General features: G+C 42.0%; 2 long non-coding RNA genes and 2 pseudogenes across 7 annotated transcripts; 3 read left to right on the top strand and 1 right to left on the bottom strand.

Annotated features, from left to right (window-relative positions):
- The first annotated feature begins 58,016 nt into the window (after nucleotides 1-58,016).
- On the top strand, nucleotides 58,017-116,684 carry LOC100233156 (tektin 4 pseudogene; annotated as a pseudogene). Of its 2 annotated transcripts, NR_037871.2 has the most exons (5): nucleotides 58,017-58,106; nucleotides 60,242-60,300; nucleotides 114,602-114,832; nucleotides 115,446-115,600; nucleotides 116,455-116,684. The product of NR_037871.2 is annotated as a tektin 4 pseudogene, transcript variant 1 (transcript). The 2 variants fall into 2 exon arrangements; NR_037872.2 differs by having other exon boundaries at nucleotides 115,446-116,684.
- LOC124905310 (uncharacterized) lies at nucleotides 66,440-70,486 on the top strand. Its single transcript, XR_007068494.1, has 2 exons — nucleotides 66,440-66,937; nucleotides 69,568-70,486. It is a non-coding gene; the product is annotated as an uncharacterized LOC124905310 (long non-coding RNA).
- Nucleotides 100,425-108,629, top strand: LOC389834 (ankyrin repeat domain 57 pseudogene; annotated as a pseudogene). Its single transcript, NR_027420.1, has one exon. The product of NR_027420.1 is annotated as an ankyrin repeat domain 57 pseudogene (transcript).
- Nucleotides 113,171-135,188, bottom strand: LOC101927088 (uncharacterized). Of its 3 annotated transcripts, XR_007068495.1 has the most exons (5): nucleotides 135,106-135,188; nucleotides 131,622-131,893; nucleotides 125,966-126,203; nucleotides 121,043-121,122; nucleotides 113,171-113,397 (listed from the first exon to the last, which is right to left on the bottom strand). It is a non-coding gene; the product is annotated as an uncharacterized LOC101927088 (long non-coding RNA). The 3 variants fall into 3 exon arrangements; XR_949092.4 differs by lacking the exon at nucleotides 135,106-135,188 and having other exon boundaries at nucleotides 131,622-131,937; XR_007068496.1 differs by lacking the exon at nucleotides 135,106-135,188 and having other exon boundaries at nucleotides 113,171-113,394; nucleotides 131,622-131,937.
- Nucleotides 135,189-144,179: the final 8,991 nt, after the last annotated feature.

Below are 144,179 nucleotides of genomic sequence, written 5' to 3'. Positions count from 1 at the left end.
TAAAAATCAGAGTGCCTATCCTCCTCCAAAGGAATGCAACTCCTCACCAGCAATGGAACAAAGCTGGACGGAGAATGACTTTGACGAGTTGAGAGAGGAAGACTTCAGAAGATCAAAGTACTCCGAGCTAAAGGAGGAAGTTCGAACCAATGGCAAAGAAGTTAAAAACTTGGAAAAAAAATTAGACGAACAGATAACTAGAATAACCAATGTGGAGAAGTCCTTAAAGGACCTGACGGAGCTGAAAACCATGGCATGAAAACTACATGACAAATGCATAAGCCTCAGTAACCGATGTGATCAACGGGAAGAAAGGGTATCAGTGATGGAAGATGAAATGAATGAAATGAAGCATGAAGAGAAGTTTAGAGAAAAAAGAATAAAAAGAAATGAACAAAGCCTCCAAGAAATATGGGACTATGTCAATAGACCAAATCTACGTCTATTTGGTTTACCTGAAAGTGACAGGGAGAATGGAACCAAGTTGGAAAACACTCTGCAGTATATTATCCAGGAGAACTTCCCCAATCTAGCAAGGCAGGCCAACATTCACATTCAGGAAATACAGAGAATGCTACAAAGATACTCCTTGAGAAGAACAATTCCAAGACACATAATTGTCAGATTCACCAAAGTTGAAATGAAAGAAAAAATTTTAAAGGCAGCCAGAGAGAAAGGTCGGGTTACCCACAAAAGGAAGCCCATCAGACTAACTGCTGATCTCTCTGCAGAAACTCTACAAGCCAGAAGAGAGTAGGGGCCAATATTCAACATTCTTAAAGGAAAGAATTTTCAACCCTGAATTTCATATCCAGCCAAACTAACCTTCATAAGTGAGGGAGAAATAATATGCTCCACAGACAAGCAAATGCTGAGAGATTTTGTCACCACCAGGCCTGCCCTAAAAGATCTCCTGAAGGAAGCACTAAACATGGAAAGGAGCAACTGGTACAAGCCACTGTAAAACCACGCCAAATTGTAAAGACCATCAAGGCTAGGAAGAAACTGCATAAACTAACGAGGAAAATAACCAGCTAACATCATAATGACAGGATCAAATTCACACATAACAATACTAACCTTAAATGTAAATGGGTTAAATGCTCCAATTAAAAGGTGCAGACTGGCAAATTGGATAAAGAGTCAGGACCCATCAGTGTGCTGTATCCAGGAAACCCATCTCACGTGCAGAGACACAAATAGGCTCAAAATAAAGGGATGGAGGAAGATCTACCAAGCAAATGGAAAACAAAAAAAGGCAGGGGTTGCAATCCTAGTCTCGGATAAAACAGACTTTAAACCAACAAAGATCAAAAGAGACAAAGAAGGCCATTACATAATGGTAAAGGGATCAATTCAACAAGAACTAACTATCCTAAATATATATGCACACAATACAGAAGCACCCAGATTCATAAAGCAAGTCCTTAGTGACCTACAAAGTGACTTAGACTCCCACACAATAATAATGGGAGACTTTAACACCCCACTGTCAACATTAGACAGATCAACGAGACAGAAAGTTAACAAGGATATACAGGAATTGAACTCAGCTCTGCACTAAGCAGACCTAATAGACATCTACAGAACTCTGTACCCCAAATCAACAGAATATGTATTCTTTTCAGCACCACACCACACCTATTCCAAAATTGAGCACATAGTTGGAAGTAAAGCACTCCTTAGCAAATGTAAAAGAACAGAAAGTATAACAAACTGTCTCTCAGAACACAGTGCAATCAAACTACAACTCAGGATTTAAAAACTCACTCAAGACCACTCAACTACATGGAAACTGAACAACCTGCTCCTGAATGACTACTGGGTACATAACGAAATGAAGGCAGAAATAAAGATGTTATTTGAAACCAACAAGAACAAAGACACAACATACCAGTATCTCTGGGACACATTCAAAGCAGTGTGTGGAGGGAAATTTACAGCACTAAATGCCCACAAGAGAAAGCATGAAAGAACTAAAATTGACATCCTAACATCACAATTAAAAGAACTAGAGAAGCAAGAGCAAACACATTCAAAAGATAACAGAAGGCAAGAAGTAATTTAGATCAGAGCAGAACTGAAGGAAATAGAGACACAAAAAACCCTTCAAAAAATCAATGAATCCAGGAGCTGGTTTTTTGAAAAGATCAACAAAATTGATAGACCACTAGCAAGACTAATAAAGAAGAAAAGAGAGAAGAATCAAAGAGATGCAATAAAAATTGACAAAGGGGATATCACCACCGATCCCACAGAAATACACACTACCATCAGAGAATACTATAAACATCTCTACACAAATAAACTAGAAAATCTAGAAGAAATGGATAAATTCCTCGACACGTATACTCTCCCAAGACTAAACCAGGAAGAAGTTGAATCCCTGAATAGACCAATAACAGGCTCTGAAATTGAGGCAATAATTAATAGCTTACCAACCAAAAAAAGTCCAGGACCAGATGGATTCACAGCCAAATTCTACCAGTGGCACAAGGAGGAGCTGGTACCATTCCTTCTGAAACTATTCCAATCAATAGAAAAAGAGGGAATCCTCCCTAACTCATTTTATGAGGCCAGCATCATCCTGATACCAAAGCCTGGCAGAGACAAAACAAAAAAAGAGAATTTTAGACCAATATTCTTGATGAACAGTGATGCAAAAATCCTCAATAAAATACTGGCAAACAGAATCCTACAACACATAAAAAAGCTTATCCACCATGATCAAGTGGATTTCATCCCTGGGATGAAAGGCTGGTTCATCATATGAAAATCAGTAAACGTAATCCAGCATATAAACAGGACCAAAGACAAAAACCACATGATTATCTCAATAGATGCAGAAAAGTCCTTTGACAAAATTCAGCAAATCTTCATGCTAAAACCTCTCAATAAATTAGGGATTGATAGGACGTATCTCAAAATAATAAGAGCTATCTATGACAAACCCACAGCCAATATCATATTGAATGGACAAAAACTGGAAGCATTCCCTTTGAAAACTGGCACAAAACAGGGATGCCCTCTCTCACCACTCCTATTCAACATAGTATTGGAAGTTCTGGCCAGGGCAATCAGGAAGGAGAAGGAAATAAAGGGCATTCAATTAGGAAAAGAGGAAGTCAAATTGTCCCTGTTTGCAGATGACATGATTGTGAATGTGGAAAACTCCATCGTCTCAGCCCAAAATCTCGTTAAGCTGATAAGCAACTTCAGCAAAGTCTCAGGATACAAAATCAATGTGCAAAAATCACAAGCATTCTTATACCCCAATAACAGACAAACAGAGAGCCAAATCATGAGTTAACTCCCATTAACAATTGCTTCAAAGAGAATAAAATACCTAGGAATACCACTTACAAGGGATGTGAAGGACCTCTTCAAGGAGAACTGCAAATCACTGCTCAATGAAATAAAAAAGGATACAAACAAATGGAAGAACATTCCATGCTCATGGGTAGGAAGAATCAATGTCGTGAAAATGGCCATACTGCCCAAGGTAATTTAAAGATTCAATGCCATCTCCATCAAACTACCAAAGACTTTCTTCACAGAATTGGAAAAAAATTACTTTAAAGTTCATATGGAACCAAAAAAGAGCCTGCATTGCCAAGTCAATCCTAAGGCAAAAGAACAAAGCTGGAGGCATCATGCTACCTGACTTCAAACTATACTACAAGGCTACAGTAACCAAAACAGCATGGTACTAGTACCAAAACAGAGATATAGACCAATGGAACAGGACAGAGCCCTCAGAAATAATGCCGCATATCTACAACTATCTGATCTTTGACAAACCTGACAAAAACAAGAAATAGGGAAAGGATTCCCTATTTAATAAATGGTGCTGGGAAAACTGGCTAGCCATATGTAGAAAGCTGAAACTGGATCCCTTCCTTACACCTTATACAAAAATTAATTCAAGATGGATTAAAGACTTACATGTCAGACCTAAAACCATAAAAACCCTAGAAGAAAACCTAGGCAATACCATTCAGGACATAGGCATGGGTAAGGACTCCATGTCTAAAACACCAAAAGCAATGGCAACAAAAGACAAAATTGACAAATGGGATCTAATTAAACTAAGGAGCTTCTGCACAGCAAAAGAAACTACCATCAGAGTGAATAGACATCCTACAGTATGGGAGAAAAGTTTTGCAACCTACTCATCTGACAAAGGGCTAATATCCAGAATCTACAATGAACTCAAACAAATTCACAAGAAGAAAACAAACAACCCCATCAAAATGTGGGCAAAGGAAATGAACAGACAATTCTCAAAAGAAGACATTTATGCAGCCAAAAGACACATGAAAAAATGCTCATCATCACTGGCCATCAGAGAAATGCAAATCAAAACCACAATGAGATACCATCTCACACCAGTTAGAATGGCGATCATAAAAAAGTCAGGAAACAACAGGTGCTGGAGAGGATGTGGAGAAATAGGAACACTTTTATACTGTTGATGGGACTGTAAACTAGTTCAACCATTGTGGAAGTCAGTGTGGTGATTCCTCAGGGATCTAGAACTAGAAATACCATTTGACCCAGCCATCCCATTACTGGGTATATACCCAAAAGATTATAAATCATGCTGCTCTAAAGACACATGCACACGTATGTTTATTGTGGCACTATTCACAATAGCAAAGACTTGGAACCAACCCAAATGTCCAACAATGATAGACTGGATTAAGAAAATGTGGCACATATACACCACGGAATACCATGCAGCCATAAAAAATGATGAGTTCATGTCCTTTGTAGGGACATGGATGAAGCTGGAAACCATCATTCTCAGCAAACTATTGCAAGGGAAAAAACCAAACACCACATGTTCTCACTCATAGGTGGGAATTGAACAATGAGGAAACATGGATACAGGAAGGGGAACATCACACACCGGGGACTGTTGTGGGGTGGGTGGAGGGGGTAGGGATAGCATTAGGAGATATACCTAATGTTAAATGAGGAGTTAATGGGTGCAGCACACCAACATGGCACATGTGTACATATGTAGCAAACCTGCACGTTGTGCACATGTACCCTAAAACTTAAAGTATAATAAAAAAAATTAACAGGAGCCTTTTATACAGACAAATTTGATTTGCATCATGATCATCACTAAAGAGCATCACAGATTTAAACCATATTTACACAGTTAAAACAATGTAACCAAATATGCAATATATTATGTAACATTGTACAAGATGCTTTTCAAACTTGCAAACTGACCTTTAAAACAATTTTACATAAAATAATATTTTTAGTAAGAGAAAAGACAGACCTGTGGTTAGGGCAAAATATTTCTGTTCAAATTACAAAATCCTGAATGACAAATCAAAGGATAGAAAAAAATTATATTGTACCTTGAATTTGAAGTCTTCAAATTTATTTAGATATATGTATCTATATGTATTAATGGAGACATATTAGTTTAGAACAGTTATATTTTGAAGATGTCATTCTTTAAAAACTTATTAATATCTACAGGATTGCTGCAGATATTTTAATTTTAAACAAATATTTTTCACTAATGTGACCAGTATTTATGTCCTATTTTATTAAACAGACATTTCAAGATTCTTTTAGAGTTAATTTTTAAAAATTAAGTATCATAAATATTTCTGAAGTACTACCTTAAAAAAAAAAAACCCTTTCCTGGCTTTTCATATAGTAACACATTTTCATAATGACTAAAAATGTAAAAATAAATTAACAACCTTAACCAAATTAGAATTCTACTTTTTATATCAGATGAAATACTATATAAAATGTCCAGAAAATCTAGTGTTAATGAGGCTGTGCAGCCTGGACATTTGATGTCTCCTCTGTGGGAATGTGAACTAACCCAACCATTCTGAATAATTATTGGCTCTGTGTGTTAACAGTCTAGAGTCCTGAAACAAGGATCTTAATTCTAAAATAAAATCCTATTCTAAGAATATACCAAGGGTTGATAATCAAGGAAGTTTCAAAGTTATAGAGAAGAACCTTAATCCTAGCATTATATATGTAATCACCCATATAAACCAGATAGTGTTGAATGAAACTGCAGAAAAACAAAGAGCCTACAGAATATGTTTCTCTTTGTGTACAACTGTAAATGTACACATCTATCCATGTAAAATTTTACATCTCAGGAGGATAGGTACCAACATGTTAACATGCTATATCTATAAGATAAGAAATTTTACTTCCCTACAATTTCATACACACACACACACAGACACACTCTCTCAAACACACATACACACACACCGAGGTTATATACACACACAAATATATATATAAACATACATGTTTATATAGGTACACACACACATACATATACACAGATGGTCAACAACTGATAATGGTTCAATTTATGATTTTTTTACTTTATGATGAAGCAAAATTGATAGCTTTGAATAGAATATAACCATTCTGCTTTTCACTTTCAGTACAATATTCAACAAATTACATAAAATATCCAATACTTTATTATAAAGCGGGTTTTGTATTCAATGATTTTGCCCAATTGTCAGCTGATGTAAGTGTTCTGAGCACATTAAAGGTATGCCAGGCTAAGCTGTGATATTCAGTAAGTTAAGTATTAAATACATTTTTAACTTACTGTATTTTCAATTTATAATCAGCTTATCAAGACTTAACCCCATTGTACATTGAAAAGCATTTGTATTGCATTAAACATGTTATATAATATTTTTAATTGAAATTACTGGCAACTTTTGAAAAAATGTAATGAAATAATGTGCTTTGCTATTGGTTAAAATGTTTTTGGGCAGGGTCAGTGGCTTACACCTGTAATCCCAGCACTTTGGTAGGCTGAGGTGGGCAGATCACTTGAGGTCAGGAGTTTGAGACCAGCCTGGCAAACAGGGTGAAACCCCATCTCTACTAAAAATACAAAAATTATCTGAGTGTGGTGGCATGTGCCTGTAATCCCAGCTACTAGGGAGGCTGAGGTGTGAGAATTGCTTGAACTAGGCAAGCAGAGGTTGCAGTGAGCCAAGATCATGCCACTGCACTCCAGCCTGGGCAACTGAGTAAGGTTCTGTCAAAAATAAAAAAGAAAGAAAGAAAAGAAAAAAATGTTTTTAGCTTCAAGTAACAGAATAGTCAACTAATTGAAGAAAAAAACAAGGAGCAACTTTGACCAAATCACACAACAAATAGATGGTATCAATGCTTAGTTAATTCAACATGATCCACTTCTTTGTGATTCTCTTATCTTTCTACCTATGTTTTCAAGATGGCTATGGCATTCCCAGCCTTACAACTTCATGTGACAAAATTCAATGGCAGGAAATAATAAGTGACGGCATTTTGATACTTTAAGGAAAAACTTTAAGGATTGGAAAACAGGGATGCCATATGTCCAGTAACATGGGATAGCCGCTCCTAATTAAGGATTGCTGTATGTCCTGAATGACTTTCTAATGTAATGAAGGTGAATAACCTGCTTTGTTTAATTATACAATCCCAAATGTAACTGCCTAAGTGCCAAGTACTTTTGCATGGTTTTAATATGCCATGAATTTTGCAAGAATGAAACTACTATGTATATGAGAAAAGATGGTAGATTTTTTCATTTAGATACTCATTTCAGAGTCTCAATAGGAAAAATAGAACACACACAAACTAAGATAATTTAACATGGGTTTATTTCCAAAGAGACTACTTACGAAAATGTCAGGGGAGAAGGGTGAAGGAATCACAGAAATCACACGCCACAATAACTCTGGGTTAGCAGTGGCAGGCAGAGTTCTGGGGAGTAAACTGCCCTGATCACAGAAGGAAACACTAATTTTCTTATGAAAAAGATTGGTCAAGGAGACCTAGCAGAGAGGGAGTTTAGGCAATAACCCCCAATCCCATTTCCTCCTTCCCTTTAATCTCATGAACATGCATAGAAGGCAATGAGCAAGGGAACCGATGGAGATATTCAATATGGACCATTCCACTTGGACAAAAGCCAGTAAATAGGGGAGTATAACAGGGGACAAGGGCCAAACAGAAAGTATCTATTACATTTGCCAATGCAGATCAATCATGTCAACAATAGAAATGGCAGTTTTGGCATTTGGTTATTCAATGAAACTATATTTGTAGCTTTTTATTTACAATGTTTCAAGGTATGGGCGAAGATATGAAAATTTCATTATGTTCTATTGTATTTGAGATGTAAATGTTCTGGCACAATTATATACATTTTGGATTATATATTGACAGTAAATTATTTCTCCTTTGTTAGCTTCAGCATAACATTAATATTTTCAACAACTTGAATGCATACATTGTGTTCTCACTAATAGTTTAGAATAGCGAAGGGGTCTTTAAAGAATTTCTTATGAAGTAGAGGCATTGGGTCAGACAGAGCCGAAAACCATTGGCTTAGATTAATCACTATTTATCCTAGGGCTGAAGAGGGCCAATTGAAGACACAAATGTCCAATCCCTCTATAACCTTGGAGATCTATGAACCAGAGAAATAGAGACTGGATCTTAAGGAGGTAATAAGTGTGCCTTCTATGGTTTATAATAATATGCATTGTCTTAACAATTGAATACTTAAAAGTTAATGCCCTCATAATATGCAAAATTTTTAATAAGCACATTGGTCCCTGTGTTCAAGTAGTTGGTAATCAAATTAGTGAAGTATGGTAAGTCTTTTGAAGAGCATTAAACAGCAGAAAATGTAAGAAATTTGTCTCTATAATAGTGTGGGCCTTCTGTGTTTCCTAAGGGCACATTCATATGATCTAATAACTGAGCAGAGAGAAGCCTAAAGGATATTTTATGGTTTCATTTTTTTGTTTTTGCCAATTAACATATATTTCTAGATTAAAAGTCAACTATCTTTTCCTTGGGAGTCAACTATAGGAGAAGATAGTGAAGAGGCAAGGAAAATTACAGCAGCTCAACAGCTTTACCCTGGAAATATCTGTATTGTGTACCGCTATAGACTACCTTTATCAGTCAGATAACAATGTCAAAGAGGCAAGCTTGGCACCATTGTTCTTAGTGAATCTCTGCTGCCAGCCTTTTATCCTAAGTGCTCTCCAAAGACCCATTTAATGGACCTTTCTGAAATTGTGCTCAGGATCAATATGAGGCTCATTGATACAGCAGCTTTGGAACTCAGCATTTGCTTATTTATTAAACCTGGGATATTTGCCCGACTTCTATCATCTGAAATCCTCTCCATGACTTTCAAAATTACCAACATTGGTTCCAACATCATTCCTAGAAAACATTTCAGTGGAGTATATTTATCTGACATTTGACTGTATTTATAGCAGTAAGAATATATGATGATTCCTCCTAAAATAATCCCACAATTACCCACTTTGGGTCACCTTTGAGGGTCTTATCCTTAATATCAGAGATCTGTTCTATACATTTGAGTCTTAGAAATAATTACTAGCTTCTCTCTGAATTTAACTGAAGTTCCTTACTTTTATTCAGCCTGTTACCCAAATTACATAATGTATTGAAGGCTAAAAACTGTCCAAATTTCTGATTACCTTTAGTTAAAAATGGGAATATGAGTTTTTCTTTTTCTAACTTGGCAAAGATTATGTTTTTTTCATGAAGAAATACAGACATATTTAAACACTCAGGATCTGAGAATTTGAAATGCATGAAACTTAGCAGGTGGTCTTTAAGTAGTTTTCATTTCTAAATTTTAGTACATAGCATTGAATGCTACAGAAGAAAAGACAATGAGGGATTACTCATAAACATTGCCTTTATGATATCCTTCCAAAGAAAACCAAGTGTCCCTGTGCTTGGACTCATAAAGCAGAAATGCTTACCTTGCTTTTATGTCACTAACAAACAATTGTGCCTAGTCATTGAATTCTAATGCATTTAAGCCATCTTGAGAGTAGAGCCCTTAGGGAAAACTACAAATGGAAAATTCATTGATTTTTGATTTTGCTTTCCTATGGATCAAATTTAATACTTTCTTGTAAATCTCTCCCTTTGCAGATCATATGTGATAAATAGTTATCCAACTTTCTAGATGTCCACCCAGAGCTGCTTCCATATGAAGAGGTGGAAACGGATTCTGTGCATGATACTGGTTAGGATTGGGAACTGTTTTTTTTTAAAGGAGATTTTTAAAATTTGTTTTCCTTGTACACATAGCCATAATATTGTGTTGCTAACTGCCCTCTGGGAATAAAGTCATGTCAATCACAAATATATTGCCTAAAGTGGGAGGCTTATTACTCTGCTGTGAATTCCATCTCCTATTATGTTTTAAAGATGCTACAAACTTGAGACATTACTATGTAGACGACATTCCCAGCAAATCCCCAAACAACACTTAATGAGATTTCAAATACCAGGATCATGCAACAGTAAAAGATATAAGGAAATAAAGAAAAGCACAGTATATTTGTAGAAGGCATTAAAACACAAATTTTATAATTATGAATGCATATAATAAGGAACAAGTTTTATTCTAAATAGTAATTAAATCAGAACTATGATATAGGGAATAAAAGTGAATATTAAACCATTGTACCGACAATAACAGAGCCCTTTTTCTGCTGCGTGATGGAATTTAGTGTTTACTAAGGAAGAAAAAAAGCAAGATATCTTAAATTTGGTACTTTCCAACAAATTTAAGAAATGTGTACACACTTGAAGAGACTTAAGAAGTCTCTGACTAAAACACTAGAAAAGAAAAGCAGCGAAAAGCCAAATAACTATTACTCAACAATAACAACATTTGTTACTATTATATTAATATTAAACACACTATTAAACAACAACATTTCAGTTACTCACTGAGCCCAAAGTCATTTTTCATGAACCATTCACAACACTGATAACCTATTGAAAAATGATTGAAAACAAAAAAGCTTATTGCTTTCCAAGTCCTTTTAAAGCCTTCTCTTGTGTCATATAATCCTTATAACAAATCTATGGAGTATATACTGACTTTACCTCTGTACAGAAAAGAAAACTGAGTCATATTCAGAATAAGTTGCAAAGTTCCCCAGATAATCAGTGTCATAGGTGAAATTTGATGTCACAGTGTACTCAAGTGTAATTTAGGGAAGCAGTACAAATGACGGTTGAAAGCACAGGTTCTGGGGTAAACAGCCTGAAGTCAAAATCTAGTTCATATCCTCAGTGGCTGTGTGATCTTGGGAAATTTCCCTTAACTCTCTGTGTCTTGGTTTTATAGTTTCATCCATTTTTGCCTCTCATATGAGCTGGTGAGCATTACACTAGTTTATGCTTCTAGGACACTGAAAACAGTACCTGGCTCTTGATAAATATTAACAATTTTGTTTCATTGTCTTCACCTTGAGTATTTCATGGCCAGATGGAAATCAATGTCAATATGAAAAAATGTTCATAATTCAGCAGGAAGAAATACAAAACCATATAAACCACTTTGTTTTACTGGCAAGTGAATTGGGAAGCTATGTTAAATTGAGAAGGGGAAGGGAAACCCTCTAAGAGCATCGATTAATCAATGACCGAAAGCTGATGAGACTTTTCTGGAATTTTTTTTTGGAGACTCTGATACTTAAAATTTTGACAAAATAAGGAGATGAACTGAGTAGTGTGGAACAGACATTTTGTGAAGTCAGCAGAGAAAGGAGAGACAAATATGGTAAGGGGAAAATGGTATGAAGTAATAATATCTATGAAGTGCTTTCTAAAGTATAACACATGTAAGTTGTGTTAAATGTAAACTATCATGATTATATCATTACTGTCTGACTGATACAACTATATCCACCTCAGTTAGCCACATAAGATCAATTTTCCTATACCTTAGAGAATACCAGTAACCTCCAGTTCAGAAACAGCATAAATATCTATCCACAGCTGAGCAGACACATACAGCTAGCTACCAGATGAAATGGGCTATATCTTCAAATACTATTGTTTTCTGTTTTTTAATTGTGGCAAAACACACTCAACAATTTGCATCTTAACCATTGTTAAGTATACAATTCGGTGTCACTAAATGTATTCACAATGTTGTGCAAGCATCACCACCACCCATCTCCATAATTCTTTTTGTCTTGTAAAATTGAAATACTGTACCCATTAAAAGTGACTCCCCATTCCCCACCCCCCCAGGGCAACTACAGCTTTACTTTCTGTCTTGATGAATCATACAATATCAAATGTAATTTTTAAGATATTTAAAATATTTTGTCTGGAAGCAAAGTGGAAGTTAATATCAATGGCTATGCCTTCAGTGAGTTCTCAGACCACATTACAATGTAGTTAACTATTTATCTTTTATTACATTCTAGACCTATTATTTCTTTCTGGCACAAAAATATCTTCTTTGTAGATTATGGCATTAACCTCTATCTCCACACCATTTTGGTCTCTCATCCACAGATCATCAGCCTCTTGCTTAGTCTTCCATTTAATGACAATTTCTATTTAGTATACAACAGTCCTTCCCCCTGCAATGCAATTTCTTCACTCTTTAAAGCTCTGAGTCTGGCTACTGGCCTCTGTTATGTACTCATCCCTAGAGCCAAGTCTTCAAATATTTCTCAGAACTTCTTCACATCTAAAAATCTAGGATTAATTTATTGCTCTCTGATTATATTCTTCTGGTATTTCAAGTATCCTGTATAACTTCTTCATCTGCCCTTGCTTTTCTTCTACATCAAGATGTCAAGTTCATGGACTTCCCAATTAATCATTTTAAAAATGTATTTCAAGCCTTTATGAGTCACTAAAATATACATATGTTCTCAGGAATTATGGCCCTACAATTTGTATGTGAGAATAGTTCCTGTGTCAGGCATTATGGACATAAGAGGAAATAAATTCTAGTCCCTGCCTACAAGGAGCTAATTCCCAGCCTAAGACAGATTGCAAGCCAATAATATGCAGACTTGTAAGTCTAAGGAAACTGATCAGGATGTACCTAATTCGAGCTGGGAATATCAGAAGAAAAACTTTTTGAAAGTCATGAGACATGAGCTGTGCCTAAAAGAGTAAAAAATAGAGAGAGAAATAAGAAGAAATAAATTAAGGAATGAGATGGGTATAATAGTAGAAAAAGGAAATCTCTTTAGATAAAACAGGGTATGAGAGTATATAGGAGGCTTATTAACTCAGTGTGGTTGGAGAAAACAGGTTGAAAGGAGAAATAGGGGAGAAAGTTACAAAGGGAATCAAACGTGTTAGTAGTTGAGGGAAAAGCAAATATTGAATACGACCCATAGATCTTGGATAACCCAGTGTTTGGTAGTAGCTTACATAAAAAGTTGTGACAAAATAACCAGAGATATGCGGAGAAAATAATAACTGAGTGTTATATTTCCTCTCAGTAGAAACCTTAAAAAAAAAATGTAATCACACACTGATCTTTTAACTGACCTCCACTTATCTTGCTGCCTGGATTGGCATACATATTCCTCTGCCTGAAAAATTGCTCAATACTTTTGAAAGGTTGTTTCTCACTGTTACACCCAGGCATTTCTGCTAACACCAGCTGAGTTGTAAGGGGCCCTCCAGGAGACCTAGGTTGTTCTCCTTATCACATACATTATTTTCATTTATCAATTTACCCAGAACATCTAATGAAATATTATGGACACCAATAACATGAATACAAATATAGCTATAGACCCTAAAAAGTAAATTGATGTCTCTTGAAAGGCTGTCATGTCTTAGATGCTAAATTTGGAGTATGTGTTTGTAATAAATAAATAGCTTGCTTTAATAATTCTGATTTATGAATGTAATATAGGGGAGCAGCTTTTATTTCGCCCTTAATCTTAAAAAACAATTAGCTGGGTGTGGTGGTGGGCACCTGTAGTCCCAGCTACTCAGGAGGCTGAAGCAGGAGGATGGTGTGCACCTGGGAGGCGGAGCTTGCAGTAAGCCAAAATTGTGCCACTGCACTCCAGCCTGAGTGACAGTGTGAGACTCTGTCTCAAAAAAAAAAAAAAAAAAAAAGATCATACATGGAGTAAATGATGATTTAGCATAAAACACAACTTTAGCCTAAAATACAGATCATAGGGCTCAAACTTTGTTATTTTATGGGATTATACTAATCAGTTAATATTCAAAATTTACCATTTCAAAAGAAGAAATATTGGTCAGGGAAAATTGCCATTGCTTATACAGAAGAATGGAGGAATCTTTTTGACAACAACAATTCTAGTGATCTTCCTCATCACTGGTTCCAAAACCAAGCCCATGGAAGGTCTGCATAGGGATAATGTGGAGAACATGCAAGAGAAATACACATCACCAGCTCCTCAACTCAGAGCTCCAAGGGAATGGCCAAGGAAGCTGTATTGTCCTAAGAAATTTGAGACTGTTTTGACTTACAATAAATCCTGCTCAATCATATGTATGTATACACACACACACAACCACACACACAGACGGTGTTGTCAGTGAAGCCTCTAACAATGCATCTTGACTGGACAGATTTGACAATTAAAATGGCTGGAAGAAAATAGGCTTCATAAGTGTCACTTACTATTCACATTACACATTAAAAGGACATCTCCTAAATTAAATCTTGTCTATGATAAAAAGGCAGAAAATCATGACCCAAGGCTCATTTATAACTGCAGAAATGTTCAAGATAGACCAAGGCTTGCTATGTTTAGGAACTGACAAGTACAGGTCTTTATAATCTACCATTTTGCCTCATTTGATACCAGGTGACCTTCATAATGCAGGCAATAGAGAATTGCAAGATTTGTCAGAGATTTCAGGTCTTTGGAAAGCTATGTTCTTTCACAAGAACAGCCATGGAAACAGGAAGAAAGTCAATTCCCACTTAAGGTAATCAGAATTTACAAATATTCCTCTCTTCATTGAAATCTCAATAGGCACTTCAATATTATATTTAATTAATTCTTTTGTTACAATCATGCATCACATAACAACATTTTGGTCAAGGATAGTGCACATGTATGACAGTGGTGCAATAAAATCATAACGCTGTACTTTTACTGTACCTCTTGTATGTTTAGACATGTATAGATACACTTACTGTATAGATATAAGTAAGTATAGATATACTTAACTGTTGTGTTACAATTGCCTACAGTATTCAGTACAGTAACATGCTGCACAGGTTTGTAGCCTAGGAGGAATAGGCTATACCACCTAACCTAGATATGTAATCAGCTATAGCATCTAGGTTTGTGTAAGTAAACTCTGTGATGTTCATACAATAATAAAATTGTCCAGCAATGCATTTCTCAGACACACCGCTGTCATTAAGTGACACATGACTGTATTAGTTAACACTATGGGAACTTCATGGGAAATGGACACTCTAGCTCCACCATAAATAGAAACTTTTTATGTCAAAAAACACATAAAAGCATAGTTGCAAGATTACATTTCCTTCCAGATATTTCATTTAGTATCTCCACAGATCACTAACTTCCTGAATAGCATTCTTGTGTCTCCACTGCCTCACATTTGATTTCAGGTCATTCCATCAATTATCAAAGACGCATCCAACATTAACTTTCCAACTACTGGTTTGGATTGTGTCAACATTGTCATTCTGGACCACAACAACACAAAAGGCTAACTCAGTGAGGTAACATAGACACTGATCAGTGAGATTTTGCTGATGGATGGTACCATTTTTTACCAAGATCAAGGTTATTCATACCTTCAGGCATCTAGATAACATTGAAAAGGGTAGTTTCATAGATAAAAAGGGAAAGATGAAGGGTTTTTGCACTATACATGAGCTACCATGTCTCCTGTTTAACCTGAGTCTGAAGAGATTCAAAGTGCAGGTGCCATGAATGCCTCTTTAATAGCTCCAAGTCGATTGATTTTCTGGGCTACACTTCCCAGCATTCAAATTGCTAAATGCATATAAACTACTACTGAATATTTATTACCTGGATTTGTGCTTTTGAGTGATCTTATCTATAGTTATGTGCTTCAGTGATCCAACTTGGGGTGCACTCCAAACTTTGATAAATTAAAGACCCTGCTTATTCCTTGAGTAATGCTACACTGACAACTGATTTAGTGAATGCCACTGTGAAAATAATAAACCTCTTGGTGAATATATTTAGACATGTCTTGTAACCTGTACACATCTTAACCAGGGATGTTACTTGGTCTTTCTATGTTCAGGAGTGTGTGGAGATAGAAAAACATACAGGATTGTAATTGTTGCCTGTGAGACTAACAGAAAATTCAAGCTAGTGAAGTATGCTTATGCATGGCACACTTCTCACCAACAATTTTAGGAAGTTCTACCCACAACCCATATGTCTTTTGATATGTGGGTTACCTTGGATAGAGAAAAAGAAACTCTGAACACAAGCATGAAATACTTTAGAATTTTATCTAGAGTTGGACTTGTCCGAAAGCTTTTGTATAAACTTGCTTGATGAGCAACTGTTGTCCACTGGTACCTTCACTGTACAATCCACACACAACAAAACTTCACAACTGGACACCTAAATTTGCACTTTGTTTGGTAAAGTTGAATGAAAAATGTTGTCTTTTAAGCTTATGCTCTCTTATGAAAGCTGTTATTAGATTAATTTTACTCCAAGATATGCCAGTTAGGAAATAACTTCCCATTTAATTTCACCAGCTCCCTGTGGGTGGACTAATTACTCACACATCACACTTACTCTGGTGGTGAAATGCCTCGAAAGAAGGTCTCCAGAGTGTTGCTCTACCTAGAAGGACAAGAATGAAGAGACATAAAAATCATTCATTAAGAAGGAAGAAGATTTTCCTTGCCTAGATTTGCACTTGTAGGATCCAATTAATTTTATCACTTAATATTTTGTCCTGGTGGGCATTCACTTTACAAATTTGTAAGGTCAGTAGAAATGGAAATCAAACTGTAAATGTTCTGTAGACGTTGACAGAAATAGCTATTTGGAGCTGTGCTTTTGCCAACTAGACACTCTGAGAAAATCTGTGAGAGGATATTTTCAGGAAGTCATTGAACCCCCTAAAAATCAAGTTTATTGCTTTTACCATAAATATAAATAATTTATTTACTATCAACCACTTTCAATATTCCAATAAGTAACTTTGTTGTTTATTTCATTGACATGATCTACATAGACATGCAATTTATCTTCTTTTGCGATACATTCAGAAAATTTGCTGCCTGGAAAAGCCATGTTTTGAAATTACCACCTGTTTGATGATTTTTTTTTTATACTTTAAGTTTTAGGGCACATGTGCACAACGTGCAGTTTAATTACATATGTATACATGTGCCATGTTGGTGTGCTGCACCCATTAACTCGTCATTTAGCATTAGGTATATCTCCTAATGCTATCCCTACCCCCTCTCCCCACCCCACAACAGGCCCTGGTGTGTGATGTTCCCCTTCCTGTGTGCATGTGTTCTCATTGTTCAATTCCCACCTATGAGTGAGAACATGCAGTGTTTCATTTCCACTTAAGTATCTATCTCTATTTGTCCTTTATTTTCACTTCCATCCTAGCTCTATCCCTTGTCTCCTTCATGTGTCTCAGGATAAGTGCCCTATAATATTTTATATTTCTGGAAACCCTTCAATATAAAGTTATTACATGTAAAAATAAAAAGTCTGTTTTAGCAAACTTTTTCTTCACAAATTATCTTTTCCTAGTTCCCTATTGGACAATTTTTGTAGGCTCCATATGCTATTAATTTATATTCACTTTTAGAAGAATTTTCATCAAAAGCAAAAGTCTTATGTAAATTGTTTATATGCTATTTGTACTTCTATGTATATATACACACATAGCCACATACATATATGTAACTCCGGAGGCCTGCCTGGACTGTTAAATAACTGTATTGAACAAGAGCAAGAAAAAGCTGTTCAAATTTCAAACAACAAGTTGAACTGAAGAGTTCACATCTTTGAATGAAATAGACACTAGTAGCCTTTAAAAATTAAACATTTCTACTGTTTTAAAAAATTATAGCCATCATAGTATGAGGAAAAATGTAATAATCCTTTTTAATTCTTGCCATTTTATTAACCACAGAGTCCTTATGCCCTGACTTCATTGGTACCCCTTTGAGATTAAACAGAACACTTAATTTAAAATTCTGATAAATAAATTAATTACACCATTTACTTGAGGTACTCTTTCACCTTTCAAGAAATATTTTGAGAATTCATTAGCTAAACATTGCTATAATGCAGGCTAGTAATAAATGGAAATAATGATTTCATTGTAAAGTTTAAACTAATGATGGTATGATCTGGAATTTTTGTTAACCTAGAAGACATAATTAGCTCTAGAGGTGAAATGAAAGACAAAATCACTTCACATATTAGTAAAAAACAAATAATATAACTTTATAAGCTACTGCTGTTCTTTTGCTATTAAGAATCAATGACATCTGTAATTAGGGAAGATTATGGAAAGGTTAAAGGTGAGAATACATGCAGTCTGTCGACAGGAAACCTAAACAGTTTAGGTTAAGGAAAGGTCTGCGAAAGTCATATAAATTATCAGGTTCACAGGAAACTGACATTTATTGTATAAATTCCATGGTCAAATGTATTAGGGCTCCACGCACACAACTGTGCACCATCTATGTTACCACACAGTGCTTACTTCTTTCAGTCTTTATTCATTTCTCTCCTAATGGTCTGTATGGTATTATTACATAGTTCTAAAAACCTTCCATGAGGCAGAAATTTCATTTAATGATATAGCTTTGAAAATAATGAAAAACAGTAGAAACTTTCTACTTTTTTATGAAGCAGAATTGTTGAATTTTCAGTTTCATTTATTTAATGTTACAAGATGACAAACAAATTTCTTTAATTCCTTCTTGTTACTTTTGTCTAACATCAACCAAGGCCATTTCTTTCATTTGAAGGTGAAAACTGCTCATCAAAATCCAGTTTAAGCTGAGAAACAAAGAACTAAATTTTGCATGAGAGATTATACACTGCATAAGTATAAAACAGGACCAGAAACAATGGTGGATTAACAATTTTTAAAAAGACAAAAGCAGGTTATCATTAAATCAATTCTTACCAACACACCAATTTCACCTCTAGGCCAGAAAATTAGCCACTTACCCACGGGAAAACAATGATTGAAGACAAAGTCCACCAGTGAAAGTTGGTTATTTATTTTCCATCCTTACATCAACTAAAATGATATCTACAGTTCCTCTTAACACTTTTCTTACTTTCAAATATGTGGGTATGCTTCATTAGCTGAGGCCATGTTCCATATGCACATCTGGCTACAAGGGAAACTGGGAATGTGAGCCCTGATCCTAATGTTTGTAGAGTATTTAGAAATTTGAGAATTCCCTCCAAATAAAGAGTTTTTTAAAACATTGTTAGACAAAAAGTTTGAATTACAAAATGTGGTAGTAGCTCAGGTCTAACTCAAATGCAGGGAAAAAACTATTAACTCTAAAAAAAATTAAATACACATTTGATGGTAATGAGAAACAGAAAACAGGCAGAAATAGTAGAATATTCAACCACTGATGAAGTATTTGACCATTGAATAAAGAAAATTGCAATGATTTAAATTTGCATCAATGTAACTTCACACCTGATGACACTTCCCAGTCTGTGCAAAATTAGATGTCTAAGAGTAAAGCGGTGAGTTTTACTAGCTTGAGGAATAAGAGTACAGAGTTCCAGGCTGACAGAAAAGAAGAACTGGGAAATTTGAATGACATGGGAGGACATCTCACACAACTGAAAGTCACAGAGGAGAATGTCACAGAGTAAAAATCTAAAATCAGCACTTAAACTTCATTCAGATATATGATGGCTGCTACATTTCACATTCATAAAAAGAGACTCCATAGAATCTAGCAGAAAACAACAGCTAAATTGCTAGTACAGAGCAGAGATTTCAACCATTGCATATAGCTCAGGAGTGAAAGTTTGGTGTTTGACTACAGAAAAAAGACTAATGTTAGAAAAGAGTCACTCTTCAAAGGAAAATAAAAGAGCCTATCTCTACAAAATATCATACACATAATCTAACATATAATTTAACCTGCCTAGACATAGAACCAGGAAAATATGACACATAACAAAAAAAGTAAACAATGGATTAAGACATTGAAATGGCCCACATGCTGGAATTAGAAGATAAGAAATTTAAAATAAGCTATTATAAGCATATTCAAGGATTTAAGGAATAGATGGTCATAAGAGGGAATATATGGAGAATCTCAACAGAGAAGTAAAAATGATAAAGAGATAATAGGACAAATTTTAGAACTGAGAGACAGAGTGTCTTATATAAAAGTGTCATTTTATGCACATACCAGTAAATTAAAGATGGCAGAAAAAACTATCAGTGCACTTAAAAACAGATCAAGAACAATTTCCCAATACAGCTAATACAAAGGAGAAAAATAATAAAAATATGACCAGTCTAGCACTAATATAATTGGACTCCTAGAAAGAGTAGAGAAGAAAATGAGACAGAAAAAGCTATTTGAAAAAGTAAAGACCAAAAGTTTTCCTAATTGTCAGCATATATCAACTTACAGGTTTAAGAAACTCAAAGAACAGAATAAAAATATACAGAACCAAATGTAGACATACCATAGTCAAACCACTGGGCAAAAAAAAAGAGTAAATCTTGAAAGTAGCTAAAGGGAGGGAGAAAATAATTTACATACGTGGAAACAAATAGGTCATCTACCTGTCATCAGAAATGACACTTTAAAAAGCAATGAAACTACATCTTTAAAATAAAAAAAAACTGTCAACTCCAAATTCTATAACTAGAAAAAGTAATTCTTGCGAAAATAAAGATTTATTCAGATAAAAGAAAGCTTCGAACAATTGTCATTAGCAGACCTAGATACAAGAAATGCAAACGGAAATTTTTTAGACTAAAGAAAGATAACAACAGATGGAAATTCTGACCTACAGGAAGTAAGGAGAAGCTCTAGGAATGGCATGTGCATAAACAGGAAAAACTAAGGCTTTTTTCTTTTAGTTTTATAACAAACAACTGATGGTTTAAATAAAAAATTAAGAGTACTATTAATAATGTATGTAGAGTAAAATATTCTAAATTAATAGCTCTGACAGGAGACTAAACGCAACAATTTTGCCACAACTTTTCTTTATGTTACATGAAAATGTTGACTATTAACAGTAAGTGGACTGCGATAAGCCCAGGATGTTTATTACAATCCCTAGAGAACCACCACATTATATGAAGATATTCTTCTAAAATGCCAATAAAGGAATTAAAATGGAACGCTGAATATTGTTCAGTTAATATAAAAAGGCATGAAAGAAAGAACAGAGGAGCAAAAAATGATGGAACAAATAGAAGATAAGAGCAAAATAGGCTGGGCGCGGTGGCTCAGCCTGTAATCCCAGCACTTTGGGAGGCCGAGGCCAGTGGATCACGAGGTCAGGAGATCGAGACCATCCTGGCTAACACGGTGAAACCCCATCTCTACTAAAAATGCAAAAATTAGCCGGGCATGGTGGTGGGCACTTGTAGTCCCAGCTACTCCGGATGCTGAGGCAGGAAAATGGCATGAATCCGGGAGGCAGAGCTTGCAGTGAGGCGAGATCCCGCCACTGCACTCCAGCCTGGGCGACAGGGCCAGACTCCGTCTCAAAAAAAAAAAAAAAAAAAAAAAAAAAAAAAAAAAAGCAAAAATAGTAGGCTTAACTCCAACCTTATCAATAATTATTTCAAATGTAATTTAAATACTCCAAATAAAACACAGATTGTCCAACTATATAATAAAAGTACCTATAAGAGATGCATGCCAAATATTATGGTATAGATAAGTTGAGAGTTAAATAATTTCCAAGTATACCAAGGAAACAACAAGCACAAGAAATCTTATGTGGCTATATTAAGAAAAAGTAGACCTCCAAACAAGCAATATTACAACAGAAAGCTATTTCATAATGATAAAATGTCAAGTAATTATGAAGACATAATGCTGTATTGCTGATAGAATAACTAAAGAAAGTTAAGGTAAAATAATTTTGACAACACCCTGACCTAATCAATATTGACCAAGAAAATAGAATATATGTTCTATTATGCTACACATGAAACATTTATCAATAGGCTATAGACCACAAAATATCTCTCAAGAAGTTTCAAAACACTGTAATCATAGAAAGTATACTTTCTGACCATAATGAAAATGAGTTGAAATGGGTGAAAACAAGCTACCCAGGAAAGTCTACACTATTGGAAGATTTAAATACACCTTAAAATGCCCTTTAGCTCAAGAAAGAAATCATAAGAAACACCTTAAAATACATTGAACTGAATACAAATAAAAATATACTATATCAAAATATGTGGGATAAGTTAAGCAGACCCAGAGTAAATTTTTTGTATAAATGCTTATTCTAAAAAAGAGAAGTTCAAAACAAGTGCACTAATTTTCTACCTTAAAAAGAAAATCTAAAACAAGAGAGCAAATTAAGTCCAAAACAAGTAGAAGAAAGAAAATAAAACAGAAATTAGAAATCAATGAGACAGAAAACAGACACAGGAGAAAATTAACATGGCCAAAAGTTAGTTCTGTGAGAAAGAAAGAAAACGCAAATTATAAATATCAGGGATTAATAAGATTGTACAGTTGTAGACACAAGAGACATTAACAAGATAATGGAATATTGTGAAACATTTTATACTAATTTTCATTACTTGGATGAAAGGGTGAATTCCTTGAAAAGAAACTTATAAAAAAATTCACAAGATTAAATGGAATATATGAAGTAATTGACATTTATTAAAGTAATTAAATTGTCAAATACCTGCACATAAAAACATAAAACTAAAGAAATTAAAAAATAAGCAAACTCCACATCCAAAGAGTTTTACTGGTGAATTCTTTCAAACGTTTTAAAAAAATAAAATTTTTAAATTATTTCAGAAGAAGGGGGAAATTCCAAACTTGTTTTATGAGTCAGAATCCTCATAGCAAAACTACAAAACCCAGGAATGCAAAATTGATTTCAACTTAAAGGGCTATCACCATTCTAATCTGTGATTCTAATTAATTTGGCTATCTTAGATACTTTATACAAGTGGAATCATACAGTTTGTCCTTCTGTGACTGATTTACTTTACGTAGCATTAATGTCCTCTAGGTTCATCCATGTTGCATATTGCCGGATTTTCTTGTTTTAAAGCTGAATAATATTCCGTTGTATGAATATACCACATTTTCTTTATCTATTCATCTGCCAATAAACATTAACCTTATTTCCACATTTTGATTAGTGTAAATAATGCTGCAATGAGCCTGAGAATCATCCCAATCTCAATTCTTTCAGATAAATAACCTGAAGTGAGATTGCTAGATCATATGGTAGTTCTACTTTCTTAATTTTTTTGAGGAACAACTGTACTGTTTTCCATAGAGGCTGCACAGTTTTACTTTCCCAGAAACACTGTACAAGTGTTCCAATTTCTCCCCATTGTTAACACTCGTTATCTTTTTGTTTTAATAAGACCATTCTAACAGGCTTGAGGCAATATCTCTTTGTGGTTTTGATTTGCATTTCCCTGATGATTAGTGATGCTGAGCATTTATTTCATGTACCTGTTGGTAATTTGGATATTTTCTTTGGAGAAATATCTATTGCTGATTAAAAAAAAAAAAAAACTCTCAGCAAGCTAGAAAAAGAAATTTTCTCGAAGTGGTGGAAAGCATCCACAACAAAACATATAAACAATATTATATTTAATTGTGAAAGCGTAAATGTTTAAACCACATAGATTAGGACAAGAAAAGGATGTGTGTGTTCATCACCTCTATTCAAAATTTTACTGGTGATCCTAGATTGAGTATAAATATTTAGGGGATAACTATTGTCACTGAAGCCCAAATCTTGGTCATCCTCAGGAAAAAAAAAAAAGTTGATTAGGTTGTATATAATCTAATTCTACTTGCTAATTTAATTTCTCTAAAATTACAGCTTGTATCAACTCTAGAATTTATTGGGCACCTCCTAGGACATAAACACTGGAATTTTGTGAGAGACATCAAATAGGAAAGAACCTGGCTCTGACATAAATTCAACACACGGAGGGGGACACACGTTATGAGACTGACCTGGCCTCTTCATCTCATAAAAGGGGTTCTTGTTGCTGGTAACACAGATTAAAACTATTTCAATTACATTCAAGGTAAAAAGATTAGCAATGATATGTAAGATGAAAAAATCACCCCGCAGGAAGACAAAAGTCTCACAAAAGGATATTTAAACTAGCCAACACTTTGAAATTTAGGCAGAGATCGTGCTTTCTGGGTGAACTAAAGTAGCAAGAACAAAGTAGAGGCTCCAATTCTAGGAAAAATGGGCCCTAATAAGGTTTACAATCCAGAAACTCAAGATATCCAGACAGAAGGATGCATTCTCCGCTTTCAAGGCAGTAGCAGTACCTGGATTACTATGCCAATCCCCAACACAATCATAAACACAAATTTGATTGAGGAAGAAGGTTGCCCACCAGAAGATTTAGGTTATTACAAGGTAGAATGTGATAGAGAAAACGAGCATGGGACTGGAAACAAGAGGAGGTAGCCCCATGATTACAACTGGAATATATCTGTCAGAGATGGTGTGGAAATAAGACTGAAGAGAGAGCTCCTTAAACCCCACGTGCCTTACATCAGGACTAATCCTGGACACAGGCTGGAAAGCATAGCCTACAGGTGGTGAGGGAGGAGGAGTGGACTCAGCTGTGAGAAGGAGAAGGAAATATGGCTGAAAACCAGATACGGGTCTTGAAATCACACAGAGGATTTGGGCCTTTGCTGCTGTCTGCCAGCAGCTGCCAGTAGTTCTCACACTTTGGCTGGCATCAAAATCACCTGGGGCAGTGGTGGGGAAGTGGGGGGAGTGTTGTAAAACCACAAGTGACCAGGCAAAAAACACCTGTATGTTTTCCAATTCAGTAAGTACAGAAATATTAATTGGAAAAAGGTGGACGTCAGACATTGATAGTGCTGTGGTCTGCTCCAGAGACGTAAGCATGATCTTTAGAGAGGTAACTCTCATCAGTTGAGGGCAACCACTGGACAGAAAGAGGTCCAGACCAACCGTAAACAGAGACATCATACAAATACACTTTAGCAACCTCTCCAAATAACATGTCTCTTAGTGAAACTTAGGTGGTTGAAAGTTAAAAACATAAAATCCCGTGGCATTTATGTATCCTAGGGACTTACATTTGTCTGATTCTTCCAACTTGCCTTTGCTTGGTTAGAGTTTTGGGTAGACAAGAGGTGGATTTACATGTGCCATTGTGAGAACTTTGATACACTCATTTAGACATTGACCTACTATCTTGATGTTTGAAAGCTAAAACCCAAAGAAATTTGTCTTTTTACATAAAACAAATTCAGCCCTTACCTTTCTTGTCGATTACATCTTCCACTAGCAGTAATAAAAAAGTAACAATATGCATAAGTCAAAGTATCTTCTTAGATCCTCTGTAGTGTTTTATTATTTTGTTGTGTTAATTAAAGTAACCCTCAAAATTTCAAGGAATGCCTGAGAAGCAATTCGTGTTCAAAGGCTGCCCTCTTGCGACAATGTGTTGTATGTTTTACTGTAAAAGTAATCTTATTTTACCTTATAACCTCTACAATCCAATTCATAACAACATAAAAAGGAAATAAAACCTTACATAATTTTGAATTTTAAAAAGTACCTTGTTTATATGGCTCCTTTAGCTAATGAATAGTCAATTTGGTAAATATTCCAGTGAGTTGAAGGCTTGAATCCATCTCACTTAACTAGCTTGATGGATGTATTTCTAAACCTATACAACCCACTCCTCTGCTTTTAAAAAATCAAAGTTAGCTGTAGATTGAGATGTCAGTGACACAGTTTATAGAACATAACTTAGATTGTGATCTACATTACTGTAACTACAAATACCACCCTCAGATGGAAGAATCAGTTTTATCAGTGAACATCTCTAATTGAACTATAAATAGTGTATGTCTTCTGGCTTTTACAAGCTCTTGGTCTAACACAGGGGATATATGATGTAAAACTTACAAAGCAGGGTCACTCACGGTGGCTCATGCCTGTAATCCCAGCACTTTGGGAGGCCAAGGTGGGCGGATCACAGATTCAGGAGATCGAGATCATCCTGGCTAACACGGTGAAACCCCATCTCTACTAAAAATACAAAAATTAGCTGGGTGTGGTGGCACACACCTGTAGTCCCAGCTACTCAGTAGGCTGAGGCAGGAGAATCACTTGAACCCAGGACACGGAGGTTGCAGTGAGCAGAGATCGCACCACTGCACTCCAGCCTGGTGGCAGAACAAGACTCCAGCTCAAAAGTAAATAAATAAATAAATAAATAATAAAATAGCAGTGACTATAATGTTTTGTGATGTTAAACTTTGGGAGCTTTTTTTTTCTTTCTTTTCCCAAGTCCCTTTCCCAGTTCCAGGAGCAGAGATATTCTAAGCTCACTGATGTAAAGGAATAGAAAGAAAAGGTTTGGTGGAAAACCTAATAACCTGCTATCTTTCTGTCTTTTCTTTTTTAAAAGCTTGAGCATTTGGGAGAATTTGGAAAGATTGTGGAGTAAGTGCAAAGAAGGAATTTGCTAAAAAAAATTATATAGGGTAAAATGAGTTTTTTCCAGGTTAGAAAATATCCACTCCCTACCCTCCTACATTCCTTTCCCATGGTTAAGAAGAGGAAAAAACAAAGGCCTCTTGGTGAACAGTGGTGACTTAGGCAATTTCTTAGAAATATTCTAGAAAGCATAGTCATCTTTTAAAAAAAAAGTAGCTACAAGGATATGTCTAAGCAGAAGGGACCATGGGCCAAATTACGTGTAGATTTTTGCATTCCAATTATGGTAAAGAAGAAGCAGGAAGCTGGGGGGCCTAAACAGGCCACACAGAAATGGACAAGGAAGAGGCCAGCAGCAGCTTGTGGGGACAAGATGTCAAGCCCCAAATTTTAAACCCACCAACCATCCTCCAAAGTCTGGCTCTGTTTAACAAGGCTGCGGTCTGACACTAGATGCCGCCTCAGTGACTAAAGCATAATTTCCCGTCTCCTGGGAGTGTTGACAGCTGACTCCTGGCAACAATACTCACAGCACAGTAAAGTTCCTTCATCCAAGTTCATATCCCTTCTCAAGGCATCCCACATCCGAGAACTGCTTGGTACAGAAATATAATGGCCTTGTTTTCTTGCTCCAATTCCAGGTCATTAGGTAAACTCACCAAGATCCCTGTAGAGTGGACTGCAGCCATGATAGTGATTGCATTCTAGCCGACTTCCTGCTCCGCCCAATCCTATTGCTTTCACTCTCCCACAGGTGTTGGGAATATCATTTCAACCTCCTTGCATGCAAATCTCCAACTCGGAGTCGGCTTCCTAGGACACCTGACTGGTGATATCTCTATCACTATCACGGTACTTAGAGGGGACCATCTTAAAATGATTGAAGGCTAACTGCCCTAACAGCACTGGCAGATGGTGGCTTAAAATAGAATTTAAGTGGACTTAAAAAAAACATGAAAAAAGTTGACATTGCACGCTCATATGAGCTTATGGATCAAACCATGTGTATGAGTTCTAAGATCCCTCGTGCAGTATATATTTGCACTGTTTATAAATGACATCCCCTTGAATTGAATTCAGTGCAATTCAAAACAGTAATTTGTGGGAAAAATTAGATATGCAGATAGCCTGGACTCTAGAGAGGCACACATCATTTGGAAAATAATAGTGAACCGGCTGGTCTATGAGGGAAGAAAACAGAGTGAATATAGACTATTAGTGAACAAGGATATTTTCCCATGTATATTCAAATTAAGGTGAACTTCTTTAGAGAATTGTGCCTTAGAAAGAAAAAGTATTTCCCTATATTTGAGTCCTCACAAGTTTTCCTACGATGAGTGCTTTTGTGATTATTTTGAATAACAAAGTAATATTTAAAGAAACTCTATTGCCCTGAATGTACTTTACATCAATTGATGTTGCATATAGAGAGCATCAGAGTCAAGCCACAAGAAAAGGAGGAACATAACTTAGCAAAGACTTAGAGGATTAGTCCTAATAGTGTGAAATCAAAAGTTCAAGTGAGGGAATAAATGCAGCTTTTAATGATTACTTAAATGAAGTTTAACTCTAGCAGGATCTACAAGAAATTGGCAACCTTTGGCTTCAGTAACAGAAACTCAGGATATATGCCCTTCAGTGCTTTTGGATTCCGCATCATATTGAGAGCGACTCCTTTAAGCAAGCAATAAGAAACTTCCTGTGACAACATAATAAATTCAAAAAGTTCTGTAACTCAGACAATTTAGATAGAAGTGAGGACTTTGGCCTAGACAGCCCTGTTCACTCTAAAGATGGATTAAACAAGGAAAAAGATATTGATATCAAAAATTCAATCAGGAATTTGATTAAAGCATTTCATTAAATGTGATAATTTCTTAGTATATTATCTTACATATGCAATATTCATGTGTAACAAATTAAATACAAGTAAACATTTGAGCATATTATCTGCAGCATAATTTACATATCAATTTACATATTCAGTTTTGCTCACATGAAAACTTGGATCTTCTCAATAAGAAAATTTGTGAAATCTTTAATTCCTCATCCCCAGGAATGTAAATAAATAAATATAAATATAAGTCAGTGATTTTTTCCTAGGAAGACAGTAAAATTACTTTACACGCCTTCTCATTGTAAACCTAAATAACAAACAGAGAAAGGTTCTCTAAAGGAAAAAGACACATCTTAGGGAGGAGGACACTGCAATGGGAATATGCATGACAAAGCAAACTGTGTAGATTCAAATGGTAAAGGAAGACAAGGTCTTTAAAAGAAAAGCGATCAACCTGGAATTATGGGGGAGTAGAAAAAAATAAATAAAGGAAAAATGAAGAGGCTTCTATAATTGTTTTGTTATAGTTATCTTTGACTATAAAGATCAACAACAAGGTCGATGTCAGTTGAAGTTTGAGCAGGTGGTTGCTGGATAGATGTCCTCACAGAAGTGTATTTTGTGTAAGGTTGCTATGGCCTTTGTGCAAGGTTGTGGATTTTGTGGTATTTTGTGACAGTTTGTATCAGGCCTAGAAGCACGAGAACCCTCTCTTCAAGGCCTTCTCTGAATCTATTTGTCCAGGTTTTTTCTTTTCTTTTTAAAGATTACTGACAGTTTTGATTCTGATAACTTTTATATCATGATCCCTAATTTCAAAAAAAAATTAAACGTGTAACTTTATGATGTATTTGATAGGCTTGGATTTATGAATCACCTCTACTATCTATAGTGGTAGATATATCTGAGCCTACTTACACAGCACTTCCATCAGATTCTCTCTTCAGTGGAATTGGAAGAGGGGGGTTTTGGAGAAGGGAATGAAGGAATTGTGCTGTATCAGAGGTCCCCACCTAACAGCACAGGGACTTTTTCTGTGCTCTTGCCAGGCCGTTGTATTAGGCTGATACAAAAGTAATTTTGGTTTTGTCATTGAAAGTAATGAGACCATCTGACTTACAATGTCTATGTCATAACCAACTCCTAATAGCCTCCTAGGACAGCTTTGCCCTGACATACACTGTCCTGGAACCACGTCTGCTTTGTAACTCCTGAGGTAGCTGCCACCATGACCAATGCCTTCTCATCTTTACTCTACATGCAGGTAACAGTTATAATTATATCTCTGTGTATTCACAGAACATCTAGTACATCTGGGACTTCTACAAAATTTCCCTAGCTGATTTTGGTGTTCTAGTGTCCTGGCAGCTCTAGCCATGAAGGGATGATGCTTTATCAGCATTTCTGTTGAGTTTTTTTTCCTTTTTCTCACAAACTGATTCCACTTTTCCCACATACGTTTGACAATTCATTTGAACTCATTTATTCTAAACCCATTATTTTTTGTCTATTATTTAATAGGGTGGGGGGCGAGGGATAAAAGATAACAAATAAGGTGCAGTGTACACTGTTCGGGTGATAGGTGCACCCAAATCTCACAAATAACCAGTAAAGAAGTTATTCATGGACCCGAACCAAATACCACCGTACCCCAATAACCTATGGGAAAAAAAATAAAAAATACAATAAAAAAGAGTCAGAAAAAAAGAAAATAATCACTGTACTTACCATGACACTTAGAAATGGTGGCTAGCATTATTTGTGTCACCTAATATTATTATTTTTTCTTTATGCTACAAACTAGCTCTGCTATTACAATCACTACTATTTGAAGTGTTACTAAATTAAATTAAATTTATTGTATCCTTCTGGACTCAGAAATGGGGGTAAATGCTAAGACAATTTCAGAATATTATCACATATTAAAAGCTTATTATATGGGGAAAATGTGATTTTAAAAAAATAGAAATTGGTAGAGAAACAGTTTTTGGGTCTCTTTGATTTCCGCACATTTTGCAAGTATGGACGCTGACTTTCTTGTTCCAAATGATAGTTTTCAAGCATGTTTGTATAGAAAACAGCCTTGGAATAGAAAACCAGTACCTCCTTCTGGAACAAAGGAAAAGTTTATTTACTGTCTAGTATAATGCAGATAATTTCTCCCTCTTGGGAAGGGTACAGCCAAGTGAACTTCCCATAATACAAGTTGAGGTTTCTTGAGCTTGGGTTTTTCTTCCACAGCGTAATGTGCAGGTGCCACTTGGCTCTCTTTGTGTTACCCTGGGAAAGCTGATGGCTGTAGGTGCATGTTTATTTTCGGGTTCTCTATTCTGTTTCATTGGTCTTTGTGTCTGTTTTCATATCGCTACCATGCTATTTTGTCTATTGTGGCCTTAGGGTATAGTATGAAGTCAAGTAATGTGATGTCTCCAGCTTTGTTCTTCTTGCTTAGGTTTCCTTTGGTTGTCTGGGCTCTTTAAAAATCCATATGAAATTTAGAATATTTTTTTTCTAATTCTGTGAAAAACGACATTGGTTGTTTCATAGGAATAGTGTTGAATGTGTAGATTGCTTTTGGCAGTATAGCCATTTTAACAATATTGATCTTTCTAATCCATGAGCATGGAATAGTTTTCCATTTGCTTTGTCATCTATGATTTCTTTCTGCAGTGTTTCGTACTTCTCCTTTTAGATATCCTTTACCTCCTTGCTTAGACATATTCTTCTTTTCTTTTATTTTATTTTGGGGGTTGCTGTTGTAAACAGGATTGCACTCTTGATTTACCTCTCAGTTTAAACATTTTTGGTGTACAGAAATGATACTTCTTTCTATATGTTGATTTTTTTTAATCCTCAAAGTTTGCTGAAGTTTTTTTTATCAGTTCTAGGAGCCTTTTGGCACAGTCTTTAGGGATTTCTAGGTGTAGAATCATATCATCAGTGAAGAGAGATAATTTGACTTCATTTCCTATTTGGATGCCTTTTATAGCTTTCTCTTGCCTGATTTCTCTGGCTAGGACTTGTTAAACAGGAGTGGTGAGAACAGGCATCCCTATTTTATTCCTGTTCATAAGGGGAATGTGTTGGGAGAAAAGCTGAGTGTTGGAAGAGAAGCTGAGGCAGGGCCATATGTTTCTCATTCACTTGATACACCGTTTCCTTTCAACCCCTAAATCCTCACCACCTGTTTGTTTGAGCACCAACAAATAGCGTGGGCTCCCAGAGCTTGGGGACTTTGCAGACTCCACACTCGTGATGGTCTCCTGGTCCCACTTTCTCTCTCAAACTGTCTTTTTCTCATTCCTTTGACTCTGCCGGACTTCATCACCCCCATGACCTAGTGTTGGGTCTGATCACCCCAACATTCCTGGCGCCCAACATGGGGTGACAAAGACCCGGTGAAGGAAGGCTGGAGCATGTGAAAGCAGAGGACACAACATCAAAAGACACCCGAGGACATACAAAGATGGGGAATGAAAATTAGTACTTAGAATTTGTTATCACTCTTTAGTACAGTAAAGCAGTTTTGCCCATGGTTTCCAGAACAAAGGACTATGAAGTTGGATGAATGGGAGAGAATTGGAAGAGATTTTTTAAAAGGCATATAAAGATGGAGCAGAAATTCTAGTTTCTGTATGGTCAGTGTGGGCACTAATAAAGGCAGCCCTTGAGCCATTTCAAACAGATGATGAGGCAGACTCAGATGAGGAAGAGGAGGATGAGTGTAAAAAACTAACTTCAAATTCTGAGTGTGGGGAGCAGCTACCAGAGGAGATTAAAGAAAAGAAAGAAAAACTTTTAAAAGTATGTTTTACTAGCCCGTTGGCTCCACCTGCTGAATTAAGTGAATGGCCACCTCCTCTCTCTCCTCTAAATGGGTGAGAAAATCAATTAGCTGAAAAACTTACTGCTCCTGTAGTTACAACATTAAAACCTGGAGCAATTGGTGGTGGTAGACAAAATTCTATTCAAAAAGCTAAAGCCAAGGGAGACCTTGAAGCATGGCAATTTCCCGTTACTATAATCCAGCAAGTAGGACAGAATATAGCTAATTAGGCTGCTTTCTCTTTTAAGTTACTAAAGAATTTAAGCAAGCCATTAGTCAATATGGACTGAACTCTCTTTTTGTGCAAACTTTATTTAAAAATATGGCTCTTGATAATAGATTACTACCATATAATTAGGATACTTTGACAAAACCTGTTCTCACTCCATCTCAGTACTTGCAGTTTAAAACTTGGTAGGCTGATGAAGCTCAAACTCAGGCAAAAGAAAACACACAAGTGCAGCCACCTGTGCCTGTTTTCTTTGATCAGTTAATATGAGTTGGCCCTAACTGGGGTTGATTAGAGAATCAAGCACTAATGGAAGATGTTGCCATTGTTCAGCTGTGCTTCATGTGCTTACATGCATAGAAAAGGATAAATGTTACCGGGGAAAAGTATCCTTATTTCAGTTCTGTCTGACAAGGACCTAAAGAACCATATATTAATTTTATTGCTCAGCTCCAAGAGGCTGTGTATAAAGCCTCAAATGATCAAAACAGCTCAGGATGTTGTAATACAGCTTCTTGCATACAATAATGCTAATGCAGAGTGTCAAACTGCTATTAGATCCCAGACAGAGAGGGCCCATTTAACTAAATATATTAAGGCTTGCGATGGCATTGGAGATAACTTACATAAGGTTATTCTTTTAGCTCAGGCTGTGGCTAGATTAAGAGTAAGAAAAAATATGCTTCATTTCTCAGGCTCTTGACTTAATTGTGGGCAAATTGGACACAAGAAAGGAATGTAGAAAGGAATTCAAAAGACGAAAACTACTACCATCAATCAACAGAAAAGTCCCAACGTACGTCCCTGGTGTAAGAAAGGCAATCACTGGGCAAGTCCGTGTCATTCTAAATTTAGCAAAGATGGACAACCTCTTTCAGGAAATAGGAAGAGGGACCCGCCTCAAGCCCCTCAACAAACTGAGGCATACCCAGCACAGCCACTGCCCTTACATATGTACAGCAATTGTCCCCCGCCTCAGCAAGCAGTGCTGCTGTAGACCTCTACAGCACAATTCCCATCTCCTTACTTCCTGGGGAGCCACCAAAGAAGGTCCCCACAGGAGTTAGGGCACCCTTACCCTGAGGAACTGTTGGGAACAAGCCTCCCCAAATCTGGCCATAAACTGGCCCCAAAACTGGCCATAAACAAAATCTCTGCAGCACTGTGACATGTTCATGATGGCCATAACACCCAGGCTGGAAGGTTGTGGGTTTACTGGAATGAGAACAAGGAATACCTGGCCCGTCCAGGGTGGAAAACCACTTAAAGGCATTCTTAAGCCACAAACAATAGCATGAGTGATCTGTGCCTTAAGAATAAGGGATACTTTTAGTTAATCTAATATCTATAGAAACAATGCTAATGACTGGCTTGCTGTTAATAAATACGTGGGTAAATCTCTGTTCAGGGCTCTGCTCTGAAGGCTGTAAGACCCGCCCCCCCCCCCCGATTTCCCACTTCACACCTCTATATTTCTGTGTGTGTGTCTTTAATTCCTCTAGTGCTGCTGGGTTAGGGTCTCTCCAACCGACCTGGTCTCAGCAAGTGGTGCCCATTCATGGGGGCTCAAATACAGGTCAAAGGATCGCTGGAGCAACGATTGGAGAATGTGGAACTAGCTGGAGGACACCCGAGTACTCTTAAAGCAATCCCCGTGGTGAGTAAGAAGGGGAGCTCGGAAGCATCAGGGTAGCAATAGGACAAGTGTGGGCTGTGGTTCGTTCTACCTTGGAACTTTTTCACACTGATGATGAGGAGGAAGGAGAGTATAACAAAGTAACAGTAGAGGTTACAGACCAGGTTTATTTGTCACCTAAAGCTAAAGCAGAAAAGGAGGGAGAGGTTCATCCCTATCCTTCTGCACACCCTCATTACTATTTTGAAGAAAACGACCCTCCAGATCTTTCTTTTCTGGAGGACACTGGGTGAAAAGTAGTTGCCCTGGTGACTGTTCGAGCAGCGCCTTGAGCGACTGCTCTTAGTTCTATTCAGGCAGGAATACAGCAAGCTAGACAAAAGTGGGATTTAGAGGCTTGGCAGTTCCCTGTTTGAATACACCCCCCAGATCAACAGGGAAATATTATAGCTACATTTGAGCCTTTTCCTTTTAAATTACTCAAAAAAATTAAACAAGCTATAAATCAGTATGGACCAGGTTCTCCTTTTGAAATGGGACTGTTAAAGAATGTTGCTGTTTCCAGTCGGATGATTCCTACTGACTGGGACACTTTTACTCTAGCTTGTCTAACTCCTGCTCAGTTCTTACAATTTAAAACTTAGTAGGCAGATGAAGCTTCCATTCAGGCTGCTCGCAATGCCTGGGCCCAACCTCAAATTAATATAACTGCAGACCAACTTTTGGGGGTTGGTGGCTGGGCTGGTTTACATGCACAAGTGGTCATGCAGGATGATGCCATAGAACAGCTTAGAGAAGTGTGCATTAGAGCTTGGAATAAATCACTTCATGTGGAGAACAATACCCTTCCTTTAGTGCTATAAAACAGGGACCAAGAGAACCATATGTGGATTTTATAGCTTGGTTACAGGAGTCTCTTAAAAAGATGATTGCAGATTTGGCTGCTTAGGATATAGTGTTGCAGTTATTGGTTTTGACAATGCTAATCCTTATTGCCAGGCTGCTCTGCGACCTATCAGAGGGAAAGCACATTTAGTTGATTATAACAAGGCCTGTGATGATATCAGAGATAATCTACATAAAGCTACTTTGTTGGCACAGGCGATGGCAGGACTGAGAGTGGATAAAGGAAATACTCTATTTCCTGGAGCTTGTTTTAACTGTGGGAAGCATGGTCATACTAAAAAGAATGTAAAAAAAAAAAATCACCGAGTCAGGCCACCAGATAGGGGAAAAAACAAAACTGCTGATCCTGAAATATGTCCAAAATGTAAAAAAGGAAAACTTTGGGCTAATCAGTGTCACTCTAAGTTTGATAAAGAAGGGAACCCGATTTTGGAAAACTCCCTGAGGGGCCCATCCCAGGCCCTGTTCTAAACCAGGGCATTTCCATCTCAGGCCATTCCCTCACCCCCATACGTTATCTTTCCCCACCACAGCCCATAGTGCTGCAGTAGATCTATGCTGCACAAAAGCTGTGAGCCTTCTGCCTGGGGAACCCCCGCAAAAGGTCCCAACAGGAGTCTGTGGACCGTTGCCAGGAGGGACAATGGGATTACTTTTAGGAAGGTCTAGTTTAAGTTTAAAAGGGGTACAAATACACACTGGAGTCATTGATTCAGATTACAATGAGGAAATTCAAATTGTGATATTTAGTTCTGTTCCCTGGAAAGCACAGCCAGGAGTGCGCATAGCACAGCTCCTGAGTGAGCCGTATGTGGGAATGGGAAAAAGTGAAATTAAATGAACTGGAGGATTTGGAAGCACAAATAAAAAAGGCAAGGCAGCTTATTGGGTAAATCAAATTACTGATAAACATCCTATCTGTGAAATAACTATCCAGGGAAAGAACTTTAAAGGTTTGGTAGATACTATTTTTTTTTTTTTGGTAGGAGTGGACATTTCAATTATTTCTCTACAGCACTGGCCGTCCATGTGGCCAATTCAGCCCACTCAATTTAACACAGTGGAAACTGCTAAAGCTCCAGAAGTGTATCAGAGTAGCTATACTTTGCATTGTGAAGGGCCCAATGGACAACCTGGGACTGTTCAACCAATTGCAACTTCTGTACCTATAAATTTATGGGGGAGAGATTTATTATGACAATGGGGAGCACAAGTTCTAATTCCATAACAATTATACAGCCCTCAAAGTCAACATATGATGCACAAAATGGGGCATTTCCCTGGTATAGGAGTAGAAAAAAAATTGCAAGGTTTGAAAGAACTGCTTCAAACGGAAAGACAAAGTTCCTGCCAAAGATTAGGATACCATTTTTGATGGTGGCCATAGTTAAGCCTCCAGAACCTATACCTTTAAAATGGTTAACAGATAAGCCAATTTGGATAGAATAATGGCTGCTAAGCAAAGGGAAACTGGATGCTTTAGAGAAATTAGTTACTGAACAATTAGAAAATGGGCACATGACTCCAACATTTTCCCCTTGGAATTCTCCAGTTTTCATAATTAAGAAAAAATCAGGTAAATGGAGAATGTTAACTGACTTAAGAGCCATCAATTCAGTTATACAACCTATGGAAATATAACAGCCAGGATTCCCTTCTCTACTATAATTCCAAAAAATTGGCCTTTAATAATCACAGATTTAAAAGACTGTTTCTTTACTATCCTTTTAGCTGAGCAAGACTGTGAACGGTTTGCATTTACAATTCCTGCAGTAAACAACCTGCAGCCTGCTAAGCGTTTTCATTGTTTCACAGATGGGTCTAGTAATGGTAAAGGTTCTTATTCTGGATCAAAAGCTAAAGTTTTCCAGACACCCTATACTTCAGCTCAAAAGGCGGAGCTTGTAGCTGTAATTGAGGTGTTGACTGCTTTTGATATGCCTGTTAATGTGATTTCTGATTCTTCATACATGGGTCATTCCACACAGTTAATTGAAAATGCTCAGTTAAGATTTGATACAGATGAACAACTGATAATAAAAACAAAAACGGGGGAGAAACAGGGATTATGGGATAGCCCATACACAATTGAATCTTGCATTATTAACTTTCAAATTTTTGAGCCTGCCCAAAGGCCAGATGTTACCAGCAGCTGAACAGCATCTACAGAAACCAGCTGCAAAGACAGAAGCAGACCAACTGGTTTGGTGGAGAGATCCAATAACAAAAAGTTGGGAAATAGGTAAAATTATAACTTGGCATAGAGGTTATGCTTGTGTTTCTCCAGGACTGAATCAACAACTGATTTAGATACCATCAAGACACCTGAAATTTTATCATGAGCCAGATGCTGAGGAAGAGAGAAAAAGCACAATCATCATTGAAATTAGAGCTTCTGGCTGGGCGCGGTGGCTCACGCCTGTAATCCCAGCACTCTGGAAGGCCGAGGTGGGCGGATCACAAGGTCAGGAGATCGAGACCATCCTGGCTAACACGGCAAAACCCCGTCTCTACTAAAAATACAAAAAATTAGCTGGGTGAGGTGGCGGGCGCCTATAGTCCCAGCTACTCAGGAGGCTGAGGCAGGAGAATGGCGTGAATCCAGGAGGCAAAACTTCAGGTTTTGCCAAGAATGACACTGTAAATGTAACAAAGCTTCTGTGCTTGTTAGTGAACACCAAATCAGCTACTCTCCTGTATTCGGAGATCAGGATGAAATGAAAAGAACAAGCAGGCCGGGCACGGTGGCTCATGCCTGTAATGTCAACACTTTGGGAGGCTTACGTGTGCGGATCACCCGAGGTTGGGAGTTCGAGACCAGCCTGACCAACATGGAGAAACCCCGTCTCTACTAAAAATGCAAAATGAGCTGGGCGTGGTGGCACAAGCCTGTAATCCCAGCTTGGGAGGCTGAGGCAGGATAAGTGCTTAAACCTGAGAGGCGGAGGTTGCGGTGAGGCAATATTGCAACATTGCACTCCAGCCTGGGCAACAAGAGTGAAACTCCATCTCAAAAAAATAAAAAATAAAAAAAGACCCCCAACCTTGTCTAGACTGTGGGGTTTCAGTTTCACCCCAGGGGGGTCCTGGTTGGGTTAGAACCCTGAATCTGGTTTGAGTTCGTATCCTAAAGAATAAAGGGAATAAAGGCTGTAGCCACTAAGCTACTCAATCTGGTCCGGTTCTGGCTTTTGTGTGTCTGTCTGTATTTTTGGTCTAAATATTTGGCCCAACAGAGGTTAAAGGCTTTGATGTTCTCAGCAAAAGCCTTGTGAGATCTCTAGTTTATCTGTGTGCTCAATTGGAACAAAGAGACTCCATAAACTAGAAAAACCTAAAGAAAATGGCACGCGTGAAAAAATGAGAGCCAACTCCTGTTTGTTGTTCTGTCCACCTCCCTCTCTCACTCCTCCTTCTGCCTTTGCTGTGGTCCCATGGTGTTTCTGTCTTTCTGGGGACCTGAGATTCAGTGTAGGAGTGAAGTCCATGATTTTAAAGCCTTCATGTCTCTGCTTTTTAACTCTGCCTGCTTTGCTGAGCTCTTATAATGAGAAATAAACCATTCAGAACAGAAACAACAGGGCATCAGAAAACCAACTTCAGGCAGCACTCCGGCAAGTACCTCCCTAGAGGGGAAGGGCCTACTAAAGGAGATTTAATCTTGAAAAGGCCAAAATGAGAAGCTCTAACCTTAAGCTTGCTAGGTTTTCTGGGACTCGAGCTGGCTATATATTATGGACCATTCTAGCCACACACATACACACACACACACACACACACACACACACACACACACATTTTTTTGAGACAGAGTCTTGCTCTGTTGCCCATGCTGGAGTGCAGTGGTGTGATCTTGGCTCACTGCAACCTCCACTTCCCAGGTTCGAGCAATTCTCCTGTCTCAGCCTCCTGAGTAGCTGCGATTACAGGTGTGCGCCACCATACCCGGCTAATTTTTGTGGTTTTAGTAGAGATGAAGTTTCACCATGTTGGCCAGGCTGGTCTCAAACTCCTGATCTCAAGTGATCCACCCGTCTTGGCCTCCCAAACTGCTGGGATTACAGGCATGAGCCACTGTGCCCAGCCTATACATATATATATACTTTTTTTTTCCTTTTTCTTTTTGACACAGAGTCTTGCTCTGTTGCCCAGGATGGAGTATGGTGGTACAATCGCGGCTCACTGCAACCTCCGCCTCCCAGGTTTGAGCAATTATCCTGCCTCAGCCTCCTGAATAGCTGGGACTACAGGTGGACACTACCACACCCAGTTAATTTTTGTATATTCAGTAGAGATGGGGTTTTGTCACATTGGCCAGGCTGGTCTCAAACTCCTGGCCTCAAGTGATCCACCTGCCTCAGCCTCCGATAGTGTTGGGATTACACGCATGAGCCACTGCACCTGACCTCTAGTGCACACTTTAAACCTGATGGCCAAATTACATGAAAGAAAATTCAGAACTCAAATAGTTACTATTTTTAAAAACCCTAAAGTGAAAAAGTCTCAGTTCTTTTGCCTATCTATTTTTTTTTTCCCTGCCTACTTTGAATCTGCTGATTTGTCTACTGGTGTTGAGATAAGACTTACTGTCTGTGGTGTTACTAATTCAAGGTCACTTGGCTGAAGAAAAACAAAAGAATGAAACAATTCTTTATTTTTTTCTCTTTTTGAGACAAGTTCTCACTCTAAGGTCTCACTCTGTTCCCCAGACTGGAGTGCAGTAGTGAGATCATAGCTCACTGTTATCTCAACCTCCCAGGCTCAAGCAATCCTCCTGCCTCATCCTCTCTAGTAGCTGGGACAATAAGCATGCACCACCATGCCTGGCAATTTTTTATCTTATTCTTAGTAGAGATTGGGTCTCACTATGTTGCCCAGGCTGGTCTCAAACTCCTGAGCTCAAGTGATCCTCTTGCCTCAGCCTCTCAAAGTGCTGGGATACAGGCATGAACCACTGTGCCCAGACAAAAGAGTTCTTTTATAAATACAAATAATTTAAAAAGTATTGATAAAATAAAAATAGAAAATAGAAATCTCTTCAGACTTGTCAGCATACATTTTTGACTGTGTTTTATATTTACATTTGCTAGATATTTTAAGGTGCTAGGGTTTGGCATGAAGGTTATAAAGCTATAAACACAGGAAAAAAGAATATTTGTTTATGTGATTTTTTAAATACATAAGACCAATTTAATATGGTTTGTTGAACAAAAATAATGGAATTTTCTGAGTTATTGGTAAAATACCCATGTATTTAACTTTGAAGTCCTCACTTACGTGAACACCTGATATTCACAGGCTATAACATGGTTAACAAGAAAATAACCTAGAAATGATGACTAGCTTTGTCTAATACCTCAGTTCTCACAAATACTCTAGATAAACTGTCAAAAATAAGTAAATGTAAATGGATAAATGTCTATACAAGATATCTTAATGTATTTTTGAAATTTTTTTGAGACAGTGTCTCTGTCTGTCACCCATGCTGAAGTGCAGTGGCATGATCACAGCTCACTGCAACCTTGACCTTCTGCGCTCAAGGGATCCTCCCACCTCAGCCTCCCATGTAGCTGTTAATTACAGGCATACACCACCATGGTCAGCTAACTTTTATTTTTTTTTGTAGAGTCAGCCTCTCACTATTTTGCTCAGGCTGGTTTCATGATACTCCTGCCTAGGCCTCCTAAAGTGTTGGGATTACAGGTGTGAGCCACCATGCCCAGCCTATTTTTGAAATTTTAGTTATGTTAAATTAAATAATAGATACTCATTAAATATCTGGGTTATTTCCAATTTAAAACTTATGTTTTAGCCCAGGCACTGTGGCTCACGCCTGTAATCCCTGCACTTTGGGAGGCCAAGGCGGGTGGCTCACCCGAGGTCAGGAGCTCAAGACCAGCCTGATCAACATGGTGAAACCCCATCTCTACTAAAAAATACAAAAAATTAGCCAGGTGTGATGGTGGGTTCCTGTAATCCCAGCTACTCGGGAGGCTGAGGCAGGAGAATTACTTGAACCTGGGGGGCGGAGATTGCAGTGAGCTGAGATCACACCATTGCACTCCAGCCTGGGCAACAAGAGCGAAAATCCATCTTAAAAAATATGTTTTAGGAACACATAATTCTAAATTATGAAATTATTCTCATATGTAAGATACTGCTATATGACAATTCCAGATTTCTTGCTTCCTAGGTTTTTTATTAAAATAAGGGTTACTAAGTGTTAATATCTTGCTAGATATGTGTGATTAAGACTACTAGATACAAGAGAAACAATTCTGTATGCAAAATGTATACCGGTTTTTGTTTCAGAGAAAGTAAATTCGCTTAGAGATTTTTAAGGATTATTTTAAATTGAAGGAATAAAAAAGATAGATAAAACTACATGTGTATAAAAAGTTGGGAAAGATGAAAAAATTATAGAAGGTTATTAAAAGTTTATGTAAATCTTACATCGAGGCCAAAACTGATTGAGATCAGATAGATTGTTTATAAAGTTTATTTAAATTAGCTATAATATTAAAAACAGCGATAAAAAACTAAAAATTTTGGTTAAAACAACAAGGTTTTCTTAATGTATTTATTTGCTCATAATAAGAGGTAATAAATATTGACTTTTAATCCTGAAATCTGTTACTATAAAAACTTTTCAGATTTGTATATCAGAAGTTCAACTTTTCCTGTACTTTCATGTTACACATGACTCACAGATCACATCACTGTCTCCTGTTCCTTCTTGAGAAGGAATAAAAGGCTTGGGTTTCCTGCTTGGCTGGGATGATAACTCCTTCAGCTTTTTCATCAGGTCTAATTTTATACTCTTGGCTTTTAAATATGTCTTAATTACTTCATGTAACCAGGAAACTTTCTTGCTATCATTGTGAGCTATGGATCCCCACTGCTCTATGCTCTGGTTTTCCTGTTTACATTCCTTTGTAATATTATGCTCACTCATGACCCTGGACACACTCTTTCTATGTCTAATTAAATTCAAGTCTCCTTGTCATCGGAATTGACTTCCAAGTGATTTAAATTAGTTTCCTGTAAGAAGACACAGTTATGCCACAGGAGTTTTACCCTTTAAATGACTGGCCTGTAATAAAGATTTTAGGTTTTATCAAGATAATCCATGTGTTGCCTTTATTTTTTTTTTAATTACTTGGGAAAACTGAGGGTTTTCAGTTATCACATCCATGTAACCTTCTACGTTGCTTTTGATGTCTTTTGGTTGTCATGCTAATTAAATGAATGACTGTTATTTAAAAATGACATGTGGCTGTGTGCAGCGGCTCTTGTCTGTAATTCCGGCCCTTTGGGAGGCCAAGGTGGGTGGATCACTTGAGCCCAGGAGTTCAAGTCCAGCCTGGGCAAAATGGCAAAACCGCATCTCTACTGAAAATACAAAAGCTAGCTATGTGTCATAACAAGTGCTCATAGTCCTGGCTACTTGGGATACTAAGGTGGAGGATCACCTGAGCCTGGGAGGTTGAGGCTGCAGTGAGCCATGATTTCACCACTGCACTCCAGCCTGGGCAACAGGGTGAGACCCTGTCTCAAAAAAATAATAAAATAAAAAACAATAAACTGTCATTCTGTTTTGGTCAAATGTTTTCAATTTTTTGACATCTTTGCTAAATCTTATTTGATAACATTGTATGGGAAGCATTGCCAAAAGATAAGTAACACTAAATCTTCTTTTTTTTTTCTCTGAGACACAATCTTGCTTTGTCACCCAGGCTGGAGTGCAGTGGCGTGATCTAGGTCCATTGCAACCTCTGCCCCAAGGTTCAAGCGATTCTCCTGCCTCAACCTCCCAAGTAGCTGAGACTACAGACACATGCCACCACGCCCGGCTAATTTTGTATTTTTAGTAGAAACAAGATTTCTCCATGTTGGCCAGGCTGGTGTCAAACTCCTGACCTCTGATGATCTGTCCAACTTGGCCTCCCAAAGTGTTGGGATTACAGACATGAGCCACTGTGCCTGGCCTAAATCTTCTTTTGGTTACATTTATAGGTATATTATTAATATAAATATTTTAAATGTTATATAAATTATAAAAATCTAATATGGTATCAGTCATAATTTTGATGATGTTAAATATTCTCTAAAGTTGTATATGTATAGATATATTATTAATATAAATATTCTAAAGATTATATAAAATTTGTGGAAGTCTGATGGATCTGATGTGTTGCCGTCAGTCATGATTCTGGCTGTTATCTTAAAATGCTACATATAATAGAAATAACTAAATTTTCTCGCAGGTCAAGAACTTCCACTGGATTTTAACCAAAGGATATTCTAAGTTTTTGTCATCCACAGTGATTGTTTAAAGTTCTTCTCTAAAACCCTTTACAGGCTGGGCGTGCTGCTGGAGGCTGTGCAGGGCACGGTGCTGGGCGTGGTGCAGGGCACGGTGGCTCACACGTGTAAAAATCCCAGCACTTTGCAAGGCCGAGGTGGGTGAATTGCTTGAACTCAGAAGTTTGAAAGCATCCTGGGCAACATGGTAAAACCCTGTCTCTACAAAAATACAAAAATTAGCCAGCATGATGGTGCATGCCTATGGTCCCAACTACTTCGGAGGCTGAGGTAGGAGGATGGCTTGAGTTTGGGAGGGAGAAATTGTGGTGAGCCAAGATCATGCCACTGCACTCCATCCTGAGTGATAGAACCAGACCATGTCTCAAAAAAAATAAAAAAGCCTTTACAATCAGCTATCATCTAAATTATTTTTAATGGAAAGGACTCTGACAAGTTCTCTTAAATATGGTTTCAGATAACTTTGGGGATCATACCATTGGACTAGGAAAATCTTCCAGGACTCTAAAAAGCTGAATGAGAATTTCCAATTGAAATCAAGCAAAACACAAAAAACTGAATGAGAATTGCTATTTGAAATCAAGCAGAACAAGATTTAGTTACATTGGACTGAACTTATAAAAGAAGGAAAAGATTTTATTCATGGCCCTTCCATTGGAAACATTGTTGATTCTCTTTATGTTTTGTTTTCCAAAGTCAAGAATTTTTTTTCTTTTCAGCTATTTTTAACTTACCCTACGTTAGAAAAACTACATTGTGAACAAAAATTTGAGCCATTTATCTGTCTCTCTAACTGATTTCTCCAGAATTCAGAAGCCATTCGTGAGCATTCCTAAATTATGGCAATATAATTATTTGCATAATTTCAATAAGAATCTATTTTTGGTAACAGGATTCAATTGGAGACACTGTTTGTTTTATCAAGGCTTTAACTCGAACAGCAGATACAACCAGACCACTTTAAGGAATTGAGCTTGACTTTATAGCACCAATGCAAAGCCCCTTAGAATGACTGGCTTGGTGTCTTGTCTACAAGGGTCCTTTACAAAGTTGCTGTCCTTGTGGTAAGAAGTAAAGAATGTCACTTTCTGACGGGCCCAGGAACCTCAAGTTATTTGGGGACCTTGAGAAGATAGGACTACACCCATTCATAAAAGTATTACAGAAGAGCTGGCAAGATGTCTGAATAGGAACAGCTCCGGTCTGCAGCACCCAGTGGGATCAACACAGAAGGCAGGTGGTTCATGCATTTCCAACTGAGCCTCCACTGGTGATACCCAGGCAAACAGGGTCTGGAGTGGACCTCCAGCAAACTCGAGCAAACCTGCAGCAGAGGGACCTGACTGGTAGAAGGAAAACTAACAAACATAAAGGAATAGTATCAACATCACCAACATCAAAGACCAAAGGTAGATAAATCCACAAAGATGGGGAGAAACCAGTGCAAAAAGGCGAAAACTCCAAAAGCCAGAATGCCTCTTCTCCTCCAGAAGATCACAACTCCCCACCAGCAAGGGAACAAAACTGGACAGACAATGAGTTTGATGGATTGACAGAAGTAGGCTTCAGAAGGCGGGTAATAACAAACTCCTCCAAGCTAAAGGAGCGTGTTCTAACCCAATGCAAGGAAGCTAAGAGCCTGAAAAAAAAAGGTAGGATGAATTGTTAACTAGAATAACCAGTTTAGAGAAGAATATAAATGAACTGATGGAGCTGAAAAACCCAGCACAAGAACTTCATGAAGCATACACAAGTATCAATAGCTGAATCAATCAAGCAGGAGAAAGAATATCAGAGATTGAAGATCAACTCAATGAAATAAAGCAAGAAGAAAAGATTCGAGAAAAAAGAGTGAAAGAAATGAACAAAGCCTCCAAGAAATAGAGGAATATGTTAAAACACTGAATCTATGTTTGATTCGTGTACCTGAAAGTGACAGAGAGAATGGAACCAAGTTGGAAAACACTCTCAAGGATATTATCCAGGAGAACTTCCCCAACCTAGCAAGACAGGCCAACATTCAAATTCAGGAAATACAGAGAACACCACTAAGATATTCCTCAAGAAGAGCAACCCCAAGACAAAAAATCATCAGATTCACCAAGGTTGAAATGAAGGAAAAAATATAAAGGGCATCCAGAGAGAAAGGTTGAGTTACCCACAAAGGGAAGCCCATCAGACTAACAGTGGATCTCTTGGCAGAAAGCCTACAAGCCAGAAGAGAGTGGCGGCCAATATACAACATTCCTAAAGAAAAGAATTTTCAAGCCAGAATTTCATATCCAGGCAAACTAAGCTTCATAATTGAAGTAGAAATAAAATCCTTTACAAGCAAATGCTGAGAGATATTGTCACCACCAGGCCTGCCTTACAAGAGCTCCTGAAGGAAGCACTAAACATGGAAAGGAACAACTGGTAACAGCCACTGCAAAAACATAACAAATTATACAGACCATTGACACTATGAAAAATCTGCATCAACTAATGAGCAAAATAACCAGCTAGTATCATAATGACAGGATCAAATTCATACATAACAATATTAACCTTAAATGTAAATGAGCTAAATGCCCCCAATTGAAAGACACAGACTGGCAAATTGGATAAAGAGTCAAGACCCATCAACGTGCTGTACTCAGGAGACCCATCTCATACACATAGGCTCAAAATAAAGGGATGGAGGAACATTTACCAAGCAAGTGGAAAGCAACAAAAGGCGGGGGTTGCAATCCTAGTTTCTGATAAAACAGATCTTAAGCCAACAGAGATCAAAAGAGACAAAGAAGGGCACTACATAATGGTAAAGGGATCAATGCAACAAGAAGAGCTAACTATCCTAGACATATATGCACCCAATACAGGAGCACTCAGATTCATAAAGCAAGTTCTTAAAGACCTACAAAGAGACTTAGACTCCCACACAATAATAGTGGGAGACTTTAACACTCCACTGTCAATATTAGATCAATGAGACAGAAAATTAACAAGAATATCCAGGACTTGAACTCAGTTCTGGACCAAGGGGACCTAAAAGATATCTACAGAACTCTCCACCCCAAATCAATAGAATATACCTTCTTCTCAGCACCACATTGCACTTATTCTAAAATTGACCACATAATTGGAAGTAAAACTCTCCTCAGGAAATGCAAAAGAATGGAAATCATAACAAACAGTCTCTCAGACCGCAATGCATTCAAATTAGTATGCAGGATTAAGAAACTCACTCAAAACCTCACAACTACATGGAAACTGGGTAACCTGATCCTGAATGACTACTGGGTAAATAAAGAATTGAGGGCAGAAATAAAAATGTTCTTCGAAACCAATGAGAACAAAGACACAACGTCCCAGAATCTCTGGGACACATTTAAAGCAGTGTGTAGAGGGAAATTTATAGCACTAAATGTCCACAAGAGAAAGCAGGAAAGATCTAAAATTGACACCTTAACATGAAAATTAAAAGAACTAGAGAAGCAAGAACAAACAAATTCAAAAGCTAGCAGAAGACAAGACACAAATAAGATCAGAGCAGAATTGAAGGAGATAGAGACACGAAAAACCCTTCAAAAAATCAATGAATCCAGGAGCTGATTTTTTGAAAAGATCAACAAATCAGACCACTAGCCAGACTAATAAAGAAGAAAAGAGAGAAGAATCAAATAGATGCAATAAAACATGATTAAGGGGATATCACCACTGATCCCACAGAAATGCATATTATCATCAGAGAATACTACCAAGACTAAACCAGGAAGAAGTGAAATTCCTGAATAGACCAATAACAAGTTCTGAAATTGAGGCATTAATTATAGCCTACCAACCAAAAAAATTCCAGGACCAGATGGATTCACAGCCGAATTCTACGAGAGGTACAAAGAGGAGCTCGTACCATTCCTTCTGAAACTATTCCAAACAATAGAAAAAGAGAGAATCCTCCCTAACTCATTTTATGAGGTCAGCATCACCTTGATACCAAAACCTCGCAGGGACACAACAAAAAAAGAAAACTTTAGACCAATATCCCTGATGAACATTGATGCAGAAATCCTGAATAAAATACTGGAAAACTGAATCCAGCAGCACATCAAAAAGCTTGTCCACCATGATCAAGTCGGCTTCACCCCTGGGATGCAAGGGTGGTTCAACATATGCAAATCAATAAATGTAATCCATCACATAAAGGGAACCAATGACAAAAACTGCATGATTATCTCAATAGATGCAGAAAGGGCCTTTGACAAAATTCAACAACCTTTCATGCTAAAAACTCTCAATAAACTGGTATTGATGGAACGTATCTCAAAATAATAAGTGCTATTTATGACAAACCCACAGCCAGTAACATACTGAATGTGCAAAAACTGGAAGCATTCCCTTTGAAAATCAGCACAAGACAAGGATACCCTCTCTCACTACTCCTATTCAACATAGTATTGGAAGTTCTGGCCAGGGCAATCAGGCAAGAGAAAGAAATAAAGGGTATTCAATTAGGAAAAGAGAAAGTCAAATGGCCTCTCTTTGCAGATGACATGATTGTATATTTAGAAAACCCCATCATCTCAGCCCAAAATCTCCTTAATCTGATAAGCAACTTCAGCAAAGTTTCAGGATACAAAATCAATGTGCAAAAATCACAAGCATTCCTATACAGCAATAACAGACAAACAGAGAGCCAAACTGTGAGTGAACTCCCATTCACCATTGCTATAAAAAGAATGAAATACCTAGGAATACAACTTACAAGGATGTGAAGGACCTCTTCAAGGAGAACTACAAACCACTCCTCAAGGAAATAAGAGAGGACACAAACAAATGGAAAATCATTCCATGCTCATAGATAAGAAGAATCAGTATCGTGAAAGTGACCTACTGCCCAAAGTAATTTATAGATTCACTGCTATCCCCATTAAACTGCCATTGACTTTCTCCACGGAATTGGAAAAATATACTTTAAATTTCATATGGAATCAAAAAAGAGCCCGAATAGCCAAGACAATCCTAACCAAAAAGAACAAAGCTGGAAGCATCATACCACCTGACTTCAAACTATACTACAAGCTATGGTAACCAAAACAGCATGGTACTGGTACGAAAACAGATATATAGATCAAAGGAACAGAACAGAGGCCTCAGAAATAACACCACACATCTACAACCATCTGATCTTTGACAAACCTGAGAAAAACGAGCGCTGGGGAAAGGATTCCCTATTTAATAAATGGTGTTGGGAAAACTGGCTAGCCATAGGCAGAAAGCTGAAACTGGATCCCTTCCTTACACCTTATGCAAAAATTAACTCAAGGTGGGTTAAAGACTTAAACATAAGACCTAAAGCCATAAAAACCGTAGAGGAAAACCTAGGCAATACCATTCAGGACATAGGCATGGGCAAAGACTTCATGACTAAAACACCAAAAACAAAGGCAACAAAAGCCAAAATTGACAAATGGGACCTAATTAAACTAAAGAGTTTCTGGACAGCAAAAGAAACTATCAGAGTGAACGGGCAACCTACAAAATGGGAGAAAATTTTTGCAGTCTATCCATCTGACAAAGGGCTAATATCCAGAATCTACAAAGAACTTAAACAAATTTGCAAGATAAAACAACCCCATTGAAAAGCGGGCAAAGGATGTGAACAGACACTTCTCAAAAGAGGACAATTATGCAACCAACAAACTTATAAAAAAGCTCATCATCACTAGTCATTAGAGAAATGCAAATCAAAACCACAATGAGATACATCTCATGCCAGTTAGAATGGTGAAAATTAAAGAGTCAGGAAACAACAAATACTGGAGAGAGTGTGGAGAAATAGGAAGGCTTTTACACTGTTGGTGGGAGTGTAAATTAGTTCAACCATTGTGGAAGACAGTGTGGCTATTCCTCAAGGATCTAGAGCTAGAAATACCGTTTGGCCCAGCAATCCCATTACTGGGTATATACCCAAAGGATTATAAATCATTCTACTATAAAGACACATGCACATGTATGTTTATTGCAGGACTGTTCACAATAACAAAGACTTGGAACCAACCCAAATGCCCATCAATGATAGATTGAATAAAGAAAATGTGGCACATATACACCATGGAATACTATGCAGCCATAAAAAACGATGAGTTCATGTCCTTTGCAGGGACATGGAAGAAGCTGGAATCCATCATTCTCAGCAAACTAACACAAGAACAGAAAACCAAACACCACATGTTCTCACTCATAAGTGGGAGTTGAACAATGAGAACACATGGACACAGGGAGGGGAACATCACACACTGGGGCCTGTTAGGGGGTGGGGGCAGGGAGAGGGATAGCATTAGGAGAAATGCCTAATATAGGTGATGGGTTGATGGGTGCAGCAAACCACCGCAGAATATATATACCTATGTAACAAACCTGCACGTTCTGCACATGTACCCCAGAACTTAAAGTATAATTTTAAAAAGTAGGTTAAAAAATTATTACAGACACAGTCTGATGCAAATCTTTGACTTGGCTAGCTTCAAGGCTCTTAAAAGTCTAAGATTCCTCATTAAAAATTTCCAACAAAGCCAATTTTAAGAAGCCTATATGGCCAATAAATATTCTTGCTGCCCTTTATGGAAATAATCAGGCCCGGTATGATAAGACTAAAACTTATTTTGCATACAAAATTGGTCCTACTATGATTTGTCTTTGATAAAATGATGGACTAGAGAGAAAATTTATGTTCCAAAAGAAAACTATGACATATGCTATTAGATTCCAACCCTGATCATTGTTTTAGAGTTTTTATTATTTGCCTATAATTTGGGCTGAATCCTGAATTATTTCCTGGCTCCAAGTGTTCCCTAGTGAATCTGAATATAATATATTTTTTAAAACTTGTTTTATCCTGTCAGGAATGAGATGTATTTTTGAAGGACTACTTAAACTTAAAAAAAAATGAGACTGATTACACTCTACTCAAGACTGAAGACATGTACTTTAACCTGTCTCTGTTACCAGTAAACCAAAGCCTTAACTTTCAGAGTCTGTCAGGAACGCTGTGTGGTCCCTGGATCAACCACCCATGGGCTTATGAATGTGTTGACCGCTGGCATATGAGAAATAATTGTCAATTAGGTTATGTGACTCTTCCTCTTTCTATTTATAACTCCAATGTTTCTGAACACTGAAGTAGTTCATCGAAATTACTTTCCAGGATTAGACAAACCATACCTGCAAACCAAGGAGGTGAATTTTGGCCAATGTTTGGCAGAAGTCACTTGTAATGGTGGGGAGTAACCTCTCATGAACGTATAATTAGAAATCTGTCAACCACTCTAGGTAAATTAGCGAATGAACTAGCTGAAGCCATAGCTACCAAACAAAGATCTTTAGACTCTTTAGCCAGGATAGTCATGGATGACGGAATAACTTTAGGCTGCATAGTGGTGAAACACGGAGAAATTCATATGGCAGCTAGCTAACACATTATGTTGTGTTTAGATCCATGCATCTTCTGAAGTTGAAACAAATGTAAAAAAATAAGACAATATGAGAATTAATTATGACAAATCCTAGGGAAGAGGCTGAAAGAGCTGTAACACAAACAGGGCTGAGTCATGCCCCCTTGCTTGCCACATTGTGGGCAAAGAGAAGGAAACAAGAGCTGTGACCCTTTGGGAAGCCCAGACCTGGGAGCTCCCCGAGCCAGGGCTGTGATTCCCTATTTGGGGCCCTGTGGTTCCTGGTATCTCCAAGCTTCCGGGTGCCACTGTGTTCCCAGTGTGCCAGCTGTGGAAGCTGCTTGCGGTGCCCATGGTCCAGCCACAGACTTGTGGAGAGCTGGCACCCATGTTGGCACCTGGAGCTACCTGCCCCACTGCAGCAGCCAGGAAGTCTGACTGCACAGTGGCCAGACCCCATGCTTGCTCACACACCCCTTGCCACTCCACGCAGTCTCCCTTGGCAAACATGGGATCCAACCTGGTAGCATGAGCTGAGCACAGCCTGCCAGGCTAAGTGGGCGGGGCCCAAGCAAAACTCAGGTAAAGGTGCCACCAGCCATAGAGGTTTCTGTCCAGAAAAGTGACACTCCAAAGATCCCGTAACACCGCTACTCTTCCCAGCCTCTGGAAACTCTCAGTCTACTCTCCATCTTGATGAGTTCAATTGTTTTAATTTTTAGCTCCCACAAATGTGTGAGAACATGCAAAGTCTTTCTGTGCCTGGCTCATTGTACTTAACATAATGTTCCCTAGTTCCATCCACGTTGTTGCAAGTGACAGAATCTTATTGTTTTTCATGGCTGAAGAGTACTCCATTGTGTACATGTACTACATTTTCTTTATCCCTTCATCTGTTGATGCACACTTAGGTTGCTTCCAAATCTTGGCTATTATGAATAGTACTGAAATAAATATGGGAATGCAGATATCTCTTTCATATACTAATTTTCCCTCCCTTGGGTATATACCCAGCAGTGGGATTGCTGTATCATATGATAGTTCTATTTTTAATTTTTTGAGGGACCTCCATATTGTTCTCCATAGTGAAAGTACTAATTTACATTCCCACCAACAGAGTAAGAGGGTTCTCTTTTCCCTACATTCTTGCAAGCATTTGTTATTGCCTGTCTTTTGCATAAAAGCCATTTTAATGGGGGTAAGATGATATCTTATTGTAGTTTTGATTTGAATTTCTCTGATGATCGGTGATATTGAGCATCTTTTCATATACCTATTTGACATTTATATATCTTCTTTTTTGTTTTTGCTCATTTTTTGAGACAGTGTCTCACTCTGTCACCCAGGCTGGAGTGCAGTGGTATAATGATGGCTTACTGTAGTTATGACTACCAGGGTTCAAGCAATCCTCCCACCTCAGCCTCCTGAGTAGCTGGGACCACAGGCATGCATCACCATGCCCAGGTAGGTTTTTAAATTATTTGCTATGTTTTTCAGGTTGGTCTTGAACTCCTGGGCTCAAGTGGTCCAACTGTCTTGGCTCCCCAAAATGCTGGAATTACAGGTGTGAGCCACTGCGCCTGACCTGAATGCCTTCTTTTGAGAAATGTCTGTTCAGATTTTTTGCCCATTTAAATAATTGGATTATTAGTTTTTTTCTTATAGAGTTGTTTGAACTCCTTATATATTCTGGTTATTAATCCCTTGTCAGATATATAGTTTGCAAATATTTTCTTCCATTCTGTGGATTGTCTTTTCACTTTGTCCATTGTTTTCTTTACTATGCAGAAACTTTTGAACTTCATGTGATACCATTTGTTCATTTTTGCTTTGGTTGCCTGAGCTTTTGGAGTATTACTCAAGAAATCTGTGCCCAGACCAATTTCCTGGAGAGTTTCCCTAATGTTTTCTTTCAGTAGTTTCTTGTCCTTGATTTAAGTCTTTAACCCATTTGGATTTGATTTTTGTATATAGCACAAGAGAGGGTTCTAGTTTAATTATTCTGCCAATGACTTTGGGAGGATGAGGTGGGCAGATCATGAGGGCAGGATATCAAGAACATCCTGGCTAACACGGTGAAACTCCGTCTCTACTAAAAATACAAAAAAAAAAAAAAATAGCTGGGCGTGGTGGGGGCATTTGTACTCCCAGCTACTTGGGAGGCTGAGGAGGAGAATGGTGTGAACCCGGGAGGTGGAGCTTGCAGTGAGCCCAGATCGCGCCACTGCACTGCAGCCTGAGCAACAGAGCTAGACTCCATCTCAAAAAAAAAAAATTCTGCCAATGAATATCTAGTTTTCCCAGCACAATTTGGTGAAGAGACTGTCCTCTCCCCCATGTATATTCTTGGCACCTTCATTGAAAATGAGTTAGTTGTAAATGTGAGGATTTATTTCTGGGTTCTGTATTCTGTTCCATTGGTCTATGTGTCTGTTTTATGCCAGTACCATGCTGTTTAGCTTACAATTGCTCTGTAGTATAATTTAACGTCAGGTGATGTGATTCTTCCAGTTTTGTTCTTTTTGCTACGGATGGCTTTGGGTATTCTGGGTCTTTTATGATTTCATATAAATTTTAGGATTTTTTTTCTGTTTCTGTGAAGAATGTTATTAGTATTTCAATAGGGATTGCATTGGGTCTGTAGATTGCTTTGTGAAGTATGTGTATTTTAACAATATTTACTCTTCCAATCAATGAACATGGACTATCTTTCCATTTTTTTTTGGTGTCTTCTTTAATTTTTTTGCATTGGTGTTCTATAGTTTTCATCGTAGAGATCTTTCACTTCTTTTGTTACATTTATTCCTAGATATTTTATTTTATTTGTAGCTATTGTAAATGGGATTACGTCCTTGATTTTCTTCTTTAGATTGTTCAGTTTTGGCACTTAGAAATGTTACTGATTTTTGCATTTTGATTTTGTATCATGTGACTGAATTTGTTGATCAGTTCTGATAGTTTTTTGGTGGAGTTCTTAGGTTTTTCCAAATATAAGATCAAATCACCTGCAAACAAGAAAACAATAATAATTTTACTTCTTTCAATTTGGATGCCCTTTACTGTTTTTCAATTTTCTTGATTGCTCTAGCTAGGACTTCCAGTACTATGTTGAGTAACATTGTTGGAAGTGGACATTCTTGCCTTGTTCCAGATCTTAGAAGAAAGGCTTTCAGGTTATCTCTGTTCAGGATGATACTGGCTGAGGGTTTGTTGCATATGGTTTTTATTGTGTTGTGGTATGTTCCTTCTAAATCTAGTTTTTTGGGGGGTTTCTTTTTATCACAGGGAAATTGGATTTTATTAAATGCTTTTCAGCATCAATTGAAATTATCATATGTTTTTTGTCCTTCATTCTGTTGATATGATGTGTCACATTGATTGATTTGCATATGTTGAACCATGTTGGCATCCTTGGGATGAATCCCACTTAGACACGATGAATGGTCTTTTACATAGAATGATTTTGGAAATATTACAGACTTCTCTGTTTTTTGGAATAGTTTGAGTAGGATTGATAGTAATTCTTCCTTCAATGTTTGGTAAAATTAATCAGTGAAGCCATTGGATCCAGGTTTTTCTTTGCTAGGAGATGTTTTATTATGGGTTCAATCTCATTTATCCAGTTCTTCTAGGTTTGTGGTTTGGTTGTGGTTTTTTTTTTTTTTTTTTTTTTTTTTTTTTTTTTGAGATGGAGTCTTGCTCTGTCACCCAGGATGGAGCTTGGTACAATCTCAGCTCACTGCAACTTCTGCCTCCCAGGTTCACGCTATTCTCCTGCCTCAGCCTCTGGAGTAGCTGGGAGTACAGGTGCACACCACCATGCCTGGCTAATTTTTGTATTTTTAGTAGAGATGGGGTTTCACCATGTTGGCCAGGCTGGTCTTGAACTCCTGATCTCAGGTGATCACCTGCTTTGGCTTCCCAAAGTGTTGGGATTACAGGCATGAGCCACGGTGCCTGGCCATGACTTGCAGGTTTTTCAATTTATTGGAATATAGTTGGTCATAATAGTTTCTAATGATTACTTGAATTTCTGCAGTATCAGTTGCAGTGTCTCCTTTTTAATCTCTGGTTTTATGTATTTGAGTCTTCTCTCTTTTCTCTTAGTCTGGCTAAATGTTTGTTGATTTTGTTGGTCTTTTAAAAAAATATTAACTTTTCATTTCATTGATATTTTATATTTTTAAATTTCAATTTCATTTATTTCTGCTCTGATCTTTGTTATGTTTCCTTCTACTAATTTTGGTTTTGGTTTGCTCTTGCTTTTCTAACTATTTAAGATGCATTATTAGGTTGTTTATTTGAAGTTTTTCTACTTTTTTTGATGTAGGTGCTTTTTGCTATAAACTTACTCCTTAGTACTGTTTTTACTGTATCCCATAGGTTTGTTTTTTGTTTTTTTGTTTTTGTTTATTTTTGGAGACGGAGTCTCTCTCTGTTGCCCAGGCTGGAGTGCAGTGGTGCAATCTTGGCTTACTACAAGCTCTGCCTTCTGGGTTCATGCCATTCTCCTGCCTCAGCCGAGTAGCTGGGACTACAGGTGCCCGCCACCATGCCCAGCTAATTTTTGTTTTTTGTATTTTTAGTAGAGACGGGGTTTCACCGTGTTAGCCAGGATGGTCTCGATCTCCTGACCTTGTGATCCACCCAACTCGGCCTCCCAAAGTGCTGGGATTACAGGCATGAGCCACTGCGCCTGGCCTGTATCCCATAGGTTTTGGTTTGACTTTAAAGTTTTTCTCTTCTCAAAAACTTAGTGTCATGTTACTGGCTTCTAGAGCTTTGGGTAGTGAGACCCTTTTACTTGATAACAGTGGTAGCTGGGACAACTTGGCAATGTAAATAAATAAACGGCATCTAGATTGGAAAGGAAGAAGTACAGTTATCTTTATGTACAGATGACATGATCTTGCATTTAGAAAATCATAAGAAATTTACTAAAAAGTGTTAGGACTCATGAACAAATTTTGGAATGTAACACTATATAAGATTGGTATACAAAAATAACTGTATTTCTTTACCAAGAAATCAAGAATCCAAAAATGGAATTACAAAAATAAATCTTGTTACAATATAATTAAAGCTGGGGTAACTTTAACATAAGAAGCTTAAACTTGAACACTAAAAACTACAATGCATGGTTAGTGTTGGAAACACCTAGGTACCATCCCTGAGCCTTCTCTCCTTGGCTCTGAGGACTTTACCTTCACGGGGTGAGGAAAGGGTTTGCATTCTTGGCTTTTACATTATAGTAGGTGGGTTCGGGGTGAGGTATCTGCAAGTCAAATGACTATTACAATCTCTACTTTTATGTATAGGAGACTGGGGCCCACAAAGAGAGGGAATGACAATCCATATCCTGGAAGGCGAATTGTCAGACACTGATTTCCCCTATGTAAACCCTGCCAATCATCGTGTATTTAAAGGATCCCCGGATACCTTACCAATAGGTGTTCAAGAGAGAGGCCTGTAATCTAGGCGTCTGAGAAAGCAAGGCTAGATATTCCAATATTGGAGACAACAGGGCTCTGGGAAGATTAAGGTTGAGTTTTCTGGATCTGCAGAATAGAGTCACTGAGGAGCAATTGCAAGTTCAGAGGAGATGAAAGAACAAGTCAGGGCATGCTTAGGAAAAGAGAAAACCAGGGATAGATTTTAGGCAAGAGTCACACTGAGGAAGGGCAGGTTCTTGGCGTCGCTCAGGAAGGAATCCAAAAGCAAGCCTGTGGTGGAATAAAGCAGCTCTATGGAGACATTGGCGGTGTTACAGCCCTGCGTCCGCTCCTGCAGGGCAGGGAGCCCTCTGTGGGTTGTGCTCCCAGAGTAGCAGCCTAGGTGTGGCTTGTAGTCATTTTTATAATTCACTTTTAATGACATGCTAATTAAGGGGCGGGTTACTCAGAAATAGCTAGAAATGGGCAGTAACTTCCAGCTGTTTCCATGGCAAGGGGTGGGGACTTCCTGTGTTGCCGTGGCACTGGCAAACTGTCACGGTGCTGGTGGGAGCATCCTCTGGTGATCTGAGGCGTGAAGTGCTTTCGCTGCCTCTCCCAGTTTCCTCTGTGCCTCTTACCTGAAAGCCCTTCACACCCCCATCTACCCACCTACAAAGTTCACTGCCCTTTCACCCCACACCCGTTTCACACGCACTCCCACATCAACCCCAAGCATTCAAGCTGGCAATTTCCCTGTTAGGAACCTCGGTGGTAGCCGGAGCTCTGAAAAACCCCTAGGCAGAACTCCTTGCCTAGTTTGTGGCAGAAATCAGGGAAGGAAAGGCAAAGTTCAGGTATTTCGCACAATAAATAAATAAAGATAGGTAGATTTGATTGATGGATGTATGGATGAAACGTGGGAGTTTATGGGCAAATGTTCATCAGACACTGGAAGTGTAAGTTGTCACAAAGATTATGGAGTGCACTTGTCTTATGACCCTGTTATTTTATCCTAGTATATACACTAGAGCATTTTTTTCTAACTGTGTAAATTGAAAGCTCACAAATTAGTTTCGTGAGAGAAAAGATAACAGATTGGAAGAGAATTACCATATTCATTAGTTGTGTTTTTAAAAATTTAAAGTAAAATAGAGACATGATTTTTTTCATGCTTTCGAATGCATCTATAAAAAATAGACTTGAGGGCTGGGCGCGGTGGCTCACGCCTGTAATCCCAGCACTTTGGGAGGCCTAGGAGGGCAGATCACGAGGTTAGGAGTTAGAGACCAGCCTGACCAACATGGTGAAACCCCGTTTCTACTAAAAATACAAAAATTAGGCGAGTGTGGTGGCGCCCGCCTGTAATCCCAGATACTCAGGAGGCTGAGGCAGGAGAATCTCTTGAACCTGGGAGGCAGAGTTTGCAGTGAGCCAAGGTCGCACCATTGCACTCCAGCCTGGGTGACAGAGCGAGACTCCATCTCAAAAAAAAAAAAAGTTACTCATTAACAGCATAGACCAATTGTTTTCTATTGGAATTTCTCCATTATTTTCACAATGTCCCAGGCTGTGAAACCAGGATTTAATAACGAACCAGAATGCCACATCTGTGTCACGTGGGTAGGGACCAGTCCTGATCCATTAAGTCCGGGTCTCCGGGTAACTGGACTCACTGCTGGGCAAAACAGAATGTCCGGCGTGCGTTCCTAACGGGGGACCGCAGAGCCTCATAGGAAATGTAGTGTCACCTTCCAATGATGTTACCATCAAGGACCTTGGGAACCAGCTTTTCTCTCTGCGCATGCGCCGCCCCGCCCACTTCGCCATTTTCCTCCGGAAGTGCGGATCCCAGCGGCGGTCGTGTAGCTGAGCAGGCCTGGGGCTTGGTTCTATGTCCCTGTGGGTAGGTGCGAGGGCAAAGAGGAACCTGTGGGCCTCGGGGGATCCCGGGGGGCCAGACCAGTGTTCCCCATTTGTGGGGGCAGACGCTTGGGCGCATCGCGGGCAGGAGGGGCTTGACGTGCATTTGCGGGCCGTGGACCCTGGCGGGGGCTGGGAGGACAGACGTGGGGTCCCAGCAGTGAAGCGGGTTCCAGAGGCGCAGGAGTGGGTAGGCGAGGCTGGTGGCCCTGGGCCCGGAGTCTGCAGGCCGCGCTCCTGTCCTGCCACTGAGGGACCCGGTTACCAACCCTCATGTAGCTCAGTTTGCCCATCTGTCCCCGTGCTAACACACAGTTCTCGGGAGACGTTCCCCATTCCCAGAGGAGTAGTGCGAAATGCGTGTGCCTCTAGTCTTCAGCTGGGCGTTTGTATTAGTTGGGTTTCCTGGTGTCTATTTAGCAAGTGAAGTTTCTGGTTCCCTCCTTCACTGTGTGACCTGCCTAGTCCTCCTGGATTGCATTTATGGAAGTTTATACGAGACCTAGTTTCCATGGAGGAACTCACTGATTCCGCGAGGGAGATGGGGTACTGGATGATGGTCTTCAGCCTTAAGAGTACTTCAGTCTTCACTGTGTGTTATAAAGTTTGAAAGGGAGGGTTCCCTATGAATAAGAGGCGCACTTGAAAGAACAGCCCTCTGGTCTAACTTCTCACTGGTGCTTCAGAGGAGGATAAAAGGTCGCAGGTGAAGATCCCAGTTTTCCTCGCTCAGGAAATATTAATTCTACTCCCTAGAATGCACAAGATTTGCAAAGACTAGGTGATAGTGGAAGGTTTGGAAGAACTTTCAGAAGGTTGAGGTGAATTCAGCTGAGAAGAACAGGCAAGGACCTAGGAAATATTCCTTATTTGAAGGGGCCTGAAAGTGTGGTCTGGGGTGCAGGAGTGACCTGTCATACTTGAAAAGATTGAAATACTCTCCAAATACAGTCCCATTCCTTCAAACTTAGCTTGTTGTTTCCAGTGTCTGAGATATATTAAACCTAGTCCATCACCAAATTTAGCATAGATTGTGAAGTTCTATTGATTGCATTTCATTTGTAATTTAAGACTTTCTCCCCCTACATAATTTCGTTAAAAACATATTGAATTCTATTCACTTAGGTGTAACAGTTAATATTTGCTGTTTAAGGAACTAATTAAACCTTACTAGCTTATAAAAAACAACCACCATTTTATTTGTTTGAAGTTCTGTGGATCTGCATTTTGGTGTGGTGGGTTCAGCTGGGTAGTTGATATATTTGTGTTGCCTGGATCACAAAACAGGCCTTAGTCACCTGGTGCCTTGACTGAGCCTGGTTGGTTTAAGATAGTTTCCTTCACAATCTGGTGGTTTGTGGTGACTCTTGGCTAGGCCCTGTGTTTCCAACAGGGTAGCTCCAGACCTCTTCACAATATGACTGTGTCCAAAAAGGCAAGAACCAATGGATATTTGCATCACATTTTCCATTGTCCATTCACTGGACAAGTCAGATGGAAAAGCCCAATTTATTGTCAGAGCATAATATGAGGGCTTGGATACAGGGAAAGGTGTTATTGGGAAACATGAGTAGAACGGTGTACTGCAGGAAATACATATTATGTACATTTTAAAAAACGTAGGCCAAAATTGCTGGGTTGCAAGATGCACTTTCCATGATGTTCAGGTATAGAAAAGCAAGATGTACTGTCATGGGAATACTCATAAGAAGTTATCTGTGGAATCCACATGTTAATAGGAAAATAGTTAATACAGCCCAGTATATTTCTATAACATTTATTTTAGTGAACTTATAATGTTTCTTTGTATTAAATTATTAGATTATATCTTTAGGTAATATTGTTACTAAATTTGTAGGTACTACATATTTTTATTCAAAAATAAATTGTGCATCTAATGTCTACCAATTAATGTACTTGTAGATGTATCTTATCTTAACTTGAGTCTTTGCTGCCCCTAATGAGGTGTGAAGGACTCTTCTCCCATGGGGAAGTTTTTCTTTTTCCGGAGGGAGGAGGGCTTTTCCAGGTAATGTGTCTAGAGTGTTGGGCAGAAGAATCTGGGACCACACCTCACCAGTTCTCTCCTTAATCGACATCATTTGCCTTCTCTTCCAGCTATGTTTCCAGTGTCCTCTGGGTGTTTCCAAGAGCAACAAGAAACGAATAAATCTCTGGTGAGTTTTTTATTTGTTCTTCACTTTGTTTTACACTGTATTTTCTGAGTTTATGGGTGTCTGTGAATTAAAAAGGAAAAGTGGAAATAAGTAAAACTCAGGTTGAAGGAAATATACATAAATAAGATAAAGCTGACCTGTAGATATAGACAGGTTATAAAAGCTTAGAGTTGTCTAAGTTGAGTGCAAAGTTTCCTCTGATCTTTCTGATGCCGAAACAAAAAAGGCAGTCATGTTTGTTACGTGATTGGAATGGAACCCGAAAAGAGAGCATGCTGTGTTCTTGTGGGACAGGAAAGCTTGTGTGCACCAAGTCTTAACCACCACCTTCATTGGTGACATAGATTATGTGCTGGAACATATTTCACACCGGTCTGGCAGTAAGCACTTGTAGTGTTGTGCAGTGGAAACAGTCATCTTCCGCTAAGGCATGGCGTGTTGTGCAGTGGAAATGGTCATTTTCCGCTAAAGCATGGCGTGTTGTGCAGTGGAAATGGTCATCTGACGCTAAAGCACAGCATGTTGTACAGTGGAAATGGTCATCGTCTGCTAAAGCACGGCGTGTTGTGCAGTGGAAATGGTCATCTCCTGCTAAAGCACAGCTTCCATCATAAGGTATGCTCCTTGCTCAAAGAGTGTGGTCCCAAACAGCTTTTGGGAGGTCCTCCTTGACTCATGGATGAAACCCAGAACATCTTGAGGACTGAGTTAACCACAGGTCCTTAAATAACTCTCCACACATTTTTCTTAGTTTATCTCTACATGCAGGGTGTGCAGCAGCCTGTTCAAAGTCACATTTTCTGGGAAATATTTTCAGTGTTTATTTGCAATTTAGCCCACTCTGTGTAGTCTTAACTTATTTCTTCTAAACTCACCATTAACCTAAATAATAGTCAAATTTAGGGGGGCTGTATTTGTCTTACTCGAGTCTTCTACCATAGTTGAAACTGTCGTACCCAAACGAGTTACAGAGAAATGCCACACTTTGAGACGAATTCAGGAGTCCTTTATTAGCTGGTGACTGAGAGACGGCTAACACAGGAAATACTCTCGGCCCTAAAGAATGGGCTAGATTTTCTTTTATACATTGGTTTAGAGAGGGGAGGGGGGATTCCAGCTGCAATAAACTTACAGAAGAAAAAACAGACAAAAAACTTAAAAAGACAGATGGTTACAGGAAAACAAACTGTTCCAGGTGCAGAGGCTTTAAATTCACCACAAAGTGATGAGTGAGGGGGCTCTGGGCATTATCTTCCAGACAAATGTGGGGGCTTTATGATATTATCTCTGAGTAATTTGCTGGGAACTGCGGACATCACTTGCCTCAGCACTTTATCAGTTAATTGCACTCTTTGATATGTTGAAAATCAGCTTGCACAAGTTAAAGTCCTTGAGGAAAGGGGGTGGGTAAGGAGCCCTTGATGTCTTGTAAATGAAGGAGCCAAATGGAGTTTGTCTGGTTTTCTCAGCTAAGGGAGAGTCTATTCATATTAAAAACAAGGTTAGCTATCTAAGGAAGAGTCTATTCATGTTAATACAACGTTGGGTATTATAAAACATCTGTTCATGATCTGGAAATTCTTCCGTGTTAGTTCTGTTAAAAGAAAAACTTTAAAGGAGTTTAATTGAGCAATAAACGATTCATGAATCGGAAAGTCCCCAGAATCACAGCAGATTCACAGAGACTCCAGCACAGTCATGTGGTGGAAGAAGATTTGTAGACAAAAGGGAAGTGGCATACCGAAATCGGAAGTGAGGTACAGAAACAACTCAGCGTTTGCCTTGTTTGAGCACAGTTTGAACATTTGGCAGTGCCTGAGTGGTTGAAGTTTGGCCATTGGGATTGACCAAGATGTAGCTGTTGTTTGAGGTGCATACACTCAAGTTAGGTTTTCATTCTTGTTTACCTATTAAGGTAGGTTGCAGGTCATCCACAAGGACTCATATATATAATTATGGAGTCCTTCTCAGGACATACTTAGTTCACTTTAACAATGCCTTCCCTTTGGTTATTTTCTCAATTTTGAGAGACTGGCCAAAACTTCAGTCACTGGTGTCACTATTACCCTTGCAAATGTACTTATTTGGTTTAGAAACCCACTGGGAAATAGAACAGTGAGATTTGAAAAGGTGGAACAAGGACTTGAGTAGAAGGTGTCTTCTTATGCTGGAACATCCTGTTTACAGGAGAAAAACAAAACCTGGTTTGTTCTAGGATTTATGTGTTTCCTTAAAGTCTTAGTTTGATTATGTTCCATTTAACATGAGTGACTCCATTTTGGTTTGGTTTGTTCTGTTGGGACCTATTGCATGAGCTTAGTTCAAAACAATGGCCTCCCATAATTTTGCTTAAAAAATTCCTCCTTTTGGCTGGGCACGGTGGCTCATGCCTGTAATCCCAGCACTTTGGGAGGCCGAGGTGGGCAGATCACGAGATCAGGAGATTGAGACCATCCTTGCTAATACGGTGAAACCTCATCTCTACTAAATACACAAAAAAATAGCCAAGCATGCTGGCGGGTGCCTGTAGTCCCAGCTACTCAGGAGGCTGAGGCAGGAGAATGGCCTGAACCCGGGAGGCAGAGCTTGCAGTGAGCCGAGATCATGCCACTGCACTCCACTCTGGGGGACAGAGCAAGACTCTGTCTCAGAAAAAAAAAAAAATCCTCCTTTTCAGTCAAGTTCTCACTTAGTTGAGAGTGTGACCAAAATGTAGGGCCTTAGCCTCACTCTTAGTTACCATTGTTTTGGGTTTCCGGTTTAGCACATCACTCCCATTGTTTTGGGTAATGGTTTTAGCACGTCACTCCCATTGTTTTGGGTTCTGGTTTTAGCATGTTACTCCCATTGTTTTGGGTTTCTGGTTTAGCATGTCACTCCCATTGTTTTGGGTTCTGGTTTTAGTACATCACTCCCATTGTTTTGGGTTCCGGTTTTAGTACATCAGTCCCATTGTTTTGGGTTTCTGGTTTAGCATGTCACTCCCATTGTTTTGGGTTTCTGGTTTAGCATGTCACTCATAGGTTACGGTGTCCTTATGATTGCACATTTTTTTAATCTGTTGTCATTCCAGTTGAAGAGATACCATTTGACATTTTAGAGATGGCTGCATGCAAACTCTTAAAACATTTGAGTAAGTACAGTGCACCAGGGAGACTCTTATGACTATTGGGATAACACCAAGAATTTGGTATATGCTCCTTACTCAGGGTCCCCATAAATCAAACCACCTAAAATCAAATAGATTAAAGAATGAATTAGATAAAGAGTTTACTTGCTTAACTAAGTGGGTTTTTTTGTTAATTCCCTACAACCAAATCTTTATAATACCCGATGTTTTCTCCATATGCCATGTTAGCAGCTGCACAGATACTTAAGATAAGAGTCTCATAATAGTAGAGAAGTCTTGATCTGTGATCTTGGGAAAAGCTGTTCACATTAAGGATGCCATCTTCTTCTGGGGGGGAACTGTCCTTGTTAGCTTTACCTTAAGGGTTCCAAGGGGTGTATGGTTCCAATTGTGGAGGGACCCTTCTGAGTTGTAAGACTATGAACCCAAAGTTTAAGGTTTTAATGTTTTGCTGTCATGTGAATGGCAAGGGCAGTCCTCTGATGTTCTCAGAAGATCCAGTCATCAGATTCTAGATTGTGAAGGGGTTGGCTGTCCTCTGTGAACCATAAAAGTCTTTCTTTATCTGGTGAAAATACACTTCAGCATAATAATCTACTGTTTTAACATCAACCCTCTTGCATGGAAGAGCTTTTTTACAATCAGAAAACATGCACTGAAAATGACAACTGAATGAAATCCCTTTATAAAATGTTTAAATGGCCCATCAGGTAACCAAATGCACCTGAAGTTTTGATTGTTTTCCTAGGAATATAGGTTTGACAAACCAAACATTGATTATAAACTATTTTAGCAATTTAGAGATCACCACAGCAATATATTTAATTTGGATCATTTTCTCTTTCCATGATGAGTTATGGAATGCAGAACTTTTAATAACAAAAGTTTTAAGGACTTAAGACGGAAAGGTGGCCATCCTGGTTCTTCATAAGTCTGTGCTTAATTAACATTAGACTTACATCCTCTTGAATACCAGCTGTTTCTTCAAATTAGGTGCATGGCACTGGTAACTGATGAGTTATAGGTAATTTGGCTTAGACCATGGAGTTTATTTAAATTATATATCTAAACAATTTCAATATTGGTGATTTAGCATGCAAATCTGGAAAATATTTCCTTGATATTCAATTTTTGTTTTACTTGGGTTAGCAGTTTTATAAACCAGTTGGTCTTCTTATTAAACTTTAGGATTTTTTTTTTTTTGAGACAGAGTCTCACTCTGTTACCTAGGTTGGAGTGCAGTGGCACAATCTTGGCTCACTGCAACCTCCGCCTCCTGGGTTCAAGTGATTCTCCTGCCTCAGCCTCCCGAGTAGCTGGGATTACAGATGCATACCACCACACCTGGCTAATTTTTGTAGTTTTAGTAGAGGTGGGGTTTCACCATTGGCCAGGCTGGTCTCAAACTCCTGACCTCAAGTGATCCACCAGCCTCGGCCTCCCAAAGTGCTGGGATTGCCAACATGAGCCACTGCACCCAGCCTAACTTTTGAGAATTCTTAACCAGTCCAATTATTGGGGGATCGGGAAACTTATGGGGAATTTTTACCCATGATATTAAAGTTATTAGAAACCTGTGTTCCCGAGTGTTTTTCATGGTCCTTTTCATTCTTTCATGAATCTTCTATTCTAGAATTTTGCATGCTTGTGAAGTTTTTAGAAACTGCATCATCATTAAGCAATTAACTGTGGAAATGACTTTAAATAGTTATAGTTAAAGACAATTGATAAGGAAATTTGGTTATTTCTGTGGTCTACAATAACTTAATAACCATAATTAGGGTGGATGTGGTGGCTCATTCCTGTAATCCCAGCTCTTTGAGAGGCCAAGTTAGGTGGATCACCTGAGGTCAGGAGTTTGAGACCAGCCTGGCCAACATGGTAAAACTCTGTCTTTACTAAAAATAAAAAAAAAATTAGCCGGATGTGGTGGCAGTTGTCTGTAATCCCAGCTACTTGGGAGGCTGAGGCAGGAGAAATGCTTGAACCCAGGAGGTGGAGGCTTCAGTGATCCTAGATCACACCATTGCACTCCAGCCTAGGTGACAAGAGCGAAACTCCGTCTCAAAACAAACAAAACAGGTAATTATGATAGATAGCATATAGGCATATTAGAATTTTAGAATCCTGGCCAGGTGCAGTGGCTCACGCCTGTAATCCCAGCACTTTGGGAGGCCAAGGTGGAAGGATCACGAGGTCAGGAGATGAGAACATCCTGGCTAACACGGTGAAACCCCATCTCTACTAAAAATACAAAAATTAGCTTGGCATGGTGGTGGATGCCTGTAGTCCCAGCTACTCGGGAGGCTGAAGCAGGAGAATGGCATGAACCCAGGAGGTGGAGGTTGCAGTGAGCCGAGATTGTGCCACTGTACTCCAGCCTGGGTGACAGAGCAAGACTCCGTCTCAGGGGAAAAAAAAAAAAAAAGAATTTTAGAAATCCTATACAATTTTAGAACGGGTTGATGACATAAACTAAATATAACCTGAAAAAGGTTCAACATTATGTTTTATTTTGACAGTGCTACCCATGTGACTTAACATGTTAAATAGTCCTGTTTACCTCTCTTTTGGGTGCTTCAAGGGCGTCTGTAGTATCCCAAATTTAGAGGTCAGAAAAGACAATTTTGAAGTTGAAATTTGATTTTGGGAAGCCTATTAAATATATTAAAAGTTTAAACACTTGATGTTATGAAATAGAATTCCAGGTCACCGTAAGTCATTCATTTACTTAAAATCATGACTTAAAAAAGTTTTAAAGGGCAAAAATCTTTACTCATTGATAGAGGGAAGACATCTTCACAAACGATCTGCCTCTTGTTTTTCCTTTTTTTTTTTTTGGTAGTTTATTTAAAAGGCAAACAAATTTTTCATTATTTTTTAATATTACCTGAACATCTTCTTTAAAGAGAGAAAGCCAAATGTCACCCACTTTTTCATAAAACCTTATAGACAAACCTATTATTCTTTCTTTTTTTTTTTCAGATGGATTTTCCCTCTTGTTGCCCAGGCTGGAGTGCAATGGTGTGATCTCGGTTCACTGCAACCCCCTGCCTCCCGGGTTCAAGCGATTCTCCTGCCCCAGCCTCCTGAGTAGCTGGGATTAGAGGCATGTGCCACCATGCCCAGCTAATTTTGTGTTTTTAGTAGAGACGGGGTTTTTCCTTGTAGGTCAGGCTGGCCCTGAACTCCTGACCTCAGGTGATCCACCTGCCTCAGCCTCCCCAAGTGTTGGGATTACAGGCATGAGCCACTGCACCTGGCCATTTTTTTTTAAAGATTGCGTCTTGCTCTGTCACCCTCCTCACCACATTATAGCTCTGGGGGCCAAGCTGCATCACAATGGAAAATCATGGAATCACAGGAAGAATCCACTCAGCTTTGCAAGATGCTGCCCAAGGGGTTGCTTGGAGTAACCAAATTAACATTTTTCATTCTGCCCAGAGCAAAATACATGTGACAAAACATAGACACGTGCCACTTTGCTCAGCACCCAGTATCAAACTGGTAAGACTCAAACTTGCTCCCAGATGGGCGGTGCCATCTCTAAATCTTTTTAGAAGCTTCTGCATATTAATAGGCATCCCTAGATGAGACTAATTTGGGAACCCTCATTTTTAAATGCACTTCAGGGCATTATTCATTTGAAATGTTCCACTGTAAGTTATCTTAATAAGATTTTGCCATTTCTGTAAGACTTTGCTGCTTCCCAGGCCTAATGTATTAGCCAGAAGGAGCTTAGTTTTCCAGAAATTAAGGATCCTATTTTTACCTAAAATATTGGCTTTACTCCCAGGTTCCCTTCATTAACTTAGCCAATGATTTTTTTTTCCTGCCTAAGCGTGCGAGAAAAATGAAACAAAGGGGTAGAACACAAAAATCCCTGTGAATTTTCAAAAGCCAAATGTTACAATCTTCCAATATTATCATTTACTACCACTTTCCTTCTGACCCAGTCAGATGTAGGAGGCCTCTAACTGGAACTGGATTCAAGCCAATTAACTACTGGATCAAATCTGATCCTGGACCCGGTCCCTTTTCTGTTATAACTTCTAAAACATCCAGCCAGTCATGGCTGGATAGCAGTTTGGAACAGAAATTTGCTCAAAGAAACTCAGAGCTCAAAACACAAATCCATGGAGCTCTGAAATCCGAGAGAAAATTTACCATGATCTCCAGCTGCTCCGAGAGATCAAAGGACACAAGTGTTACAGAATCCTGAGGTGTCACTTTTCTGCCTGAAACCTCTGGCTGGTGGCACCTTTACCTGTGTTTTGCTCGGGCCCACTGGGTTAGTTCTGTCCACTCAGCTCATGCTAGTGGTCTGGATCCCACACCTGCCAAGGGCGAGCTGGGTACAGAGCAGTGAGGGGTGTGTGAGCAAGCGAGCATGGGATCTGGCCACTGCACACAGCCAAGCATGCCAGCTGCAGTGGGGTGGGCAGCTCCAGGCACAGGTGCCAGCTCCCTGTGAGGCTGCAGCTGGACCAGGCCGACTGCAAACAACTTCCACTGTGGGTATCAGGGAATGCAGTGGCACCCAGAAGCTTGGAGATGCAGGACCTGCAGAGCCCCAAAGAAGGTGTCACAGCCCTGGTTGGAGGAGCTCCTAGGTCTGTGTTCCCTGAAGGGACACAGCTCTTCTCTCCTTCTCTCTTCTCTTCTTCTTGCCTGCAATTTGGCAAGAAAGGATAGCGTTTCAGCCCTGTTTATGTTACACCTCTTTCAGCCCTGCTAGTTGGCAGGTCCTGAGTTCTTGTCCTGAGTCCAGGAAAAATGAGGTATGTGGACAAGTAGAAGGTGAGCAAGGTGAAGAGGTGCTTTATTGAGCCACAGTACAGCTCAGAGGAGACCTGCAGTGGGTAGCTCCTTTCTGCAGGCAGGTCATCCCAACGTCTGTTCAGCTCTCAGCAGCTGAGAGGAGACGCACGGTGGGTAGCTGTGCCCATAGTGCCCAGGCGTTCGAGCTGAGGAGGGCCTTCCGGCCACTGCTGAGCCACTCTTAGCCACACCTCAGCCTCCCTCCTGTGCTTGCCAGTGCCCAAATTCTGGAGGGGGCCGAGGTGGCAGGGGGCTGGCATGTCAGCACTGCCCTGAGCTTGCACAAACCAGGCCAGGTTGTGACTGTGCCCAGGTTTGGCCTCAACTTGGATCTGAATTTGGAGTGGGCTCTGGAAGCAGAGAGACGCCAGGTGGCAGGACCAGGTACAACTGAGCCTGCGGGGCAGGGGGGCTTGCTGGGCCTCTGAGAGTGCAGAGATGCCTGGGTTTGCAGTCATGGCTGGATGGCTGCAGCTGTGCCTGGGAGGGCGGGGCTCCTGCCTGATAATTTAGAAGGGGCAGGTCTCCCACCCATTCCTGGCTCCCACCAGCTCTGAGGAGTGCACAGCCCCAGCCACTCCTCCCCACTGCAGCCAGTGTCTCCATAGCAACTGCTCCACGTGGGCCACTGCTGCCATCACAAATGGGTCCTTTCAGGTTCCTTCCTTGTACCTCAGCACTCTGGGGGTCATTAGAAGGCTTAGCAACACTGCTCACCACAGTATAGCTCCAGAGGCCCTAGCAGTCCTGCTCCCACGGATCCCACTTCTGACACCATCTATTAAAAGAAAATCTTCAGCTGAATTAAATTTAAAGGAGCTTAATTGAGCAATGAATGATTCACGAATCAGGCAGCCCCCAGAATCACAGCAGATTCAGTGAGACTCCAGCACAGACACATGGTGGAAGATTTATAGACAATAAAGGGAACATGATGTACAAAAATCTGAAGTGAGGAGTGAGGTCTAGAAGCAACTGGGTCCATTACAGTTCTCAGCAGTGAGGTCCAGAAACAACTGGACTGGTTACAGTGCTCAGCATTTGCCTTATTTGAACACAGCTGACCACTCAGCAGTGTGTGAGTGGCAGAAGTTTGGCTGTTGGGATTGGCCAGGACTCAGCTACTGTTTTAGGCACATACTCCTAAGTTAGGTTTTCAGTCTTTCTACCTATTAAGTTAGGTTGCAGTTTGTCCACAGGGACTCAAATCTAGAAGTACAGAGTCCTTCCCAGGCCATATTTAGTTCACTGTAACAGTTCCTATTATGACCTCACTGACAGTTCTTTTTCTCTGAATTCTCCTTTCTTCTCAACAGCTTATCCAAATGTTCCATTGGTCCCTGTTCATCTTGCCCTGCAGTTCTCCTTGACTGATTCAGCCCTTTGTGGTTTGCAGTCCTGTTTCTCTACAGCTTGGACCTCTTCAGTCTTTCCATCATAGGTTTAACTCTCTGTTGAATGCTTCTTTGTAGCTATCCAAATTTACCTTAAGCTCAAAAAATTCGAAGTGAAAGCCACATCCTCTTCTCTTCCTTATGTGTATGGCATTACTACCATGCAGCCAGTGACCCAAAATGGGATTTCTTCTGGGCTTTTCTTGCTTAGATTCAGGCTCATCTGGTGTCAAGCCTTGTTGCTTTTGTTTCCTTGTTCTTTTATTTTTATTTTTATTTTTTGAGACAGAGTTTCGCTCTTGTTGCCCAGGCTAGAGCGCAGTGGTGTGATCTCAGCTCACTGCAGCCTCCACCTCCTGGGTTCAAGCAATTCTCCTGCCTCAGCTCCTGAGTAGCTGGTATTACAGGCATGTGCCACCACGCCCGGCTAATTTTGTATTTTTAGTAGAGATGGGGTTTCTCTGTTTTGATCAGGGTGTCTCGAACTCCCGACCTCAGGTGATCCACTCGCCTCGGCCTCCCAAAGTGCTGGGATTACAGGCGTGAGCCACCGTGCCTGGCCTGCTTGTTGTTTTCATCTCATCCTGATTTCCAAATACAGGAGAGAAGCTGAATTGGTGTTCACTAACAAGCACAGGAGCTTTGTTATATTTACAGTGTCATTCTTGGCAAAACCTGAAGGGTGTGTTCGTGGGGTGATGAGGTTCAGTCACCTGTGATCTGTGCATCTGGCCAGCACTGTGGTGACATCCTTAGGAATCCATGGGGAGAGAGAAAGCATTCAGGAGTTAGTGGGTCACGTTTGACAAGGGCCAATAAAGAAATATGCAAAGACAAAAAACAAGAAGAACATTGTCATATTTTCTACCTTTTGTTTATATAAATTTATATCAATGATTTTAGCTTATGTTAATATGCAATGTATATAATATGCTAACATTTACAATATATGTTTATAGTTTAAACATTTCTGTCATATTTTCAGATTCTTTAAAGATTATATTATGCTTCCTATTTCAGATAGCTGCTTAAAATGAGTAAGGAAAAACGGATGTGTGCATCAGTTCCAACTGTTTATGGACTAAAACTAGTTGATTTCTTGGTTAAGAACAAAAAGTGACAACCTAATTAACTGAAAATTTTAAGTGGGCAATTATAGTTTTAGCTTTAACGTAAAATATTAACTATTCTCCAATCTTGCATTTTTAACCTAATACTCAATATAAATCGCCACATGCCATGTTTCAGATCAAGGTTTTACTTGGGATCTCTCATGAGTTTTTCAAGGTTTTAATTATCTGCAATGTAACAATGTACCAGTAACCTTACTGGCTTAAACCAGGAATTTATTCTTTTTACATGTCACAATTTTCTGGGTCAAGACACTGGACAGGGCAATGTGGGTTGGCTGCTTCATGATGTCCCTGGTCTCATCTGGAAGGACTCTAGTGGCTGGGGACGTGAAGCAGGCACCAGAAGGACTCTAGTGGCTGGGGACATGGAGCAGGCACCAAGCCCTCTCTTTGTGGCCAGCACGGACTTCCTCCCAGTCTGGCAGTGTCAGGTAGTCAGGTTTGTCTGGCTTCTCCCAGTGTATGTGTCCAAGAGGCCCAGGCAGAAGCTGTAAGGTCTCTCATGATCATCCCTCAGAAGTCCCAGAACATCTCTCCTGCCACACTGTCCAGTCGTACTCATCACTGAGACCAGCCATGATTCAAGGGGGGAAGGTGATTAGATTCCACCTCTTGATGAGAAGCATAGTAGGAACCTGCAGCAGTCTTTAATAAACCACAGTTTGTCCTCTGGCCACAAACTACTAACGTTTCTCCCACATGCAAATTATGCTTTGCCCCTCTCAAGAGTCCCAGAGTGGTTTTCCTTATGGCACTGGCTGGTAGCCCAACTGAATCCTGAATCAGGTTGTGGTGGCCTGTCACCTGCACCCACACACACTCAGCCGCAGTGAGGACTGAATCAAGTTGTGGTGGCCTGTCATCTGCCCCCCCACACACAGCCACAGTGAGGACTGAATCAGGTTGTGGTGGCCTGTTGTCTGCCCCTGACGCACTCAGCCACAGTGAGGACTGAATAAGGTTGTTGTGACCTATCATCTGTGCCCACACACTCAGCCGCAGTGAGGGGACTGGTGTGAAAACAGTCGGCATTTCCCTGTAGAAGCTGTTGGTGGGAGGCAGGAGGGAGGTGCTGCCCTGCAGGCCCCGTCTAACAGTTGGTCATTACCATGGGGCGCCTGTTACAGTTCTGTGATTAGTGCCCAGTCCAGGTCCCTGAGAACGGCGCCCAGTCCTTGTCCCTGAGAACGGCGTTTGTGTCCTTTTACTCCTCCCTCTGGGCTTTTGTCATTCTCCATGTTCTTTTTCCTTCAGTGCCTGGGTTGCCGTTGACCAACTTTCTCTGCCTTTTTCTTATGGTCAATAGGGTATTCAATGGCTTCTTTATAATTTTTTTTTTTCTTTTTTTTTTCTTTGGCCTTTTGAGACAAGAAATTATTTCTTTATATTTTCTCTAAATTTTGTTTGAAAACTGAACTTCCTTCTTTAGATCATGTCCCTCTCCTGTCATGTTTATTCAGTGACAGTTAGGGGAGGCTGATAGCACTTTCCATGTTCTTCCCAGATGTCTCCTTAGGCAGATCCCTGAGATGGTGCAGTGCCCTTTCAGTTTCCATGTTGTGGCCATAGTTTTCTCACAGTCCCTCAGCACATAACTCTCAGGCCTTTTCCCCAGTTTCCAATGACATTTTCTCACCGTCTTTCAGGCCCTGACCAAGAGTCTTGTTGCCCTTCCAGGTTGCATGAATGTTCTCCTTGAGGCCCAGTTACAGGTCAGCCTCACAGTCGTGGCACATATTGTAGCTTCTGATTACCACAGCGGCTCATTTCCAGCTACAATATTCTGTTCCAGTTATCTATTCTGAAGAAACCATCCCCAAAACTTGGCAGCTTAAAACAACTCATTATTACTTGTTTTTTGGCTTAGAGAGTCTTGGTGGCCAGCTCATCTCACACACAGTTGCAGCCAAGCTGGATTGTGTGAAAGCACAGCGGGGTGGTGTGCAGGGTGGCTCACTAGTGGTTGGGAGGGGATGTTGCTGAAGGCTCACTAGTGGTTGGGAGTCGGTGTTGCTAGAGGGTCAATGGGGGATGTCAATGCATGTAGCTAGTCATGGACTGGCCGTGTGGTTTCCATCATGGGGTCTCAGGGGAGTGGGATTTCCTGCCTGGTGACTGGCTTTCTCCTGGATAAGTGTTCTGTTTTCTCAGCCTGGCTTCTGAAGTCCCCAAATACCACCTTTGTCACCTTCTGTTGGCCAAGCAAGTCAGTAGTCTGGGCAAGGTTTAAGGGGAATTGGTTCTCACAGAGAGAGGAGCAGGAAAGATGTTGTCACCTTTAGTCTACCAGAAATATGATTTTTATAACAAGTTTGTTCCAAATACATTCCAGTTCCCCTTGTGAATACTTTTTTGACTTACAGGGTATTTCAAAGTTTATTACTTGGTTTTCAGACATTTGAGGCTTTTCTGGATATCAATTTGTTGTTGGTTTCTAATTTAATTTCAGGTGTTCAGACAACATACTTTGTATACTATTTCATGCTTGAACATTTTCTCAATTGATCGACAGTCTATCTTGGTACTGCCAAGTACCATTTGGGTCAGGATTTTGTCATTTAGATCCGTATTTTTCCTATATTTTTATCTGGTTGTTCCATCAGTTACTGAGAGAGCAGTATTAATTCACCAGTTATAATTTTGGATTGTCAATTTCCTGCTTTTGTTCTGTTGTTTTTGATTTACATAATTTGAGGCTCTGTGTGTGTGTGTACTTTGTGTGCAATTTGAGGCACAATTTATAATTGTAACATCATCCTCTCTGATTCTTTTATTTTTATGAAATTACCTTGTTTATTTCTGGTGATATATTTTTTTTCTGGAGCCTCTTTCATCTAGTGTTAACATCTCCATTGAAGCTTTTTATGATTAGTGTCTGGATAGCATATTTTTATGATTAGTGTCTGCATAGCATATTTTTTCTCATACTTTGTGTCTTTGTATTTAAATTGTGTCTCTGTGGATGCCATATTGTTGGGTCTTGCTTTCCTCTCAGGTCTGGCAGTCTCTGTCTTAAGTAGAGTATTTGTCCAGTTACATTGTAACTAATCATTGCTAAGGTTGGATTTAGGTCTGCCATTTTTCTACTTATTTTCTATTTGTTTGTTTTTTTTTTTTAAGACAGGGTCTTGCTCTGTCACCGAGACTGTAGTGCAATGGTGCAATGTTGGCTTACTTCAACCTCTGCTTCCCAGGCCCAACCAATCCTCACTGGAGCCCACTGAGTAGCTGGGACTACAGGCGCATGGAAACACACCTGGCTAATTTTTATATTTTTTGTAGAGATAGGGTTTTGCCATGTTGCACAGGCTGGTCTTGAACTCCTGAGCTCAAGCAATCTACCCACCTTGGCCTCCCAAAGTGTTCGGATTACAGGCATGAGCAACCATGTCTGGCCTTCGTCTGTGTTTTGATCTTCTATATATTCTTTCCTAACTTCTTTTGGGTTAAATATTTCTAAATACTCCAGTTTGATTAATATTTTGGCTTTTTGAAATATTTTTTTATAGGCTGGGCATGGTGGCTTATGCTCATAATCTCAGCTCTGAGGGAGGCCAAGGGAGGTGGATTGCTTGAGCCCAGGAGGTTGAGACCAGCCTGGGCATCATGGCAAAACCCTCTCTACAAAAAAACCAAACCAAAATTTAGCCTGACATCTTGGTGTGCACCTGTAGTCCCAACTATTTGGGAGGCTGAGGTGGGAGTGTTGCTTGAGCCTGGGAGGTTGAGGCTGCAATGAGCTGTGATCATGCCATTGCACTCCTTCCAGGGCAACAGAGTAAGACCTTGTGTCAAAAAAGATCATTTTTTATAAATAATTTATTATTTAGAATTTTGGTAACAAACACATACCTTAAAATTTACCGTCGTAACTAGTTGTAAGTATACAGTTTTGTAGAGTTAAGAATATTTACGGTGTTGTGTAGCAGATTTCTAGATTTTTTTTTTATCTTGGAAAACTCTATACCCATTCAACAACTATTAATTTCCCCCTCCTTCCACCCCCTGGCAAGTACTATTCTACTTTGTGTTTCTAAAAATTTGGCTTATATACCTAGGGTTATATAATATTTGTTGTTTTGTAAGTAGGTTCCATGTTATGTGTCAGATGTGTCACGATTTTCTTCCTTTCTATGGCTGAATAATATTTCTTCATATATATATTATATATATATTACATATATATTATATACATACATTATATATATTATATATATTATATATTATATATATATATAATATATATCATATATATATATGCTTTTGTTTATCCACCTATTCCTGGATGGACGTTTTTGTTTCTTCCACCTTGTGGCTGTGTAATGCTGCTGTGAACTTAGGTGTGCACATATCTGTTTGAGGTCCTGCTACTAGTTATTCTGTCTCTGTAGTAGTTGGATGGCTGGATCATATGGTCATTTTATTTTATTTTTTTTTGAGGAGCCAGTTCATATTTCCACCAACAGTGTTCAAGGGTTTCAGTTTCACCTGCGCTTGTTACTTTCTATTGGGTTTGAAGTGATGTCCCATTGTGGTTTCTTTTTGCATTTCTCTAATGACTAGTGATGTTACACATCTTCTCATATATCTCATGTATCTGTTGGCTATTTGTATATCATCTTTGCATCTTTGGATAAATGTTGTTTGTCCATTTTTTAATCACTTTATTTTGTTGTTGGGTTGTAGCGGGGTTTTTTGTCATGATCATTCATTTATCTCACAGTTCATTCTCATTACTTGGGCCAGGGTCATGATCATTCATTATCTCTCAGTTCATCCTCATTACGTTGGGCAAACAGTCATGCTGCAGGGTATAGATTATGTTATTCTGTTACTTTCAGGTAGAATTGGGGTCTAGGTTATAATTGTTTCTAAGTTTAGATTCTGAATGAGAATCAGCAGAGGTAGACCACCACTGCTGGGGCCTGGGGATTGCTGGGAAAAAGGCAGGAAACAAATACAGACCTGACCATGGAGGGTTTGTGTTTCATGGCTCCCATCTGGGTACCCAAGGAACCTACATGTAGGTCGTGTGTGGAGAGCCTACATTGCCCACTCAAAGCAATTGAGGATGGAACAGTCTTGGGGCTGGAGCTCATTATTTGGAATGATAACCACATCTGCACAGAGAGGACCTGATAAGATGTTGTCCTTCCATGTATATCTGGGAATCCTGTGTAGGGTCTCTCTGTAAGGACGGGGCAGTGTCGGCTCCTTGGCCTCTAGTTAGCCTCACGAGTAGTCTAGTAAAGGCTTTGCCAACTTGTCACCATCTGTGGATATTCTGGCCAGCTCTTGTTTTCACCCTACTGACTTCTTCAGACACTAGGCTTTTGCTTTAGACCATTCATGGTTTTTCTTCCTCTTCAAATCAGTAATCAATAAATCCTCTTCAAATCAATAAATTTCCACTCCTTTAGGAAACTCTGATCTTCTGGTCATGCCAAGGTTTAATTAACTGGTTTAATTGTTTTTCTGTTTTCTTCGTTTCTTTTTCTTTCTTCCTTGGGGTTTCTAGTAATTTTAGTTTGATGTCTCACTTTCTCCATTTTTTTATTTCTTAATTTTCTTCTGTGATTATTTTCACTGCAGCTGCAGGGCCTAATCCTGGGTTGGCAGAGAACTAGCACTTACTCTGCCGTAATTGGAATCCGGGAGAGATAGGAGGTGCCCTAGTGTGAAAATGTGTCTGCTCCTCTCTGCTTCTGGTAGTCTCTCTGTAGGAGTACTTTACGTATTCTGAATGTTCACTTCTTATGAGATACATGATGTGCAACTATAGGTTGAATGTCTCTGATCCAAAAATCTGAAATCCCAAATGCTCCAAAGTCTGAAACTTTTTGAGTGCCAACATGACACTCAAAGGAAATGCTTATTGGAGCATCGCAGACTCAGGTGTTTGAATTCGAGATGCTCAACCAGTAAGAATAATGCAAATATTACAAAATCTGAAACACATCCCAAGCATTTCAAATAAGGGACACTCAACTGGTATTTTCTTTTATTCTACAGTTTGCCTTTTACCCTGTTGGTTGTGACCTTTGTGGTACAGAAGTTTTTAGGTTTGATATATTTTTGCTTTTACTGCCTGAGCTTTTAATGTCATATCCTAAAAATTATTGACAAATTCATCATCATAAAGCATTTTCCAAATTTGTTTTCCCTAGGAGTTTGATAGTTCTAGTTTTACAATTAGGTTTATAATTCACTTTGAATTAATTTTAACATGGTGTAAGGTAAGAGTCCAACTTCATTGTTTTGCATGTAGATATACAATTTTCCCAACACCATTTGTTGAAGAAACTGTCCTTCGCCATTGAGTGGTCTTGGCATCCTTGTGGAAGATCATCAGACCATATATGCCAGGGTTGGTTTCTGAGGTCTCTGTTGTGTTGGTCCATAAGTGTGTCAAGTATGTCTTTATGCCATGACCACAATTTTTTTTGGCTTATTGCAGTTTTGTAATTGTTTTGAGACCTTTAATTTTGTTCTGCTTCAAGATTGATTTGCCTATTCATGGGCCCTGGAGATTCCATATGAATTTTAGGATAGGTTTTTCTGTTTATCAAAAATGTTATTGGAATCTTTATAAGGATTGTATTGAATCTAGGTCACTTCGAGTAGTGTTGACATCATTCCAAGATGAAATCATCTAATCTGCAAACCCAGCTTTTCTTTTCATTTATTTGTGTTTAATTTCTTTCAACAGTGTTTTGTAGTTTTCTGTGTTCAAATCTTTTGCCCTTTTGGTTAAGCTTATTTTTAATTTTTATAATGCTGTTGTAAATGTAATACTTTTTTTTTTTTTTGAGATGGAGTCTTGCTCTGTCTCCCAGGCTGGAGTGCAGTGGCACTATCTCAGCTCACTGCAACCTGCACCTTCTTTATTCAAGCGATTCTCCAACCTCAGCCTCTCAAGTAGCTGGGATCACAGGTGCGCGCCAGCACACCCAGCTAATTTTTTGGTATTTTTAGTAGAGACAGGGTTTCTCCATGTTGACCAGGCAAGTCTTGAACTTGTGACCTCAGGTGATCTGCCTGCCTCGGCCTCCTAAACTGCTGGGATTGCAGGCATGAGCCACTGCACCCAGCCAAATGTCATTCTTTTTAAAAATTTCTTTTCTTTTGTTTTATCTTTCTTTTCTTTTCTTTCTCTCTCTTTCTTTCCTTTCTTTCTTTTCTTTGAGATGGCGTCTCACTCAGTTTCCTAAGCTGGAGCGCAGTGGCACAATCTCAGCTGACTGCAACTTCCACCTTCCAAGTTCAAGCAATTCTCCTGCCTCAGCCTCCCAAGTAGCTGGGACTACAGTTGTCTGCCACTACGCCCAGCGAATTTTTGTATTTTTAATAGAGACAGAGTTTTACTATTTATTTTAGAGATGGGTTTGGCCCAGCTGGTCACGAACTCCTGACCTCAGGTGGTCTACCCGCCTTGGCCTCCCAAAGTGCTGGGATTATAAGTGTGAGCCACTGCACCTGGCCTCTCTTTTTAAAATTTTATTTGCAGATTGTTCATTGTTAGTTTATGGAAATGCAACTGACTTGTGTGTGTTACTGTATCCTGAAACTTTGTTGAATTTCATTATTTTACCAGTATTTTGGGAATTTCAGGATTTTTACCCATTACATCCTGTTGTCTGTGAACAAAATTTTGTACTTTTTCCTTTCCAATTTGCATCCTTTTTATTACTTTCTCTTGACTAATTATTCTGAGTAGAAATTCCAGTACTGTGATGAATAGAAGTGGCAGGAAGAGATGTTGTTATCTTATTCCTGATCCTAGAGGAAAAGATTTTAGTCTTTCACCATTGAGTATGATGTTAGCTGTGAGCTTTTCCTGTATAATCTTTATTTACTGAGGAGTTTCCATATATTACTAATTCTTTGAGTGTTTTTATTACAAAAGGTGTTCATCTGGCTCTGGAACCAGATAAACGTTGACCTGATAAATGGATTGGAATGTCCCCTTCTGGTTTTTGAACATTTTTGGAATATTTTGCAGAGGATTGGCATTAATTCTTCTTGAAATATTTGGTAAAATTTTCCAGTGAAGTTATCTGGACATGGAATTTTCTTTTTGGTGGGGTTTTTGATTACTGGTTGAATCTTCTTACTAGTTACAGGTCTCTTTGGATTTTTTATTTCTCCATGATGCAGTATGGTGGTTTGTGTTTCTAGGAATTTATAAATTTATTCTAGGTTGCCCAGTTTTGTGGCATATGGTTGCTCACATTAGTCTCTTGTAATCTTTTTCATTTCTGTGGCATCTGTTGTACTGTCACCTCTTTTACTTATGATTTTAGTATTTGAGATTTCTCTTTTTTCTTAATATAGCTGTGAGTTTTAAAATTTTTATTGATCTTTAAAAAAACAAACTCAGTGTTTTTTTCCTTTTTTCTGGTCTTATTCTGCTTATCTCTGCTCTAATCTGTTATTTTCTTCCTTTTGCTTGGTTTGTCATTAGTTTTTTTCCCCCCCTTCAGGTGTAATGTTAGGTTATTGATTTGAGATCTTTCTTCTTTTTAATTTAAGCACCTGCAGCTATAAGCTTCCCTTTAGCAAGGGTTTCAGATCTTTCTTCTTTTTAATTTAAGCATCTGCAGCTGTAAGCTTCCCTTTAGCATGGGTTTGAGATCTTTCTTCTTTTTAATTTAAGGATCTGTAGCTGTAAGCTTCCCTTTAGCATGGGTTTGAGATCTTTCTTCTTTTTAATTTAAGCATCTGGAGCTGTAAGCTTCCCTTTAGCACTGCCTTTGTTGCCTCCTCCTGAGTTTGGGTATGTCATGGTTTCGTTTTCATTTGCTTAAACATTTTTTGTCCTATTGTAATATAATTGTGTTGTTTTTAATAAAGGTAATTAATGAAACACATAATGAATTGTACTTCTGTTTTTATAACATTTTAAGCATTCTTAACTCAGAAATGTAAATTTTAGAAAAAAATTCCAGGCCAGGCACAGTGGCTCACACCTGTAATCCCAGCACTTGAGGAGGCCGAGGCAGGAGGATCATCTGAGGTCGGGAGTTGGAGACCACCCTGGCCAACATGGTGAAACCCTGTCTTTACTAAAAATAGAAAAAAAAAATATATAAAAGTTAGCTGGGTGTCATGGCGGGTGCCTGTAATCCCAGCTACTCTGGAGGCTGAGGTAGGAGAATCACTTGAATCTGGGAGGCGGAGGTTGCAGTGAGCTGAGATTGCACCACTGCACTCCAGCCTGGGTGACAGAATGAGAGTCTGTCTCAAAAAAAAAGAAAAAAGAAAAAATTTCAGACATATTTATTTGTATTTCAATTTAGAAACTATGATCTCCTAAGTGTATTGACACAGCAACCTGACATAAATATAAAGAATAATAAGCATATAACAAAACGGAAACTTGCAAATACCTGTTTTTTATTAAATTTTAATTATATATATTTAAAAATTGCCAGGTGCAGTGGCTTACACCTGTAATCCCAGCACTTTGGGAGGCTGAGGTGGGCAGATCACATGAGGTCAGGAGTTTGAGACCAGCCTGGCCAACATGGTGAAACCTCATCTCTATTAAAAATCAAAAAATTAGCCAGGCGTGATAGCATGCATCTGTAGTCCCAGCTACTCGGGAGACTGAGGCAGGAGAATTGCTTGAACATAGGAGGCAGAGGTTGCAGTGAGCCAAGATAGTGCCACTGCACTCCAGCCTGGGTGACAGAGTGAGGCTCTGTCTCAAAAAAATAAAAATTGTCTGGGCGCGGTGGCTCACACCTGTAATCGCAGCACTTTGGGAAGCTGAGGCAGGCAGATCACGTCAGGAGATCGAGACCATCTGGGCTAACACTGTGAAACGCCATCTCTACTAAAAATACAAAAAATTAGCCGGGCGTGGTGGCGGGTGCCTGTAGTTCCAGCTACTCCGGAGGTTGAGGCAGGAGAATGGTGTGAACCTGGGAGGTGGAGCTTGCAGTGAGCCAAGATTGCACCACTGGACTCCAGCCTGGGTGACAGAGTGAGACTCTGTCCCAAAAAAATAAAATAAAATAAAACTAAGGTGTGGTTGACATACAAAAATTACACATATTTAATATATACCTTGTGTGTGTGTGTGTGTGTGTGTGTGTGTGTGTGTTATGGAGGTTTTACTCTTGTTGCCCAGTCTGGAGTGCAGTGACATGATCTCAGCTAACTGCAACCTCTGCATCCCAGGTTCAAGCAATTCTCCTGCCTCAGCCTCCTGAGTAGCTGGGATCACAGGCGTGCGCCCCCACGCCCGGCTAATTTTTGCATTTTTTTAGTAGAGACAGGGTTTCACCATGTTGGCCAGGCTGGTCTCGAACGCCTGACCTCAGATCATCCACCTGCCTCGGCCTCCCAAAGTGCTGGGATTGCAGGCGTGTGACACCGAATATATACATCTTAATGAGTATAGAGATAAATATTCGCCCCAGGACTCATCACAACAAATAATACCGTAAACTTGACCATCACCCCCCATATATTTCTCATTCTCACCCTTTTTAAAAAATGAGACCGGGAGTGGTGGCTCACCCCTGTAATCCCAGCAATTTGGGAGGCCAAGGCAGGTGGATCACGAGGTCAGGAGATCAAGACCATCCTGGCTAACACAGTGAAACCCCGTTTCTACTAAAAATACAGAAAATTAGCCAGGTGTGATGGCGGGCACCTGTAGTCCCAGCTACTCGGGAGACTGAGGCAGGATAATGGTGTGAACTCGGGAGGCAGAGCTTGCAGTGAGCCGAGATCGTGCCACTGCACTCCAGCCTGGGCAACAGAGTGTGACTCCGTCTCAAAAAAAAAATGAGATGACCATTTCACCTAAAATATACCCTCTTAAGTATTTTTTTAAGTGTACAATACAGGACGGCCATGCATCAGAGATATATGTGGGTTTGGTTCCAGACCACTGCAATAATTATACAATTTCTTTTTGTTTCCCAGTGCATGTAAAAGTATGTTTATACTGTGCTGTATAAAGTGTGCAATAGCATATGTCTACAAAGTATGCACACTTTAATTTACAAATACTTTATTGTTAACAAGTGCTAACAGTCATCTGAGCCTTCAGAAAGCTGCAATCTTTTTTGTGTGTGTGACAGGGTTTTACTCTGTGGCTCAGGCTGGAGTAATTGCAGCCTCAACCTCATGCTCAATCAAACCCCCACCTCAGACTCCTGACTAGCTGGGACTACAGGTGCATGCCACCATGTCCAGCTAATTTTTGTATTTTTTTTTTTTGTAGAGATGGGGTTTTGCCATGTTGCCTTGACGTCCTGGGCTCAAGCAATCCACCCACCTTGGCCTCCCAAGGTGTTGGGATGACAGGTGTGAGCCACTGCACCTGGCCAAGTTTCAGTCTTCTTGCTGATGGAGAGTCTTATGTTAATGTAAGGTGGTGGTTGCTGAGCGTTGGGGTGGCTGTGGCAATTTCTTAAAATAAGACAACGTTGAAGTTTGCTGTGTCAATTGACTCTCCCTTTCACAAAAGAATTAACTGTAGCATACGATGATAGCTTTTTACCCACAGTAGAACTTTCAAAATTGGACGCAATGCTGTCAAACCTTCGTACGGCTGTACCAACTAAGTTTATGTATTATTGTAAATCATTGGGTTCAATCCTGTCAAGCCTTCCTTCTGCTGTACCAAGTTTATTGTAAATCTGTTGTCATCTCAACATTGTTTACACTGTCTTCACCACGAGTAGATTTCATCTCAAGAAACCACTTTCTTTGCTCATCCGTGGGAGCAACTCATCCTCTCACGTTTTCTCCAGAGGCTGCTGCAGTCTCGCCAGATCTTCAGGCTCTTTCTCTGATTCTAGTGCTCTTGTTATTTCCACCATATCTGCAGTTACTTCCTCCACAGAAGTCGTGAACCCCTGTGTCATCTGTGAGGGTTGGAATAATCTTCCCAACTTCTCTCTCTTTTTTTTTTTTTTTTTTGAGATGAAGTCTTGCCTGGGCTGGAGTGCAGTGATGCGATCTCAGCTCACTGCAACCTCCACTTCCCGTGTTCAAGCAATTCTCCTGCCTCAGCCTCCCAAGTGTTTGGGATTACAGTCACCCCCGACCAGGCCCAGCTAATTTTTTTTGTGTTTTTAGTACAGACAGGATTTCACTATGTTGGCCAGGCTGGTCTCAAATTCCTGACCTCGTGATCCACGTGCCTTGGCCTCCCAAAGTGCTGGGATTACAGGCGTGAGCCACCAAGCCCGGCCCCAACTTCTCCTAATGTTGCTATTTTGATCTTTTTTAAATCATGAATGTTCTCAATGGCATCTAGAATGTTGAATCCTTTCCAGTAGGTTTTCAATTATTTTGCCCAGATCCATCAAAGGAATCACTTTCTAGAGAAGCTATAGCTTTATGAATATATTTTTAAGTGATAAGACTTGAAAGTTGAAATTATTCTTTGATCCAAGGGCACCAGAATGAATGTTGGGTTAGTAGGCATGAAAACAATATTCAGCTCTTTATACATCTCTGTAAAAGCCCTTGAGTACCAGCGGCATTGTCATTGAGCAGTAATACTTTGAAAGGAATCTTATTTCTTGAGCAGTAGTTGTCGACAGTGGGCTTAAGATATTCAGTAAACCATATTTGTAAACCAATAGTCTGTCATCCAGGCTTTGTTCCCATTTGTAGAGTACAGGCAGAGCTGTGTTTTATCATAATTCTTCAGGGCCCTTGGATTTTCAGAATAGTAAATCATCATTGGTTTCAAGTTAACATCACCAATTGCATTAGGCCTTAACAAAAGAGTCAGCATGTCCTTTGAAGCCTTAAAGCCAGGCATCAACTCCTCTCTAGCTGGGAACATCCTGGATGGCATCTCCTTCTAGTAGAAGGCTGTTTTGTCTCCATTGCAAATCTGTTTAGTGTAGCCATCTTAATCAATTATCTTCTAGATAGCTTTCTGCAGTTTTTCCATCAGTACTTGCTGCTTTATCTTGCGCTTTTATGTTATGGAGATGACTTTTTTCCTTAAACCTCAAGAAACAAGCTCTTCTAGCTTCAGACTTTTCTTCTGCAGCTGCCTCACCTCTCTAAGTCTTCATAGAATTGAAGGGAGACCGGGTGCGGTGGCTGTCACACCTGTAATCCTAGCACTTTGGGAGGCCGAGGCGGGCAGATCACCTGAGGTCGGGAGTTCGACACCAGTCTGACCAACGTGGAGAAACCCCGTCTCTACTAAAAATACAAAAAATTAGCCAGGCGTGGTGGTGCATGCCTGTAATCCCAGCTACTCGGGATGCTGAGGCAGGAGAATGGCTTGAACTTGGGAGGCAGAGGTTGCGATGAGCCAAGATCACGCCATTGTACTCCAGCTTGGGCAAGAAGAATGAAACTCTGTCTCAAAAACAAAGAAAAAAAGTAAAAAGAGAGTTAGGCTTAGGCTTAATGGAATTTTTTTTGTTTTTTTTTATCTTCTATCTAGACCAATTAAACTTTCTTCATAACAGCAGCAAGATTGTTTAGCTTTTTATCATTCATGTATTCACTGGAGTAGTACTTTAAATTTCTTTCCAGAACACTTCCTTTGCATTCACAACTTGGTTAAGTGTTTGTTGCATGAGGTCTAGCTACTGGCCTGTCTTGCTTACAGCATGCCTTCATCACTAAGCTTAATTATTTCTTCCTTTTGGTTTAAAGTGACAGACATGCAACTCTTCTTTCACTTGAACATATAGAGGCTATTGTAGGGTTATTAATTGGCCACATTTTAATGTTAATAAAAGGAAGCCTGAGAAAAAGAGAGAGAAAGAGAAATGGCCCATTGGTGGGGCAGTCAGAACAAATGCATTTGTCAATTGTTTGCTGTCTTATCCTGGTGTGATTTGTGGTTCCCAAAACAATGACAACAGTAGCATTAAAGATCACTGATTACAGATCACTATAACCGATTCAATAATAAAAAGCTTAAAATACTGTGAGAATGACCGAAATGTGACACGGAGACGTGAAGTGAGCACGTGCTGTAGGAACAATGGTGCCAGTGAGACCTGCTTATTGCAGGGTGGCCACAAACCTTCAATATGTAAAACACATGGTCACAAAACACAATAAAGCAAAGTGCAGTGAAACAAGATGTGTCTGTCTTTTGATAGACTCTGACAATCTTTATCTTTGAATTGGTACATTCATACCATTAACATTCAAAGTGATTATTGATATCATTGGATTAATATCTACTATATTTGTTACTGTTTTCTATTCATTCTCCTCAGTCTCCATTCTTTTGTCTACCACTCTTTTTCTGCCTTTTGCAGTTTTCATTGATGATTTTAGATGACTACATTTTCCCTGTCTTTCTTAGCATGTACTTCTCTTTTTAAAACTTTTTTTTAACTAGTTGCCACAGAATTTGCAATATACATTTACAACCAATTCAAGTCCACTTTCAAATAACACTATCCCACTATCCCACAAATAAGACTACCTGCTTAACAAACAAAACACTTAATTCCTCAGTAACATTTACAACAAATTGAAGTCCACTTTCAAATAACGCTATCCCACTATCCCACAAATAAGACTACCTGCTTAACAAAGAACACACCTAATTCCTCAATATACATTTACAACCAATTCAAGTCCACTTTCAGATAACACTATCCCACTTCACGGGTGACTACCTGCTTAACAAAGAAAACACCTGATTCCTCTCTCCCATCCTTCCATTCCATTCCTTGTATTATTGTTCCTTATTTCACTTGTGTATAAGCATACATAATCTATCTGTGTGTATTTATTATTATCTACAAACTTATTGGTCAGATCAATTTTGAATAAATACATGTTTTTATTGTACCACAATTCCTCCCTCCCATCCTTCCATTCCATTCCTTGTATTAGTGTTACTCATTTAACTTGTGTATAAGCATACATAATCTATCTGTGTGTATTTGTTATTGTCTATGAACTTCTTGGTCAGATCAATTAAGAATAAATACATAGGTTTTTATTGTACCACAATTCTTTAATGCTCTTTTTAAAAAAATGTTGATCCAGGTTTCAGTTATATATCTTTTGTTTCCCTCTAAAGAATTTCATTTAACATTTCTTGCAAGACAGGTCTCCTGGCAACAAGTTTCTTGAATTTTTATTTTTCTGAGGAAGGCCTTAATTCTCCTTCACTTTTGAAGGGTGGTTTCAGTGGGTACAGAAACTTAGGTTGGTGGGTTTTTTTCTGTCAACATTTTGAATTTTTCATTTCACTGTCTTCTTGCTTTCACAGTTTCTGCATTGTTGAATGCAGTTCTTATCTTTGTGTCTCTGTAGGTAAGGTGTTTTCTGCCCCACCTCTGGTTTCTTTCAGAGTTTTCCTTTATCTTTTATTTCATATAGTTTGAAAATTATATGTCCAAGTGTAGGTTGTTGGCATTTATTCTGCCTGGTGTTCTCTGAGCTTCCTGGATCTTTGGTTTGGTGTCTGACATTAATACTGGAAGTTCTCAGACATGGTTGTTGCAGAACTTTCTTCTATTTCTTCTCCTCCTGGTATTCTCATTACTCTGTTTCACCTTTTGTAGTTGTCCCACAGTCTTGGATATCATCTTCTGTTCTTTTCAGTGTTTCTTTTCTTTAGTTTTCGAAGTTTCTGATGATAAATCCTCAAGCTCAGAGATTCTTAACTCAGCTGAGTCCAGTCTACTAATAAGCCATCAGAGGTATTCTTCAGTTATTTACCACATTTTTTACCACTACATTATGTTGAAGTTTCTTACGATGTCTGTCTTTCTGATTACATTACCCATCTACACTTGAATGCTGTCTACTTCATTCATTAGGCCCTTAGCATATTCTCCAGAGGTTTAAAAAAAATTCCAAAATCATATCTTTGTCTGCTTCTGAAGCTTGCTCTGTTGACACAAATTGTATTTTTTTCTTTTTTTGGATTTTAGTATGCCTTGCAATTTTTTCCCTTTATTCTCATGCATGAAGCACCCACTAAAGGTGACTGCTGTTAGTATACCTTTAGTAATGCGGTGATGAGGTGACAGGGCAGGTGATGCTCTCTTAGTCTCTTTAGGCTACTATAACAAAATACTTTAGACTGAGTAATTCATAAACAACAGAGATTATTGCTCACAGATCTGGAGGCTGGAAAGTCCAAGACTAAAGGGGCAGGATATTTAGTGTTTGGTGAAGGTCAAACATTCAGACACTCGCAACGACTATAGTGACAGCAGCAGTCTTCAGGAATCCTATGTGAGGGAAAAACATTCAGACCACAGCAGGAGTGCTCGGGAATCCTATGTGAGGGACAAACATTCAGATCACAGCAGGAGTGTTGTGGAATCCTATGTGAGGGGAAAACTTTCAAACCCTTGTAGCAGTGTTCTGCAATCCTATGTGAGGGGCAAAAATTCAGAACCTCGTAGCAGTGTTCTGGAATCCTATTTGAGGAACAATCAGACCACAGCAGGAATGTTCTGGAATCCTATGTGAGGGGCAAACATTCAGACCACAGCAGGAGTGCTCTGTAATCCTATGTGAGGGACAAACATTTCAAAACCTTGTAGCAGTGTGCTGGAATGTTATGTCAGGGACAGACATTTAGACCCTCACAGCAGTGTTCTAGAATCCCATCTGCGGGACAAACATTCAGACACTCGCAGCAGTGTTCTGGAATTCTATGTGAGGGACAGACATTCAAACCCCAACAGCAGTGTTCTAGAATCCTATCTGAGGGACAGACGTTCAGACCCCAGCAGCAGTGTTCTGGAATCCTATGTGAGGTACAAACATTCAGACACCAGCAGAAGTGTTCTGGAATCCTATGTGAGGGACAAACATTCAGACCCTCGTAGCACTGTTCTGGAATCCTATGTGAGGTACAAACATTCAGACCACGACAACAATGCTCAGGAATCCTATGTGAGGGACAAACATTCAGACCCTCGTAGCACTGTTCTGGAATCCTATGTGAGGTACAAACATTCAGACCACGGCAACAATGCTCAGGAATCCTATGTGAGGGACAAACATTCAGACCCTCGTAGCAGTGTTCTGGAATCTTATGTGAGGGACAAACATTCAAACCACAGCAGCAGTGTTCTGGAATCCTACGTGAAGGACAAACTTTCAGACCACAGCAGGAGAGTTCTGGAATCCTATGTGAGGGACAAACTTTCAGACCAAAGCAGGAGTGTTCTTAAATCCTATATGAAGAACAAACATTCAGACCCCAGGAGCACTGTTCTGAAATCCTATGATAAGGGCAAACATTCAGACCCCAACATGAATGTTCTGGAATCCTATGTGAGGGACAAGCATTAAGACCATAGCAGGAGTATTCTGGAATCCTATGTGAGGGACAAACATTCAGACCCTCGTAGCAGTGTTCTGGAATCCTATGTGAGGGAGAAGCATTCAGAGCACAGCAGGAGTGCCCTGAAATCCTATGTTAGGGATAAACATTCAGAACCTCATAACATTGTTCAGGAAACCTATGTGAGGGACAGACATTTAGACCCTCGCAGCAGTGTTCTGGAATCCCATGTGAGGGTCAAACATTCAGATCCTCACAGCAGTGTTCTGGAATTCTATGTGAGTGACAAACTTCCAGACTCCAGCAGCAGTGTTCTGTATTCCTATGTGAAGGACAAACATTCAGAATTCAGGAGCAGTGTTTTGAAATCTTATGTTAAGGGCAAACATACAGACCCTAGCATCAATGTTCTAGAATCATATGTGAGGGACAGACATTCAGACCCTCGCAGCAGTGTTCTGGAATCCTAGTTGGGGGACAAACATTCAGACCCCAGCAGCAGGCTTCTGGAATCCTATGTGGGGGACAAACATTCAGACAATGGCAGCAGTGTTCTGGAATCCTATGTGAGGGACAAACACTCAGAGCCTTGTAGCAGTGTTCTGGAATCCTATGTGAGTGAGAGTGCCTGGAGCCTACCCAACCTGACGCCCCCAAAGCCCTCACAGGGTCTGACCTCCCAGCATGCACCTGCCTCTCCCTGAACCCCAACTGCCCACCCTGCCTGTTCCCTGGCCTCCTTCATCCTGTGCAGCCCATAGACTGTGACCATCTCTGCAGCCACTCTGGCCCTTCCTTTACCTTTGTCCTGTCAGAATCTCTGAGCAGGATCTCCCAGGTCCATCCAAACACGTGCTTTGTCCACTTTTGACTAGGCCCTTGGGCATCACTGGGCTATCCCAGCTGTCCACAGGGCCTTCAATAATGCACATTGCACCTGGCTTATCCAAGCAGTGCTCAGCAGCCCACATTGACCAGGTCCCTGCTGACCAGACCCCACACATCAGGTCCTCCCTGATGACACCCTCACTGATTAGACCCTCATGACCAGGCCCCACTCACAAGGCCCCCACTGCCGGGCACACAATGACAAGGACTCCACCGACCAGGACCTTACTGACATGGCCTCACGGACCAAGTCCTTACTAACAAGTCCTCACTGACTAGGTCATTATTGACAAGGCCTCACTGATCAGGTTCCACTGATCATGACCTCATTCCCTGGCCCCAGAGATGAGGCTCCACTGACCAGGCCTCCAGGGAACAGGTTGCCACTGATCAGGCCCCTAATAACCAGGCCTAAGATCACCAGATGCCCCTGACTGGGACCCTAGTGAGTAGACCCCACTGAACTGGCACCAAATGCTGAGATCCCCGCTGACCAGGTCACCCTGTAGATCAGTGCTACAAAAGTCACCACTGACCAAGTCCTCTCTGACCAGGACACTACAGATTAGGTCCCGCTGACAAGGCTGCCCTGACCAGGGCCCCACTGACAAGGGCCTCACTGATGAGGACACGCCCACCAGGGTCTGCTGACTAGGTCCCATGTGCCCAGTCCTCCACTGAATAGCACCCCTTGACCTGGTCACCAGTGCCCCAGCCCATGCTGACCAGGCCAGCACTAACCCCAGCTGACCAGGTCTCCACTGATCAAGCCCCACAGCCCAGGTTTGCACTGACCAGACACCAAACAACTGGCAGCCAATAGGTCGCCACTCACCAAAACCCCCACTACTAGACCCCACTAATGAGACCCTCTTTAAGCAGACGCCTGCTGACCACGATCCCACTAAATAGTCCTCACTGACCTAGGTCCACTGACCAGGCCCACACTGATCAGGCCCCTCCTAACCACACCGGAAATCCAAGCGGCAATGACATGTTTCATATGGCAAAAGTTGGAACAAGACAGAGAGACGAAAGAGGTTCCACAGCCTTTTAAACTACTAGATCTCATGAGAACTCACTATCAGGAGGATGGCATTAAGGGCTTGGTGCTTTGCCATTTGTGAAGGATCCACTCCCACACCTTTATGATTAAAGCTTTTTCCACCTAGGCCCCGACTCTAACATTAGGGAGTGTACTTTCACATGAGCTTTGGAAGGGGCATAGAGAAAAACCGTATTATTCTGTCCCTGACCCCACAAATCTCATGTCCTTCTCACATTGCAAAATACAGTCATGCCTTGCCAGCAGTCTCCCAAATTCTTAACTCATTTCAGCATTAACTCAAAGTTACAAAGTCCAAAGTCTCATCTGGGTCAAGGCTACATTCTCTTTTGCCTACGAGTCTCTGAAATAAAAAGCAAGTTCACTGTGTCTAAGGTACAATGATGGTACAGGCATTTTGTAAGCTTTCCATATCCAAAAGGGAGACATTTTCCAGAAACCTTCTTATTTTTATCTGAGGCCCCCTCAGCCTGGCCTTCACTGTCCATGTTTTTGTCAGCATTCTTGTCACTGCCATTTAACCAGTCTCTAAGATGGTCCAAAAATGTTCTCATCTGTCTGTCTTCTTTGGAGCCCTCCAAACTCTTCCAACCTCTACCCATTACCCAGTTCCGAAGTTGCTTCCACATTTTCAGGTATCTTTATAGCAATGCTCCAGTCCTCATTTGCCATTTTTGGTAAGATTTATTTTGAAAAAGAGGTTTAATTGGCTCATGGTTCTGCAGAGTGGACAGGAAGCTTAGTGCTTCTGCTTCTGGGGGGCCTCAGAAATCTTTCAATCATTGTGCAAGGTAATGAAAGAGTGAATTGTCTCATATGGCAAGAGGAAATCACGGAGAGTAGGGAGTGATATAGAGTTTTCAGTGGCCAGATCTCACGAGAATTCACTCATGATTGTGAGGAGAGTACCAAGGGGATAGTGCTGAACCACTCATGAGAAATTTGCCTTCATGATTCAATCACCTTATACCAGGATCCACCTCCAACATTAGGAAGCATAACTCAACATGAGATTTGGTGGGGACACATATTCGAATTGCCTCATCAGTCTTTGAGTATAAAGACATCCATAGCAGGCTTTATCCAGCCAGCTTCTTTGGGATTCTTTATAGGGTTTCAGGTCTATAGCATATCCACTAAAATATTCCTACTTCAAAAGGCAATAAAGTAAGTGGTATTACCATTCTTCAAAAAGTTATAATGGTAGTGTAGGCATTCATAGTATGATTTAGTTCATTTGCTACTGTTTCTATTCTATCACCATATTAACACTTTCGTACACAATTCTATATTCAGCTGGGTTTCAGTTGAGCACAAAGTCATCCTTGTACTACCACCGATAGCTGGCACTAGCTCTTTGATACTGTTATCATTCTGCTGTAGAAAGTACCCGTGAACTGGAAAAAGTCCACAATCGAATAGCTAGTCATTCAACACTATCAAATTTTAGGTGACTTTTTGAAAAAATAGTATCTCTTGTTGCAAGAAATGGTCCATCTGTGATTTCAAGTCTCTCGCTTGAGTGAATTGGATGGAAGTGGTGAATTTCAGCCAAAGTGGCCAAAGAAATCCTGTTCCTGTGATAATGACGCCATCAGCCTCTGCATCTCTGTCTTCCCTTCTGCCACATGTTGCCTGTTCTCCGTGACTTTGGTAAGAGCTTCCTTGTGTATGAGGATGATGTCCAGGATGTTGGTCTGGTGTCCCTGAGACAGCACTAACAGGTCCATGGCTGGGTCCAGGTCATTCCTGGACTCATTGTCAAAGAGCTTACTGATGTTCTTGAAGGCATCTCTGGTGAAGTGGATGGCCTAGTCAAGTTCCAAGGCCTGGCTGAAGCTGAAGAAAAACTGGCCACCTTCTGATGCTCTTTTTAAAAGCCTGTCACTGTCATCTGCTTGCTTGTCAACTCATTGGCTGTGAGGATGAGCTGAGTGGCCTGTGTCCATCTTCTTGGGGAAGCATTTGAAGCCATCAGTCTTGCTCTCCCACCCCTAAAGGTTGAGGGTCACCACCTGGGGTTGTGCTGAGGGTCAGAAAGAAGCCAGCACTCACTATCTCATCCTTCTCAGCCTTCCTCTTGCACTCTCTCCAGGCTGTCTCTTCAGTGTTGGTGGGATACGTCAGAAAGCGATGGAAGATGTGGCACTGTGCCCAGACCCAGAAGCTGGCCATGTGGTTGGCTTATCCACCAGAATGGATGCTCTGGGTGCTCTTTAAGCCAGCTTTGCCTAGCCTGGCATGCACAGGCCCCAGGTTCCGACATGTTGCTCTGAGTGAGCTTGTCCTGCCTTGGGCCAAATTCTGTCAGGCCAGGGCCACAAAAGGCCGAGTCCCACGGGTGGTAATCCTGGCTGCTTTCTGCACTTCCACATAAAGACCTCCTGAAGATGGCCTGTGGTCTACCTCTTTGCAACCAAGAAGCCCGCAGTGCCATATGAACCCTCAGGCATGGACTGGAGCCCCCGAGGAAGCACACACTCTGCTCCTGAGCCTGCTGCTCATTTTCTCTGTGTGGCTCCATTTGTGTCACAGTTGTTGCACAGACTTGTGCATGCCGGGCAAGGCCAAGCTGGCTCAAAAAGCAACCGGCCACCTCTGCAAGGTTGTGCCAGGAGCCGGTGGACCAGCCACCAACCTCACTTGCTGCCGGTCAGCTTACATCAGTTCTTCTACCCTAGAGGTAGGGCCCCAGTGCCATATGCTTTTCCTCAGGCCTCTGCTCTATCAGTCATCAGGCAGCAACCACTCAGGCTGTGGGAACCTGGCCATCCCTCCTTCCTTGAGTAGCTGAGGTTGCTGGCTTGTCTGCCTGCTACAGGTGCAGCCTTGCAGATGTGGCTAGTTGCTCTGAGCCAGCTTGGCCTTGCCTGGCATGCATAGGTCCCAGGTACTGACACTCTGCACCGAGTCAGCTTGTCCTGCCTTGGGTCAAATTCTAAGTCTGGCCAGGGCCACAGAAGGCCCAGTCCCCTGGGTGCTAATCTTGGCTGCTTTCTGCACTTGAACATAAAGTCCTCCTCAAGAAAGCCTGTGGTCTGCCTGTTGGCGACCAAGAAACCTACAGTGCCATACGAGCCCTGAGGCATGGACTGGAGCCACAAAGGCAGTGCACGCCCCGTTCCTGAGCCTGCTGATCATTTCCTCTATATGGCTCCATTTGTAGCACACTTGTTGCAGCGAGGCTTGTGTATGCCAGGCAAGGCCAAGCTGGCTCAAAGAGCAAGCAGCCACCTCTGCAAGGGTGTAACAGGAGCAGATGGACCAGCCGCCAACCTCACTCACTGCCAGACGTGGTACATCAGTTCTTCTATCCTAAAGGTGGGGCCAAGAGGCAGACCACAGGCCGTCTTGAGGAGGACTTTATGTTCAAGTGCAGAAAGCAGGCAGGATTACCACCCTGGGGACTCACCCTTCTGTGGCCCACAGTGCCATATGAGCCCTGAGGCATGGACTGGTGCCATCTTCTTTATACAAAAATTAACTTAAGATGGATTAAAGAGTTAAATATGCCACCTGCTTTTCCTCAGGTCTCTGCTCCATCAGCCATCAGGAGGCAGCCACTCAGGCTGTGGAAACCTGGCCATCCTGGCTTCTTTCAGTGGGTGAGGTTGGTGGCTGGTCCACCTGCTCCAGGCACACCCTTGCAGAGGTGGCTGCTTGCTCTTTGAGCCAGCTTGGCCTTGCCTCGCATGCCCAGGCCCCACCTACTGACACACTGCTCTGAGTGACCTTGTCCTGCCTTGGGCCAAATTCTGTCAGGCCAGGGCCACAGAAGACCGAGTCCCCTGGGTGGTAATCCTGGCTGCTTTCTGCACTTGTACATAAAGTCTTCCTCAAGACGGCCTGTGGTCTGCCTCTTGGCAACAAAGAAGCCTGCAGTGCCATAGGAGCCCTGAGGCATGCACTGGAGCCCCAAAGTCAGTGCACACCCTGCTCCTGAGCCTCCTTCTCCTTTCCTATATATGGCTCCATTTGTAGCACGGTTGTTGCACCGAGGCTTGTGCATGCCAGGCAAGGCCAAGCTGGCTCAAAGAGCAACCGGTCACCTCTGCAAGGGTGTGCCAGGAACAGGTGGGCCAATCACCAACCTCACATGCTGCCAGTCACAGTACATCAGTTCTTCTGCCCTAGAGTTAGGGCCCCAGTGCCATCTGCTTTTCCTCAGGACTCTGCTCCATCAGCCATCAGGTGGCAGCTACTCATGCTGTTGGAACCTGGCCATCTGGGCTTCCTTGAGTGGGTGAGGTTGCTGGCTTGTCCACCTGCTTAAAGGTACTATGGGGATAGAACACAAATAATAATAATGCATTTTTCAAACAAATTAATTCCTTGATTTTCAAACAAATTGAAGACAAAGGAAACTCATGATTCAAATGAATACATATGGCTCATTTTATTCAATATTTATGCTTACAGAATATATGTAAATAAGACATTCCCATGATTAATATTAGTATTTAAGACTGATAACCTTTTGGGTGGGCAGTTAAAGCTTATCTTCTACTATTTTCTAACTTCAGAAATGCTTTTGTTTGAAAGTTGGGTGACAAAGTTTCAAGGAGATTAAGTCCCAATATTCCTATTTTAAATCTCTCAGCTTGTGCAGCAGGGCAGGTAAACATGAAGTTTTTAAGGATAGAAGGGACCTGAGAGATAGCAGAATATGTCTGCTACATAACAGGTACTCAGGTTATGTTTGATGAATAAATGGAATGAAAGAATGGAAAAATACAGTTGGGGAGTTCAATATTTTTAAATAAACTCCTATAAAGCAATATTTTTGCAATAGTAATATTTATATGTTATTTTTATTTAAGAATACAATTAAAATGAAATGATTAATCTATCATTGTTTGCATAAATTGAATGAATACATAAGAAAAACATATGTACATAATAAAATATATAGATAATGAAATCTGGAAACATAAAAATATTCCCTTTTTACTTCTGAAGAGGCTAAAAGTTCAAAGAAGATAACAATACACTCAATAATGATAAAAAATAGAAAGTGAGAAATTATTTTTAATATTGTAAGATTCATATTCCTGTCTTCCCAAGGATTATTTATTTATTAATAAACTTTACTAGAAGTTTTGTACATGCTCACTGCAGCAATCACAGATAAGAAAAAGGAAAAGAACTTTACTTAAAATACAAATGCTCAGAAATTACAAATTTTATATTTTGTACATATTTTTTGATAAAACAAGACCATAGTATGTTTGTATGTATAACTTAATTGATTTTTTTCTCACTAGCTATAACAAAATACATCTTCGCACATCAATATACTTCTGTATCTATTGCCACCTTCAATGGTCACATATTATTCCATCCTGTGGATGCAACTGAAGTTTATTTATAGGATCCACTCTTTGGGTTCTTTTTAAAATAAGTGAGGTGAAAAATAAAGTGCATGTATCTTTATTTCCTAAGGGTGTTTTAGTATAATGGAATTGATGGGTAAAGGGCATACATATTTTTTAATTGTAGTACTTACCACCAAATTATCTATTTGAAAAGTAATCAGCAACTTAAACTTTAAGCAGGAGTATAAAACATCCTCACAAATATTGTGGATAGAAAACTGTTTCATTCCTCTTTTAATTTAAATTCTTATGCCAGAAATGCGAAGGACTTTTTCCTATGTACACAAGTAACTTGCAGATCTGGAGAAGTGTACTTTGCCCAATTTTAGAGTGTTTGATGATTTGATTTGAAAGAATTCCCTGTCAAATGAAAATGTACTTTTCATCTAATGTGTATATATAACTGATATATATGACATATTATATCTGGTATATATGTATACGTATCAGTAATATATATATATATATATATATATATATATATATATATATATAACTTATGATATATAATAAACAACATAGGCTGGGCACGGTGGCTCACACCTTTAATCCCAGCACTTTGGGAGGCGGAGGCGGGCAGATCACTTGAGGTCAGGAGTTCGAGACCAGTCTGGCCAACGTGGTGAAACCCCGTCTACTAAATATACAAAAATTAGCCAGGCACGCTGGCACCTGCCTATAATCCAAGCTACTTGGAAGGCTGAGGTAGGAGAATTGCTTGAACCCAGCAGGCAGAGGTTGCAGTGAGCCAAGATTGTGCCATTGGACACCAGCCTGGGCAAAGAAGCGAGACTCCAACTCAAAAAAAAAAAAGAATATAATGAATTCCCTATAAAATGAAAACATACTTTTCATCTGAAAATACATATATATATATATAATATAGTAAATATTTTTCAAGTAAGCTCTCTTATCTGAGAACTTTTTGCCTACTGAAATAACTCACGGTATTTTTGATAGGGGAAAGAGTTCTCTCATTAGGCACCTCCTATAATGTATATAAACCATGTTTTCAACGTGTACTTTAAAAATAACAACACTGTGTTTGCTTAACTTTGTGAGTTAAATCACTCAAATTCTCCAACTGCTCCAGCCATGGAATTATGAGGGATGGAAAACAGCTGAGAGTCCGTTTGGCTCCGCTGCTCTGAGGGTGCCCAGAGCCCTGAAAGGCCCCGTCCCAGGGGCAGTGGGGAAGCCGGGCCTGGGGACCCCCTCCCACCCCGGGCTGAGTCCCCGCTACCTGTGCTGCTTGTCCAGGGCATCCAGGTCTCCGCTCCTGCGCGCCAGGCAGCGCTCCACCCCCACGGCGTCGCCCTTGACAGCTGCCCTGTGGATCTTCTGCAGTTCGGAGTCCCGGATTCGGTATCCGGAACCCGTGTAGACATGTTCTATGGAGCCGTGGGCCGTCTGGCCCCTGCGGCTCCCGAAGCCGAATAACTTCATAGTGGTGACTTCTCAGAAACCCCAACCTCCGGCTCTTGAGCGGGGGCAGCTCCCTGTCACCTTTTCACCACCCCCCTCCCCCGACCCCGGCCGACCTCCCTGTCACCTTTTCACCCACCTCCTCTGCCGACCCCGGCCGACCCAGCCCCAAATCCCCTATCCAACCCCAAGTCCCTGATCCAACCCTCAATCCGCGATCAACCCCCAATGCGCGATCCCAAATCTGTGATCTACTCCACAGTCCGCGATCCAGCCCTGTCCACCACAGCCTTCAGCAGCGACACTCGCAGCCTCCGACCTCTCAGACCGAGTGAGCCTCGCAAAGCCGTTGGGCGCGCGCCTGCACCGCAGTTGCTGCCTGGCTCCCGGAAGCCCTTCCCTGGTGGCGCGCGCCGGCAGGTGGGGCTGCAGCTCTGGGCTGGCGCCGATGAGCTCGCAGGTCCTCTTGGGATCGCCCGGGCGGCCCCAGGATCGCAGGAGCGCCGCCAGCCTGGCCTGAGAAGGAGGGCCTGTCTGGCCTTGCAGCCCGCCCCGCTCCTCCTCGGAAGGGAGATAGGGTGCTGGCAAGGGCACTCCGCTGCCACCTGGGTGGCTTCGCAGATGGCCTGGCTTCACGCTGAGGCTCTGGCCCTGGAGTCTGTGTGGCTAGTGTCAGGTAGCTGTAGAGGCATGGAGGCAGAGTCAGGGGCTGCTCTTTCACCCACCAGCCCTCACTGCTGCCAGTGCCCCACGCACAGTTTGCAGCTGCAGATCTGGCACTGGCGTGGGACGGCGGAGCTTCCCTTGGATGGCCTCAGGGTCGCAGAGCGCACAGCCCACCTGGCCTCAAGTTCCGCTCTTCTTGGGCATCTCTCTGGATCCTGGGCCCGGGCGCTGGGCACTCTGTATCCACATGGATGAAACTGAGCGGCTGCTGGCGGGGCCCGTCGCCTGATTTTGCCGCCTGGGGGTCTGGCCTCAGGATCCACGCTACTGGGGGGCGGGCCTGGTCTGGGGTGTCCAGTCACTTACTGCCGGTGCACCACGTCTAGACTGCAGCTGCGGCTCCGATGTCGGCGTCAGCTGGCGGGCCTGGTACCTGATGTCCTCAGGGTCAAGTGCATCGCCCGCCCACTTGAGGGGTTGCTGTGACTTGGCCTCCTCCAAGAACTCAGGGGCCACCAGGGCTGGCTCTTTGTGGTAACCGGGATGGTATTGAGCAGCAGGTTTTCACCCTGGTGCCACTGCTGTGCGGACTGCCTGACTTGGGCGCCCAGGCACTGGCCTCAGGGTCCACGTGGCAGGTGTGTGTGCGGGTAGGGTGAGTGGCACGGAGGGTCAGGGGTTGCTCCGTCATCTCTGCCTGTGTGCAACTTGCAGTTTTGCAGTTTTCTGCAGCAGCTGAGGCGCTGGCGTGGGAAGGCGGAGCTCCCCTGGATGGCGTCAGGTTTGCAGGCACAGAGCACAGCCCAGGCCTGAGGGTCCGCTCAGGGGCCATGATGGCTGAGTTCTCCGTGGAAACTGGGATGGGGTGAACGGCCAGTTCCCGTCCTTTGGCCGCCTGGCCAACTACCAGACTTAGCCGCTGCCGCCCAGGCATCTGTCTCTGGGGTTGCCGCTACTTGGGTAGAAGTGGGGGTCGGGGTGGGGCATGGAGTGTCACCGGTTGCCAGGCCAGCACTGTCTTTGCAACATATTCAGATGGATGGCGGCGGGCAGCTCGGGCACCAGCATGGGCTGGCGGGGCTCCCCTGGAAGGCCCTCAGATCGCTCACAGCATTGTCCCAGGGCTTCCTCGGCCTGTGCCAGGTGAGCAAGGTAGGGGGGAGCTTCCAAGGCTTCTATCCCAACTCTACTTATTTCTAGCTATTTTCTCTTGAGTTATTTTGCGTCTATCTCAGTTTTATTTGCAAAAATAGTATATGCAAAATACATCTAGTGAATGTACATCAGGCATATAGAAGATCTGACAGAAACACGTTTTCTCATGCCCATTTCCATTCAGTATTTGAACACAGAGGCTTCCATCGTTTTGATTCTTTCCACAAAAGGATAGTTTTGTCTGTTTTCACCATTTACATAAGTGAAACTATAAATTATATAATTTTATGTTCATTCACTAAACATGCTTGTGACATCATTTTGCTCCTATTGATTATTCATTAATTTTATTTTGTAATACTCAATTTTATGACTATACCACAGGTTTGAGGCCTTTGCTTGTTTTGTTTATAATCCACTCCACTATTGATAGACACAAAAGCAGTTTCTAATTTGAGGCTATCATGAATAAACCTGCTACAAACAAATCAGATATACACATTTTTCTGTAATAATATTTTCACTTTTCTTGAGTTTAAGTACATAAGAGTGGATTCTCTGGGTTATAAAATAAGTATATATTTGGCATTGTATGAAATAGGGAGACATTTTCCTAAGTGGTTGTGCCATCTTAAACTACAATGAAAATGTTTGAGAGAATCAGTTCCACTTTCTAACCAATACTTGATGCTGTCAGTTGTTTTAGTGTTATCCATTCTTATGGGATATAACTGCTGAGTAGCTGTCTGCCTTCCCAATAACACAGAAAATTGAGGGCCCAGAGGACAGTTTTATTTTCATATTTGACATCTTCTATTATTTTTTATAGAAGGGTGATTTGGGTAGTAAAATTGTCTTTCAATTTTCTAGGTTGTCTCTGAATCTTACTGGGGCTCCTTGTCCTAAACCACATTCAGAAATTTTCATGACCAACTTCTTTTTATCTTTGTCATACCAGGCCAATGAGGTACTGCATTCCTGAGACTTTTTCAGTACTTTTTGTGTGTATGATTGTCTAATAATCATAGCCTTAAAACTTTCTGGCTGGGCATGGTGGCTCATGGCTGTAATCCCAGCACTTCGAGAGGCCAAGGCGGGTGGATCACCTGAGGTCAGGAGTTCAAGACCAGCCTGATCAACGTGGAGAAACCCCAACTCTACTAAAAATAAAAAATTAGCTGCACATGGTGGCACATGCCTGTAATCCCAGCTACTTGGGAGGCAGGAGCTACTTAGGCTGAGGCAGAAGAATCACTTGAACCCAGGAAGGGTTGTAGTTAGCCGAGATCACACCATTGCACTCCAGCCTGGGCAACAAGAGTGAAATTCCTTCTCAAAAAAGAAAGAAAGAAAGAAAGAAAGAATCTCAGGCTTCTGGGAGACACTGAATTTGTGAATGTGTACAGCATGTCACAATAACTTTTTTTTTTTGAGACCAAGTCTCACTCTGCTGCCCAAGCTGGAGTGCAGTGGTCCATCTCAGCTCACTGCAAATTCTGTCTCCTGGATTCAAGCAATTCTCCTGTCTTGGCCTCCCGAGTAGCTGGGATTACAGGTGCTGCAACCATGCCTGGCTAATTTTTGTATTTTTAGTAGAGACAGAGTTTCACATATTGGCCAGGCTGGTCTCAAACTCTTCACCTCAGATGATCCACCTGCCTCAGCCAATGGGTGGACTGTTAACTCAAAATACGCACATTGAATACTGAGGAAAATGTATAGCCATCATCACCAGCAGCTGAGATGCCAGTTGAGATACCAGAAATGCCCCAGCATGTAACTCCTCTTTTAATTCACACACACACACACAAACACACACACACACACACACACACACACACACACACACACACTCATGGTAACCAGTTCAGGATGGACAAAGAAACAGTCACAGTCTTTTTTGGGAACACACTCCCCTGTGACACTTAGATCCTAATGCTGACTCCAATTCCCTCCTGGGACCTCCCCTCTCCTTGCGGCATGCTGGGCTTTCCCTTAGAAAACCCCATGTCATTTCCTTCAATGGAACATGAATCAGCTTCACCCACAGTGTCTGCATGTCTCTGTCCATAGCAAACGTTTTTATTACCTTAAAATATAGATCTTTACCTTAACTAGCCAAGACCTAGGACCCTTTTTCCAAGCTCTTTTAGATGAAGTAATAAATGCAAATATTAGAGATGTGTATATGTGTATAAATATATGGAGAAAAGATGTTGCCTAGTTGTACAAATTAGCTTTAATACAACTCCTGATTTAAATTATTTAATTGTGAGAAGGGCGATTCTAACTCAACACACCAACGAAATAAAAGCCTTATCCCTCTGCTCCGCCAAAATATCCCATTTAGAGCCTGCGTGTGTGTGTACACACACGTGTGCACTCATCCCCACCTGACCGTATCAAATTATTATTTAAACTAGATATTTTTACTTTGTTGCATAGTAGTAATGGTTTCTGGAATGAAAAAATAAAAAACAGGAGAATAAAACTGTTTAAATGTATCTCCGGGTGAACGCTGTGGCCACTGCACGGACCCCGTCGATGGCGCCCAGTACCTGCGTCTCAGGAAGAGGTTCTGGCGGGGCCTCCGCCTGAGGCCGCGCCCCTGGGACCTGTCCCGCGTCCACGTGAATGCGGAGCGCAGCATTCACCATCCCCTCCCTGAAACAGCGGTCCCCGAGGTGCTCCACAGGCAGGGCCGAGCTGGGCAAGGGGGAGCCCAGCCCCTGCACGGGCCGCCCTGAGCAGCGGGGACGCAGGAAGAGCTCGCTGGCTCCACCAGCCCCTACCCCAGATGCGGGACCTCAGACCAGCAAGGACCTGGAGCCCCCACCCCACGGTTGCCAGGAGGCGGACAGGGGCGGCTCCTGGGGGGCTACCACCTCGAGGCCGTTCCGCCAGAACTTGAGCGACTTGGGAAGGCACAGTGTCCTGCCCTTGAAGAGGAACCTGTGTCCTGGAGGCAGCAGCCTGGGAGCTCCTCCTCTGAGGACACCGCAGAGGCGAGTGACTCTGGCGGCGCAGCGCTGGCTTTCCCGTCCGCAGAGGAGAGCTGTGGGGCTGGGTGAGCTGGACCAGGGAGCACAGCTGGCTGCTCTCGGCCTCCGATGGGGAGTGGACAGCTTAGGGGGTTGCCCCCGTGCCAGCCAGCCTGCTGGCCACTCTGGGCTTCATCACACCCTCACCTGCCTGCGCAGGCACCTAGCACTGCAGGCTGGAGCTTCTGGCCATGCTGGTCAACTTCCCCAACGAGCCTCTGCTGCCTGGGAACAGCAAGGCCAGAGCTACACCGCCCTGCACTTGGCAGCCATGTACCTTGGAGATGGTGAAGCTGCTAGTGGGAACATAGGACGCCGATGTTGACATCAGGGACTACACTGGGAAAAGGGCCTCCCAGCATGTGAGTCAGAGCATCACAGAAGAGATTGAGACCCTGATGGGAGTCCTGGACAAGGACGATGGGGAGAGCACCGCCAGCAGCGGGGGTGAGTACTGGAAGATTTAAAAGCTGCCCCCTCCATCTCACCACCTACAAACTCTCACACGTCCTGGAAGATGGGGGGACCCTCTCCACCATCACCACTTGGCTGAAGGTGGTCCAGACGTGAAGCCAAGGATTCCAAGGCGCACAGCCTCGGGCAGGACTAATGGACTTAAAAAACACAGGCTCAACAAAATCCACTTCACAACCCAGATGGTTCATATCACACCCTCTTTCAAGGACCCAGAGCAGCCACTGGAAGAGAAGGAGTAGGAACGCTCTCTTAAAGTCCACTTATCCTATTCCTTCAAATTAAGACCAAAGTCCAATGTATTTAGGTAAAAAATAATTTCTTTTAGAAAATGCTAAGGTTTGTCTTCTGAAATTTAATAACAGAAACAAAAAAAGAACACTAGATGTAATGAAGTGAGACCAGAAAAGACAAACTAAACTATCCTTACTAGGTTGGAATGGATGGGGTGGAGTTCCTATCAGGCTAGCATTCTGGGGAAAGCTGTATTTTTTTTTTTTGGCGGTGGGGGGAAGGTGTCTCACTCTGTCGCCCAGGCTGGAATGCAGTGGCGCCATCTCCGCTCACTGCAAGCTCAGCCCCTCGGGTTTATGCCATTCTCCAGCCCCAGCCTCCCAGTAGCTGGGACTACAGGCGTCCGCCACCACACACGGCTAATTTTTTTGTATTTTTAGTTGAGACGGTGTTTCACCGTGTTCTCCAGGATGGTCTCGATTCCTGAATTCGTGATCCGCCCGCCTCTGCCTCCCAAAGTGCTGGGATTACAGGCGTGAGCCACTGCGCCTGGCCGGATTTCTTTTTAAGAGATTCATCATACCTTGACCTGTGCCCCATTTCCCTCCTCCACCTGTCTGACCTGGCATTCCTATTTCGGGAGACCAGAAGTGGGGGGAAGAGAAGGGATGACTGTTTCTTTGCTTTCACCATTCCTGCATGCCATGCAAAGGAAGGAATATTGCGCTTTTAAATATCCGTTTTATTAAGTAAGTGGTTACTCTTTCAAAGACAAAAAAAATGCAAATTGTTACAAAACTGGCAGTATTTGTAAGTGCAAGCACTACACGCTGCCTTGTTCTTTTACCAATTGCATTTGCATTTTAAGGTACTACTTGTACAGCCATGGTGGAGAACAGTTTGGAGGTTCCTCTAAACACTGAAAATAGAGGTGCCACATGATCCAGCAATCCCACTGTTGGATATATACCCCAGAAATAAGAAATGAGTATATCGAAGAAATTATCTGCACTCCCATGTTGGTTGCACCACTGTTGACAATAGCTAAGATTTGGAAGCAACCTAAGTGTCCATCAACAGATTAATGTATTAAAGAAAATGTGGTAGATACACACAGTGGAGTATTATTCAGCCCTAAAAAAGAATGAGATTCAGTCATTTGCAACAACATGGAAGGAACTGGATATCATTATGTTAAGGGAAATAAGCCAAGCACGGAAAGGCAGACATTGCATGTTCTCACTTATTTGTGGGATCTAAAAATCAAAACAATTGAACTCATGGACATAGTAAGTACTAGGGGGCTGGGGGGGGAGACAGGGCACGGGTAATGGGTACAAAAATAGGCAGAAGGAATGAATAAGACATACTATTTGATAGCACAACAGGGGGACTCTAGTCAATAATTGTACATTTAAAAATAACTAAAAGAATCTAATTGGATTGTAACACAAAGGAAACATGCTTAAAGGGATGGATACCCACTCTCCATGATGTGATTAGTTCATGCTGCATGCCTGTATCAAAACATCTCATGCACCCCATAAATATATATGCTTATTATATACTCACAAAAATGCTTGAAAATAAAAATAAAGGAACTACTGAAGGTCAGGTCAGAGTGGAAATGTAAAAATACTAATTAGAGAATAATGTGAATACAACAGGAATCCTGTTGGTATTCTATTTATATTGTAAGCAGCAGTTCAATTGTTTTGAAAAAGTAATTTCAATTTTAATCACTGAACTAAAGAAATGGGCAAGGCTGACTTCCGTAATATAGGTTCTACCTAACCATCTCTAACACCGCTGTCAAGGAGGACCAGTGTTAAGGTACATTACTAACAACCACACAAATTTTTAAAAGAAAAGAACACTCTTAGCAGCCTATGGTACTTTGAAATGAAATATTGCCTCTCATTCTCACTTGTGTTGCCATTCCAAAAGTATGAATTTGCTGAGGTTTATATTCTGGGTATTATATAACCATTGGTTCTGTTTGGCATAACCCTATTAAATGGTGCGCAGAGCTGAATTACCTACAGAAACTTTCTGGTTTAATTAGCATAAATTGGTATAAATATTAGTGAGCCCATACTTCTGTGATATAATTAAACCAACTTAATGATTCTCACATAAGGTGTCAATTTATTTTACTAATGCATTCATAATCTATGCTTTGTAGCAACATTTTTCAAATGTTTAAAATGCTAAATCTTCTCAATTTTCCAATCTTTTCTTGAATCTATTAGATACCTATAGTGTAGTTACTGAATAGCTGGGAAACAAATACACCTAGTTAGAAATGGCACTGCTTTATAAAAGGCACTAGAGAAAAGACGAGACTATTCCTATATTTAAATGCTGCTGGCAAGTGAATTCCTTGTATATAAATGAAAGATACCATTCATTAAAATGAAAGACTTGTTTTAAGTGTGATTCTTACATTTCATTCATTTATGATAGAGTAAATGGCTTTATAATTACTTTAAAATTTAACTCACTAGTACATTAAATCTGTTCATTGCAAGATTAGAATCAACTGTGAGGGGAACTAATTTAAACAAGCCCTTCCTTAGTCTTATTGAGTCTCATATTTGCTGAAAGTACCTACAGCTTGCAGGATAAGGGAGTTCACGGACCATAGGGTGAGTGAACCCATGCACAAATTGCAAACTGCCCAGAGCTACTACATTTAGGATTTTTAGACCTTTAATTTTCCAAGTCATAGAAATGTGTTACAGGTTCATCACATCTTTGTCTACATGGCAACTGAATTTCTTTAAAGATAGGTTAAAAAAAGGCATAAAACTATGAATTATTATCCATTTGTGTGCCTCTATTTTTGCTTTAGAATTATGGAAATGGACCCTGTGAATTTGGGAAACACTGTTATGTATACACATGGGTGAAAAACAATCTAACATTGTGTAAATTAAAATACTTTTTTTGAAGTTGAAAAACATCCATTTGTTCTAAATCTATATATATTACGAGTATCTAGTACAGAATAAGGTGTAACTTCTCATTGAGTAATCTTAGGTTTTACAGATATGTAAAGCTGAAGCAACTCTAAAGAGTAGACACTTCAGAACAGGAAGGTTCTGGTCAATGTTGAGAGTAGACACTTTCACTGAAGGTTCTGGTGAAATGTGGGTAACTAATTGCTTGAAATCTATAATTTGCTATATAGTTAACTATTAAGTTAAAATGTCATTTACCATGCCTTTTACACTAAAAGCTTTAACTTTTCTGAGAAAATAATATTTTAAATGTTCAATTATTTCTTCTGAGGAAAGCTACTTCTAGCATTCTTTGTCATGATGTGCTTGTGTGCAGTAAGCAGAGCATTTTCAGCCACTTACCTCTACAATGTTCCTGTTTTTCAATTTCTGATTTAGATTATAAAAGGCAAATGATTAATTTAATTTGATACTCAGAGTTGTGTTTACTTTTAATGGACAAATATATGTCAGATACTTTGATGTTTATTGATATGACACCGTGTGTTTAAACAACGCAAGTATGTCCATGTGTTTCTTATAGGGTACACTTGAAACTAGTGATGTTTATGCAGTTCACTTATGTAACTTGAAAATCTGGTACTATTGCATTCAGGACTGAAATCTTGGAGTTTAGGTGTCTTGTCTCTCATTTTGAAAATAAGTGAAAGTTGAGAATGTAAAATCTATAAAGTTCATTATTTTAACTAGGAAAAAAACACAAATTAATGACAGACACCAAATTACAAATCCAAAAAGCTCAGAGAACACCAAGCAGAATGAATATTTTAAAAACATACCTAGGAATATCATATTCAAACCGTAGAAAACCTGTAACAAAGATAAAATATTAAAATAAGGCAGAGGAAGAAACACATTGTCTACAGAGAAACAGACATAAGAATTACATTGGACTTCTGTTTAGAATCCATGCAAGTAAGAAGTGTTGAAAAAATTAGAATACAGTGGGTATTTTTTATCCAAGTATTCATTATTTAAAACTGCAAAGTGAAAATAATTGTAACAAGAACATATTCACTAGCAATCTGAGCACTCATGATATTAGTGTCTGTTCTGGAGAGAATTATGTCCCCCCAGAATTCCTAACCTGAAGCCCTATCTCCCAGTGTGACTGTATTTGGAGAAGGAGCTTTTAAGAAGTTAAAGGTTAAATAGGGGCAAAAGGGTAAGGCCGTAATCTGTTAGGACTGGGGTCATCATCCAAAAAGGAAGAGTCACCAGAGATACATATCTCTCTCTTCTCTCTCTCTCTGCCTCCCTCCTTCTCTCTCTCTCTCCTTCTCTCCCTCTCCCCACATACATTTGTTAAATTGAGGTTTTTTGTTAGAACATATATAGTGGCATTTTAATATAGTATTACTCTACTTAAAACATACACACACACACACACACACACACACACACACAATTTTGATAAATTCTTTTTTGAGGATAAGGCCGGACATGGTGGCTCACACCTGTAATCCCAGCACTTGGCGGGATTATCATATGAGGTGGGTGGATCATCTGAGGTCAGAGGTTCAAGACCAGCCTGGCCAACATGGTGAAACCCGTCTCTATTAAAAATACAAAAAATTAGCTGGGCGTGGTGGCGGGCACCTGTAATTCCATTTACTCAGAATGCTGAAGCAGAAGAGTCCCTTGAACCCAGGAGGCGGAGGTTGTGGTGAGCCGAGATTGCACCATTGCACTCCAGCCTGGGCAGCAAGAGCAAAACTCCGTCTCAAGAAAAATACAATAAAATAAAAATAAAAAAACACAAAACTGGGATGTGTCCCTGTCTTTTAGGCAGATATACTTTACCATTACTAAAATTGAGCTTCAGAAACATTAAGCATGCTACACAAACTTAGCTGGAAATGAATACTGAAATGGAAGTTTGAATCCAAGATGATTTCTTTTGAATCCCATGCTAATGCTGTTAACTCCTATAGACCCTTCTCAGGTGCAGCCAGAGAGACACTAGCCCACTGATGGACGGACAGACGTGGGCAGGGTCCGTGTCACTAAACCACCCACCACTGCCACAGCTGCCTACAACAGACACATCAGATGACACTCCGGGCAAATAAATGATTTTCACTGAGGACTTACTGGTTTTAATAATAGGTCCTGGTGTAGAGAAGTCCCTCAACCTATTGTGCAATGAGTTTTGAGAAGCGGGTAAGCTGTATGTTTTGTGGTTTTGTTTCATAAATTCATCTACAGGAAGACCAATATTGACTGAATGAAGCTTTCATTTAAAGAGCTAAAATATGCTTTGTGTTTTTATATGTGGATACTACTTTAAACCTAACGACTATTCATTGTATCATAGCTTGTGATGTATTCTGCTCATGGCTTTTAAGGTAAATTGTGCCATGATCCACTGCCATTCTAATTGCTTTAACAAGTCATTACCACACTACTGTTACATCTTAATTATGCATACAGACAGGTAGACTTGTTTTACATATGTGAACTAACTAGTTGTCAAAGCAAATGCAGATTGTATTCTGCAAGTAAAGTCTTTTTCTCTCTGAAATTTCTAGGGATGTTCTTTAAGTGAAATTCATATTAAAACTGAAGATTTTAGTTACAAGAACTGAGTGCAGATTAAAGTCTTTTGTGATTCAAACATAGTCAAGAGTACAACTGTGATATTTCATGGAAGTTATGCAATAAAATGTCTCTAACCTGCGAACAAATCTATCAAGCAGACGGCACAGTACTGAATTTGAAACCAGAAATACTGGGTTTTTATATAAATGCTTCATAGATTTGTTTTATGATAAAGGGCACATAACTCTCCTAAACCTCACACCACCTCTTGAATAGGTATAATAAGTCCACATCAATGCTGATGCCTTAGCTATTATTAAACTCTTACAGTATGATGTAAAGTGAAAGTACAATGTAAGATCATTCCTAGGCCAACTTTGACCAGTTTTATACAGAAACATGTGCCAACTTTTCTGTTTGCAAGGATAATATCAAAGCAAACACCAGAAAGTTATATCTTTGATGCATTTTTTCAAAATCATACACATAATACACAAACCAAAGACAAATGATGAATATTACGTCAGAAAATATAAAGTCTTCCCCTTTCTTCTTTTGCCAAGAAAGTCCAATATTTTCACCATTTTTATGCACACAATCAACTTTATTTAAGCTGGAAGTTAATGTCTCATTGTTTTCATTGTTCTAAATAAACACCTTTTCCCTTGAGTATTGCTCTAAAAATTTTGAAGTTGTGTGAAAAATTTTGTTCTGATATTTCACATTTGTGCTAATGATATGTGAAAAGGAATACAGATGGTATTTAATTATGAACAGGAAAAGATGTTAAATATCATTAGTCATTAGAAATTTGCAAATTAAGACCACAATGACTAACACATATATATCAGAATAGCTAAAATAAAAATAAAACATCAAACTCTGGGGAGCATGAGTAAAAACTGGAGCTTTCACACATGACTGGTGGGAATGTAAAATCGTACAGCTATGCCAAAAAGTAGTATAGTAGTTTCTTAAGAAACTAAAGGAACCTGAGTCCCCAGGCCTGCAGTCTGGGCCAAGGTCACTGGCCCTGGATCAATCAGGATGGGGTTCAGGGGCCTTCCTGCGGCCATCCAGTGTCCAAGGTGCCCTTTGGTAGCCTCGTCTGCCCCTCAGCCCCTGAGCACGTCCCTCTGTCCCTCCAATCCCCCCTGTCATGAGACATCTGTCACAGAGCCATGCCCTACCTCCTGCTTTCTGGAGATGCCAACTGCCTGGGGTGCTCTTAGCCCTGCCCTCCCTATCTCTGGGTCCTGACCAAGGTGCTCTAATGGACACCCCCTGACCCAGGTCTCAGAGAGCTGCCAGCACCCTGGGTCCCTGAAGCTGAGATCCAGCAAGACACATGTGGCCTGAGAGTCCCACTCTCTGGCTGGCAGAACCCAGAGGTGGGAGCACACTGGAGTGTCCTTCAGGGTGTCTTCACCCCATGAGAGGGCTGGGGGCTTTGGGAGTTTGCAGCTGGCAGGAGTCAGGGCCCAGTCCCCTAACTCTGATGCGTCCTTGATTAAATCCTGTGCCTCAGCCTGCAGGGCCTATTGTGGTCACCAGGTGAATGTGTTCCCTTAGTCTGGGAGCCCCAAGTAGGCAGCACCCCCTGCCAACGACTTCAGGGCACTTGGAAGTGGAGGCTGAGAGGTCTCCCACTTCGCAGAGCTGGGCTCTGGCCCAGAGGCCTTCTCCTTGGCTTAGGTGGTCTCTCGGGCTCCTGGGGCTGCAGATCAGGGACAGAAACAGGGAACTCTGCTCTGCTATGCCTACAGAGAGGTGCCCAGTGAATGCAGGTTCCAGACAAAAGGTGGAGCCTGGCATCCTGCCCTGCATGGGCTCCAGCCTGCTGCCATCTGGGGAAACTGAGTCATGGCGAGGCTCAAGGATGTTTCTCAGACCACACCAGTCCCTGAAGGTCCGCTGGCCTCCCAATCTTGACGGACAGTGAGAAGAGGTTCCCAGGCCACCTGCAATAGGTTCTGGCTCGGCCTGGGTTGGGGTAAGTCTCCCGGCTGCTGTCCTCAAAGCCCCATCAGGAGGCTGTGTCAGGCCAGGCGCACCGTGGTGACAGCAGCATGGACTGAGGGTTCTGGCCACGGGAGAGGTCAGGACCGGGGAAGGTCAGGTCCAGGAGGAGGGCACTGGCCGGCACATGGTTGTGCTGGAGAGACCTGGGCAGCGTGGTGGGAATGGCCCAGGAGGAGCCCCGGCTCCTGTGGCTGGAGTGAGGGTGCGGGCTGTGGTGGGAGAGGAGGTGAAGGTGGAAGGAGCAGGGGCCCAGGGGCCTGTGCTGTAGGAACGGCATGGACTTCCTAGCGAGGACTTTCTGGTGCGGGATTCTCAGGGAAGAGGAGGCCGGAGGGGCTGGGGTCCCCAGGAGTGCATGCGCCAGGCAGGCGGAGGGGAGGCCGAGCCAGGAGCCGCAGGCTTCTCACCGCCAGGCCAAAGCCGCCCTTCGCTGGCTGCGTGGGGAATCGCGCCTAGGCTGGGGCTCCCCTGGCCCCAGGTTTGGGGGACGCCGATGTGTCCTGGGGTGCTTACTGCCCATCCAGCCTCCGCCAGGCAGCATGGCCCTGGGTGGCTTTCAGGGCAGCCTCCGCAGCACAAGACCTGCCTCTGCCCTGTGGGGCAGATTTGGGCATATGACTCTGGACACTTATCCAGAGGCTGAATTCAACTCCCCAGGGAAAAGCACACTCAGACTCCCTCCCTCCCCGCTGTGCCCAGCCTGAGGGGACACTGGCTGGGACTTGGGAGGAGAAGGCCAGAGGCCAGGGCCTGGCTCTCAGGCACTAGGTCCAGGAGAAAATGGAGCGGAGTCCCTGCAGGAACTGCCCCAGACTGCCCCTGAGGGGGCCTGGCCTGGGACCCTCCCTGTGCTACCAGGCTGCTGTTGGGGCCAGGAGGGCAGGGAGAGCAGCCACCTGTACGGCATCAAGTAACACTATCACTCAGCACACCCAACATCCACACAACAGCCACAGCCCTCTGCCCTGAGGGGGCAGGTGGGCAGAGCCTCCTCTGTCTTGTTCACCCTGAGCGTGGAGCTCCACACAGGACAGGATCAGAGAGCAAACCAGGAACAAATGGATGAATCAACGAAGGGGCCAGGGCAGTAGGTCCCCACCCACACCCTGAACCCTAAGGGTGGGACACAGAGGCTGGAGACGGGCTGGCCCTGGGATCCTCTAAGTGACAGGAACCCTTGGCCACTGTTGATTGCCCCGAGGTGGGGACAGGGATGGTGGGGCTGGGGCTGCCTGGCCCTTTAAAAGGGCAATTCTGCCCGCCGCCCTGAATGCCCCCTCCCCTAGCCACTGGAGAAGAGATCCCGTTTCTTGGCAACAGGAAGCTCTTGGTTTACTGTGTCACCCAAGCGACTGGGAGCCACGTCCTGCTCTGGGACTGAGCCTTTGGAGCCGACCGATGACTGCACTGGGCTGACCGCAACAAGCTGACCACACACACTCCTCACTCCCCTGGCCCTGGTGGGCGGCAGACACCATGGTGCAGACGGATGTGCTCCTACCAGAGCCGGCACCGCAGACAGTGTCGCCCTGCGAGCTGCCCTGCAAAGAGTATGACATGGCCCGCAACACGGGCGTCTACACGTCCTCCGGCCTGGCCACCGCCAGCTGGAGGTGTGGTTCCAGAACTGCTATGCTCGCTACCACCAGGCCTTCGCCGACTGCAACCAGTCAGAGCGGGAGCTGCAGGGGCACGAGAGCCAGCAGCTGGCCGCAGAGACCCAGGCGCTGGCACAGTCGACACAGCAAGACTCCACGTGCAGGGTGGGCGAGCGACTGCAGGACACGCACAGCTGGAAGTCGGAGCTGCAGCGCGAGGTGAAGGTGCTGGCTGCGGAGACCGACCTGCTGCTGGCCCAGAAGCAACGGCTGGAGTGCGCCCTGGATGCCATGGAGGTGCCCTTCTCCATTGCCACTGACAACCTGCAGTGCAGCCAGTGCCACCAGCACGCCAACCTTGTGCATGACCATGTGGAGACGGAGCTGCTGAAGGTGCCAGCAGCCTTGGGTGGCCAGGACTTGTGGGCACAGAGAGGAGGAGCCCCCGGCAGTTCATGTGGACAAGCCACGTGGCTGCTGCAAGCACACGGGAGACCAGCCCTCTATGCGTGAGACACCTGAGTCCCGAAATCTGGCCCCTTAGTGACAGGAGGCAGTTTTGCCCCAGAAGGCCCCTGACTTCCAAGCAGCTGTTTCTCCTCTCCTCCTCCAATACCTTTGAGTCCTGGCACAGTCATCCTGACCCTGGGCTCCCCAGAGACCCTCCCTGATTGGGACAGTTGCTCCCGAGGTGGAAACCCAGGTCTGGGCCAGCACTGCGGGTGTGGACAGGTAGGGCGGGATAGGCTGGGAGCCACTGCTCCCATTCATCCTATACAGAGCCGGGGACACGAAGATCTGCACCCACAGGTCCCCTTCTCCTTGTCACCTGTAACTTTCCAATCCAGCCCAGCTTGTCTATGGGGCAACCCCATAGGGTGAGAGAGTAACTCAGTCCTGGCCCTGATGCTGGCTCTGGAGAATTCCCTGAGCTCTCAGAGCCTGGGGCCTCCGTGAGAACCACTACAGGCCTGTAGACATTTGTGAAAGATGTGGGGTGGAGGCAGCTGGTCTCCTGCCATACCCCCAAACTCAGGCAAGAACCCTTGAGTCCCTCCCTCCCTTCATGCCTTCCCTCCTCCCTCCCTTCCCCTTCTGCAGGCCTATCCCCCTGCACCCTCTCAGTGCCTCAAGAACTGCTGCAGCTCCCGCAAACCCTCTGCCTGCAACAAGGGTGCCTGCGAAGTGATGGAGACACTGACAGTGCAGGAAGAGGCAAACCCAGGGACAGAGGGGTGCAGGACTCGGGCCCTGGCACACAAGGAGGTAGCTGGTGGTCGAAGCAAAGACCACAATCACAGGGAAAAAAGGCTTGTTCCTACACACAGAAAATTAAACTGTCCAGGCAGTAATAAGAAACATAGGGTCTTCCTCCTGTTCTTGGTGTGAGGATGGTCTTTCCCAACACAGAGCCCTGAGGGGCAGCCTGGGCGGGCATCTGGGCCCCCAGAGTTTGGGTCCTTGGGGGCTGTCCAGAGGCCAGGGGCAGGCCAACATTCCTGGGTGCACTGAGTGAGCAGCAGTGATGACTCTTGAGGCCTGGGGCGTGGGAACTGCCACTGAGGGACCTTCCCAGCAGCCCATAGAAGGCCCTGGAGGAAAACAACCCACTTACAACGCACCAAGGAGAATGCCCAAAAGCCCAGGATAAACCCAGTGAGAGAGCAGAACTTGCACAGTCAGAGCTCAGGCCCGGCATTCAACTATTTCTGGTTGCTCAGGTGTTGACCAAGGCCTTCAGCAGCTGGGCCTCCTGGGATCCTCACCAAGGACCGGATCTGGTGCTCAGGGCGTCTCCTCCCTCAGGAAGCTGAGCCCATCCGGAACATTCAGGAGCTGCTGAAGAGAGCCATCGTGCAAGCAGTGAGCCAGACCCTTGGGTCGAGGGCTGCCCAAGGGATGACTCCTGACCCCACCCACGGCTGGTCCTGGGGCAAGGCATTGAACGACAGAACCCTGAAGCTCAGAGCCGGCAGGGGCTGTCCCAGGTCACAGTGGAAGCACAGGGCTGGGTGGGGGAGGTTCCAGCCCAGCCTGAGTTTGAATGGCCAAAGCCCAGTGCCACAACTGATCTGCAGCCTCCCAGCATGGGCGGCAGCTCTTCGTCACTGCTGAGCACAAGGACAGCCGGCCCAGAGCTCCCTCCTGAAGCGGGCATGAAGGCCTAGCCTGCAGCATGGAGGGTCCCCAGTGGGGCCCTCCCTGGCCACACACCAAGGCCCTGCCCCACCCCGCCCCAGAATGAACCGAGAGCACACAGAGATCTGCGAGATGGACTGGTCGGACAAGGTGGAGGCCTACAACCTCGACGAGACTTGCGGGCGCCACCACAGCCAGAGCACCGAGGTGCAGGCTCATCCGGCACTCCACCACCTTCCAAGAGATGGGGGCCCCAGCTCTGTCCCCGTGCTTGCCCTGGCTGTGGTCTCGCCTCCCTCTGCCTGGGGGCCCCAGCGGCGCTGCTTCCCCCAGCCTGGCCCAGAGGCCCTCGCCCCCGAGGGCACTTGGGCAACTGTTTGCCCTGGCATGAGAAAGCGTGCAAGACCTCCTCAAGTGCCCAGCGCGTGCACAGCCTGGTTGCCCGTAGACAGGACAGGGTGGGATGCGGTCAGTCCCAGGCGCCGGCAGGATTGCATTTCCACCCAAGGCCAGCAGAGGGAGCACGACCACCGCCCACTTGAGCATGGCAAACTCCTGGGTGCGAGAAGCGGACGCGGGCGCTGGGTACTAGGGAAGGGGGGCTGCGGGAGACAGAGGTGCTGCAGAGGGGGCCTCGGGGGCAGCGGTGCTGGGAACGGGGTCGCGGGGGCAGGAGGGGACTAAGTGCCCGGGGTGGGTAGGGTGTGGGTGGACTCAGGGGAGTTGTGGGCGGGGGGCACTCGGAGGCAGGGAGCTTGGGGGACTGGGCTTCGTGGGTCTGCACGGGGTGCATTGGAGTCCATGCAGTTCCTCCAGGAGCATGGGGTGCAGACAGGGAATGGGGGCGCGGCAGGGCCCCCAGCCATTGGCAGAGCCTCCCTGACCCTCTCCTGGCTGTCCCCAGCCCCGCAGCGCCTCCACCCCAGAGACCCGGACCAAGTTCACACAGGACAATCTGTGCCACGCCCAGCGCGAGCGCCTGGACTCGGCCAACCTGTGGGTGCTTGTGGACTGCATCCTTCGCGACACCTCCGAGGACCTGGGACTCCAGTGTGACGCCGTGAACCTGGCCTTCGGGCGCCGCTGTGAGGAACTGGAGGACGTGCGGCACAAGCTGCAGCACCACCTGCACAAGGTGGGGCACCCTGAACCCCGAAGACGGCTCCGGCGCCTGCCCACCACTCTGCCCCCTCTCATCACCTGGCCTGGGCCCTCAACACCTTTCTCCTCTGTCCCACTTATCCCGAGGGACCCCAGAAGCAAGTGTCACCTCTCCGTAAACCTATGTAAAACCAGGTGACACTGGGTATGATCGCAGTGTGTTGCAACCCCCATGACTGAGCAGGAGGAGCTGTGGGGAGGATGGAGGCAGGAGCTGGTCTGGGGAGCATTGACTGCCTGGGAGGTCCCCAAGAGTCCTGGCCTGGCAGGCAGGGCTCTGACTCTAGGGCCTCAGCATGGCCTTTACCACCTCTGAGTCCCCAGTCCTTGAGCAGGATTTGGGTCCTGGTGACCACCAAGGATGGGGGTTCTTGGACCAGAGCTAAGAGACAACAGGCTGCCTGACTCTCCAGAGCCCGCTGGGGGCCCTGTGCACATTGTTCCCCTCATCCACGCCTCCCCAGAGCCACTGGTCAGGACCACCCTCTGGACACAGCCCCAGGAGCTGGGTAGGACCAGACTGGTCTCCACATTCCATATGCCCGGGCATGGGGGCACAGGCCCAAGGGGCACTGTCCTGTCTGCAGATGCTGCGGGAAATCACAGATCAGGAACACAACGTGGTGGCACTGAAGGAGGCCATCAAGGACAAGGAGGAACCTCTGCACATAGCCCAGACCCGGCTGTACCTGCTCTCACACCGGCCCAACATGCAGCTGTGCCGCGAAGCAGCCCAGTTCAGGTACTGCCTGGGCCTCTGAGGCAGTCCCAGGTGCCCCCGTCCACCTCCTCGCTGTGACCCTCTCCAATAAACACTCCAATCTCCACACACACATCCCCCACAGGTGCTGAGAGGGGAGGGAGAGTTTGCGGCCACACACAACACGCAAGCACGCCTTAAACACACAGATATAGACATGACACTGGGCAGGTCATGGGTCGGGGGCCTCCCAGTGCCAGGGACCTGTGCCCACGTGGTCTCACCCCACCCTGTGCTACCTCATCTTCCCGGGAGGAAGCTCCTTCAGACAAGGTGAGCTCCTGGAGGCCACGGGGACAGAGAGGCCAGAGAGGGCCATTCCCTGCTGCCTTGAGGGTGCTGTCCCCACCTCTGGTGGAAAGTATGACCTACGCCTGGGCTACAGGCATAGATGGGCCGTCCTTTTGTTTCCCTTGTTAACGGATGCCTGGTGGCCCCTTCTGAGCCTAAGTACCTTTCTTCCTTCCCTGCCCCTCAGTTCCTTCAAGGAACTGGGTGCCTCCTTCCGTCAAATATCAGGAATGAAAAGAACTGAGCCTGGTCGGCTGAGGCCAGTCCTGTCCTGTCAGGGTCGAGATTGCACGCGGGTCACTCATTCCCACTGAGGCCCGCGCTCCCTGGGAGGACCCTCGTAATTTATGCTCTGCCCTAGAGCCGCTTTCCTGGTGGGATCCTTTCATGGCGTCTTCCCAGGACCTCCTGCCAGCTCCCATTGGGAGTTTTGGGTCCCCTGCACCCCGGTAGGTGCATACTTCTGCCCTCCCCAGCCCCAGCTCACACACCCAACACCCCCAAGCTGGTGAGTGAGGTGGAGGAGCTGAACATGTCCATCACAGCGCTGTGGGAGAAGCTTCTAGAAGGGGAGCAGTCCCTTTGCAACCTCGAGGACATCCACATGAGCCTGGAGAAGGATGTTACCGCCATGACCAACAGTCTCTTCATCGACCGCCAGAAGTGCATGGCCCATCGTACTTGCTACACCCCCATCCTGCAGCTGGCTGGCTACCAGTGAGCAGCGGCACGGTGCTTCCCCCCAATCCCCCAAATAAACAGTGCATTAGCTTTCTGCACAGTGTGTGTGTGTGCCCGGTGGGACCTCCAGTTGCTGTCCATCTGAACTGGCCTTTGGGTCCCCTGTGAGGCTGGCTCTGCCTATGGACTCGTCATCCCAACAGTTGGAGAAGAGGGGTCAGAGCTGACGACGAGGAATCCCTGTGCTTCAGAGGACAGGACATGCCCAGGTGGGGACTGGGGCTCCACAGCACAGCTCAAGTGTGGGCGCAGACCGTGTGTCCCGCTCAGAGCCAGGCCACCCAGCTCCCCCTCCCCAGTTCCCCACCAGTGCTGGCTCCTCCATTCCCTCACCAGAGTCTTAGGGCCTTGGGACATCTTTGCGGCCTCTGCATCTCCCCAACTCCTCCCCCTGCACCTCCAGGCCCCCAGCCTCAGCTCACATACCCCTGTGACAGTGCGCTTATTCTGCTAGAAGCTGGTCTGGCTGCTGGGTGCACTTGCCGTGGCGATCCTCCAGGCAGGCCCCACGCAGAAGCACCCACTTCAGCATCCCCTCTCTGTCCCCAATGACAGTGTGTACCTGAGCTCAGCCCAGCCCAGCTCTCAGTGCCCAGGACCCCTGAGGCTCAGATGGGCAGATGGGCAGATCGGCAGGGGTACATGGAGTTCCCTTCTGGGTGTGGGCCTAGTGTGGGGAGAGGGGCCTGAGAACAGCCCAGGGTGGGCATCCACCTGGAGAGCATGTGGGTGGGGGTCCCATCTGCAAGATCCAGGCCCACAGGGCTCTTGTCTCAGCCTGGAGGGGACCGGGAGGTAACAGCCCCTTCCCCCCAATCAACCACAAGGACACCCAGCTGGGCAGCTCTGTGAGCTGGGTGGGGTCAGCCAGGTGGAAGTTGCTGCTGGGGGTTGCTGGGAGGAGAGGCATGGGCTGCCTTTCACGTGGGGCTAACTCAGACCTCTCTCCCCGACCTGCTAGGACCCCTCCAGAGGCCACTGCTGAAGACGAAAAACACTACTGCCGTTCACTGGGGGAGGTGATAATGTTGACTGCAGGCAGTTGGCTCGGGGAGGAGCCTTCTTGGGAATCCTACTCAGCCTGGATGGGGAGAAATCTGGGAGAGGCTGTGTGTGAGCAGGCAGTGCAGGGAAGACTTCCTGGAGGAGGGAGCCTGGCTTCCACCGCACAGGCCAAGGCACAGGGGCTGGGACCAGGGAAGGAGGTGTCTGGGCTAGGCCTCTCGCTTTATCTTGAGCTCTGGTTCACTGTGATAGGCTCGTTGCTAACCAGGCCCGGCCCTCCCCAGCTCCAAACCCGACTGCCAGGCAGTGAGGATTCTTCTTCCCACCCGGCCACTCTCAGAGATGCAGACACAGACCCTGGAGGGTGGGCCCGAAAGCTTCCAGGACCTTCTCTCCAGTGCAGATTCAGGGGGAACTGTCGTTTCCCATCACCACGGAAGCCACACTACTTGTCACAAGCCACCAGTCACTACAGTGACACCCAGGCCCACTCTTATTCTTTGGGGTGCCATTTAAATTCGCCCTGGATGCTGTTACCATGGGGCTTTGACAGCCAGGAGCAGAGGCAGTGGGACACAGCAGCCAAGTCTCACCTGGGGGCTGCAGACAGTTGGTGTCCTGTCCATGTAGCTCCTCAAAGCTGTTCCAGGACACCAGGCAGGGGCTGAGGCAATGACCTGCCCAGGGAATACCAAAGAACCATCTCCCTGCAATCACCCCCACCCAGCACAGGGAAAACCTGCAGTGAGGCAGATGGTGGTGAACTCAAAGGCCCCTGAGCTGGGGGAGGTTGTTGGGTGGGGGCTTCACACCCTGCCACCCTAGACACGATGGCCAGGGAGGGGTCAGCTGTGGGAGGGTGGTGTCTGCAGTGCCCTCCCTGCCTGCTGCAGGGGGATGCAGGTGGTCCAACACCATCCTGGGCCTGGTCAGCCCTGGTGCCAGCCTCAGCACAGTAGCGAGGAGTCCTCCAAGAGAGCCAGGAACCTCCATGGGAGGTGGGTGGGGGTGAGGACCCCCTATGCTGTGCCCACCCCAGCCTCAGAGGGAGCTGCTGGCACTGTCCCCTCTTGAGCAGCAGTACTTCTCCCAGACTTTAGGGAAGTAGCCACTAAGAAGCCCAAGAAACAATGGCTCCCTCCCTGCAGGCCCCACACTCAGGCTCCCATTATCGCCTAGGCCCAGGTGGTGCTGCCCAGCCCTGTCGGGTCCCCATCAGTCTCAGGACCTCCTTGTCCCACCCTGGAGGGTGTGGCTGATGGAGAGCTGAGTGTGGAGGATGCCAGGGGAGGGGGCCTGGGAGACGTATTTCATCTCTGATGCCGGATGGTGGCACCAGGCTAGGAGGCACCGAGCTAGGTGCCATCCTGATCACATGGCAGGTTTTAACTCCTTCAGGCCTCATGACCGCCTCACTATCACATGCATTTTACAGCAGGGAAAACTGAGGCTTGACGGTCCCTGCGCCCACTGTGCTCCCACCCCAGGGACAGGTTGATGCAGGGGAGGCTAATGACAGCAGTGATGGAAGTCACTCCCAGCTAGAGAGAGGCCAACGCCCCTGGCCCACAAACTTCATGACTCAGTGCAGAGCCAGCACCTGGGGCTGCTGGGCCAGAGCCCTAAGGGCTGTCTCCTCATGCTGAATTCCCTGCTGACCTCCAGATTGTCCAACCCCCACCCCTGAGGCCATCTGGACACTGGCAGCTGCAGCTAACCCACAGGCCCCTCTGTGGAGTCCCCGTTGGCCTGGCCTTGAACTCCTACCCATGGTGGAGATCAGGTGTGGCTTGCTCCAGGAAGCCTCTTGGCTCCTGGGGATTGGGAGAGTGGCCGGAGGTGATTCAGACCTCCAAAGTGGGCAGGAAGGTGGATGCCCACACTGGGCTGTTCTCAGGCTCCTCTCCCCACCCTGGGCTTCTAGCACAAGAATAAAGAAGGCTCCAGCAGCTCTTGCCTAGAAGAGACTATGGTACCTCCTGTCCCCGGCAGTTCAGGGAGGGAGCGGTTGCTGGGGGCTGCTGGCCTGTGGCTGTTACTGACCGGGTCAGGGTGGGGATGGAGACATCCAGGCCCTGCCATCTGAGGGGTGCAGGTGGGATGTGGCCCAGCTGCAGCATAGCCCTCTCCCAACCCCAGCCTGTCCTGACCCTCAGTGAGCCCACATCCTAGAGTCAGAGCTGTGTTCTGTCCTCTGTGGAATCCAGTGGAGCCTGGACACAGCTGCCCCCTCCGTGTTGGGGTCGCCCTCGGCTGTCCCATGTCGGGGTTCCCTCATCTGCCCCCTGTGCAGTGGCTCCTAGAGATCACTCTCACAGGCATCAGATGCATGGCTCAAGGTCGGCGCCAGTGCCCCTGGTGCAGTGCCCACTGTCCAGCCCACACGGCCACCCTGGAGGGCTGCAGTGGAGCCTGCGGTAACAGGATCCTCACTCCTTCAGACCCCCACTCCCCTCCCACACAGGCTGGCCACTGGGCTGTGGCTCATGGGCTGCCTGCCTTGTGCTAAAAATGGAACCCCAGACTTTCTGGCTTTAATAATACAATCCTGACCCCCCAGGGCCCTCCCCATTTCGTGGGAGCACCCCAAACATCTTCCATGGGAAAAATAGGACACAGAAACCCAGGCATCCAGGAGCCCAAGGTCTCACACCCAGGGAGCGAAGGGCTTGCCAAGGCTCTTACCCCAGTGCCCATCACCCCTGCCAGCATCCCAGATTACAGTGGGGGAGATACCATTGGGTGTCCATTGGGAGCCAGCCCCAGGAGCACAATGTACAGCAGCACTTTCCTGTCGCCATGGCTATGCTGCAGCCATGAGTGACCAGGGCTCTTTCTGTCCAGGAGACACCTGGGGTCCCCGAGCCACAGTGGCTCAGCCACCAGCCCTGCCAGCTGCCTGCCCAAATGGATGCTCCCCAGGCCACCCAGACCCTAGGGACTGGAGAGAGCTCTTCTCCTGTCCATTCAACCACCCTTCAGCCTCCCTCCACCCTGCCCTGCACTTGGGGAGTCTCTGTGACCAAACCCCCACACAAGGATCTCACAAGAATGCCCTTCTCTGTTCAGGGGCAGGTCTTCTGGCATCAGGGAGCATTGAAGGAAGCACATGGAGAGGGGGACTGGGGTTCCCCATGACTGTGGCCCAGCAGCCCCCCACACCTTCCCCCACAGGGGATGCTCCCAGACACTTCTGAGCTGCCTTGGGTGCCCATTTCACAGGTAAGGAAACCAAGGCTCAGATCCAGGGAGCTGCAGTATGTGCGCATCCACCTGTCTTTCTCCACGAGCCCCAGGAGCTCAGGAGCAACAATGGGGAGCCCCTGCCCTGCTTGCCCCTATCCTGTCACAGGCCCACAGTCTCCCCTTGGGGATGTGGCTGCCCACCTGCAAAGCTGTGTCCTCATCACCCAGGTCTGAGCCGTGCAGAGCTGGTTCCAATGGCTGCAGGCACCACAGTCGCAGAGCTGGAAGAAACAAGAATCCTCCCCAAGAGTCTGCAGAGGGAGTGCATTTCTGCCCACACCTTGATTTTGGACTTGTGGCCTCCAGAACTGTGAGAGAATAAATTCCTGATGTTGTAAGCCATCACTACAGCAGCTCCTGGACACTAATATTGCTCAATTCGTCCAGGCTCCTCTCTCTGTTTGTTGTTGTTCTAGGTTTTTCTGAGACAGGGTCTGGCTCTGTCCCTCAGGCTGAAGTACAGTGGCACAATCATAGCTCACTGTAACCTCCATCCTCTAAACTCAAGCCATCCTCTTGCCTCAGCCTCCCCCACAGCTGGGACTACAGACAGTGTTGCCATGGCTGGCCAACTTTTAAATTAGGTAACCCTTCCCAATAACTTTCACGATTAGTTAACATCTTCTACATTCCTATGTATTTTCCCCTTTTTAATACAAACACATGCCCATTAAATAAGCAAAATAGGAAAAAAAAAATTTAATCACCCAAAACCCTACCATCTACTTACCAGAGAGACAATAATGGCACAGGGATATACTGCCAAATTACATTAATTTTGGTAATCCAAAGCAATAGAAAAATCTCCAGTTTTCAATTTATTCTTTTTAGATTTCTAATCAAGAAAACCTATTTTCTACACTAAAGCAAATATATACAAAAGGAAAAGACACACTTATGAAGCAAAGGGATGAACTGGAGTCCTAATGTTATGAGAGGCTGGTAGTCATTCATTTCTCATCACTGAGGTATTTTCAGAAAATATCCATGGTTCCCAGAACTTTAACAAGCACAATAATCCACTCTTAGATACTTGAAAGTCAGATAAGAAGACATCTATCCCTTAACTAGTTGTTATACACTCTATGTAAATAAAACCATATAATTTAAATTTCCTCAATTAATTCTCACAGACAGTACCCAACCTCACATCACCATGATCTCTGACATGTCAATGTTTTATTGTAAATCGTGACAGACTATCTACATATATACTCATGATTTACAATTTGAGATTGTCAACCCAGCCAGTAACCTACGTAGCACTGAATTCAAATACCAGAAAAAGGACCCAGATTCCCTCACCACCTAGCAGAGCTCAAGTGAGTTACACAGCCTGGTAGGGAATGGGGAGTAATTAAAAGGTTGTAAGCAGGTACTACTATAGTCAGATGAGTTTTTGACAGGTTATTCTAAAAGCACTGAGAAAAGAAAACTGTTGTAGTATTCCAGATAAGATTATGTGGTCTGTAAAAGGACAGTGTCAAGGATATAGAAAAGAAAAATCAAGGAATTTCAAAGGGTAAACTGGATGTGATTATATAGTACCACATCAAATGAACATCAGGCTCAAAGAAGGCACGGGGGAGCAGGAGGCTGCTTTCCCCAGGTACTCTCTTTCCCAGGCTTGCCCAGCAGTCCTAGCAACTGACTATATATATATATATGGAAACCATCATTCTGAGCAAACTATCGCAAGGACAGAAAACCAAACACCACATGTTCTCATTCATAGGTGGAAATTGAACAATGAGAACACTCGGACACAGGATGGGGAACATCACACACCGGGGCCTGTCGTGGGGTGGGGGGAGGGAGGAGGGATAGCATTAGGAGATATACCTAATGTAAATGATGAGATAATGGGTGCGGCACACCAACATGGCACATGTATACATATGTAACAAACCTGCACATTGTGCACATGTACCCTAGAACTTAAAGTATAATAAAAATAAGAAATAAAAAAGTCTTCCTCAAGTTTATCATCAAAAAGTGCTACACATGATTTACAAGTATTTTCTTCCATCTTGTGAGTTGTCTTTTCACTTTCTTGATGGTGTCCTTTGAAGTGCAAAAATGTTTAATTTTGATGAAGTCCAGTTCATCAATTTTTATTCTTGTTGCTGGTCTCATATTTAAGAAAACTTTGCCAAATTCAAGGTCATGACAATTTACTTCTATGTTTGCTTCTCAGGATTTTATAGTTTTAGTCCTTACATTTATGTGGATTAGCTCAAAATGGATCCATTTGATCCAATTACTTTGCACCCATAGTTTTTGTATATGGTGTTGGGTAAAGGTCCTACTCCAGGTTTTGCATATGTTTACATATCTAGTTGTCCTTGTGCCAGTTCTCAAACTTCTTTCCCCACTGAATAATCTTGGCACTCTTGTCAAAAGCAGTGGTTATATATGTACGGGTTCATATCTGACTCTCAATTCTATCCCACTGGTCTATACATCTATCCTTCTGCTAGTATTATATTGTCCTGATTACCATTGTCTTGTAGTAAGTTTTAAAGTCAGTAAGTATGAGTTCTTCTACTTTGTTTCTCATTTTCAAAAGATTATTTTGGCTATTCTTAGTCCCTTGCAATTCCATATGAATTTCAGAGTCAGCTTGTCGATTTTACAGAGAACTCATCTGGGATTCTGACAGGGATGAAGTTAAATCTGTAGATGAGTTTAGGGAGTACTGCCTTCTTAACAATGTTAAGCCTTAGGTTCATGATCATGGGATACTTTTACATTTATTTAGATCTTCTTTCATTTCTTTCAACAATGTTTTATAGTTTTCAGAGTACAAGTTTTACACTTCTTAAATTTATTAGTATTTTATTCTTGTTGATGCTATGATAAATGAAGTTGCTTTCTTAATTTCATTTTCTGATTGCTCATTGTGAGTATGTAGTATTCAGTTAAAGTGTGTCAAATACTATTGATTTTTGTATATTGATCTTGAATCCTGCAACCCTGATGAACACAAGGGATTTGTGTCTGGCATACATAAGGAACAATTACAATTCTGTAATAAAAAGACAAAACAACCCAATTAGAGATAGATAATTCAAGAATGGATAAACAAACTGCAATACATGCAAACAAATGGAATATTATTCTGCAATTTAAAAAATGAGCTATCAAGCCATGAAAAAGCACAGAAGAACCCTAAATGTATACTGCTGGGTGAAAGAAGCCAGTCTGAAAAGGATACATACTACATGATCTATTATATGACATTCTGGGAGAGGCAAAATTAGAGAGTAAAAAGATTAGTAATGACCGGGGGTTTGGGAGGAAGAGGAGGTGGAGGAATGACTCAGTGGAGCACAGGAGATTTTTAGGGCAATGAAACTGTTCTACATAATACTATAATGGTGGGTACATGACATTATACATTTGTCAAATCCAAAAATCTATAAAACACAGAGTGAACCCTGAAGTAAACTATGAATTTCAGATATAAGTATCAGTTCATCAAATCTAATCAATTTAGCACAGTAGTGCAAGGTGTTAAGAGTTGGGAAAACTGGGCGGGGGCACTGTAGGGGAGCATATGTGGACTCTCTGCACTTTTCTCTCTATTTTTTCTAAAACTGCTAAAAAAAAGTCTATTGTTTTTAAAATAAAATGATCCCTAGCAGGAAAAAAAAATGACAAAAGATCTCAACAAATATTTCCCCAAAGAAGATATACACATGGCCAATAAGCATGAGAAAAGACACTGGACATTACCTTCAATAGGAAAATACAAATCAAAACCACAAGGAGATACAATTTCACATACATTATAATAGCTACAATTAAAAAGTCACACAGTAAGTGTTTGTGAAGATGTGGAGAAACTTAAATTTTAATACACTGCTGGAGGGAATAAAAAATAATGCAGCCATTTCAAAAAGTAGTTTGGCAGTTCCTCAATTAGACAGTTATATACATCTGAGCAATTCTGCTCCTAGATAAACACCGAAGACAAATGTCTACACAAAAACTTATACACCAATGTTTATAGCAGCATTATTCATAATAGCCAAAAGGGGTAAACAATGTCCTAAATATCCATCAACTGACAAGTGCATAAACAAAATCCAGTGTATCCATGTACAGAGTATCATGTGGCCATAAAAAGTAAGTACTGATACATGTCACAGCATAGACAAACCTTGCAAGCATTATGCCAAGTGAAAGAATCCAGTAACAAAAGCCCATATGATAGATAATCCCATTTATATGAAACACAGGCAATAGGGAATCCAGAGGCAGAAAGATTGGTGATTGCCAGTGCTACAACTGCGGGGGTGCAGATGATGTATGTAGAGAGACAGAATTGAAAGCTAAACGGCACAGGAGGCAGGGTGTTGTGGTCCATGCCTGTACTCGTAGCTACTAGGGAGGCTGAGATGGGAGGATTGCTTGAGCCCAGGAGTTCAAGGCTGCACTAAGCTATGATTACACCACTGTACTCCAGCCTGGGCTGGTCGACTGAGCAAGACCCCATCTCTTAAAATAAATAAATAAATAAATAGAAAGAAAATAAGCTAAAGGGCATAGGATTTTTTTTTGAGGTGGAAAAACAATTCTAAAATTGATTGGAGTGTTGTTTCCCAACATCTGTGAATATACTAAAAACCACTGAACTATATACTTCGAGTGGGTGAATTACATGGCATGTGAACTGCCAATAAAGCTGTTTTAGAAATCCTAATATTTGCTGTGCTATAACTTCAGCAAAGCACCGCAGGGCAATAATTGCAGAGCCAACCCTATCATTACAGTATGACACAGGAAAACTTAAAACTGCACTTATGATCAAGCTATATGCAGAGCATATTAGCACACCAAAAATAAATGACTACACTAAAGACCCATCCTTCAAGGATTACGGAATTTAAGTGCTGAAAAGGAGAGTAAAACTACTCTGTTTTTTTTAAAAAGGTAAGAACTCACAACTTAATTAGTCACTTGTAAAATTCTGGATTGCTAAGAGATTTTCAGATATAATTTAAAAGAAAACACACGACCAAGACAATAATGAAAATCTATACATAAATTTACTATTACCTTTAGCTTCTGAACGCACAGCCAAAAATCCATCTTCTGTCACTGCTTTAAACAAAGGTCTGACTCCTTACGTATCTCTGTCCAGGGACACTTTCTTATTGGCAGAATCCAGTAAAAGAAATGCAAACACACCATCCAACATACAAATTGTTTGCTCAATTCCTCCTTTGTCATAAAGATGAAGGATTATCTCACCATCCACTTTGGTCTGGTATTCAAATTCAAACTGGTACTGCACCTTAGGAAGCAATAGCAAAACCAAAACATTATAGACTCCTTGTGCATCCACTAATAATTTTTTATCACAAAGTTGCTTCAGTATTTCTGGAGCCTTAAAATCATTTCATGCACTTTGGTGATTTAGGAGAATCATAGCATTATCAAACTAGGGTTTGCTTCAACTCATAATTCTGCAAATTCTGTTCAACATAAAGCTGAACCCATGAAAGTTTTAGTTGCAGTCTGATAAACAGAATATAATGGGAATGTACCAGAATAGTAACCTGTAGAGGAATGGAAATTCATATTATATACATACTATGTATGTGATACATAAATATTTTATATATGCAGATTGAGTATCCCTTATCTGAAATGTTTGGAACCAGAAGTGTTTAGGGTTTCGGAATTTTTTTTTGGATTTTATATTTGCATCTACGTGAGGTATCTTGGCGATGAGATCCAAGTCTAAACGTGAAATTCACTTATGTTTCATATATCTTATACACATAGCCTAAAGGTAATTTTATATAATATTTCAAATAATTTTGTGAATGAAACAAAGTTTGTGTACATGGAACCATCAGAAAGCAAAGGTGTCACTATCTCAGCTTCCATGTGGAAAATCTGTGGCTGTCTGATGTCACTGACCATCATTTCTGACTCTGAATTTATATGCTACTGATGAGCAATCATTTTCACACAATTATTCACACATAAGTAAAAATATGACATGACATTAATACAGTAAAAAATAATAAGCAACACAGTAGCATCACCAGAATACCTGCATCAGCTGTTAAACAGCTGTATAAACAATGGCAAGCTTTCAGGCTCCACCTACAAGGCTGCGTTTTGATTAAAAGGTTACTGTACATTGTATTTTTTTTTTCTTTTTTTAGGTGAGAAGAAATATCAGGAGTTGAGCAACTAGGAGGTGAGTCCTCTGAGGCTGAGGAGGCATTCTGCCAGATGGCTTTTTATAATGTTTCTCCAGAGTCATCTGCCTCATTATCAAGGGCTTTTGTCTTGGAAGTCTCTCTTTAATTTTATAAACTGACATGACCTCTTGTTCTGTTATGAATGCAGGTAGCTCTAGTCCTTCAATATCTTCAATATCTCTATCACACATTTTCACCATGTCATCTATACCTTTACACTACAGTCCAATTTCTCCAACAGCTTGACTTTCTGTGTTCTAAGTGTTTCTACTTTTCCTTATCATTGCTGCTCGCAGGGATACCTACAGGTCTTATTGACATTTTCAGTATGTTAACACCACAGAGCAGAGAATAAGCAAAAATACACAATGAGTAATGCACTTAGGTCCCATCTGTGGGGATCCTGCCATTGGCATGTCCAGCTTGCACATGTGCCATTCTGTGACCCTTTGTGTGGGTGCTTGCATGGGGAAATCTGAGCATGTGTAGAAAAGTTATACTGCAGCTGAAGGGGGCTGAGAGGGTCTTTTTCCACTAGAGAACATCAAATAAACTGTGTGTTGTTCACCTGCACTTTGACTGGGACATCCATCAAAATCCACATGTGGTGTCATGTCAGTGCTCAAAAAGTTTCAGATTTTGAAGCATTTCAAATTTCAGATTTTCAGATTAGGGATGCTCAACCTCTAAATTTAATTTAAGGTAATATGTTGCTTGGTTGCCATGACACTAAAAAACGTGTCTTCTGCAACTGTCAACTTTTGGTTTGAGAAGACAGTATTGGCTGAGAAGTTCCTCCAGTTCAGCTTCAAAGACCTAGCTATAAAAATGTAAAGCAAAGGGACAAACATCATTTGGCATCATTCCCTGAAAAATAAATGGCTCCATCACAATAACAGATACATGATCCAAAACAAAGCTGCTTGTCCTCAGGTGAGGATGACAACGCCCAGAGCGCCCACCACTGCAGTAGCATTAAAACTACTGCTCACTGAGAGATAAAATGATGGTGGCACTTTAATAGTCTGCATGTCCCAAAGGAACAGCAAAGGGACTGTCTGCCACTGCATGCAGAGCAAAAAAGTTTGATTAGGCTACTCACCAATTCTGACACTCTCCACCATCACTGGCAAACTTTGAGGATGAAAAGTCCTTGATGTATTTCTCTTTGTATGTCATACTCACATTTTTGGCTGACATTAGACAAATAAGAGGTTTAAATCAGGTGGGAATCCTAGGTTAAGGTTAAAACATGTTTTCAAATCTCAAAAAGTAAACCTATTATGTATGTGCACGACCCATAAATACGCTTCACACTCCATCCAGCTCACTGCATAATTTGTGAACCTTTTATCTGTAAGCCCTCAATGAACTGTCCAAAAATGGGCTTTGCCTCCACTGACTATAAAGTCACTACCTGGTCACCCCTCTCTGCTCTATCAGGGATGATCTGTAACTAGCAGGTGGGGTCTGGAAACAGTCTTCTGCTGACTGTCCTGGGCTGAACTGCCTGAAGGGTAAGTCACTTACCACTTACTTTATGGTCACTTACCATAAAGCATGGAAAACTGTCATTAGCTGAAAGAAATAAACCCAGCACCTAGGACAATAAATACATGCCATACACTCCCAAATAGAAGACGAGGCTCCAATTTGTTTTCTGCCTCTTAGGAGCTTATAAAACTAAAGTTCACAATTAATGGGGAAGGGAGGAGACAGATGATCTTCATTGCCTTAGTTACAAACTTGCTTTGGTCTATGCTGATCCTGTGTTAAACTGTGAAATAGAATCTATCATCCTGGCTCTCAGAGGCCCTTGACTTCAGCCTTTTAGTGCTTTTCTTACTTATTTTCAAACCTTCACCTCTCTCACATTGAAATTTCCAACTCTTAATACCCTCTCTAAAAAACTACCCCTTCCCACCAACCACCACCTACCCCACTCTATCATCTAAATCTGTTTCAAGATATAAAAATCTTGGTAATTTATATCTTAACAAAAATTACATACTACCTTTTCAAAAAGAAAGTTAAGCCTGATTCTAATTGTGGGGTGAAAAGTTTTTTCCCTATGAAGAAATGTTAAATATCATCAAGCATCTTGAGAGGTGCTAGCGAGGGCATGGAGCAAGGAATCAAATTCCATAGGCGATTGTTTTCTCTATCTTTATATAAAAATGTCCTTGCCCCAATTAAAGCCTCCACCAGGTATAAAAAGAAAGCGTTTGGTGATATTAGCAAGCAACAGTTTCCCAAATCTACCTTGCCCACCTCTTTGGCCTAAACTCTGCAGGTAATTTATTTAAAAAAGAGAAGAGTCCTTTGGGTAACAGATGTATCACTTCCTACTCTCTTAAACCAAACTCCGATGCTGCATTTTAGATAAAAGCCCTCAAATCTGGCCTCCTGAAGTCATGCTGTCATTTAACTTGGCTTCAGGCCCCTGATATTCCCCTGCAGGGAGAGAGCCTGCTCTTTGCCCCAGCCTTTACCCCGTTCCTACTTTCTTTCACTCAGTCCCCCTCCACTCCCAGCACACCTCTGGCTGTATTTTATTAGTAGTAGTAAACTTTATTTTTATCAAAAAGGGGGTAGGGGGTATTTTTGAACTTATGTTGCAGAATACTTTATATAAGCCTAAAATATACATTCTGTTCATTAGATTTCTAGCTGCCCCAACTACATAAGCTGAGATGCTTGGTAGAAGCAATGGAACAAACTTCTCTAGTTTTACAAATATAACATTTGAATAATTTAGAACAGAAATTAATTGTTTTCAAAATATTTAACTTCTTTTAGCTTTTTAGAAAAAAAAAACACTGTCTGAGTAAAACAGGGCACTTTCTATTTCATTTAAGGAGAAAGCCAAGCTGATAATGCCATCATACCACCTAGCTTTCTCATGTATATGACACTGATTTGACTTGGAAAGAAAAAAGTTTTAATACTCTCTTCTACTTCCCACTAGCAGGAAATTCCATTCTTGCCTTTCCTTTTCACCATTTCATCTACAATCACCTAGAAAAATGATGTCTGGTGCATATTAAGACCTTAATAAAGGAATAAAGAAATGTGTGAAAGGAATTTCTTGAATAACTCTTTTAAAAATTTTGAAGAAGAAGACTATTATTAAGAGTGTTCCCGTGAGCAGGCAACAAACAATGACAAAAGCTATTATTCAGAGATAAAAATGTCCAAAACATGGTTAGGATATAACTCTCTATCAGTGCATGACAGGTATCTATCAAGAAGTCTCAGAAAAAATACCAAGAAACATCACAACCAAATGCATGAATCTTGAATGAAATCTGTCTCTAAACAAACAAATACCAGCTATAAAGATATTCTTGGTAGCACTTTGAGGGGCCAAGGTGAGCAGATTGCCTGAGCTTAGGAGTTCCAGACCACCCTGGGCCCAGTCTTTACTAAAATACAAAAAATTAGCCAGGCATGGCGACAGGTGGGCCTGTAGTCCCAGCTACTCAGGAGGCTGAAGAAGGAGAATTGCTTGAACCCGGGAGGCAGAGGTTGCAGTGAGCTGAGATCGCAACACTGCACTCCATCCTGGGTGACAAAGTTGAGACTCTGTTTCAAAAAAAAAAAATTTTTCAGACACTTAGGGAAATTTAAGTATAAACTGGATATTAGGTGGCATTATGTTTTTTTTTTCTTTTTTGAGACAGAGTCTTGCTCTGTCTTCCAGGCTAAAGTACAGTGACTCAATCTTGGCTCCCTGCAAGCTCCACCTCCCAGGTTCACACCATTCTCCTGCCTCAGCCTCCCGAGTAGCTGGGAATACAGGTGCCCACCACCATGCCTGGCTGATATTTTATTTTTGTATTTTTAGTGGAGACGGGGTTTCACCGTGATAGCCAGCATGGCTTCGACCTCCTGACCTCGTGATCCACCCACCTCAGCCTCCCAAAGTGCTGGGATTACAGGTGTGAGCCACCGCACCCAGCCAGGTGATATTATGGATTCTTAGGTTTAATAATGGTATTGATGTTATGTAGAAAAATGTCCTTATTCTTAGGAGATAAAAGCTTATATATTTAGGAGTGTCACAAAATCTGCACCATACTCTCAAATGATTTGGCAAAAAAACTGTGTGTGTGTGTGTGTGTGTGTGTGTGTGTGTGTAGAAAGAAAAATCAAGCAAATATGGCAAAACATTAATGATTATTCAATCTAGGTGCTCACTATTCTGTTCTTTTCTGTATGTTAGAATTTTTTTCAAAACAAAAAGCTGGGGAGAAGGAGAAAAAATTCTAAGCGTCAAAGAAACTGTGTAATCCCCATTTTTATCACTTTTTTTGTGACCAAGTGATTTCACTCACCATTTTATTCATCAGTTCCCTGTCTACATACTTAGAGCAAATGAGATAACATAGAATGCTTTGCAAAGTAAAAAGCATGATACAGAATATATAATATCATCGTAATCAACAAGCTCTGAAGTTTAATCACATCCAGACATCTGGCTTCTTTTTCCCTACCTTCTTATGGTTGCAGATTTCACCACTGTAACAGAGCCACATATATGGATATGTCTTCACTTAAATTGGCTGCATTCCAAACAGTGGGTCAACTACCACCAACCAGTGAAATCCAAAGCAGCAACTGGTGTATCCATTGACATTCTCAAAACAGGATGCATTTGGACCCCTGTGTGCAATCTTCATAGCACACAGACACTAAACAGAAAGGCAGTCATTGCTGCCAAACAGGACCCAAATGCCACACACAGTGCAATGAAGCTATAAGCTCCCTATGGAGAGAAAAGTAGACAAATAAAAAATATTCAATATCCAATCCAAGTCGGCATTAAATCTTGATTCCAGAAACGTGCATAAACCACTTCAAAGACTAAAATTTAAACCATCTTTTCTATAGCGATTTCCCATTTGGTTGGCAGGCATACAGGAGTAGAGAATGATTTAATTTACTTACAAGTATTCAGAAAAGATAGTGACCTCTACATTCAACCAGCTACAGCAGCTTAGCACCCAGCCAAAGCCTGCATCTCTCCCACCTTAAGATTTAGTGGTTGGCTAGAGTTAGCAGCATCCAGACCATATCTAACTCTGCATTCTATGTTTGCTTCCAAGATAAAGATACAAATGCAGGCTGGCTCCAACCTAGCCAGAGATCCCAGCCCCACTCTCTGCATCCCAAAGTCCCTCAAAGACCCGAGAGACTTTCCAGATTTCTACAGTCTCCTCTCAGGTTCCCTTGGCAGTTAAATGCCCTCTCTTTTCCTCAACTAGCTGCAGGTAGAATATAATGCGTACAACAGAAAATCACTGTAAGTGTAATATGAAGATACACAGCCCTTTTAAGCATTTCATTATATTACATCTAGCTTACTTCTAAGTGATTTATTCAGATGTGACTGAAGAAAGTCTAAAGGGAAAAAAAGCAATTTAATTTGATAAATTAAATTATCAATTATAGCCAAATTATTTGGCTATAACAAATTAAACATTTTAAGCTGACAGAAGATGCAAACATTTTAAGTTGACAGAAGATATAAAATGTTCACTATCAAAGTGTTGCAACTGATAAAAATGTTCTCAAATATTTCTGTCTCAAACTTGCATTGTTCATTAAGGAAGCAAAATAGGTGGGACATACACAGCAACAACATCCCTCAAAAAACAACTTGGCTCATTCCTATAAGCCAGGCAGCAAATATATCATCCTTACATATGTTAATTACCTTCCAATTTCAAATTCTGAACTGTGAAATAAAGGGCTATTTTATTTGGCTGCTGCCAGTTCAATATGACTGTTTTTATTAAAACATCTCTAAATTGAGAAATATTTGGTGTTTTCTAAAAAACTGCAAATTGCAGCAAATGGCCAGGTAATTTGGAATAAACACCCTACAGAACAAATATATATTCAAGTTGCATAAGTCACTTTGAGAAATCCTTTGAGGATATTTCATTTATATCTAAATGAACCACAGGCTTAGCTGGCTTTTCCGGAAAACCAGAAGCAAATAATGTATGATTATAATGAAAAACATCTCAAGCAATTTGGAAATGAAGTACCACATGTCTTATGCTGTCCCTTCCAAACACTTGACAAAACAGCCTATAACAAATTGTTTACTTTGAGATTTAGCGGGAAAATTCCATGAGATTTAAATGAGATGACTACTAATAAGCCTTCTACCTTTGACTCTATTCCTATTAAAAATGGGTTAGGAAAGTGCTTTGAAAATCAAGTGTGTTCATCAGGGAATCATTTACCTAAGTCTTCTTAACACTGCTTAGTGAATATTAAGCCTGATGTAGTAAATACATGCTAACCACTAAATTGAAGGGGAAAGAAGGAGAACAAAGAGGCATGTAAAGTACACTTACTTTTTCTAGTAGGAAAAAGCCAATTAAAACTATCACCTATTAGTTTTATTGGAATCAGTCTTACAGGAGGACAAACTTCCTACTGTCGCTACCTATTCTCAATATTTTTCTTATTTCTTCCTAAATTTCTAGAGACGTGCTGTCCAATAAATATGTGAGCCACGTACGTAATTTTAAATGTACTGGTAAGCCCCATTAAAAGAAAAGGTGAAATTAATTTTAAATATACTTAACTCAGTATGTCCCAAATAGTAATCATAGTAATAATTTTAACATGTAATAAATATAAAAAAAAATCAAGCAGCTATTCTACACTGTTCTTCCCACTCCAATGACAAAATCCAGTGTATTTAACACAACACATCTCAATTAGGACTAGCCAGGATTCCAAGTGTTCAACAGTTACAAGTGGCTAGCGCCTACTGAATTGGACACTGCAGTTTCAGTGCATTGAATTTCTATCCCACTTAGCGCTAATTAAAACTTCAACCTCTCACCTGACAATTATGCTAAGAACTCAGTAAGTAACCAACTACAGGCAGTTTCAAGCCCTACTTTACCTCTAATTACTCTTACAGCAATGCAATGAATCATGATTTAAAATTTTAAAAAAAAACTGCTGTTAAATTATTAGTCAAGCGTCCAGGGCAATGGACAGTAAAGAAATAAGTAGGTCATGGGCCAAGATGACAAAACGGTCCTTTTATTTAAAGCTATAACAATAATCTGAAGCCAGCCCTGTAAAATAGACATCCATTGAAAAAGGCATGCTAGTTCTTTTGCTTTTTTGTGTACTTGGCCTCCTGTGTCCCTAAACAGACCTCTTCTCAGCAGGGTTTGCTCAGCAAGTCACTTGTTGAGTCTTGCAGTCTACAGAGGGGGTGGGGAATGGCAGGGGCTGGCATAGGAGTGAGAGGGGAGGAGGCAAGGTGAGGGGGGCCAGGTGAGGAGGGGGGCACTTGAAGGGGAGTTCAAGACCAGCCTGGGCAACATGGTGAGACCACCGCCCCTCACCGCCGCCATCTCTGTTCTCACTCTGGTCTCACACACATGAACAAATTAAATTTAATTTAAAAATTAAAATTTGTCAAAATAAGTGAAATATTTACATGGATTATGTATATATTCATTTTGTAGAACTATAGATCCCATGTAACTGGGAACTCTTTACTCTTCTAACACAACATTTATTTAGCCACAAATAAAAGAAGACCAGTGATGTAGCCTGTACACAAAAAAGTAAGAAAACACTGGTTAGGCTGGGGCAGGGGTGGGGGGAAGAGATCTACGAAATTAAAATTTTATTGGGAAGGATCACTAATTAGAATCAGAACAATTACTGCTTTAAAGTAGTTAAGAACAGAGCACAAGAAACCCAGAGAAGAAGCAGATATGATTCAGAGCAGAGCTCACAAAGCAGATGGTATCTGAGCTGAGACTGATAGAATAACATTATTAAGGGCATTCACGGCCATTTATTATCACTTAACTGCAATGCATTTTGTATAAGTTATTTCTACTCTTCATATCGACCATGGAAAATAATACTTATTCTTCTCTTTTGAAGTTAAGGAAGTGGTAAGTGGTCTAAGAAGATAAATTAACATACCAACACCAAATAGCTCAAGTTCAGTGACTCAGGAGTGCCCACATCTCCCCAAGAGGTTGCTTAGCAGGCAGACGAGGTAGAGAGCCCTTCCAAGAAGTGACAGTGAGATGTGAAAGGTCTCAGTGTGTCTCTGAGAACAACAGAAACCAGTAAGTAGACCAAGTGGGAAAAGCCACGGAAGAGGCAGGGATTTCCTCTTAAGATAGCAAGAATAAACAGAGCAGGGCTGAGGGAAGCCATGGAAAATGGGCAGAATACCATGCATTTAGTGAGAAAAAAACAACTTTTACTTTAGAAAGGGGGAAAGAATGGTGGTGGTCTAGGTAAGCCTAGAATCAGAGGAAAGGGCAGTGGAGAAAAAATAAACAAAATGTATTAGTTAGGGTTCTCCAGAGGGACAGATCCAACAAGATACACGTATATGTATAAGGGAGTTTACCAGAGAGAATAGGTTCACACGGTTAGAAGGCAGTCCCACAATAGGCTGTCTGCCAGGTAGGGAAAGAGAGAAGCTAGTAGTGGCTCAGTCCAAGTCCAAAAGCCTCAAAACCAGGAAAGCCCGCAGTGCAGTCTTCAGTCTGAGGCCGAGGGCCTGAGAGCCTCGGGGAAGCCGCTGGTGCAAGTCCCAGAGTCCAAAGACATAAGAACCTGGAGTCTCATGTCCAAGGGCAGGAAGAAGGGAATCAGGTGTCCTGCATGGGAAGAAGAAAAAAAGAGAGCCAGAAGCTTCAGCTAGCAAGGTTATCCCACCTTCCTCTGCCTGCTTTGTTCTATACAGTGCAGCATGTGTACACCACTTCTGTGATATTGTTCCTAATATCCATGGGAAGAAAGGGTGATGTTACTCCCAATAGCGCATGGGGGTGTACATCCCCTGTGATATTATTCCTAGTATGCAGGGGCAGGGAAAGGATGACATTACTCCCAATATCGCAGACGGTGCTCTCCCTGCCTTGTGATATTGTTCCTAATATTTAGGGGATAGTGGGTGATATTACTCCCAATATCACAGAGGGTGTGCACCCCCCATGATATTCTTCCTCATATCCAGGGGGGCGACAGGTTGATATTACAGTCAATGTCACAGAGGGTGTACATCCTCCCGTGGTATTGTTCTTAATATCTGGGTGGGGGGGAGAGGATATTACTGTCAATATCACAGGGGGTGTAGACACCTTTGGTGATATTGTTACTAATATCTGGGGGGGAGAGGATGATATTACTGTCAATATCGCAGGGGGTGTACACCCCCCCGTGGTATTGTTCCTAATATCCGGGAGGGGGAGAGGAAATTACTGTCAATATCACACTGGGTGTACACCTCTTCTGTGATATTGTTCCTAATATCCGGGGGGGAGAGGATATTACTGTCAATATCACAGGGAGTGTACAACGCTTCTGTGATATTGCTCCTAATATCCAGGGGGGAGAAGATATTACTGTCAATATCACAGGGGGTGTACACCCCTTCTGTGATATTGTTCCTAATATCCAGGTGGGGAGAGGATCATATCACTTTCAATATCGCCAAGTGTGTACATCCCCCTTGTGATATTGTTCCGATATTTAGGGGATAGTGGATGATATCACTGTCAATATCGCAGGGGGTGTGCACCCCCAACCCATGGTATTGTTCCTAATGTCCAGCAAGGGAGAAAACACGACTACTCCCAATATGGCAGGGGGTGTACACGTCCTATGTGATACTGTTCCTATATCCATGGGGGAAAAGGATATTGGGAACAATATTACAAACAATATCACAGGGGGGTGTACATGTCCTGCAATATGAGGAGTAATATAACCCTCTCCCCCTCTGGATATTACAAACTGTATCACAGAGGGGTGTAAACCCCCTGGGATGTGGAAAGTAGTATCATCCTCTCCCCTACTGGATATTACAAACAATATCACAGATGGTGTACACATGAGGTGTTTACGATATTGGGAGTAATATCATATCCCCCAGTGGATATTATGAACAATATCACAGAGGGGTGTATACACACTCTGCCTCATGGGGAGTAATATACTCCTCTCCCACCCTGGATATTACATCGCAGGGAGGTGTACATCCCCTGTGATACAGGGAGTAATATCATCCTTTTCCAGCCTGGATATTACAAACAATATGGCAGGGGGCAGTACACCCTGGCGATATGGGTAGTAACATCATCTCCTCCCCGTGTGGATATTATGAACAATATTCTAGGGGGTTGTACACCCCCTGCAATATGGGGAGTAACATCGTCCTCTCCCCCACTAGATGTTATAAACAATATCGCAAGGGGGGTGTACACTTCCTGCAATAAAAGGAGAAATATCATTCTCTCCCCCCAGAGATATTATGAACAATATTGCAGGGAATTGTTCTCCCATGCTATATGGGGAGTAATATCTTCCTCTTCCCCCTGGATATTACGAAAAATAATGCAGAGGAATGTAAATCCCCTGCGATATGGGGAGTAAAATCATTCTCTCTGGCCAGGCGCGGTGGCTCACACCTGTAATCCCAGCACTTTGGGAAGCCGAGGTGGGTGGATCACGAGGTCAGGATATTGAGATCATCCTGGCTAACATGGTGAAACCCCGTCTCTACTAAAAATACAAAAAATTAACCGGGCGCGGTGGCAGGCGCCTGTAGTCCCAGCTACTAGGGAGGCTGAGGCAGGAGAATGGTGTGAACCTGGGAGGCGGAGCTTGCAGTGAGCCAAGATCAGGCCACTGCACTCCAGCCTGGGCGACAGAGCGAGGGTCTGTCTCAAAAAAATAAATAAATAAAATCATTCTCTCCCTCCCTGGATATTATGGACAATATCACAGGGGAGTGTACAATGAGTTTCTAGAATATATTTGAGGAGGGTGAAGGGCGGTGTGTGCGTGCTTCATGGCCTTATTCTATTAAACACTCTGCTCTCAATTTATTGCTAAATCCTCCTTGAGCCCTTAGATTTCATAACGGTTGTCACGAGATTTTTCTGGATGTAGAAAACGTACCTATTTCTTGCCACCTCATGGGCTACACCTTGACCTAACGTTTTTATGTAGATACTTATGCTTACTCTGTGGCCTTTCCAGGGTTTGCTGAAGATGGAGGTATATAGTCTGGGCAAGAGGTGGTGAGGTAAATTGGGGTTTATCGATTATAGAACAGGCTCCTTTAGAGGGATGTAAAGCACCGCCAAGTCCTTTGAGTTTTAAGCTGTTGCTTGTAGTGTTCTGGCGAACAGTTTTGTTGATCTAACTATTCGAGTTTAGGGTTAAGCATAGCGGGGTATCTACTCCCAGTTTGGATCTTAGCTATTTTGTCTTCAGAATATTAAAGGCACTTTCGTAGTTATTTCAGCTTGGGTTTTTTTTACAACTTTTTTAGAATTTATTTAGAAACTTTCAGGTTTCTAAATATATGAATGAACCATAATATAAGCCTTGGCCAATACAATGCAGGTTAGGCCTCCTACTGTAAAAAGGAAAATAAATCCCTGGGCTCACAGCATTGTGGAGGATCATTTGATATTACCGCCATGAAGTGTAGCTAGCTAGTCAGCTAAAAACTTTGATGCTAGTAGGAATATCAATAATTATAGTAGCAGAGGTGAAGCAGGCTCATGTATCCACATCTATCTGTACCGTAAATATATGGTGGGCCCATACAATAAACCGTAAGAACCCAACTGATCCTATAGCTCACACTAGGCCCATATACCTGAATGGTTCTTTTTTTTTCCAGAATAGTGTGTTACGGCGTGGGAAATTATCCCAAAGCCCAGTGGGATGAGGATTTAGACTTCAGGGTGACCAAAGAATCTGAATAAATGCTGACATAAGATAGGATCACCTCCGCCAGCCAGGTAGAAAAAAGTAGTATTAAGATTGCGGTCAGTTAACAATATAGTGATGCCGGAGGCTAGGACTCAGAGACAAAGGAGTAGAAGAACTGCTGTAATTAGGACTAATCAGATGAAGAGGGGTGTGTGATATTGGGACATGGCTGGGGGTTTTATATTAACAATTGTGGTAATAAAGTTAATAGCCCCTGAAGTAGAAGAAACACCTGCCAAGTGGAGTGAAAAGATAGTGAAATCTACAAAGGCGCCTGCATGTGTTAGGTTTCCTGCTAAGGGAGGAGAGACTCTTCAGCCGGTTCCAGTGCCGGCTTCTACTATAGTGGATGCAAGTAATAATAGGAAGGAGGGTGGGAGGAGTCAGAAGCTCATATTATTTATGCAGAGAAATGCTATATAGGGGGCGCCAATTATCAGGGGGACTAATCAGTTGCCAAGACCTCCAATTATAGTATTACTATAAAGAAAATTATGACAAATGCATAGGCTATAACAATGACATAAATTTGATCATCTAGTAGAGTTCAGCTCGAATAAGGCTTAAAGCTGTACTGACTATCCTTGCTCATGTGATAAATAATAAATATAATGTCCCGATATCTTTATGGTTGGTTGAGAATAGTCAACTCTCAGCCAATATAAATGAAGTGAGAAAAAAGGGTAAAATGACTGAGTAGGGCATTAGACTGTACATCTAAAAACAGAGGTCAAGGCCTGTTTTTACCAGTCCCGAGGTGATTTTCACGTTGAATTGTAAATTCAAAGAAGCAGCTTCAATCCTGCTTCTCTCACCTTTTTTCCCCCAGCAGCTGGAGAAGTAGATTCAAACCAGTTGACTAGGGAGTTTAGTTGTTAAGTTTTCGTGGGTTTAAGTCTCATCAATTTAGTAAGGACTTAGCTTACTTAAAGTGATTGATCTGTATTCAACTGAACAAGGGTGGTCTGTATCAGAGAAAGTACATTTCAGGGCCACTATACAACGACTGTTCAAAAAGGCCTCCAATATGGGATAGTCCTATTTATTATCTCAGAAATATTTCTCTTCGCTGGATTCTTTTGAGCATTCTACCATTCTAGCCTAGCCCCTACTCCAGAATTAGGAGGACATTGACCCCCAACAGGTATTTCTCCCCTTGACACCCTGGAAGTACCTCTCCTGAATCCATCTGTATTACTTGCATCAGGAGTTTCAATTACTTGAGCCCATCACAGCCTAACAAAAAATAATCAAAAACATACAATCCAAGCACTACTTATTACAATTATATTAGGTATTTACTTCACCCTCCTACAAGTCTCAGAATACTTCAAAGCTCCCTTTGCTATTTCTGATGGTATTTATGGCTCAACATTTTTTATAGCTACAGGCTTTCACAGACTTCACATCATTATTGGATCAACATTCCTCAGTCTGCCTTCTCCGCCAACTAAAATACCACTTTACATCTAGTCATCACTTTGCCTTTGAAGCTGCTGCCTGATATCGACACTTTGTAGATGTAGTATGACTATTCTTGTATGTTTCTATTTATTGATGAGGATCTTACTCTTTTAGTATAAATAGTACCATGATTTCCAAAGTTTCGATAGCATCCAAAAAACAGTAATTCACCTAACATTAATCCTAGTAATCAACACCCTATTAGCCCTGTTACTAATAATTATTACATTTTGGCTCCCACAACTTAATATATATATAGAGAGAGAGAGAGAAAAAAAAATATATATATATGTATAAAATAAATATATATAGAAAAATCTAGCCCTTATGAATGCAGATTTGACCCTCTACCCTCTGCCCACATTCCCTTCTCCATAAAATTCTTTCTAGTAGCCATCACATTTCCCCTATTTGAGTTAGAACTCGCCCTACTACTATCCTTACTGTGAGCCCTTCAAACAATCTGATACTAATAATCCCTGCGATATGTGTAGTGACTTCATACTTCACCCACCTCCGGGTATTACGGCCAATATCAGAGTGGAGTGTGCACCCCCTGCAATATGGGGAGTGATATCATCCTCTCCCCACTGGATGTTATGGACAATATCACAGGAGGTTTACTTTCTCTGCGTTATGGGGAATAATATCCTCCTGTCCCTGCCTGGATGTTAGACATATTTACAGGGGGGGTGTCCACCCCCTGCAATATGGGGAGTAGTAATATCCTCTCCTGCCCTGGATGTTATGGACAATATATAAGGAGATGTACAATCCCTTCGATATGGGGAGTAATATCATCCTCTTCCCCCTAAACCTTACGAACAGTATCACAGGGGGGTGTACACCCCCTGCGATATCTGGAGTAGTATCTTCCCCTTCTTCCCTAAACGTTACAGAGACTATCACAGGGGTGTGTACACCTTCTGAAACATGGGAATAATATTATCTTCCCCTCTGGATGTTATGGACAACATTACAGCCGTGTGCACCCTCTATGATATGCAGAGTAATATCATCCTCTCCCCCCCCGGATGTAAGAGACAATACCACAAACGGGTTTACATCCCCCGTGATATGGGGAGTAATATCATCCTCTTTCCCACTGGATATTAACAATATCACATGGGGATGTACAACCCCTGTGATATTCGGAATAATATCTTCTAATCCACTGAAAATTATAAACAATATCACCAGTGTACACTCCCTGTGATATTGGAAGTAATATCATCCTCTAATCCCCAAAAAATTATGAACAGTATCACAGGGGAGTGTATGCTTCTTACTATATTGGGAGTAATATCATTCTGTCCTCTTCTAAATATTATGAACAATATTACAGGGGATGTAACACTCCCTGCGATATATGGAGTAATATCATCCTCTCCTCACCTAAATATTGTGAACAATATCACAGGAGGTTGTACACAACCTGTGATATTGTTTGTAGTATCCAGTGGGAAAGAGGATGCTATTACTCCCCATATCACAGGGGGTGTACACCCCCACTGTGATATATTCAATAACATCCAGAAGTAATATTACTGACAAAATTGCAGGGGGTGTAAACCCCACGTGTGATACCGTTCCTAATATCCCGGGGAAGAGAGGATGATATTATTCCCAATATTGCAGGGGGTGTACACCCACCCTATAATATTGTTCTTAATATCCAGGAGGGCAGACAATGGTATTACTCACAGTATCAAAGAGGTTGTACAGCCCCCCTGTGATAGTTTCTAATATCCAGGGGGTGTACACTCCCCTTGTGATATTGTTCCTAATATGTAGGGGGAAGGACAATGATATTACTGTCCGTATCACAGGGGGTGTACAACATGCCCCCCGGGATATCATTCCTAATATCCATGGGAAGAAAGAATACTACAATATCGCAGAAGTTGTACACCCCCTCTGTGATATTGTTCCTAATATCAAAGACGAAAGGGTATGATGTTCTTCCCAAAATCACAGGGAGTGTACACACATCCTGTGCTATTTTTCCTAATATCGAGAGTGAGAGACAATGATACTTCCAATATCATAAGGAGTGTACACTCTCCCCGTGATACCAGGTGGGGAAATGTTGATATTACTCCAAATATCACAGTGGGTGTACACACGTTTTGCGATATTGTTCCTAATATCAAGTGGGGGGTAGGATTGTATTACTCCCAACATATTACTCCCCACACCCCATTATACTGTTCTTAATATCCAGATTTGGAGAGGATGATATTACTCCCAAAATCTCTGGAGGTGTAGAACCCTTCTGTGATACTGTTTCTTATATCCAGGGGAAGACTAGATGATATTACTCCCAACAGTGCAGGGTGTTACACGCCACCCCCCATGATATTGTCTCTAATATCAAGTTGGGGAGAGGGTGATATTGCTCCAAATAATGCAAAAGGTGCACACCAGCCCTGTGATATTATTCCTAGTATCCAGAGGAGGAGAGAATGGTATTATTCTTAATATCACAGAGGGTGCACACCCCCCTTGTGATACTGCTCCTAACATCCAAGGGGTAGAGGATGAAATTACTCCCAATATCACAGTGGGTATACACCCCCCCGTGGTATTTTTCCTAATATCCAAGGGGTATAGGATGATAGTACTATAAATATCGCAAGGGGTGTACACCCCTTCTGATATTGTTACTAATATCCGTGGGGGGAGTCGATGATATTACTTCCAATATCACAGGGCACGTACACCCCCCTTGTGATATTGTTCCTAATATCCTGGGAGGAGACTACGATATTACTGGCAATATCACAGGGGGTGTGCATTCCCGTGATATTGTTCCTAATGTCCAGCAAGGGAGAAAATATTACTCCCAATATGGCGGGGGTGTACACTTCCCATGCGATATCGTTCCTAATATCCATGGGGGAAAAGGATGATATTACTCTAAATGTCGCAGGAGGTGTAAACTGCTCCTGTGATATTGTTCTCAATATCCATGGGGGGAGAGAATGATATTACTCCCAATATCACAGGTGGTTGTCACCCCTCCTGTTATATTATTCCTAATATCCAGGTTGGAAGAGAATAATATTACAGTTAAAATAGCAGGTGGTGTACACTCCGCCTGTGATATTGTTCCTAATATCCAGGGGAAGAGTGGACAATATTACTCCCAATATCGCAGGATGTGTACACCCCCTTTGTGATATTGTTCCTAACATCCATAGGGGGAGAGGGTGATACCACTCCCAATAGTGCAGAAAAGGTACAGCCCCGCTGTAATATCATTCCCAATATCCAGAGGGGACAGGATGATATTACTCCCAATATCACAGAGGGCATACACCCCCTCCCCATGATATTGTTCATAATACCCAGGGGGTAGAGGATGATATTACTCCCAATATCGCAGTGGGTGTACACCCACCCTATGATATTGTTCCTAATATCCATGTGAAAAGGGTATAAAGTTACTCCCAATATCACAGGGGGTGTACAACCCCCGTGTGATATTGATCCTAATATTCGGGGGAGAGACAATGATATAGCTGTCCATATTGCAGGTGGTGTACAATCCCCTGGGAATTTGTTCCTAATATTCAGTGGGGAAGATTATATTAATTAAAATGTCACGGGGGGTATACAACCCCTTTGCGATATTATTCCTAATATCCAGGGAAATAAAGAATATTATTCCCAATATCGCAGGGGATGTACACCCCTCTCTGATACTGTTTCTAATAACCCTGGGGAGAGTCTATAATATTACTGGCAATATCATAAGGAGTGTATACCCCTCGTTATATTGTTCC

The sequence above is a fragment of the Homo sapiens genome, unplaced genomic scaffold, assembly GCF_000001405.40.
Source record: "Homo sapiens unplaced genomic scaffold, GRCh38.p14 Primary Assembly HSCHRUN_RANDOM_CTG9".
Classification (NCBI taxonomy): domain Eukaryota; kingdom Metazoa; phylum Chordata; class Mammalia; order Primates; family Hominidae; genus Homo; species Homo sapiens.
This window is presented reverse-complemented; position numbering and strand designations above follow the sequence as displayed.